Genomic DNA, 141,313 nt, shown 5'->3' on the forward strand with positions numbered 1-141,313 from the left:
CGAGGTGAGTGGTGGCATTTGTGACTAGAGTCTGGGCAGCGATCTATGAGAGTGAAAGGTGGGAACTAGCCCCGACTTTGGGGTTAGGCCGTGCAGGTGCAGGACCCACAGGCGCAGGGGCAGTGGCATCTGGAGGACTGACGTGGGGGGACTGGATAGGCCCGAGTGTCCAGGGACACGGGGACCCACCTGGGTTCAGAGGTGCGCAGCGAATCGGACGCGAAGGCAAGTTGTGCTCACACGCCCCCAGCACAACCACACTGTGGACATCGACAAGGCCCCAGCGCTGCCCTTCGGCGCGCGCGTCCTCTCACTCGGTCGGCGGGAACACCCGTGGCACGCGCACCAGAGGAGCAAGCCACCTGCCGCGCCTTAGCACCGCCCACTTCAGCCCTGCGGCCACGCCCCTCGCCGTCAGCCCCGCCCCCGTCTTGGAACCGCGCCTGCGCGCATCCTAACCCGGCACCGACTCCCAGAAGCCCGTGGGGCGCTGTCTGTCCGTCGGGAGGCCTGTACTTCCGGTCAGGCTCGGGCCGGGTGTCCAGAGCCACCCGGAGGCAGCGGTCCCGAAGAGCCGGAGGCGGCCGGCCCTTAAGGGAGACGGCGGACGCTGTGTGGGCCTGCGCTCCGCTCAGTCCTGCCGCCGCCCTGGCCGGGACTACGCTTCCCAGGGGGCGTTGCGGTGGCCGCCCACGCCCACTTCCGGCGGCGGCCCCGGACCCGGGTTCAGGCGCCTGGCGGGGTCGGGGGCTCGGCGGCCGTGGTGGGCGCGGGGCGGGGTGGCGCGGGGCGGGGCGCGCCCGCGGTGGGTGGAGGGAACGAGCCAGCTCGCCGCGCCGACATGCAGGCGGTGGCGAGTGCGGGCAGGGGCGCGCGGGCCCGCGGGCGGGGGTCCCCACCGCGGCGCGGCGCTCCCCGCACAAAGCCCGGGGGGGGCCGAGGCCGGACTGCGGGGACCCCGGCTGCCTTCTCCCGCCCTGGCCGGGGAAGGCCGCGCGCGAGGAATGGCTCCCCCTCCAGAGGCCAACGAGGAGTGGTGACCGCGGGGCCTGAGAACCGAGGTGAGGGTGACAGGTGGTCGGGGCTGGGGACTGGGGCGAATTCACGCCCTCAGAACGCGGGGGCAGTGCGGTCTTGGGGCACAGGGCCGCTCGGGCCCCTGTGCTGGTGAGTGGTTGTCCCCGGGCTCTGAGGCTGGCTGGTCGGAGGAATGCAGGGGTTTCCAAGTTTACCCTGAGTCCCGGCATCCTGCAGCGGTGCCGGGAGGGACCGTGACTCGCCCAGGGTCAGCCTGACCCCACACCATCCTGATTCATGCTCCCAGAGAAAGAAACCCCTCTCCCGCCGTGGCAGTCCCTCGGTGGAGTGACATTCGTGGACAGATCAGTGCCTCCAAAATTGGTCCCATCCTTTCGTCCCCGAGCGTTCGGTTCTCCACCTGTTGACGCCCTTTCTGATTTACGGCCCTGGTTGAACACGCAGCCGGAAAGGGACCATTTCCAGCCTGGTGGTCAGGAGCGTGGTGTAGACTCGCTCTTCAGCGACTCCTTTCTCTTCCCCCAGCTCTTCCTTACAGGGACACTGCCCTTCTCCAGGAGAAGAGGCAGAAACAGGAGGCAGCAGGGACAAGAGCCGAACTAAGAGCCATGTCTCAGGTGAGTTGGCATTTCCACTCTTCTCTCTGAAGTGCAGTCTTGCTTTTCAGGACTTAATAATGTTTATTTTCTTTTAAAAGTTTTCAGTTTAAGAGACCTGTCCTGGGAGCTGGTTCCCATTTCCTTACATTCTGGTGAGTGATGGGCTACAGGGGTAGCCCAGGGCCTCCCTCCCTGCTTCCTCTTCATCCCATTCGGTGTTCATTCTTCATTGGTGAAGTGATTCAGCCCCTCGCTGTGCCACTTTTCTCAGAGGGACTCTGATGGAGCCGAAACGTGCTCTTGGGGCAGGCATGACAGCTGCTTGTGCTGTACGGTGGGTTTGGTATCTATTTGGTGCCAATCCTTGGAGACACGGATGGCTGAGCCCCAGTCCCTGCACTCAAGGAGCTCACAGCCTGTTGGAGAGTTGTGGAAGCAAACAAGGTTCTCAAGTGCAGGTGAGAGCTGACTAGAGGAGCTCTTGGCTTCTAGCTGCCTGTGAGGGAAGGGCAGAGGCTCTTCCCCAAGGCGGTGATGTTGCAGCCGTGGTTTGAAGGGAGAAGGGGATGTTTGGCAGGCAGAAGAGAGAAGAGCGGCGCTGGTGCGGTGTGAGAAGTTGTCTGTATCTCACTTGATCGGGTGGCTTCTTAAAATGCTAACAGATAGTTTTGTTTGTTTCTGTCCTCTGTGTCTCATAAATGAACCAGGTTCCACTTGGCCCACCCAGACTACCAGTAATTGCCACCTTACCAGATGCTCTGTCCAGTCCTCAGTCTTTTTTGGCTCTCACTGGCATTTGAGGTAGCTCAGGGGTTGGCCGACTTTCACTGTAAAGGGCTAGGAAGTGAATGTTTTAGGCTTTGCAGGCCGTAAGGTCTCTGCTGCGGCTGTTCCACTCTGCCGTCTAGAGCAGAAGCAGTCGCAGACAATATGTGAATGCATGGCAGGGCTGTGTACCAATAAAACTTTATTTACAAAGACAGGTGCCTGCCCACCCTTGAAATAGCTCATTCCTTGCTCTTCAGTGGGACCCTTTTTCCCCTTGACTTGTAGAGCACAGCAGGCATCTAGCCTTCCTTCCAACTTTCTGGCGTCTCAGTTTTCACTGCTGGTTTCCTCATCTCCCAGACCTACAACTGTCAGCGTGCCTCAGGCTGGTGTTCTTGGCTCTCAGTTCTCGTCTCTCTGCCCACATTCCCCTGAGGAGGTCTGCCCGTTCTCATCTATAAAAACTCGGCCACAGGCCCCTGAGCTCCAAGCCAGTGCATCCAACTTGACTCCTCTTGAATGTCGAGCAGGTAGTTCGGACCTAACACATTCACATCTGCCATCGGCAGTTGCCCCCACCCGGCTGCTCCCGCAGCGGTCTCTGGCTCTGGCCGTGGCAGTGTCCTGCTGTCAGTTGTTCAAGCAGAAGCTCTCTCGTTCTTGTCTCTCTTTCCCTGCCGCCCATCTTTGCCTCATTGCAGATCCTGTCAGCACTGTTTTCATGCTGTATTCCCAGCCTGACAATTATCATCGTGCCCACTCCTCTGTCGCTGCCCGGTCCTTATTATCCTACAGTCGGCCCCTCAACTCTGCTCCCATGTCTTCCTGCTTCTACATATGCTCCCACAGTCGTGTCCCAGGCCTGCAGCCAGGCGGACTCTGTTCTAACTGCTGCGTTGCTCTCTGCTCAGAACCCTTCGGTGGCTTCCCTGAATGAAGGCCACATCCTTCATGTGCTGACAGGGCCCCACCAGAGCTGGTCCTCTGGACCTCTCACATTTTCCATCCTCCTCCATCACTCACTTTGCTTCCTTGAAAATTGCCTTCTCATTTTCCCGAACCTTCTATCTATAGCTTCAAAGACTCCCATCCAAATTCCTCACATCTTCTTCTCTGCATTACTCCTTTTTTAAACTCTGCACATTTCAACATCTAGTACATTTACTTAATACATCTGCTTTTCTGCTCCAGATACACTTGAAACAGGCAGGGATTTTGGACAGTTTCAGCCGCATGTCCTGATTCAAAAAATATTTGGTAGAGGAATGTGTGAGCGTCTCTTGTAGCCAGTGTTTTGCTATTTAATATGGTATTACGGTAATCACTTTTATACCTGGAAGTGTGCTTTATCCCTGATCATTTCCTATGAATACATTCCTAGAAGTTTTTACTTTGTGGATTAAAGTTTATTAAACTGACATGAAATCAGAATACTTTAAAAGTTTTATTTAGATGGGACAGGGGTAGAGCCTCAGAAGCTAGAATTTATGGTGTAAAAAGAGTAGACTTCACCAAAAAGAAAAAATTACCTGTTCATTCAGGTGCCTTAAAAATTAATTGACTTGAACCAAAGAGAAACTTCTTTAGTGCGTTTTTTTCTTATAAAAGGCTTTCATTCTTTTCCTATGGAGTATTAACATAAAGTATTTTTTTTTTAATGTTTTTTTTTTTAAGATTTTATTTATTTATTTGACAGAGAGAGAGATCACAAGTAGGCAGAGAGGCAGGCAGAGAGAGAGAGAGAGAGAGAGAGGAGGAAGCAGGCTCCCTGCTGAGCAGAGAGCCCGATGCGGGACTCGATCCCAGGACCCTGAGATCATGACCTGAGCCGAAGGCAGCGGCTTAACCCACTGAGCCACCCAGGTGCCCTAACATAAAGTATTTTTGTGTAAAGATAGAATTGCTTTTGTTTTCTATTTGCCTTTAATCTCCTTGTCTCTGTCTTTATTAAGATTAAGAGTAAGATCACCAGATTAAATTCTTACACTGGGTTTACCATTATGTTTTCTCTCTGGTGTAGTGTGATGTTGTAAAACTCTTTGGGAAGTTTGTGCATGTCCACGCTGACAATGGGAATAAGAGTAGGATGTGCTCCGTCGAGGGTGGTTCGTGTACCTTTAAATAAAGCGGGTTGATTGGGACATGAGTTGGAGAAAATTTGTTCTATCTGAAAGCCATGTTGCCCAGTGGGTCTTGTTTCGTCATCAGGGTGAATGGATGGCAAGCATGATGGCTGTTGTCAGAGTAGAGCGTTTTAATAGGGGCCTGCTGGTGTCCTGGTCATAGGCGTGGCAAAGGAGGCAGGCTGCCTGGGTTCCGATGCTAGGGTTCGCATTTAATCACTATGTAACCTCAGGGCAACGTAAATAACCACATTTTCTTCACTTGTAAAAATGGGGATGATAATGGTACTGGCTTAATGTGGTTCGTTGAAGGATTAAGTGAATGTACGTAAAGTGCCAAGAAAAACATAAACGTGCATGGCCTACAGTGAGATCTCAGTAGGTGTTGGCTGTCAGCATCCTGGTCTCGTTGTCATTTAGAAGTTTACGGACCAGCCCCTCAGGTGATGCCCAGTAACGTGGTGATCCATGGTGCTGGAAGGAGCTGGCAAACTGGCCCGCTCTGGCATGCTGCCTTTTTTTCCCATAGCCCATGAGCAACAGATGACAGTCACGTTTCTCAGCAACTGAAAAAAATGAAAATACAGTGTCATCTGTGAAATTACGTAAGTGTACATCTTGGTGCCCATGGATGAAGTCTCCTTGGAGCGTGGTACACACATGGTTTAGCCGTGGTCTGTGGCAGCTCTCATGTGGCAAGGGCAGGGTTCAGTTCCTGTTGCAGAGGCCGTGTGGCCTCTGAGGTCTAAAATATTTGCCCTCTGGCCTTGTACACAAAGATGTTGCTGGCCCCTGATGTAGAGGTTACAAGTGTGGACTGTGGAGCCAGACCGCTGGGTTCAGAGTCTTGGCCCTGCAGTTGACTGGGTGATCATGGGCAAGTTACTGCTCTTGGTTTCCTCATCTCTGAAGTGGGAGCAGTGCTGGGACCAACCGTCAGGGTTGGGGGATCGAGTCAGCTTGTGTATAAGCCTATAGAATTGTGTCTGGAATGTTCCAAGTGCTGTGAGTGGTAATCGCTCCTGTTCCCATTAAGAGGCATTTGCTGGCTCTCCTGGTCTGTCCCAGCTGCCATCACAGACCAGCACAGACAGTGTGGCTGATGCGCCATGGACCTTTATTTCTCAGAGTCCTGGAGGCTGGAGAAAAGCAGGATGGTGGGTTTGGCTGATGGTGTGTGCTGGCTGGTGCGGACCGCTTCCTGTTTCATGGCTGGCGCCCTCTCTCCATGTCCTCCTACGGAGGAAGGAGCTAAGGTGCTGGGGGGGAGTGGGGGGAGGGTCTCTTTTATAAGGACACTAAGACCGTTAAAGAGGATTCACCCTCATGACCAGAGGGCCTTCCAAAAGGCCCCACCTCCAAATGCCGTCACACTAGGCATTAGGATTCCAAAGTATGGATTTTGGGGGGATGCAGACATTCAGACCATAGCATGAACAGAAGTCATTGGTTCTTTTTTTTTTTTTAAATAGTTGCATTTACATTTTTTTTCTTTTTTTCAAAAGATTTTATTTGGGGGCTCCTCGGTGGCTGAGTGGGTTAAAGCCTCTGCCTTCGGCTCAGGTCATGATCCCAGGGCCCTGGGATCGAGCTCCGCATCAGGCTCTCTGCTCTGCAGGGAGCCTGCTTCCTCCCCTCTCTCTCTGCCTGCCTCTCTGCCTACTTGTGATCTATGTCTGTCAAGTAAATAAATAAAATCTTTAAAAAAAAAAAAAAGAGTAGGTTTAAAAAAAAAAAGATTTTTTATTTGTTTATTTGAGAGAGAGTGCACATGAGTGAGAGGGTGCAGGCACCCCCAGGAGGAGCAGAGGGAGAAACAGACTCCCTCCTCAGCAGGGACCCCAATGGGGGTTCTATCCCAGGACTCTGGGGTCATGACCTGAGCCAAAGACAGACAGTTAACTGACTGAGCCACCCAGGTGCTCCCAGAAGTCATTGATTCTCTATCTAAAGGGCAAGTCTGTTTAAAGTGAGAAACTGCCTTACTTGTCTTCCTTACTTGGAAGGTTACACATACGCGGTTCATGCTAGGTCCCTCTGGAACACAGAAGGAGAGAGGTAGAGAAGGGGACATTTCTTGTTAAGAAAAAAAAAAAAAGACTCTCAAAAAACTGTGTTGCCAAGTATGAGAAAATTTTGGAACTTTTACTCTTCTGTGTAGTAGGGGCTCCAAATTCCAGTTTTCTTACCAACGACAAAATAGTAACAAATGCAAGAAAATTGGGCACCATTTTCTCTTGCACCAACAGACTATTTATAAAGTTATTGTAAAGATGTTGTGAAGATGCTATAGATTTTAGAAAGGCACTTTGTATATAATCTATGTATTGTATTTTATATAATGTTTCATTTGGTAAAGAACATCTGAAAAGATTTTGAATATCTGAAATAAGTAAGTACAAGACTTGGCCAGGCAAGGAGCATGCTGATAGGACTGTAAGGCTGGAATCTGTGAGAAACCGGCTTTTAGAATCAGGTCAGAATAAAACATAGAAGTAGTATGTGTCTGAGCACCTATCCCTTTGAACCAGTTGAAAATATTTGCACTGAAATGGGTTTTTGGGGGGCATCCGGCTGGCTCAGTCAGAAGAGCATACGACTCTTGATCTCAGGGTCGTGAGTTCAAGCACCACATTGGGGATAAAGACTACTTAAATAAAAAAAAATTTAAAAAAAAAGAAATTGTTATGGGTTTTTGTTTGTTTAAAGATTTTATTTATTTATTTGACACAGAGAGATCACAAGTAGGCAGAGAGGCAGGCAGAGAGAGAGAAGGGGAAGCAGGCTTCCTGCTTAGCAGAGAGCCCGATGCGGGGCTCGATCCCAGGACCCCGGGACCATGACCTGAGCCAAAGGCAGAGGCTTTAACCCACTGAGCCCCCCAGGTGCTCCTGTTTGTTTTTAAGCCACTTGATTGAGGTACGATTGACACATAGGAAGCGGCATGTGTCCATGTGTGCCACTTGGTGAGCTCGAGGGTGAGTATATGCTGGTGAGACTGTCATCGCCATCAAAACCAGACACTTATTCCTCACCTTCCAAAGTTTCCTCCTCCTCCCATTATTATTATTATTATTTTTATTATTGACAGCAAGAACACTTGACATAAGACCTACCCTCTTAGCAGCTGTAAGGATGTAACCTCGTACCGTTCTCTGTAGGCCGGAGGCTGTATCCACATCCTGCAGAACGAAACTGTCCCCTCTGACCGTCACCTCCACATCTCCTCCCCCTGCCCCGGCAGCCACCGTTCTATCCTCTGCTTGTGGAGGCGCCAGGAGTCCGGCTCCCGCGTGTGGGTAGGAGCTCGAGTTGTTTGCTCGGCGTCCGGCTCCTTCCGCCCCGCGTCTGCCCAGAAATCCCAGTGCTCGGAGGTGCCGCCGAGGCGTGCATGGTCATCGGAGCCGGAGACAGGGACCCACCGGTGCAGCTGGGCTTGGGCTGCCGGGTGAGAGGCCTCGCGCTGCTCACTTGGCCCATGCGTCGCGTCGCCATGTCCCCGTTGTCGTCATCGGCTATCTGGGCCGTGCGGTGACCACCCACTTGCTCGCTCCAGTCGGCCTGGGAGCGTGTCGCTCGCTGGAGGCTCGGGCTGCGGGGGTCTTGGCTGCTTCGTGCACGTGTCAGCAGGTGTCTTCGGGTGTGGGGACCGGGGGACTTGTGTCAGGAGCTTCCTGTCTTCACGCCAGTCCGGATGCCATTTACAGGCCCCTTGGACTCATCTTTACACATTTCGGTTCAAAGGAACCTCAAAGGGACTTTGGTTTCCGGAGAGTTCGGGCGGTCAGCCACGTGGTAGCTGACATGCATCCGCACTACATGGCGCCTTGCACGTCCTGAGGGCGGCCTGTGTGGGGTGCGCCATTCGGGCCATGGTCTGGGAGGTTTTGCTGATTTTTCCACTTCATAGTTGGGAGCCAGGACAGAGCTGAAGCAGCTTAGACGGCAGGGCCAGCGGCGGGGGCTGCCCGGGGCTGCAGCCTCAGGGTAGCCCAGACTTTCCTGCTCCGGGATCTTGGTGTGGCCTTTTAGAATTTGTGGGCAGCTGGTCATCTCCATCCAGAGGGATGTATCAGAATTTTAAGATTTTACTTATTTATTTATTTTAAAAAGATTTTATTCATTTGACAGACCCAGCAATGGAGGGAACACAAGCAGGGGGAGTGGGAGAGGGAGAAGCAGGCTCCCGGCTGAGCAGGGAGCCTGTTGCGGGGCTCGAACCCAGGACATGAGCTGAAGGCAGACATTTAACAACTGAGCCACCCAGGTGCCCGTGTAGTATTTTTCATTCTTATTAAACACTCATCTTTATTTTGGGAAAAAAGAGAATCTTGTTGGTTTAGTTTAGTTTTGGGGTTTTTGTTTTAATTGATGTGCGTGCTCAGCATCTGGTGAACACTGGAAGTAAAACAGAACTCCCTAGAACCCACTTCGAGGTGGAGTTCTTCTGTGCCGTCAAGGTTCACCCTCAGATTGGTCTTCTGACTCTTGTGCCGACCAGGTGACACGCGTGTCCTCCTGCTAAGTGCTCTGGTCGCTCTCGTGTGTGGGGCAGTGGAGCCTCTGTTATTCGTTGTGCTGAATTGATGTCAGATAGCTCTCCTGTGCGTACAGCTGCGCAAAACTGCCAGTCCTCCAAGGACGGGCTATCTCGGTGTCTTTCTCTTTTCTCTGGCTCTCGCTCCTTGTGTGCTAGTCTGTCCCCCAAAGCAAGGAGGAGGCAGCCCTCAGGCCCTATGTGCATCAGCGCAGCACACCAGGTGCTTGCAGAAGGCTGCTGCCTCAGTCTGCAGTGGGGCTGGATGTTGCAGATCACAGTGCTGGCGGGGGTGGTTTCCCCGGAGGCTTCTCTCTGGCTTGCAGATGGTGGCCCTGTCACTGTGTCCCCACACGCCCTTCCCTCTGTGCACTTGCATCCCTGGTGTCTCCTCCTCTTCTTGTAAGGACGCCTGTCAGATTGGATCAGGGCCCAGCCGCATGACCTCATTTAACTTTTAATCACCTCTTCCAAGGTCCTGTTGCCAAAATGAATCACATTCTGAGGGACTGGGTGTTAGACTTCAACGTATGAATTTGGGGGACACAGTTCGGTCCGTAACAACCCCCCGGTCTAGGGGGGCTTGGGCGCCGACTGAGCAAGGATGTGGTTTTGTCCTTTCAGAGCTTGGTGACATTTGGGGATGTGGCCGTAGACTTCTCCCGGGAGGAGTGGGAGTGGCTGAGCTCTGCTCAGAGGACTCTGTACCGGACCGTGATGCTGGAGAACTACAGGAACCTGGTGTCGCTGGGTAAGGGCGCCCCCGCCCCCACTCCCCCCCCTTCCCTGGCTGCTGCCATAGCTCAGAGCCCTTTACTCCTTTGGCACCAGGCCCTGCTGCTCCTTCATCAAGCCCAGTGGCCCAAGTCTGCACAGACCCGCGGCCTGACCCCCTTCTACCTCTCCTTGTGTACTTAGGACTCTGCATTTCTAAGCCCGATATGATCTCCTCATTGGAACAGAGGAAGGAGCCCTGGATGGCGAAGAGAAAGTTGACAAGAGGCCGGTGCCCAGGTGAGCAGGGGAGGCCACTGTAGGGGGTGGCACTGTGGGTCACAGCTCAGGACCTCAGCCATGTTCGATTGTCAGTGGACTCTAACCAAGCCTCCAGGCCCGGAGGGGAAATTGAGGCCTTTTGAGCACGGGCTCCCCAGGTGTTCATCCTGCCTCACCTCCTGCCCAGCTTGGCTGCCCCCCCTCCCCGCCCAAAACGGGACTTCTTTCCCCTCCTTTGGATCCCATTTTTCCAGCTCCTTCTCAGACTGCTTGTCATTCAGGCTGGCATCATCCTGTCTCTTGTTTAAACAATCCTTGGCTGATGCGGATGTCTTTTTTATATTCTTTCTCTTTGATCAAGTGACTGTTTCATGTATAGACTTTCTCGCTCACTTTTGTTGTCAGTTTTGAGTAAGGCCATCAGGTGCGGGTTGGTGGGAGCATTAGCCGTGTCCCCGGGGGACTGGGCGGATCCGTGCCACCTCGGGTGGAGCAGAGACTGCCCTCCGGTGCACGGAGAACAGGAACAGGGACCGAGGAGGAAAAAGCACTCCCACTTGCAAGCCAAAGAAACAAGAAGGAGAGCAGAGCCTTCCTCAGAAGGATTAGAACTCAAGAAGGAGACTGGCAGGTCCGGAGCCGGGTCTGGGTGGGGCTGTCATCAGTTTGGGGCAGGTGGGCCTCCCGGCACAGAGCGGAGCGGACAGTGGCGTGACTGGCTCTCAGCAGGAGAGAATGCGGGTTCGGATTTGACAGATCTTGAGGATGTTGTGATGAAATTTCTGTCATTTGGGAAAACAGTTATTTCGATTACAGCATTGTTTCTGGAACAAATCAGTCAAGGTCAGGGTCAGAATTACAGACTTTTCTTGGAGGTTACCACAAGAGGAGATGGTGCCATTTCTGAAGAATTGAGACTTTTGTAAAACGTCTTCCTTGAAATCGTACTTCAAAGGAAGACTTTGTATCGACAGAACAGGACAAGCCGCTCACAGAACTTCCAATTCTCATGGCTTGTCCTAGAGTATATAGAACTGTGAAACTTTGCCATTTGACATTTAAATCATGTTTTCTGAATGAGTTTTTTTTTTTTTTTTAAGATTGTATTTATTTATTTATTTGACAGAGAGGGACACAGTGAGAGAAGGAACAGAAGCAGGGGGAGTGGGAGAGGGAGATGTAGGCTTCCCGCCAAGCAGGGAACCCGATGAGGGCCTTGATCCCAGGAACCAGGCATCATGACCTGAGCCAGAGGCAGAAGCTTAACAACTGAGCCACCCAGGCACCCCCGAAGAATGAGTTTTACAAAACTAAATAGCTTTTTCTTCTGTCAATCTTTCATTCCTTGCCAAGATTCTACTTGATTATGAAAACTTGCACTTGTAAGGCTGGGATTTGAACTTTCGTTAGTTAGCATTGTAATAAAAGAAGCATTGTTTAAAAAAGAGGGAGAAAAGAATTTTTTCCTGGAAAAATGGGAAAAGAGTCCAAGTGAGTTTTACTTAATAATGTTGAAATAAGGCTCATATAGCAATTTTCTTCTTAAGCCTCCCCTCCCTCTTTGTTTATTTTACCTATATTTCATTGTAGATTTAGGTGAGAAAGCTCATAAATGTATCCTTTAGGATAAAAGCTACACAAATATGGGAATGTAGGGTTGGCTGGTCATATAAAAAAGCTTTTCACATGATATAATTTTTTGAGGATTTTAATTCCTCTGATTACATTCTGGAAGTTTTCTTCATATTAATGCATAACGGAGAGAACTTCTTTTCTTAATATCTTTCAGATTTGAAGATTGTCCCAGAGATCAAGGAGTTGCCTGCAAAGAAGGACATCAGTAAAGAGAAGTTACCCCAGGCAGTGATAATGGGGAGACTCACAAACTACAGTCTGGAATGTTCCATTTTAGGGGAAAACTGGGATTATGGTGCCCTGTTCGAGAGGCAGCCCGTAAGTGAGATAAATTCTAGTCAAGGCATAGTATCCTTCCTAAAGAGACCCTTTTTGAGGGGAGAGACCATGAGCAAAGGGAGTTTGGGAGAAGTTTCCATCTGAGTATGGTGCTTCCTGTAGGCAGAGTATCCCTCCAGGAGGAAGAGTGTGCAGTCTTGCTGCACAGTACAAGAGGGGGGACGACTCAGTTGTAACAAATCACAAACAAGTCTCTTGATCAGAGACATTCGACATGCTACGGCTTAAGAAGTCTTTGAGCAGGATCTTAACCCACCCCTCTCATCAGAGATTACGTCAGAGAGAGAGACCCTGCAGACGTGTCGAAGGTGGGGAAGCCTTTGGTCAGCGTTAGGAAGTTCCAGCTGCTTGTAATTTTGTTTTCTTCTGCAAAATTACAGATTCTCCGTGGCAGAAACAGATTCTCCTATCTTTTCTCTTTTTTTGTTTCCCAAACATAGACAATATGACGAGGCCCAGTCATTAGGTGACCTCTATCACTCAGAACCTCAGAATTCGTTGCCCGTGTTGCCCCCTCACATACGTCCCCAGAGCCTTTGCATGCTCGTGGCCGTGTTTGAGCAAGAAGTGTGTTTGTACCATTTCAGGGCTTGGTGGCCATCGCGAATGTGGCTGTAGACTTCTCCCAGCAGCTGGACCCAGCTCGGAAGAGCATCTGTAAGAATATGAGATGGGAGAGCCATGGTGACCTGGGGTCAGTAGGTAAGGGTGTCCCTCGCCTAATTCTGAACCTATCTTCAGGCACTGCCACTTTCATTCCTCAGCTTTTGTTTTGTCCTCTTTTGTCTTAAGATTGTTTATTTTTTTATTAGAGCGTGAGCAGGGGGAGAGGCAGAGGGAGAGGGAGAAGCAGCCTCCCCACTGAGCAGGGACCCTGGTGCAGGACTCGATCCCAGGACCCCGGGGTTGTGACCTGAGCCAAAGGCGGACACTTAACCAACTGAGCCACCCTGGGGCCCCATTGGTCAGTTTTGGGCTGCAGAGGTTGGGGAGGGAGGAGGCTGCTGAAGTGTTGGGCAAAATTTCTATCGTGATTCCTGAGATAAGAATCTGACGTTTGTAGAGCTGAAAGTTGGCATCTTCATTATGTTTGAGGCAGCGTCTTCAGTGTCTTTCAGATGCTGCTCCCTTTTCTTTCTGCTTCTTCCTGTAATAAAACACTTTCCTCTCAGAACCAAGACACTGGTTCTTGATTTAAGAATGTCAAGTGTGTGACAGAACCCTGTTATCTGCCCCTCTGCAGGACCTTGTGTTTCTAAACCCGATTTGGTCTCTCTGCTGGAGCAGGGGAGGGAGCCGTGGCTGGTGCGAACAGAGCTGACCAGGGGCCTGTGCCCAGGTGAGTGCGGCAGGGCTGGGGGCGGTGCCCGGCAGGGGCAGGGGAGAGATCCGAGCTTTCAGCAGAACTCAGTCCTCGCTCCCAGACAGGAAGGATCCTCAGGACTTTACCAAACCCTCCAGGTCTAGAGAGGAGATGGAGGTTTAGGGTTTCCACATGACTCTCTTTCCTCCTCCTTTGCTGCCTTCTCTCGAGTGATTGCTCATTCTCTGTAATGTTTTCCCTGTTCTTAGCCACTCCTGTTGCCTCAGTTCCCTGCATGCCCTGTCCTGACCCCAGTGTACTTTTGAGCTGTTCTTCGTGACCACCAGCCCACCTATTTGACGATGCGTCCAGTCCTGTACGAACCCCAACCGGAAAGTCATTTGAGGGAGCCCTTGTGCTTGGCATTGGCAGGTACTTGGAGGAGGAGAGAATTTACACATATGTTGTACTTGTAAGTGGTCCGTCTGGTGGAGAGGATGACATATGGTTATGGATGAAGTAGAGTTTGCAGACTTTGCAGTGGGGCATTGCAGAGGCGCAGGGGAGGACTGAGCTCCAGTTGTCAGTCCTGGAGAGCAAGAGATGTAAGTTCAGGAGAGATGTAAGTTCAGGATCTCTGCCTCTTTTCTCCTGGGGGGATTGATATACATTGATACCTAAGGGAAAGAAGAAATTTTTTTAGAAAATTTTTAGAAAATTTAGAAAATTTTTTATAGGAAATGTAATCCGATCACCTGTTTGGGAGCAGAATGTAAAGCCATGACCTGTAGTCATAGTCCATTAGCTGAGCAAGCGTAGGCTTCACATTGTGAAAAACACGCGTTTTTCACGTGGTTGGAATTGCAGTGTGTATTCCGTCACACAGAGAGCTGTTTGTCGCATGTATCCGTGTCATCTCTCCCGCTTCACATTTTTGGTATTAAAAGTGAGCTTGCGACAGGAATCTTTATGTAAGCGCAAACTATACCTTTGGGGAATTGTTGCATCCCTGGAAGCGAACGTCTGTTAGGCTCTCAATGTTTTGTTTGCTTTTTGCAACTGGCAGTGATTCTGTAATTTGCTCTGTGGGATTAATTGTATCTTCCCAGTACTGGGTATTTTGATGAAAATATTTATTATTTGTTGGAAGGTTATATCCTAAAGTTACTTTTTTAATTGTGAAAGAGATTGAATGCCATTTTTTACATTTATTCTCTTTATCCTTTTCTTTTTTTTTTTTTAAGATTTTATTTATTTATTTGACACACAAAGATCACAAGTAGGCAGAGAGGCAGGCAGAGAGAGAGGAGGAAACAGGCTTCCTGCTGAGTAGAGAGCCCGATGCGGGGCTCAATCCCAGGACCCCAAGATATGACCTGAGCTGAAGGCAGAGGCTTTAACCTACTGAGCCACCCAGGCACCCCTCTCCTTCCATTTTTGTTCTCAGAAACTTGATATATGTGGTTTTACTTCATTGTTTTAATGGCTGTCTAGTATTACAATAAGTGAATACAAATTTACTTCACTGATTTACAAAGGACATTTGAGCATTTAGGTTTTCCCCAGTTTTTACCTGTAATGAATTTCAGCCCAGTTTGTACTTCTCTCTTTGTTATGATCAAAGTATACATTTTTTTAAAAAAAGTTTCATGGATATAAGTGCTATATCACGAATAATATATGAGAATACCTGTTTCTAGACATCTTCACCAATAGTGAATATTTTATATTTTAAAAATTTTTTGCCAAGCTCTTGAGTGAAAATGGATGTTTTATTTAATTTGCATTTCTCAGAGTACTCATAATGTTGATAAATATGTAGTTTAAATCCATTTAGAGTTCATATTCTGTTAATGGTGTCTTTGTACTCATCACCCACATTTCTTTTGGGTTGTATTTCCTTGTGTTCATATTGTTTGGATGTACATGCTATCTCAAAAATACGGCACATTATGGGGCGCCTGGGTGGCTCAGTGGGGTAAAGCCTCTGCCTTCAGCTCAGGTCATGTCCCAGGGTTCTGGGATCGAGCCCTCATCAGGCTCTCTGCTCAGCGGGGACCCTGCTTCCTTCCCTCTCTCTCTCTCTCTGCCTACTTGTGATCCCTGTCTGTCAAATAAATAAATAGAATCTTTAAAAAAAGAAAAAGGACACATTTTGTTCCCATTTCTGAGTTGCCTGTGAGTTTGCAGATGCTGTTTCTTCTGACTGCACAGTAGTTTGTTGGGCGGTATCTTTATAGAAACATTTACTTTGTTGACCTGTGGTTTCATAGTTTTTTCATTTATCATTTCCATTTGTACCACATCACAAACTTGGTCTTGTTTCTGTTACTTATTTAATTCTTCCTTCCTCTCTTCCTATCTGTGAATGAACGCAGGGTGTCTTTCCATTTATTTATATCTTCTTAATTTCCTTCAGCAATGTTTTGCAGTTTTCAGCATACAATCTTGTACCTCCTTGGGTAAATTTACTCATAAATGATTTATTCTTTTAATGCTCTCCTTCATGGAATTGTTTCCATAATTTCCTTTTCATATGTTCATTCTTAAGTGTATAGAGCTACAACTGATTTTTGTGTGTTGTGATCTTGTGTCTTGTAGTTTTGATGAATTGATTTTTAGCTCCAATACTCTTCTGGTGGATTCTTTAAGGTTTTCTATATATGGGAACATGTCATTTTCAAGTAACAGTTTTCCTTCTTCCTTTCTAATTAGGATCCCTTTTATTTCTATTTCTGATTGCTTTGGCTGGAACATTTAATACAGTGTTGAATAGAGGTTGCAAAAGCAGGCGTCCTTGTATTATTAGTGATCTAAGAAGGAAAACTTCAAGTGCTTAGATTTCATTAAAAATGACTATTTCCCCTTTTTTAAGATCATCTTTTTCCAAACATTTGATTCTCTGCATCATCTCCCAATACTACTTATATCTGTGTGTATTTACCGAGATATAAGTATACATGCATAATTTTTTTGTGCACGCTAAGTGGTTTAGCAAAAGGACTTCAGGTGTCTATGCTCCTCCCTGTAAGCGTCAGAGTCTGACATAAGACGACACATGCCTGTTCATTTGTGTATGTGATGTCATTAAACATAATGGCAGCACTCATCATTTTCATACAAACAGTTGTTTTGAACTAAGAAATTAAACTGCAAGGTCCTATTCATTAATATATGGTCAGAGAAGTGCGGGGTTAACAAACAGCCCGACAAGTGTCAGGTGAGTGCAAGTGCGCACGCGCACGTAGAAATGATTCTGTGTGTGTGCTGAGCTTCAGTGCCCGGCTGGAGAGGTTGGTTTTGTTTAAATTAGTCAGATAAGCTGTGGTTAGCAGAAACCTCACTTCCTGGTTGTAGGGGAATGACCAGCTTTTAGATAACCCTGAGAAATGCTAACGAATACTTTGTCCTTCTTTATGCTTTGGTGCGCTTCTTGGAACAGCTTTCATGATGTGACCGCTCTGGCACTGAAGCAAGGCAGGGCAGGAGAGTGGCTAAAGGCAGGGAATATCAGAATTTTCAGGTGGTATGACTGCAAAACATTTGCTCAGTTCCTTTCTCCTAGTGCGTAACTGATTCTACATAGATTCTTTTTTGCTCACCTCTTGTAGTCTCCAGTATAAATTCACGCTGGGGCTTGCTTTACCTATGTGACCGACCACCAGTTCACATGTTTTAGAGCCACATAGTTATATGGTTTAATTAGGGTTTATTTCACCAATTAGTGAATTCATTCACAATTTTCTTTTTAGCAAATTCTTTTTTCTAGCGCACAATAAAGGAAATAACTTGTTTTCTTGATGTCTTTCAGGCCAACAATCTATACATGAGACCCAGGAATTATTTCCAAAGCAAGATTCATTTGCTGAAGTAACCAACAGAACTTCAAACCCAAATGTGGAATGTTCTACTTTTAGAGGAAATTGGGATTCCAAGGGTGTGTTTGAAAGGAAGCTGGTAGGTCAGGAGACACAATTCAGGCAAGAGACAATCACTCATAACAAAACCCTCTCTAAGGAAAGAGAACGTACTCTTAATAAATCTGGGAGATGGTTTCATTTGGACATTTCAGAAGAGAGAGTTCATAATCGTGACTCAGTTAAGAAAAATTTGCCCAAAAATTCAGTAGTAATAAAACCTACAGGAATCTATGCAGGAAAAAAACTTTTCAAATGTAATGAATGTAAGAAAACTTTTACCCAGAGCTCATCCCTTACTGTTCATCAGAGAATTCATACTGGAGAGAAACCCTATAAATGTAATGAATGTGGAAAGGCCTTCAGTGATGGCTCATCCTTTGCTAGACATCAAAGATGTCACACTGGCAAGAAGCCTTATGAATGTATTGAATGTGGGAAAGCTTTCATACAGAACACTTCCCTTATCCGTCACTGGAGATATTACCACACTGGGGAGAAACCTTTTGATTGCATCGATTGTGGGAAAGCCTTCAGTGATCACATAGGACTCAATCAGCACAGGAGGATTCATACTGGAGAGAAACCCTACAAATGTGACGTATGTGACAAATCCTTTAGATACGGCTCCTCCCTTACTGTGCATCAAAGGATTCATACTGGAGAAAAACCATATGAGTGTGATGTTTGCAGAAAAGCCTTCAGCCATCATGCGTCACTCACTCAACATCAGAGAGTGCATTCTGGAGAAAAACCTTTCAAATGTAAAGAGTGCGGGAAAGCTTTCAGGCAGAACATTCACCTTGCTAGTCATCTGAGGATCCATACTGGAGAGAAACCCTTCGAATGTGGGGAGTGCGGTAAATCCTTCAGCATCAGCTCTCAGCTGGCCACTCACCAGAGAATTCATACTGGAGAGAAGCCCTATGAATGTAAGGTTTGTAGTAAAGCCTTCACGCAGAAGGCTCACCTTGCACAGCACCAGAAAACTCACACAGGCGAGAAACCGTACGAGTGTAAGGAATGTGGGAAAGCCTTCAGCCAAACCACACACCTTATTCAACACCAGAGGGTACACACTGGAGAGAAACCCTATAAATGCAGCGAGTGTGGGAAGGCCTTTGGTGATAACTCATCCTGTTCTCAGCATCAGAGGCTTCATACTGGCCAAAGACCTTACGAATGTATCGAATGTGGGAAGGCGTTCAAGACAAAGTCCTCGCTCATTTGTCATCGCAGAAGTCATACTGGAGAGAAACCTTATGAATGTAGTGCCTGTGGCAAAGCCTTCAGCCATCGTCAGTCCCTTAGTGTCCATCAGAGAATTCATTCTGGAAAGAAACCGTATGAATGCAAAGAATGTAGGAAAACCTTCATCCAGATCGGACACCTTAATCAACATAAGAGAGTCCACACTGGGGAGAGATCCTATAACTATAAGAAAAGCAGGAAAGTCTTCAGGCAGACCGCACACCTTGCTCATCAGAGAATTCATAGCGGGGAGCCTTCTGCACGCCCCTCTTTACCTTCCACATCAAATCCTGTGGATCTGCTTCCCAGATTTCTCTGGGGTCAGTCCTCGCTCCCATCACCATAGCCTCCATTAGTTGAAAAACTGGTCCCTCTGGTCGGTCTTGTCCTTTATGAGCGTGTTTGTCACACTGCACTTAGATTGATTTTTGATAAGTGTTAATACAGTTTATTCACTCCTTATGTAACAACTTGTGCTGAGATCCTTTACCCTGGTTAATACGTAAGATGTGCCTAGCACAGTGCCTGGTCCAGACCAAGTGTTGAGTAAAATATTACTTTGGGACATTGAAGAATTAACAGTCAGCTCTGGATAGAAAAGATGCATAGGAGGCGGCCAGGAGAAACCAGTTTAGATCAGGAGCAGGAGTTTCAAGGGAGTCAGTGAGGTTCTGCCCATGGTGGTTTAAAATTTTGTTTCTATAATGTTGAGTTACAGCTGTGGCTTTCCATCTCATCCGCATACAGGTAAGGTGATGTGACTATTGGTAAGAGAATTCAGCTTTACTCTACATCTGATAAGTTTTAGGAAGTGTGTAGAGAACATGGATCAGTAGGCCTCTTGGAACAAAAGAACTGAAACAATAAAAAAAAATGCAAGATATATATTTACAGAGTTAAAACTGCTGACATATTACTCAAGAATTAGTTTGGAAAGATTTGATCTATTTAAAATCACCTGAGCATATGAATGGACTCTCGCCAACTTTTAAGGAACTGTCAACCTTGAGATAAACTGGTCCAAAGTAGGTGTCAGTGAACTCTGACTCAGTGACCAAAGTCTCACTGGTTTTGTATGGCCCATGATCTAAATTTAAAAATAATAATAATAATAATAATAATTTTTAAATGGTTGAACTAGCAAAGAGTATTTTGTGACAACATGAAAGTTACATTAAATTAAATATCAGCATCTGTAAATAAAGTTTTATTGGCATACAGTCACAGCCATTGACATCTTCCTGTGGCTGCTTTCATTCCACAATGGCAGGGGTGAATAGCTGTGACAGAGCCGATATGGCCTGCAAAGCCTCAAGTTTTACTCTACCATTTTACAGAAGAAGTTGGCCAACCCCTGCTGTGGCACAGAGAAGAATGTATTGAAGGTTCTAATTATTTCTGTGTGTGTAATACAACTGTCACTTCAAAAACAAACTATAAGGCAACTTATGAATAGAGGTGAAAGGGAATTATTAGACTATTGAGATATGAAAATATGTCAGTGGAGGAGAAATACATTTTTCTAGATGAAATACCCAATACTGTTAAAGTGTTGGTAAATTGTCCTTCACGACAGAGTCCTGTAGGATATGTTTACTTTGACAGTTTTAATTGAAACTACACAAGGAAAGATAATTTGGCAAGCATAGCAGGACATCTTTGAAATAGTTTTTTTTGCATTTCAGATTTTGATATATAATAAGACTGGTTTTTGTTAGAGGGGAAATAATGTTTTGACAGTGGTTGTCCACCCTCTTAAAAAAAAAAAGCACACATACATTACAGAAAAATGTCATGCAGTTGTATTTAACCTTTCTAATTACGAAATGATATGTAAGAAGCAAACCTAGAAAGGAGGAAAGCTTTACTGAGTAGGACATGGGGTCCTAGAAGACATGAGGAGTAGGTTGGCCTATACAAAGATTTAAAACTTCTGCATGGTGGAAGGCACCAAAAAGATGTAAAAAACAGGTGACAAAATAATAGAAGTTATAGGAAGTTACATGTCATTTGGGAACAAAGTGCCATTACACATACAAGGCAGTGGAAAAATTGCCAGTGCATGCCAACGGGCATGTTGGTTGAAGAATTCAAAGGAATAGAGAAAATCTGTAAATTTCTTAACCTTATTAACCAGAAAATCACAAATTAAAACAAATTTCCTTGGCTTTCAGAGGGATTAAAATCTAAAATTTGGATAATATCCAGTCCTGGCATCAGTGTGGGAAGACAGACACTTGATCATTAGCTGTGAAAAGCTGTCTCCTTTTTGGATGGCAACATAGTACGACCTGACAACATTATAAAGATGCGTTCCTTTTGAAACAATAATCCTAGATCTAGGGATTTTGTCCTATTGGAATAAATAGATGTAAATAATGTCTATTGCAAAATTGTTGTAATTATGATAAGTACGATTTCAGTGTCCTGCCAAGCAGGTTCATTAAATTGTGGTTATTCAATATTGTATTGTCTGGTTAGTGGAAGGAGGTTCGATTCTATGTGTGCTGCTTTGGAGAGCTGTACATCCACAATATATTAAATGAGATGTGTGACTTGGAAAACCTAGTGTGTAAAATCTTGTAGTCATAGCATCAAAATTAATATTGAATATATGTGTGTGTGTGTGTGTGTGTGTATCTACATGGTTTCTTTGGTATATGTGTTGAAATCTGTTTTTGTCTTAAACACACTTTTCCTAGCTTTCTGTTGCTGTGCTCACTTTCTTCATTCTGTGGTGTTCTGCAGTTACACATGGCTCCAATTAAGCCAATCAGTTGTTTCATTCTTTATATTTTATTTATTTAATTGATTTATTTCTTATATATTTGATTGATATTTAGACACAGGGACAGGAGCAGGGCCAATACACAACCTTATGTATGGCACAATGGATGTTTTCCTGGAGTGTTCGTTGAGCTGTGCAGAACGTGAGACATCCCTCGGGGCTGCCGTCCGTGGTTGGAGTTTGGTCAGCCTCCGGCAGCAGCATGAAGGTTTCTGCATTCCTGCTCACCCCCTGTTCCCCTGGAACCTTCCCTGCTTTCTCACACCCTGGCTCAGTTCTTTAAATCTCTGAGGGACTTGATATTCTTCCAGTATTTAACTTCTGATTGTAGGTTAGTCTGCTTTTGTTCTCAACCAAAGAATGCTGGCCCCTATGACAACTGATGCTAGAGAGTGATTAGTAAAGGATAGAGGAGTGGCTAATAAGGATTGATTATGGAATGAGATAGATCAAAAGACAGACATTTTTAATTCCATTTGTATTAGGAAAGGCTATTCTTTTGTTTTTTAATTTTATTTTTTTTAATTTTAATTCTAATTGTACTTAACATACATGTGATACTAGTTTCGGGTGTACGGTACAGCGAGTCAGCACTTCCCTCTGTCACCCGGTGCTTGTCACAATGAGCGCGCTCCCATCCGCAGCCGCTATTTCCCGCAGCCTTGGCTGCCTCCGCTCTGGTAACCATCGCTTTGTTCTCAGTAATTAAGAGTGTTTTTTGACTTTCTCTCTCTTTCCCCTCGGCTCGTTTGTTTTGATTCTTGAATTCCACACGAGTGGTCATAGGTGTTTGTCTTCCTTGGACTTACTTCACCGAGCACAATACTCTCTAGCTCATGTCATTGCAAGTGTCAAGATTTCATTCTTTTTATGGCTGAATATTCCATTTTGTGTGTGTGTGTGTGTACACATACCATATTTTTACCCGTTCATCTATCTATGGACACTTCGGCTGCTTCCATAATTTGGCTATTGTAAATAATGCTGCTATATATATAGGAGTGCATATATCCCTGCAAAAGGCTATTCTTTTTTAAATATTTGAGAGTGGGGGAGGGGCAGAGAGTGAAGCAGACCTCCCACTGAGCAGGGAGGCTGATGTGGGTCTCGATCACCCTGGGATCATGACCTGAGCCAAAGGCAGATACTTAAACAACTGAGCCACCCAGGCACCCTGAAAAAAAGCACTTCTTGATAACGGCAGGATTATAAGCCCACAGCACGTTAGGACTAGATAGCTCTTACCAACAACGAAAGGCGATGAGGAATTCTAGTTCTAAAAGCATGTGCGATGCTTATTTATAATGAAGTTAGAGAACTAAAAGGCCACTTGAAATTCCGGCCGTTAGCAAAAATGGAAGTGAAGGTCTTTGTGATGGTGTCAAGAATCAATCTTATTCTAACCGTGGGGCGGCCGATGCTGAAAGCCAAATGCAACAGTAGATCAGTTGCTGAGCTGTGATTTTTACTGAATTCCCGAACTTGCCACTTCTTGTAAATGAAATTTAAGTCAGAGGAAAGATCTGAATGTATGTTATTGAAACTCGACTACCATGAAGGTTTCAATCGTCTTAGAAAACTTTACTCTCTCAAACCCTACGAAACCTTCCTGCTGACTCTTGTCACACCACCCACGTGATGGAAGACTTAAAATTGAGCCTGTTCTAGTCCTACCATTATGGGTTGGTTGGTAAACAAAATCTGCATTTAATATGACCTATACTTTGAAATAAAGATAAAGAGATTAATCTCACCCCAAAATATTTAATATCCTTTACTAATTACACCATTAAAAATCTAGGCAATATTTTTGGAAATGTATTTTGAGGGTCAGAAGTTACTTGCATAATACATAAGGACACAAAGGAATTCAAAAGTTTATAATGCCTTCTTGGAACATTTATGTCCATGCCCCTGACTTGTCTTTTGCGAGGTCCCGTCAGAGTCCCGTAGCCTTTGCATGTTCTTTTGACAGGAAGCACTAGCATCTTAAAATTTTCCTCAGGTCTCCTCCTTTAGGTACCGGGACTTCTCATCAGAGATGGCATTTGACAGTGCTACTGAAGGGGCACCTGGGTGGCACAGTCGGGCAAGCGTCTGACTCCCTTTTGGGTCAGGTCCTCATCTTGGGGTCTTGCGGTTGAGCCCTGCGTTGGGTTCCACGCTCAGCCTGGCGTCTACTTGAGACTGCCTCTCCCTCTGCCCCTCCCCACTGCAGACGCTCTCTCAAACAAACAGATCAATTTTTTTAAAAAGTGTTATTGAACTATGGCATGTGTTGTAGCTGGTTAACCCAGGAAGAAAGGGAAATGGTCGTAATAAACCACAGACTCCAAGGATGTTCTAGTACCTAGTGTGTCCACTGTACTTAATAATAGGTCCCCAGGGTTCACACTGCATTAGGGCTTTTTTTTTTTTTTTTTAAAGATTTTATTTATTTGACAGACAGAGATCACAAGTAGGCAGAGAATCAAGCAGAGAGAGAGAGGAGGAAGCAGGCTCCCTGCTGAGCACAGAGCCCAATATAGGGCTCTATCCCAGGATCCTGGGATCATGACCCAAGCCAAAGGTAGAGGCTTTAACCCACTGAGCCACCCAGGCGCCCCTGCATTAGGGTTTTGTTTTAATTCAATACATCTCATGGCATGGCTGGCGAGTCACACACTGATTTGTGTCAACAGAAAAGGGACTGAGCCCTCCTGAATGATTGTAATGAAAATCACTGTGAACAATTCCACCGGAATTTCTAAAAGGACCTGCATTTATGCAAGTGAGGGCTCATAGGGGAATTATTTTCTAGTTTAGCATATAGCAGGTCCAGTTACCAAAAACCCATAAGATTATTTTCCAAGGTCATGGGTGTTTGTTAATACCTGTGTTAGGACTAGATGACCACCCAAAGTTCGTGCCTCTTATTCTGTTGTCTGGACTTGATTCTGAAATGTGAATATCCAGGTACATCCTACATTACTCAGCCACTATTGCTTTTAGTTATGGTTATCAGACTAGTTATTAGACTAATTTTCTTCAGCATGGTTTGAATAGCAGTGTGTCAGTTGGGGCTTTGTTAATAAGAGGACGTCCTGTCCACCTGGAAGAAGAATCTTGATAATATGGAATGGCAAAACCACAAGAAGGAAGGATTCTGGGCCCCTAAACCACTGCATCAGAGGAAAGCCATCAGTCCCCCAGGAGCACCAGCAATGGATTATTATGCGAGTGAGAAATAAACTTATATGTGTTAAGGTAATAGCACTTGGGTTCTGATCATAGTAGCTACTGTAATCTAATCCATAGGGCATCTTTGAGTACAGATAGGATCCCTGTCTTAAATCACTGTGTCACAGAGGAAGGGTTGTCAAGGTGGTAAGACGGTCAGCTATTGTGTAACAAATGACCCTAAAGCATAGTGGCTTAAAACACACGTTGATTCTCACAGTTTCCTTGAAAAAGGAAGCCAGGCATGACTTTTGCTGGGTGCCTCAGCTCCCGCAAGGCTGCCGGCAAGTGGCTGGCCAGAGCTGCAGTGATCTGAAGGCTTTACAGGAGGAGAGTCACCTTCCAAACGCACTTATTTAAGCTGTTGGCTGGGTTGGGATCCTTGTGGGCTTGTGGCTGGACACCTCAATTCTTTCCACATGGGTGGCTCCCAGCATGGCAGCTGGCTTCCTTGAAAGTGAGTACGCAAGAGAGGGTACCTAAAATGGAAGCCAAACTCCTTTTGAACCCCATATTATTGGTGACATCCCTTCTCTTTTTGTATTTGTTTGCTTAGAAGGGTCATGAGGTCCAGCTCATTTCCAAAGGCAGAGGATTACAAATGGGTATGAATAACAGGAGGCAAGGTCATGGGGAGCCATGTTAATGGCTGCCTACCACAGTCTGCTCTGGCTGACTCCTTACTGATTCATGTCTTTTTATTTTTATTTTTAAAAAAGATTTTTAAAAGATCTTAAAAAAGATCACAAGTGAGCAGAGAGGCAGGCAGAGTGGCGGGGGGAAGCAGGCTCCCTGCCGAGCAGAGAGCCCGATGAGGGCTCAATCCCAGGACCCTTAGATCATGACCTGAGCTGAAGGCAGAGGCTTAACCCATGGAGCCACCCAGACACCCCAGTTTCTGTCTTTTTTTTTTTTTTTTTTTAGATTTTATTTATTTATTTGACAGAGAGAGATCACAAGTAGGCAGAGAGGCAGGCAGAGAGAGAGAGAGGAGGAAGCAGGCTCCCTGCTGAGCAGAGAGCCCGATGCGGGGCTCGATCCCAGGACCCTGAGATCATGACCTGAGCCGAAGGCAGCGGCTTAACCCACTGAGCCACCCAGGCGCCCCTCCAGTTTCTGTCTTTTTACTTGGAAAACACACTCATCCCCTTCCAAGGCCCTCCCCATGTCTCATCTCATTATAGCACCAGCTCAAGGTTATGAATCCTGTCCTCTGAATTAGGTTTGGGTGCTGACAAGGCTCATAAGGCGCTGTCCCTTAAGGACAGTTCCTCTTGATCTACAGATCTCTGGACGTAGCACCTTATCTGCTGCCCCTTGCTCCTTGTCTCCTGCAGGCAACAGTGAAATCACGGGTACATAGCAGTTTGGAAATCTGGCCAGAAAAATGTTTGGAAATTCCTTGATTAGGTCTCAAGGCCTGGGAATAATTCACATTCTGAGATCTCAGTTCTGCCACGTGTTTGCAGCTCAGTAGTTTTCTAACCTTGCTTGTTGGCATTTGAATTTTGGGAATCCAGTCGTCTCTAGCTTGTATTTTCTGCCTCTGTTCACTCCCAGCTGGCAGTATATCTACTGAGCTAATTCTCTTAAACACTTTGTGGACTTGGTGTGAATTCCATTGGGTTTCACCCCACTACACAAAAGCCACAACCATGTATCATTAAATAGTACTCCGAGATACCAGTTTTGATCTTTCTGAGGTTCCAGCAGATTTTACAGTCATACTTTTTCCCTTCTAGACCAGTTCCCGAGCAGTACCTTGGGTTTTATCTCTGCTTGGATGCCATTTCTTGATTTTACCATCATCTGCCATCTCAAAACCATCAAGTCCTGGCTTCTTTCTAATAGTCTTTCCCTCAATTTCTCTCTCTCCTTTGCATGTTTCTATAAGCAGCAAGAAAAAAAAATCAGGAAACATTTTCAACATGTTGGTTAAAGTCTCCTCAGATCACCCAGGTCTACTCTCCACATTAATTGCAAATAATAGGGTTGCTGAACTCTCTGTTCCTACATAATAAAACCCCTCTTTCTTCCAGTTTCTAACAAGGTTTGTCCTCACTTTTTTTAAAAGCCTTCACCAGCACTTAAAGTTCAAAATTTCTTTTTTTTTTAAAAGATTTCATTTATTTATTTGATAGAGATCACAAGTAGATGGAGACGCAGGCAGAGAGAGAGAGAGAGAGAGATGGAAGCAGGCTCCCCGATGAGCAGAGAGCCTGACTCGGGACTCGATCCCAGGACCCTGAGTCATGACCCAAGCGGAAGGCAGCAGCTTAACCCACTGAGCCACCCAGGCGCCCTAAAGTTCAAAATTTCTGACTGATCTTTTACTCATGCAACTATTGGGCAAACTCCAGGAATCCCAGCTAAGGAGGAATTAAGGCTTCTTGGGGCGCCTGGGTGGCTCAGTCATTAGGCATCTGCCATCTCCTCAGGTCATGATCCCAGCCTCCTGGGATTGAGCCCCGCCTCGAGCTCCCTGCTTGGCGGGAAGCTTGCTTTTCCCTCTCCCACTCCCCCTGCTCCTGTTCATTCTCTTTCTGCGTGTGTCTCTCCCTCTGTCAAATAAATAAATAAAATCTTTAAAAAAAAAAATTCAGGCTTCAGCCACTACTATCTCCGGGGAGGCAGACTTTGGAGATGAAGTTCAGCCAAGCGAACCACCTACCAAAATGCACTCAAGAGCAACTGGACATATGCAATGAGAGACAAGAAGAGAGAAACCAGTAAGGTGCAGAAGACAGAAGATTAACAGAACCAGAAGCCCTGTCTTTGAAAAGATGCAGAAAGCATCCAATCCTCTGATGAAAGAAAGGAGGTTTTTTAAAGCCAACTGAACAACACCCCCAACAATAACAAAACGGTAAGAAAAGAATGCATAATAGAAAAGGGCAGTGACTTTAGACATGATGGAGAACTGAACACCCAATTATACAGTTATTAAGTATGAAATCTAAATGAAGGGGATAAACTGAGAAACATAATTGCATAAAGACATACAGGAAATATTACTTTTTAAAGATTCATTTATTTTAATTTTTTTTTTTTTTTTTTTTTTTAGATTTTATTTATTTATTTGTCAGAGAGAGAGTGAATGAGAGCGAGCACAGGCAGACAGAGTGGAAGGAAGAGTCAGAGGGAGAAGCAGGCTCCCTGCGGAGCAAGGAGCCCGATGTGGGACTCGATCCCAGGACGCTGGGATCATGACCTGAGCTGAAGGCAGCCGCTTAACCAACTGAGCCACCCAGGTGTCCCAAGATTCATTTATTTTAGAGAGAGCATTTCCATGAAAGAGAGGACTGGGTATGAACTAAGACAGGGCACGCGCACGCGCACATGCGCGCGCACACACACACACACACGCACACACGTCACAAGTCACAAGTGCACAAAACATCTGGCAAAACCAAGTCCTCACCCACCTTTTATTCCTAAGGCTCCGCCCCTGGGCCCTAAGCCCCGCCCGCTATCCGCGCGCCTGCGCGCCGCACACCTCCTGCGATCCTATAGGCGCAGCGGCTGGGGGGAACCCGGGCCTCAGCGTTGGCGGCTCAAGGCGGCGCCTGCGCACTCGAAGCCTGGAGGGTGCTCCCAGAATCCTCAGGGCTCGGCTCCCTTCAGGGAGGCGGCGTGTACTTGGCGCGTCCAGAGCCAGGACTGAGAGGCTCCTGGGCGGCACTGTCCCGCGCCAGCCGGCCTCTACAGGGGGCTGAGGGTAGCAGTCCCCAGCCCTCGGTGGGCTGGAACGAAGCTCGGCAGCGACGCGTCGTCCAGTTTGAACTACCGTCCCCAGGGGCCCCTGCGGCGCAGGACACGCTCACTTCCGGCGGGGAGGGAGTGCGGGCTAGAGCGAGCGGGCGGCTGCTGAGGGGAAAGTCATCTAGCGCGGGAGCCGGCAGCTGATGGTCTGACAGAGGAGCGGCCGCGCGCGTCCGGCAGCCCGTGGGCGGCGGGGCGTGCAGGAACGGATGACGGCGCGAGGCCGTGCTCCGGACAGCCTCCCGAGGGAGGCCAGCCCTGCGCACTCCCGCCGCCGCCGCGAGCCCGGCGCCAGCCCCGTTGGGGCCGTGAGGCTGGAGGGGCGGACCGGGACTGAGTGCACAGGTGAGGGTGACAGGTGGCTGGGGCGAGGCGGCGCGAGTGCGGGAGGAGGGCGTCCCCGGCTGCGGATGCCGGCGGACCCAGGAGTCCAGGGTTGGGGGGTCCCTGATCTGTCCACGGCGTCGGGGAGGGGTCCCCGGGCCCGAAGCTTGCGGCTGACCTGTTCGGAGAGTCGGGGATGGGAACTTCCAGGGCCCGGAGCGTGCGGCTGACCAGAGAGCATGGGGTAGGCGGGTTCCCGGGCCCGGAGCGTGCGGCTGACCTGCACAGAGTCCGGTGACCGGGTCTGAGTCTTGGCCTCCGGGTCATTGTGCGATGGGGCTTGTGGGTGACAGGATGTTCACAGCCTCTGAAACGGAAAGGGATCCCCAGCTTTCCAGGGCGAGGTCGCGGAACTCCTCCCGTTCCTGCCCCGCACTCCTCTGCTGCACCCACGTCCCTGCCGCCGGAGTGAGGACAGACGGCGGGAGGAAGCGCTCTGTGTCGCGCTGTGGCTCGCAGCCGCGCTTCTCTTCGGTGGTTGCGCTGAGTGACACGCGACGTCACGGGAGCACACCACGGAGCGTGAGCTGCCTCGTTTTCACAGAGAGGACCTGAAGGGTGCTGAGGGCAGGTGACCGCCGGCTAGTGGGGGAGCCAGGATCCGGATGCGGCACCGGCCGACTCCAGAAACCTTGCGACGACTCTCACATAGTCCCCGCTACCTCTGCTTGAGGTCAGTGTCCGGAACCATTCGCACAGTTGAAAACGTGACCCTCAGAGGGTAAACGACCTCAAGGGTCGAGACCCCAACCCCCCCCCCCCCCCCCACCAGCAGGTTTCTGTTTCCCGAACTCCGACAGAAGAAACTTGGCTCAGAGTGGGCAGGGGCTCCTTGAAACCTAGTTTTTCACAAAGCAAAATGGTTCTCTTGAGGGGCTACTTTTGGTCCGGCCTCTCTAAGCCAGGGGGATCCCTTGTTGTGACAGGTAATACTTCCCTTCCAGGCGAGGCAGGTGTTGACAGTGGCCAGGTGGCTTTGAGAGAGGAGCCTGCAAACCCGAAGGGGAGCCGCCACGCTGTAGAGTGTAGGTGTCCCAGTGAGTGCCTGGACTGCGAGGATAGGGGGTGGGAAGTGAGAAGTGGTGGGGAGCTGAAGGGAGGCCATTCTAGGCAGTAATATTACAGCTACTCAGCTTCTCAGAACTCCTTTCTCCTGTCCTCCCTCTGCCCTCTCAGGGTAAAGCCCTTTGCCTGATGAGGAGCTGGGAAGAGGAGGTGATGGGAGTTGAACTTCTTAAAGCCACGTCCCTGGTGAGTTAGTATTCCCTCTTTCCTTCTTAAAATACGGTCTTGCTTTCCAGGATTTGGTAATGCTTGTTTCCTTCTGAAGAGTATCTGCTGAAGACTTCGATCCTGGGCCTGTTTCCTATTTCCTCCCTTTCTGATGAGTGATGAGACCACAGAGACAGACTCAGATAAGCCAGTTCCCTCTCAGAACTTCCTCTTCTCCTTACAGCTGTTTAGTCTTCATTCAAGAAATGACCCACTCTAGGGCGCCTGGGTGGCTCAGTGGGTTGAAGCCTCTGCTTTCAGCTCGGGTCATGATTCCAGGGTCCTGGGATCGAGCCCCGCATCGGGCTCTCTGCTCCTCGGGGAGCCTGCTTCCCTCTCTCTCTCTGCTGCCTCTCTGCCTACTTATGATCTTTGTCTGTCAAATAAATAAATAAAATCTTTAAAAAAAAAAAAAAAGAAATGACCCACTCTGAGCTTGTCCATCTGTGTTTTCTCATAAGTATATGACAACACAGAAATACGGTCCTTAGAGAAAATTTGAGAGCCATCATCTGCCCACTTCCTAAGTAGCCATCCTGGCTGTTTGGCTTTCTTTCTTTCTTTTTTTAAGATTTTATCCATTTATTTGACAGAGAGAGAGATAGCAAGAGGGGGAACACAAGCAGGGCGAGTGGGAGAAGGAGAAGCACGCCTCCTGCAGACCAGGGAGCCCCACCCCACATGGGGCTTGATCCCAGGACCCCAGGATCATGACCCAAGCTGAAGGCAGACACTTAATGACTGAGCCACCCAGGTGCCCCACCATCCTGGCTTTCGTAGAGCTTATAATCTGTTGGAGAAATGAAGAGGCAGCAAACATTTATTTATACAGTGTGATCAGTGCTGTAGCTATAGAACTAGACTTGCTGAGGAGTAATGGGGAAGGACCATTCACAGGTCATCTGAGTACCTTTGGGTAAGTTAGGAAAAGGTGTTCCTTCGGGAGTGATGAAGCTCTGTGACACACCATAATCTAGCAAGAGAAAATCTACTTTATTTTTAGTTCCATTTTGCTTCCTTGGTGAGAGATCCTTGAATGGCATGTAGCCTACATAATCATACTCACTGTTGAAGGGAGGAGGGGTTGGGAGCTGTGATTCCTGAGTTGTATCTTGAAGAAAGAGGAAGAGATCTGCAGGTATAGGTGAGATGTCTGGCATTTGGGCCAGAATATGCAAAGGTTTCCCCTCCCCACTTGGCTTGGAACCATGAGCATCTTAAAATGCCAGGGAGTGTTCTGTATATCCTTTTTCTTTCTAGGATGAATACCATAATCTATTTAATCAGCCTCTTGTTCCAAAGCTAAATTATTGCCAGTGTTTTATTATTTAACAGATTATTGCAGTGATCATCTTTGTTGTTGAATTTTTGCCCTCATCACTGATAATTTTCTTGGACTAAATTCTCAATTTTTCGATTGTTGTGGATTAAGAGTTTCTCACACTTTATTTCAGAACATTTTTAATTTAATTTAATTTTTTAAAAAAGATTTTATTTATTCGAGAGAGGGAACACAAGCAGGGGAAGTGGGAGTGGGAGAAGCAGGCTTCCTGCTGAGCAGGGAGCCTGATGTGGGACTCGATCCCAGGATCCTGGAATCATGACCTGAGCCAAAGGCAGGTGCTTAACAACTGAGCCACTCAGGCGCCCTGAACATTTTTAATTTTAATATTTTTATGACCAATTTAAGAATTATAATTCATGTTCTAATTAAAGTGAACTGCTAAATGAGTGTCATCAGCAAATTTTATTATAAAAAATTATAAAATTTGATGAATAAACTTACCAAATAAAAAATAATAGGATAATAAAATTGTCTTTATTTTATATAGAAGACACATTGAACAACTTATAGCAAAACAGCTTTTCTGATCAGGTATAATACCACTAAAAATGCAGTACCAATTGAACTTGTTTCCTAAGCATTTAAACGTTTTAGATGTAAGCAGTGTTGTTATTTGTGAGGAAAATATTTTAAGAGTGGCAAAGTATGGCATAAAGATTAATAGCATGACTGTGGCACCAGATTGCTTGGGTACAAATTCTAGCTCCAGTATATACTAGATAATAATCACCTTAATTTCTGTTTCCTTAACCATAAAAATGAGAATAATACCAGTACCTAATTTATAGCATTGTTGTGGGCATTAATGAATTGATGTATTTTAAGTATTTAGAAAAGTACCTGGCACATAATAAGCACTATATAAACATTAGATTTATATGCTACTGTTTGCCTGTGTGCCAGTAGTTGTTCATACAGTATATAAAATACACACAGTATATACACACTGTAACATATATGTGAAAAATCTACAATATGTTTGATGCACAAGAAGCCCTAAACATCAGGAGGCTTTTTATATCCAATGGGATTTTAATTTTAAAACTAATAATAATTTACACTGAATTTGGGAGAGTCCTTGTTCTGGGTAAGAAGGACTAAGCCCACTTTACCCTGTCTTTTCCACTGAAAGTTGCTATAGAACCAGAACAGCATGCATGGAGCGCGATTTGGGGCTTTAAAAAGTAAATAGTATGGGCGCCTGTGTGGCTCAGTCCTTAAGCGTCTGCCTTCATCTCAGGTCATGATTCTAGGGTCCTGGGATTGAGTCCCACTTCAGGCTCTTTGCTCTGCAGGAAGCCTGCTTCTCCCTCTCCCATAGCCCCTGCTTTTATTCCCTCTCTTGTTGTCTCTCTTTCTGTCAAATAAATAAAATCTTAAAAAAAAAAAAGATGTAAATAGTAGCAGGCTGATTGGGGAAGAAACCCAAAGTGCAATGTGATTACCTTTTTTTCCCCTCCCAGTATCTCCTAGCATGGATTCAACAAAGCACAAAACCCAGAAGGGGGTTTTGGCATGGATAAAAAGAATTGCAGGAGAAAACCTAGTTCAGGCTCAAGAAGTAGGAAGGGGGTCCATTGCTTGGAGAGGGTGGATGGAAAACTACCATGCAAGACAAGTTCTCTGTTTTCTCGTGCCCTGAGACTAGCAGTGGGGTCTGCAGAAGTCTAAAATTCCGAAGGATAAGAAATTTTCTCTGTGATTGAAGAAGCTTTTACTGCTTTTTTTTTCTTTTTTCTTTTTCTTTTTCTTTTTCCTTGCTTATGTTCTTTCCTTTCTCGGTCCCATGGGTGGATATAGTCAGCGTAGTTGCCCAGTAGAGTGGAATAAATAAGCGGAATAAATAAGTGGAATAAATAAGCCCCAGTCATCTGGTCAGAAGACTGAAAAGGGGAACGCCTAGGAAGTAGAAAACACTGGACAGACCACAGAGAAGGGGGAGCTTTGGAAATCAACCATATAAAGTTGTTTATGAACTCCTGGGCTCACTCTAAGTTGCTCATGCATGTATCTGGCCCTGAAAAGCATGCCATTGTCTGTGAGAAGTGAACTCCAAATTAGATGGCTGGCCACCAAGTACTACACCAGTGAGACAGACGTGCACATCACTTTATAGGCTTTGGAAATGGAGTGTGAATAAAGTTATCAATATTCTTTATATAAATATAATTTAAACAAGACATAGGGTCTCATAACATCCAAAATGTCAAGGATACTACCTAAAATTACTCAGCTGATGAAAATCTAGGGAAATTTCAATTCACAGGAGAAAAGATAATCACCAGATACTAACATTGATGTGACACCAATGGTGGAATTATCTGATAAAGATTTTAAAGCAGTTATTATAAAAATGCTCCAACAAGTAAAAACTCTTAAAGCGAATAGATTGTGTCAGCAAAGAAACAGAAAATATCAATAGGAAATGAAAAATAGAATTACCAAAATAAGCTCACTGTATGGGCTTAGTGGCATTATGGAGATGACAGTGGACTTAGTGAACTTGAAACTAAATAGAAACTATCTAATCTGAAAATAGATAAAAGACTGAAGAGAGTCTCAGGGCCCTGTGGGTCAACACCAGAATGTTTAACATTTGTATCATTGAAGTCCCAAAAAGAAGTGAAGTGTAGAAAAAATATTTGAAGAAATAATGGCTGAAAAATTGCCAACTTTAGTGAAAGACATAACTTTTAGATTCATGAAGCCCAGCAAACTCCAGCATGATAAACAAACAAACCAACCCCTTGCTTGAGAGCTTCATAGTCAGACTGCTGAAAACTGAAGACAAGGGAAAACCTGGAAAGCAGCCAGAGAAAAGTGATGCATAATATATAGGGCAGCAGCGATTTCAGTTCTATGGATTTCCCATCAGAAATCATGGCAGTCAAAGGAAGTAGAACAGCTTAAAAAGTACTCAGAGGAGGGGAGCCAGGGTTGCTTAGTTGGTTAAGCATCTGCCTTTGTCTTAGGTCATGATTCTAGGGTCCTGTGATCGGGCTCCTCATTGGGCTCCCTGCTCAGCGGGAGGCCTGCTTCTCCCTCTCTCTCTCCCCCTGCTTGTGTTCCCTCTCTCCGTGTCTGTCTCCTTGTCAAATAAATAAAATCTTTAAAAAAAAAAAAAAAGTACTCAGAGGAAAGAACTGTCAACCCAGCATTATCTGTCCTGCAAAAATAGCCTTCAGAATTGAAGGTGAAATAGTTTCTTATATGAAGGAAAAGTAAGAAAATTCATTGACAGATTTCTCAAAGAATTGCAAAAGGAGGTTCTTCAGATCGAAATTATAAGAAGGGAACTGGAACATCAGGAATGAGAAAGTACAACAGAAATGGTAATATATGGGGCGCCTGGGTGGCTCAGTGGGTTAAAGCCTCTGCCTTCGGCTCAGGTCATGATCCCAGGGTCCTGGGATGGAGCCCCGCATCGGGCTCTCTGTTTGGCAGAGAGCCTGCTTCCCTTCCTCTCTCTCTGCCTGCCTCTCTGCCTCCTTGTGATCTCTGTCTGTCAAATAAATAAAAATCTAAAAAAAAAAAATGGTAAATATATATATATGAAATACAATACACTGTTCTTCTGACTTATTTAAAAGATCTTCAAATATTAAAAGCAGAACTAATATCTTCACCTTACTGAACAGAACAGGATTTGAATACAGTCTGGCTTCAGGGACCATGTTCTTAACTAACACAGTATATTGAAATTAGATAAAACACAAGTAAAACTTGTTGAAATATTAAACCAAATGTTTTCCCCTGTTCTTGGCCACCTCCTCCTTCTACTCCTTTCCTATCCCTCCTTCATTATTTTTTTTTTTTTTTTTTTTTAAAGATTTTATTTATTTATTTGTAAGAGAGAGAGAGAGTGAGAGCAAGCACAGGCAGACAGAGTGGAAGGCAGAGTCAGAGGGAGAAGCAGGCTCCCTGCGGAGCAAGGAGCCCGATGTGGGACTCGATCCCAGGACGCTGGGATCATGACCTGAGCCGAAGGCAGCTGCTTAACCAACTGAGCCACCCAGGCGTCCCCCCTCCTTCATTATTATCTTAGGTAACAATTCTTGAGCACTTAGCTCAACTGTGACTGTTACCCCATTAAATTCTCACAATGCAGCTGTGAGGTAGCTACCAAAATAATTCCCATTTTTCATGTGGGAAAACCGAGGCACATGCAGTTAATTAATTTCACAAGATTGTCTGGCTAGTCTATGCCAGAGCCTGAATTCTTTGAAATAATCTGACCTTTTTGTCTGGTTTTATTCACAATTGGTAATTATTCAGAACTCATTCTTAAATGTTGATGTAAGTGAAATCACAAAGTAAGAACTGGGAAGTCTGTCAGGAACCACAGAATGGGTGACCAGTATCATTTGCTGATTGGTTAGGAAATTCAGCCCATGTAGCAAAACAGGTTGTGCTCATCTCATATGATCTCTTTGGATACTTCTCATCAGAGTGTTTTCCTAATGCAAACATACTTTTATGTCAAAAGGAAACAATATTGCTAGGCATTTTTCTCTTTCATTTTTTAGACATACCTCTTAACATCTCAGAACACTAAGATTTCTTAGACTGTATTGTGGAGGTTGAAGTCATGTTCATCAGGTCAACATCCTTCCTTGAAGCTTTACCCCCCCAGTACCAGAACTCTTTAATTTCTCCATGTAGAAATGTGATCTAGCTTCTAACATAGATAAATACAGTTGATCTTTGAACAACATAGGGGTTGACTTTGATCTCTGCATAGAAAATCTACATATAACTTTGTTCACGCCAGACATGACTCCTAAGAGCCTACCGTTAACTGGAAGCCTTATTGATAATATAAACAGTTGATAGTATACATTTTGTATGCTGTGTGTATTACATGTTACATTCTTTAAAAAATTAGCTAGAGAAAATAAATTGTTAAAGTCATATGGAAGAGAAAATAACACAGTACTGTACTTACTGATTGAAACAAACTTACATGTCAGTGAACTTGTGAAGTTCAAACCTGTGCTGTTCAAGGGTCAACTGCAATTTAGTACTTGATGTTCTGTCTTAATTGCAGTCAACATTTATCCATATGACAGTCTCTTCTCACCACTATAAAATCGTGAATGTTTAGAGAGCTAATATAACTAGACAGAAAAGTTGTCCAGTAGCTAACTGGTTTGGACCCTGGTGTAATTATATATGCAGAATGTTGGGTTTTTGTTTCCCGTGTAGCATGAACAGCATTGCCCTTGACCCGTAGAGCTAGCTAAGTAATGGCATGAGCACTAAGCAAGGTTATTTTTGTGTCATTTCAGGATTCAGTGACTTTCACGGATGTGGCCATAGACTTCTCCCAAGATGAATGGGAATGGCTGAATCTTGCCCAAAGGACTTTATACAAGAAAGTGATGCTAGAGAACTACACGAACCTGCTTTCATTGGGTAAGAGTGTCCTCCTCTTCCGCATTGGAGTCTTTCCACCTCTGTAGTCTTTTATGCCTTTATCAGCATTTCTCTCTAATATCCCTTTTCTCTCAGTACCTTTTGGACTGGTCATAACTCTGCAGTCTCCACAACATAGCCAATTTTCTTATCTTTCCTTCTGTGCAGGTCTTTGCCTTTCTAAACCAGACGTAATCTCCTTACTGGAGCAAGGTAGAGAGCCGTGGATGATGGAAGGAGAGATGACAAGAGGCTTCTGCTCAGGTAAGGCAGATAATTAGAGTTGGGGAACTATTCTCAAGAGGTTTCTTTTGTTTTTTCTTTAAAAAAAAAAAAAAAAGATATTTCTTCTCTGATACTTGTGGGAAAACCCCTCTTAAAAATCCCTCTCAAATTGAAACTTTTTATTCTAACACTGTTTTAAGTGGATCTTCTCCACTGGTGTGACATACCACTTTTACCTTTACTGATTTCCTGCAGACACCACAGTCTGTTTGTGAGCTCTGTTATGTTCTGTGATGTTTACTAGTTCTCAAGTACCATATTGTTATAATCATCTCTGATGTTCAACATTTCTGAATTCTTTTTTTTTTTTAAAGATATTTATTTATTTATTTATTTGACAGAGAGAGAGAGAGAGAGATATCACAAGTAGGCAGAGAGTCAGGCAGAGGGAGAGGGAGAAGCGGGCTCTCCGCTAAGCAGGGAGCTTGATGTGGGGCTCGATCCCAGATCATGATCTGAGCTGAAGGCAGCTGCTTAACTGACTGAGACACCCAGGCACCCCTACATTTCTGAATTCTTTAGACAAATATGTGTTTAGTTTTTTAAACTGGTTTAAGTGTTTTCTTTAAAATGTGAGCTTATCAGGTTAATGACTATTATAGCTATGCTCTTCCCTTTGCCTTTAATTATTTTTGTCTTTGGTGTTTCTGTTACTTATTTTTGCTTTGTTGTTTATGTCTGGGTTTGTTTTTTTTTTCCCCTTTACACCATCCTACTCCTTGAAATGAAAAGGGTTTTAGTCCTAGAAGTTGTTACTTTTATGTCTTTATATATTTGTAAATCTGTATTTTAAAATCGATCCATTTGAAATTTAAAACATAATCATTTGATACTCATAAAGCATGAATAAATTAGGTAGCTAACTTCACCTCCTTTCTCTATGTTCAACATCTTCCCTCTTTTGTTGTACTCATTGGGATTTTTGGCCCAGTTAATTTTTTAAAATTCATTTATTTTTTTCCCTGCCTTGCTTGATAGGTGTTTTTCTGGTATGAAAGCTAGATAAGAGTTTATAGATTATATGTTACAGTGAAATAAGCCTCAGGTGAGATGGTTACAGTTTATTCTGTACCTTGTAGTATGGCTTTTTCCTGCTTCCAGTTCTCAGAGGTTCAAGAAGATTTGGGTAGGTCATTTGTAGCCCTAATGGTGTATATTCATAAATAATAAATAAGAAAAAATAAATAAGCATCCAACTCGGGATATTAGAAAGAACAAAATGAGTGTAAGGTAAACTAAACTTATGTATAGTGACTTACACTACTGGAGGTAAAAGTAGGAGTAAATGAACTAGTAAATAGTAGATATAATGAAAATCAAGTTGGTGCTTCTTTAGAAAACCAATAAAATACATAAATTGTCAAATATATAAACAAATGAGAGAAAACAAGAAAAGAAATGATATTAAGTAACTATTGATGCATAAATACTTAAAAGAATCATATAAAAAAAAGAATCATATGAATCTGTTTTCCTCAGTTTTCTATAAGGAATTTGAAAACCTGGATGAGATGGGTAATGTTTTAGGAGAATATAAATTACCGTAACCTACACCAGAAGAGAGAGAAATTTTAACCAGACTGGTTACCATAGAAGAAATGTAGAAAGTTATCTCAGAACTGCTTTCCCCGAGAACAGAAGCAACAGCTCTCAATAGTTTCACAAATAAATTCTGTAAAACCTGTAAGGAAAAATATCAACATCATTTAAAATGTTCCATGACAGAGAATTTAAAAAAGAATTTTAAGAAATTACGTTTATGAAGAAAACATAACATTTGATGCCAGAATATTACCAAAATAACATCAAAAAAGGAAAATACAGATTTCAATTATGAATATTGGTACATAATTTTGAATAAAAGATCATCTTGAAATAATACGCCAGAGCCCAGGAGGGTTTATTTTAGAAATACAAGCATGGTTGCATTGCCCAACTTTCTGTAAGAATTGTCAAAGACCTCTGTGGTCTTCAGTAATTGATTCACACGGTTTCATTTTGGAAGTTTCTATTCTTCTAGCATTAAATAAAGGAGACATTTGCTTTTTCAATATCTTTCAGACTTGGAGTATGTTTGGATGACCAAGGAATTATCACCAAACCGGGGCATTTATGAAGAAAAATTATCCCAGGCAATGGTAATGGAAATACTTCCAAGCTATGACCTTAAATGTCCTACATTAGGGGTAAACTGGAAATGTGAAGACCTATTTAAGAGGGAGCTGGTAAGTCAGAAGACACACTTCAGTCAGGAGACAGTCACTCATACAGATGCCCTTATTGAGAGAAGAGACCACTTTAACAAATCTGGGACAGTTTTTCATCTGAAGAGATCATCTTATCTAAAGCAGGTATTTCCCATCAAAGAGAGAATATATAATTTTGAGATCGATAGTAAAAGTTTAAAAACACATTTGTTTGTAAAAAAACACAAGCAAGTCTACAGAGAAAAGAAACTTCTGAAATGTAATGACTGTGAGAAAACTTTTAGCAAAATCTCAACACTCACTCTTCATCAAAGAATTCATACTGGAGAGAAACCCTATGAATGCACTGAATGCGGGAAAGCCTTCAGCCAGAGTGCTCACCTCGCCCAACATCAGAGAATACATACAGGAGAGAAACCCTTTGAATGTACTGAATGTGGGAAAGCCTTCAGTCAGAACGCTCATCTTATTCAACATCAGAGAGTTCATACTGGAGAGAAACCATATCAGTGTAAGCAGTGTAATAAGGCCTTCAGCCAGCTTGCACACCTTGCTCAACATCAGAGAGTTCATACTGGAGAGAGACCCTATGAATGTATCGAATGTGGGAAGGCTTTTAGTGATTGTTCATCCCTATCTCATCATCGAAGGATTCACACTGGAAAAAGACCATATGAATGTGTTGACTGTGGGAAGGCTTTCAGGCAGAATGCTTCTCTTATACGTCATCGGCGGTATTACCATACTGGAGAGAAACCATTCGATTGCATTGATTGTGGGAAGGCGTTCACTGATCACATAGGTCTTATTCAGCATAAGAGAATTCATACTGGAGAGAGACCTTACAAATGTCATGTGTGTGGAAAGGCTTTTAGCCATGGCTCGTCCCTGACTGTACATCAGAGAATTCATACCGGAGAGAAACCTTATGAGTGTAATATCTGTGAGAAGGCCTTTAGCCATCGTGGCTCACTTACTCTTCATCAGAGAGTTCATACTGGGGAGAAACCCTACGAATGTAAAGAATGTGGGAAGGCTTTTCGGCAGAGTACACACCTTGCTCATCATCAGAGAATTCATACTGGAGAGAAACCTTACGCATGTAAGGAATGCAGCAAAACTTTCAGCCAGAATGCGCACCTTGTACAACATCAGAAAATACACACTGGAGAGAAACCTTATGAATGTAAGGAATGTGGTAAGGCTTTCAGTCAGATTGCACACCTTGTTCAACACCAGAGAGTTCACACTGGTGAGAAGCCGTATGAATGTATTGAATGTGGGAAGGCCTTTAGTGATGGCTCCTATCTTGTTCAACATCAGAAACTCCATACTGGGAAAAGACCATATGTATGTCTTGAATGTGGAAAGACATTCCGACAGAGGGCATCCCTGATTTGTCACCAGAGGTGTCATACAGGCGAGAAGCCTTATGACTGTAATGTTTGTGGGAAAGCCTTTAGCCATCGTAAATCTCTTACACTACATCAAAGAATTCATACAGGAGAAAAACCTTATGAGTGTAAGGAATGTAGCAAAGCCTTCAGCCAGATTGCCCATCTTACACTTCATAAGAGAATTCATACTGGAGAAAGGCCCTATGAATGTAAAGAATGTGGGAAAGCCTTCAGGCAGAGTGTACATCTTGTGCATCATCAGCGAATTCATACTGGAGAGTCATCCTCAGTTATTCCCTCCTCCTCACCCCCATATCACCAAGTCCTCTAGATTTAATCTTTTTTTTTAAAGATTTTATTTATTTATTTGACAGAGAGAAATCACAGTAGACAGAGAGGCAGGCAGAGAGAGAGGAAGCAGGCTCCCTGCTGAGCAGAGAGCCTGATGCGGGACTCGATCCCAGGACCCTGAGATCATGACCTGAGCCGAAGGCAGCGGCTTACCCACTGAGCCACCCAGGCGCCCTAGATTTAATCTTTTGATTGCCTCTAGGGTCTGTCCACTTTTTTCCAGTCTATGTCCTATCATCATAGTCCAAGATGAAACCATCTCATTTTTATTTTTACCATAGTGTTACAGCCATTATCCCTCTTGCTCCCCTCAAGTGCATTTTTAGCACTATAGCCAGCTTAATCTTTTAATAATAAAAATCTATGCTACTTTCCCATTTAAAACATTTGTCTTTAAGTTGGTCTACCTAAAGGGCTTAGCACATAACCGTTGACATATAATTAGTGCCATTAAGGTAAAGGTTTTCTTGCTGTCATGTTCAGATGCATGTAAAATCTAGTAGTTCAAGGCTAAGAAGCCTATACATTTTAGAGAAGACAAAGGATTGTCTGCATTCCTAGGAGGTAGAAAAATGAACACATTCAGGATTGAAAGAGTCTGTGATGGACAAGATAACATGTTGGCTTACCACTCTGAATGAATAAATACAAGGGTTTGTAGCACTGCTGATGAGGGACACTCACTTTCCCCGGCGCTTAGCAGTTAGACTAGGCCTGTTAGAACAAAAGCATTTGGTAGCATGTAGGACTAGCTAGGTATTAAAAACAAACTAAAGTCAGCAAGCAAGAAAACTTAAACAGATTAATAGCCATGAAATAAACAGAAAAAAGTAATTTAACACTTTCACCTTTAGAAAAGCACAGACAGTTCCTGTGATGTTTGAATTGTTACAGAGCATAAAATAAATACAGTAAAGCTGCCCATCTTACTCTGTGAGACTGACAAGAGTGGTACCAGAAGAAAAGCACATATGTTGCTTTTAGCTTGTGAATTTTGATGTTAAAACTTAAGCTTACTTTTTAAATTTTAAAAGGTCGAGAAAGTAGGAAGCGAGACCTTCTTTGTAAAATAGAAAGACTTTGGCAAAGATATTTCTCCTTGTGTTAAATCTGTAAATTAATCAATAGTCCAGTAAAAATCCCAATATATTTTTAAGTTGACAAGCTGATTCTGACCATCTATGGAATATAGGATGGTGGTATAATAGTGAGTATAATAGTGAGTGAGTGAGTGCTACGTGCCTTACTATACTCACTTAACATTAACTGAGCATTTACTAATATGTTCCAGGCCCTGTTTTGGGTGCTGGGGATAGAACAGAGTGCAAAATATGCAAGTTTTTGCCCTCACAGACCTAGTAGGAGAAGACAGACAAAATTGAAAGTCATACTATGTGAAAAGTGTGCAGTATGACCATGATGAGAAATTCCCGAGAGAGGGAGCTAGGGAGTGATGGCAAGGAGTGCCTTACTGTTCCCAGAACATATGGGCATTAGAAGCAGTTAGAAGAAACTGTTTGATACAGTGGGTATAAGTTAGTCCTATGGTAGATAATTACACTTTTGGTGTTGCAGAAAGACAGAATTGATGGTTTTAGAAGGATCATGAGTGTTCTCTTCACACTATCAGTAGTGATTTTCAGGTCTAGTGGAGGGTTGTTTGTTTGCTTGTTTCTTGTATCTGGTTTTTGTAACCTTATTGAGATACAATTTATGTCCCATACAGTTCATCCATTTAAAGTGCACGATTCATTGACTTAGTATGTTCAGATTTGTACAACCATTACCACATTTCATTACCTAGAAAAGCCTACCCGCACCCCTGGAGGAGTACTCTTACTTGGTGCTTTTGGGTTTTCTCTTCAGACTTGCCTGTGGCAGCACAGAAGGCCATGTGAGGGGGGCTCTCATCCAGAGGGCATGAGTGCTAGAAAATGGAGCTTTGGGATTCTCTTGACTTGGGTAGAGGCTAGGAGTTGGGTGGTCCTATTAGATTCCCCTTATGTATGGTAAAAAGGATTTTTCATTGCTGTGAGAGGAAGATGGATTAATCAAATGGTGTTGGGACTTAGCTCTATGGAAAGAACGTACCTTGTACACTAATGAAGCTCTGAAAGATCTAAGTACAATATTAGAGTACAAGAAAAATGTTATTTCTATAATTTTGAGGTGGGCCTTCTTAAGTATCACACATAATCCAGGAGCTGACATTAAGATAACATTTATGTGGAAAATATCAGAGTCAAAGTCAAATATACAAATACGAGATTGAAAGAAAATATTTGCAAACCAACATAATGAAGGATAATAACCCCTGATATTCAGAGCATTATTACAAATAAATAATAGTAACACCAGCAATTCAGTAGAAAAAATGGACAAAGCTAATGGCCTGTTCAAAGAAGATGAAAAACAGCTAATGGAAATGACCCACTATCACTAGTAATCAAGGAAATGCAGAATAAAATGATGTTATATCTACTTTTTTCCCCAAAAGATTGATTTTAAATCATAGAAAAGTGATTATATCTAGTGACTGTGTCAAAAACAGTTCCATTGTTGGTTATATAAATTTCTGTGTGTATATACCATTTTAATCATTATTACTCAGAAACCAAAGTGTACAGATGTAGGTAAATGTATAATGGCAAAAATATTTTTGATGGTGAACTCAGTAGAAACCATTCGGGGGCTGGGTAAATGGATAAGTTAATTATGGTGTATTCATTCAGTAGAATTACATGCAGCTGTTGAAAAAAGAGCTATAAATATGTCTATAGCCATAGAAGGATGGTTGTATTATGCTAAATGAAAAACATTTCCAGATCTGTATTCTAGTATAAACTCATAATACCAGAAATAAAACTTAAAATATGTATTTTTCTGTTTTTCTCTGCCCTGTTTTCCATTCCTTCTTTCGAGGACACCATCTCTTCTTTTCCTTCGAGCAGCTGACCATACTGTACCATATGGCGCTGATGGTCTTGGCTAATCAGATTCTCTCTGGAGTTTGCAAGGTGGTTGGGTCTTTGTCATCTAATGGCAGCTCCCTAAAGGGATGACGCTGGTGTTCTCATGACAGATCTTTGGGGTCACTCTAGCTCTTGGGCTTTCTAAGGCTGTAATTCTGCAAACTACCCACTATTCTTCAGTTCTTCATTTTTTACCTATATCGTGCATATGCTTGTAATTAAAGCAACTTAACCAATACAGTTTGGTATGAAGATTGGGTGATAGGCTATAGAATCTTTGGAAAATTTGAGGTATTAGGGATTGGTTTTAAGTGAGATGGCGCAAGTAAGAGTCCTGTTTCTTTTCTAGCATGAGGAAGTGGAGAGCTCATGGTGTGCACGGGGTAAACATCGAAGTAAATTATTATTTGTAGTCACCTGAGATGAGTGGAGGTCAGGGATCCTGGATTATGGCAGTTTAAAGAGGAAGAGGACTGCTAAGTCCAAAGAGTGTATATGATGCTGGTATCTAATTGCTTTGGGTAATTTAAAACTCAGATCTTGAACTTCCACCATCAAGGCAAAAAATTGCAACTAGGGATATTTGTATGATATTGTTGAAAATGTCTTATGCTAGTTGAAGTCATAGGGTTAAGAGGGCATAGGGCACAGAGTCCTCATGAATGTGATGCCAGGCCAACCCATAGAGTGGAGTGGCCACACTCCATCCCTTGTGTCCTCAAAACCAGCTTCACACCTGGCACGTGCACTGAGAGCCTGCGATATTAGTAATGCTGTCTGACAATAGATCCTCTCTCTCTACCTGAAAGTAGGATGTCCCCTATCTGGCATCTGTGATGCTCAGGGCATCCCCCAACAGACAAATTGGCTCTGATCTGCTCCTGCATTTTTTGGGCTGGGTAATTTGTGGATTATTCAAACAAAAATGAAACCCATCATGGAACCAGTACTCGTGAACTAGGAATGCATACAACATCCTAAGGAATGGGCAGAGGTGCATGGCACCTGGACCCACAGACCTGCCCGCAGCATCACCAAACTCCTGCCTGTGGGCCGGTGTCATGGATCCTGATCCAGGAACTCTGGAAGGAACAGGCTCAGCCAGCAGCCCCCACGGTTCCTCCCAGGCTGCCCTCCCCTGGGTCCATTCACCCTTCCCACACACAGACGGGCAGCAGCAGCAGTAGTGTCTCTGCGTTGAAGGAACCAGGCACCTGCCTTGGTGCCTTTGTTTGTGAGGGTGTCATAATGAAATACCGCTTAACCACAGAAATGTGTGTTCTCACAGTTCTGTAGAGGCCAGATTGAGGTGTGGGTAGGTAGGTTTCTTCTGAGCCCTCTCTCCTGGATTGTAGGTGGCCACCTTCTCTCTGTGTCTTTATGTGGTCATCCCTCTGTGCTGTTTGTGTCCTAACCTCTCTTACCTCCTAAATTGCTGGTAGGAACGTAAGATGGTACAGCTATTCTGCGAAACAGTGTGGCAGTTTGTTTAAACAAGGAAAAACTAAAAATGCAAATACTATATGACCTAGTAGTTGGACCCGTGGGCATTTATCACAGAGAAATAAAGATTTATGTTTACACAAAACCTGTCACAAGGAAACAACACTGAGAGGGCAATCTATGGAATGGGAGAATATTTGCAAACCAAGTATCTGGTAATGGTTAATATCCAAAATATACATGATTTTACCACAATGAAAGAAAAGGGCAAAAAAACCCCACAAAAAACAAACAACAAAAAAAACCCCACACCTGGGATATCCCCAAACTGAAAATATCCCAGATGTGATACCCAAATTGTGGTGTCAGTACCATGGGGTAGAATCTGGCAACAAAGTAATAAACTGATATGTGTAACAGTTTGGATAAATCTCAAGAATTATGCTTAATGGGGAAAAAAAGCCTGTTGTAAACAAAATTATGGATATAGAGAACAAGTTAGTGATGGGGTTAAGAAAGGATGGGGTCTGGAAGGAAAGTGGGTGTGGTTATGAAAGAGCCACGTGGGGGAACCTAGTGGTGATGGAAATATTCTGTATCTTAACAACATCCACATCAGTATCCTAATTTTGATACTGCAAGATGTCACCTTTGGGAGCAGCCAGATGAAGGATAGAGGGGATCTTTCTGTATGGTTTCCATTTTATTTTTTGCAACTGCGTGTGATTCTACTTTTATCTCAAAATAAAATACCCAATTAAGAAATCATGAGTCACCATGAGGTTAGCTTTTTTTTCTTCCGTGGTCAGTCATTTAGTAAATGCTTTTGTACCTAGATTCCAGGTTTATGGTATAAGAGGGACTCGGTCAGGAGGCCTGGTTCCTCCCCCAACAACGCCTTTGCTCTTATGAGACCTCTCTTGTCTGCACCACTTTCCTTACCTAGAAAGTAGCTTGGTAGGCTACTGGGTGGCTCAGTTGGTTAAGCGACTGCCTCCCATTCAGGTCGTGATGATGGAATCATGGGATCAAGTCCCGTGGGCTCCCAGCTCCATGGGGAGGCTGCTTCTTCCTCTGACCTCCCCTCTCATGCGCTCTCTCAAATAAAGAAAATCTTAAAAAAAAAAAAAAAAAGTAGCTTGGTTTTAAGGATTAAATGAGTTCATAAATCAGAAAATGCCAAGTACAGAAGATAGCACCTAGGAAATCTAGTAAGAAGGGTCAATATTTTTTTATTATGATCAATTGCTTCTTTGTGTCGCGGAGAATCAGCGTGATCATTAGGTTCTAGAAAGCCGTCCGGTATTGTCCTTCTTGGCTGTCTTTAAGGCCTGGCTGCAGGATGGCACAGAAAAAGGGGTTTTCTCTGCCCCTCCCTATGACCCCTCCTTTTCTGGAATTTTCCCTCCCCACTTCTCCCCTGTTCCTTCTCCTCTTCCCCCGTCTTCCCTCCCCAACCCTTCTTTGTTCTCTCCTTCTGTCCTGGTCGTGTTCCTTCTTTTCCCCTCACCTCTCCTCCCCTTCTCAGATCTTCCTCCCTCCTCCAGGTCCCTCCTCCTCCCATCTCTTCCCTTCTCCTTCCTCCCTCCCCCGGCGCCTCTCTTCCCCCTCCCACTCCTTCCTAGGCCTCCCCCCTCTCCCCTTCCCCTCCCGGCCCTACTCCATCTCCCGCCCCCCTCCCTTTCCCCTCCACTCCCCTTCTCTTCCTCCTCCCTTTCCCTCCTTGCTCTCGCCCCGCCCTCTCCCTCCCCTTCCCTCCACCACCCAGCCCTGTTGGTAGCGGTGCGGCTGGGACCTCCAGGAAACGAGAGGGCGCGATCGGGTCTCGGCTTCGCTCCGCTCCGCCCGGCCGGAGGCCCGAACGGAGGCGGCGGCGCGCGGGCCTCTGGGTAGTGTAGTCCCTCCGACAGCGCAGGCGCAGTGCGGCCGGGCGGGCCCCGCGGGCGCGGGTCATTGTCCTGGCAGAGGCGCGCGGGTGAGTCCTGCAGCGGACGGGGCGGGGCCGGGAGGGGCGGGGCGGAAGGAAAGGGGGCGGGGTCTCCCACCTGGGTGCCCCCGCGCGGACAGACCCTCGCCCGGCGGATGGGGCGTGCGGGCCCAGGTGAGGGCGTGCGGACTGCGTGCGCGGAGGGGCGGAGGAGGGTTTGCGGGCTGTGGAGACGCGGCTGGGGTCGGAAAGGAGGCGCCTGTGTGTGCCCGACCGCGTGTGCCCGGGCCGTTCGGTCGGGCCCGTGTGGAGTCAGTGTAGGGCGGGGCGGCGTCCTACGCGCCCGCCGGTCTCAGCGTCTCGGGGTGCGCCCCTGAGCCCGGGGCCGGACTCCCCACGTCCGTGCGAGCGTCTGCTTGGGTAGCGTGGCCGAGTGTGTGTGTGTGTGAGGGCGCCGCCCCGGGGCGCAGCTGTGCGGGTCCCGGCCTCTGGCCCCTGTGTCTGGGTGTGGGGTGTGTCCCTACGAGGCCCACCTGTCCCCCTGTGTCCGTCAGTGTCTGTCGCCGGGTGTGAGTGCGTCCGGGTGTGCCCTCGCCGTCGCGCGTGTGGAGGGCCGGCTGTGGCTGCACAAGTGGGCCCAGCCTGGGGCCCCCGAAGACTTGTGGGTCCTATAGAAGGCTCTGGAGGGGCGGGAGCCCATGGCCCTAGAGTGTGGGCGGTGGCAAGTGGGGCCGAGGGGGCGTACTCCTTCCTGTCCCGCCTCTGCTCACAGGGCCTTCTCGAGGGGAGTAGTGCCCGTACCCCATTCTGACCAGGGGTGTATTTGTTCAGAGAATGTGTACTGGGCACTGAGAGTGCTGCTCTAGGCACTTTCCGGGACTACCCCTTTTAGAGGCCTTCCAGGAGCTCTGAGGTTGCAGCCCTGACCACCCCCATTTTACAGATGGGGAAACAGCTCAGAGACCAAGTCACCCAGCTTAGAGACTAAGAAGACCCAGGCATCTGGGGTCCAGAGCCCCCATGCTTAGCCACCAGACAAATGGGAAATTCTTTAATCCTTTCAACTTGTTGGAGACAAAGTTCCAGGATTTTTCCCCCATGGGATTCTCCACTAGAAACAATGGAAGGAAGGAAATAGCAGAAACCTCAGAGGAAGAGGAGGAAGGAGGGAGCCACTGGCTTTGCAACAGCACAGCTCTCAGACCACACTCTGTCCAATAGTCACCAGCCCTGTGCACGTGTCACCTTACAGGGCCACTCTGAATTCATGGACTCCTTTCTCAAAATAAATTTGTTATTAAAATTACAGTTTGTGATTCCACGGCTATAAGGATTTATATATTCTGGGTTGGATTACATTCATCCTTTTTGATATTAGGGGCGCCCGGCTCACTATACCTCATGGATAAGTTGGCTCTGGTTCTGTTTGTGTCCAGCCAAAGAGCTGGTGTTGTTGACTTCACAGTGCAGGGATAGGAGGCAGAGTCTGCCAGTCGGAAAGAATACCTTTTGAAAAGTTAAATATTTTTTCAAACATTACAACAGTGATAGGAAATTACTGCATCCAGCGAAACAAAGAATATGAAGGAAAACAATGAATAACACCTCCTTCTCATTCCTACTTTGTCCCCTCAAGGCACCACCTGGTGTCTATCATTCCATGGTCTTTCCCAGGCTCAGAAATGCTGCACAGAAGCAACCCCTGCCCTCCACGTGCTGGTTTGTCTTTATGCAGAGAGCTTAAAGTCAGGTGTAAAACTATCATCTAATTTGTGTTTCTCACTTAGTGACATTACGGATGTGAGTAGACGCAGAACTACTCCTCCTTTGTAGAGAAGACCTGATCCTTCATAATATGGCCTCTCCCTTATTGATGGGTACTTTTTATTTTATTTCTGGACTTTTTGTGGGTTGGTTGGCCTTTTGCCTCCAGGAATAGTTCTACAGTAAATATGGCTTTTTTGTGCTGTAACCTTTTACACAGAGCTTTTATTGCTGTGGCAGAGTCTCAGACAGGGCTGCTGGGTTATGGGGTTCTTATGTTGCCAGCTGGCTTTCTGGAAAGGTGAGAGACTCCCATTCCTTCTGCTGTGTGGAGAAGGCCCATTTCTTTGTGTCTTTGCCAGCTCTAGAAGTTTGCTCATCTGTTCTTTCCCTCTGTGTTCGGGTGCCTCTTGTGTGCCACACATCGTCCTGGATGCCGTGATCATCTCTGCTTCCTGACGAGTTGCCTTCTGGTGGAGGGAGGACAGACAAGGAACTCGAGAACAACTCTTTATTTTATTTTTTTAAAGATTTTATTTATGTGACAGAGAGATCACAAGTAGGCAGAGAGGCAGGCAGAGAGAGGGAAGCAGGCTCCCCGCTGAGCAGAGAATCTGGCACAACGTGGGGCTAGATCCCAGGACCTTGAGATCATGACCTGAGCAGAAGGTAGAGGCTTAACCCACTGAGCCACCCAGGCGCCCCGAGAACGACTCTTTAAAAAGACAGTTGCTGATAATCATGTGTGCTATGGGAAGATGGTGGAAGGGGTAGGGGTGTTGCCGCTTGAGCTCAGGGGCTTGGGGGTGGGGGATTTACTTCTCCAAGGGGGTGATGCTTAAGCTGACTGTGAGAAGACGCTAGTTCTTCCCATGGCTAGGGAAGAGGGAGCAGTAGATGTGAAGGCCAGTGTGCCTGGGGCCAAGTGTTGGAGAGGAGAGCAGACTGGGAGGGTGACGGCCAGCAGGTGCAGACCATAAGGGCCGCGTGGGCAGCTGGGAAGTCTGGGTGATTTCTGATGCTGTGGGAGACCACAGGAGGGTTTTTTAGCTGAAGGACATTTTTACTGAGGGCTTGCTGCAGGCCAGACATGGTTCTGTGGAATCTGTGGATGGGAAGTGGTAAGAGACCTGAGCCCATGCGTTTGCAGTGGATACTGGAGCTCCTTGGCCTCGCTCTGTTGGCAGTCTTTGCTGTGGGGCCGCCTTGTGGACTCGGCGTACTTGGCAGTACTGAGCAGCATTGCTTGGTCTCCACCCACCAAATGCCCAGAGCTGCGCCTCCCGCAAGTTGTGGCACTTACAGAATGTCTCCAGACATTGCCAAATGTCTCCCGGGGCCAAAATCACCCTCTGGCCGAGAAGTAGTGTTCTAAAGATTTCTGCCAACCTGTCCTTATGTGCGAGTTAAAATTGCAACTTTCTGCTTGTAAAAGTGGGGGACCCTTTGAGCTCAAAGAGACCCTTCTTTGTCTTCGTGGTTCTTACACTTTAAGAAACTCATTTGGAAATCAATAATTCTTGGTCCGCATCCCAGCAGGTTTGATGCACCAGGTCTAGGCAGAAACCTAGGGATGTGTATTCTGAATAATAATAAGCTTTTCTGGTGATTTCTGACATTTTGAGAAATGGCACAGTAGCTGAAGGGCTTTTGTATAGAAGACTGCATTTTTACAAGTGATCCTGAGGGAGGTTTAGGGAGGTGTATTTTGGCTTAATGGCAGAAGGAAAATTTGTTTCCAGTCAGAGATATTGGTGACTCATCATGGGAGGCATGCAAAGTCCTGGCAGGTCACTGTGGAGCCAGGACTGCACTAGCATGTCCTAAACTAAGAATTTGTGCTAACCTATGCCACCTGTCTAGTGTTTTACTTTGCTTTTATTTAAATTGGCTCACTGGTTTTTAAATTTATTTATTATATCAACTTAGTTTATTTTTTTAAAGATCTTATTTATTTAGAGAGAGCACACAAGCACAAGTGGAAGGGGAAGAGGGAGAGGGTGAAAATGTCTTAAGCCGACTCCATGCTGAGTGTGGAGCCCTACGGGAGCTTGATCCCAGGACCCTGGAGATCACGACTTGAGCCAAAGCAAGGGTTGGACGCTCTATCGACTTCGCCACTTAGGTGCCCCTAAATCAACTTAGTTTAAAAGGGTATTCTTTGCCATAAGAAAGGAGACTTCAGAACAAAGCTGACTGCATTTTACTCTTGGAACATACTCGACCAGCAACAGTAATGATGGCAGCTCTGTGTTGAGTTTGTGCTCCAGGTTCCTTCTGTGTGTGTTAGCTGAACCCCACAGATACCCCCAGGAGACATGGGGAATTGCCTGCTGCGGTGGGGAGTGGCGCCTCAGACCAGCACTCCAACCTGGGGAGGGGGCCTGAGCAGGTGGCTGGGAGAAGGCAGAGGGTCCTGTTGCTCCCAGCAGCTGTGGGAATGAGTGTGGGGGTGTGAGGGTGTCTGGGGGTGCTTTTGAGAGGCATCAAGCACCTAGAGCTGGACATACTCGGCCCACCTCCATTCCCCAGCTGTGTCATCTTGGGCCAGTGACTTATCCCTGGGCTTCAGTTTTCTCATCTGTGAAATGGGATGGGTAGAAGTAGGACTTACTTTGTGGGGCATTAAGAGGATTAAAGGAGAGATTTCTGTCCATGGCCTTGCACAGAGCTTAGTGTTTGTTATTAACGTGTGTGTGTATGTGTGTGTATCCCTCCTTGCCTGTCTCATGGTAGGTATGTGTCTATCTGTCCCATCTGCCAGGCCTGGTTTCTCACTGTGCCCTCTCTCTCTCTTGCTCTCTCCTAACCACAGTCTGCCCATTCCTATCACCCTGGGCACTGGAAGGATGGCCACACAGCTGCTGACTGACGAGGCCCTGGTAAGTCCTGTCACGCTCTCACACTCCATTCCGGAGGCTCAAGCTTAAAGGGCAGGACTCCTGCCCAGGATGACCCTGTTGCTCCCAACACCCCTGTGGAGCTCACGTGCTCAGCACAGTCTGCAGGGGCCTGTGTCTGCCCTGCGGGGGGTGGGTTGCATGCAGGGGTGCTGCCCTCCTCTGCTCTGCCCTTTCCGGGCCCAGCAACCCCTTGCCTGCCCCTGACACTGGCTTCAGCCAGCCGAGAGGGACAGGGCAGCTGGGAGGGACTGGCTTTCTCCTCGGGGCTTTCAGGAGACAAATGGTCCCCTGGGAAGTGGCGGTTAAACACACCACATCAAGTGTGAAAAAGGCCCCTACAGAGGGACTTGGGCCGCACACTGGACCAGACTCATGAATGTCGCTTACGAACACCCACACACGTGGTGAAAGTCCAAAACACAGGCTGGAACGGGCCTGCACACTTCGGACAGCGGTTACCTCTGGAGAGAGAGGACGCCGCCCTGGGGTAGGGCAGCTGGGCGCCTGTGGCTCTCGCTGGTAGGCTTATGCTTTAATGGGTGGCACATGTATGGTTGCTTGTTGTATTTTTCTCTAAATTTCCTTTTGTGCCAGAAATATTTCATAATAAAAAAATAACATGGATATTCCTAGAAAACTGAGAAAACACAGTAAACTGTAAGTAAGACAGTATAATTCACTCAAAGTCCCTTTCCCCATATATAGGCCATATGGATATTTGGGTATTCATTTATTTTCTTCCTTCCCTGATTATTATTATTATTATTATTATTTAAAGATTTTATTTATTTATTTGACAGAGATAGCAAGTAGGCAGAGAGGCAGGCAGAGAGAGGGAGGGAAACAGGCTCCTTGCGAGCAGAGAGCCTGATGCGGGACTCAATCCCAGGACCTGGGATCATGACCTGAGCCGAAGGCAGAGGCTTTAACCCACTGAGCCACCCCGGTGCCCCTCTCCTTCTATTTTTGTTCTCAGAAACTTGAGCAGGCTTCCCCCTGAGCAGGGAGCCCGATGCGGAACTCCATCCCAGGACCCTGGGATCATGACCTGAGCCAAGGCAGACACTTAATGACTGAGCCACCCAGGTGGCCCTATCATTTTAATATTGAGATTTTTTTTCCCCATTCAACTTTTAATTAATAAGGATTTCTCTTATTTTGAAACTTCATAAACTTTCAAACATCACTAGTTTGACTTAAAAAAAATAATTTATTTTATTTTTTATTTTTTAATTTTTGACACAGAGAGAGAGATCACAAGTAGGCAGAGAGAGAGAAAGGGAAACTGGCTCCCCAGTGAGCAGATAGCCTGATGCAGGGCTCAATCCCAGGACCCTGAGACTACGACCTGAGCTGAAGGCAGAGGACCCTGAGACTACAACCTGAGCTGAAGGCAGAGGCTTTAATCCATTGAGCCACCCACGCGCCCCTAAAAAATAAGTTTTTCTTTTTTTTTTTTTCTAAATAAGTTTTTCAATGCTATAAATAGCCTATCATAAAAGAAGATTCCTGGCAGGTAAGGAAATACACGATCATTATAAAGAGCTTAGAAAAATACAGAAGAACATAGCAAAGAGAATCGGAATGACCTGTGTGATCTTACTGCAGGAGATAACCACTGTTTGGTGTTTGTGTGTCTTTCTTTCCCTGGATACATGCTTTGCAAAAACCAGAATCACAGTTTTTATATCCTGTTTTTTTGTTGTTGTGGAATATTTCATCCTAAACATTTCTCTGTGTAGTTAAAAGCTCTCCGTAACATCCATTTTAATGGCTACATACAAATTTTACCTAAGGGCTGTAGCTGGTTTCCTTCGTGGTTCTTTCATGGGACATTTATTTGTTTCCTGTTACTCGTGGTTATGAACAGTATCAGGAGGGACATGGCTGGTGCATAAGTCTTTCCGTGCGTTTCATATGATTTCTTAAGTGTGCTTCCCTGAGGAGGAATCCTGGGTTGGATGTTTCTGAAGCCTTCCATGAGGCACGTAGCACTTTCCCGACAGGTGGTGGCGGTGTGTGTGTTCCTGCCAGGCTGGAGGGAGGTTTGCGTTTACTGTTGTCAGAATTTCTTCTGCACTTGGCATATAAATGACACACGGTGTTGACCTTGAGCGTGATGGGTGACAAATGGTGTCATGCTATCTCTTTCTGAGTAGCGTTGTCTGTGGTATTGGTCCGGGTTTATTTTCAGCAAATGTTTGTTAGCCATTTCTGCAGGTGGGTAGATTATCTGTCTACAGGATTCTCAGTATTTTGGAAATTTTAAGCATGCACACGTGTGTATGTAAGTAGATGTGGCAGCTATTCTTCCCAGGCTTGCTCTTTGTTTCTTCTTTTATTCTATATTTTTAAAATACAAAAGCATTTCAGATTTTTATTTATTTAATTTATGTTTTTAAAGATTTTATTTATTTATTTGACAGAGAGAGATGTTGGGGTCTGGTATCAAAGGAATGGGACTGAGACAAAGTGAAAGTTTTGCAAAGTTTTATTCTATGCCAAGCATTAGAAGTCAGACTGACTGGCCAGGGCCGCCTCCGAAGAGAGCGACTCCATCCCGATCTCACAGGCTGGTTTTATAGGGCATAACCGCAGACCCAAGGTACGTAGCTTCTATTGTTAAGGCGTTTACTCCCAGAATCAATACCCAGAACCAATGCTAGGAACTACTGGGGTGTTTATTCCCGGAATGAAGTCTGTGGATATAAACAGTAATATGGCTACCTAGGCAATATGGAGTCATGCTGACTAAGCAGGCCCTAATGGTTAAACAGGTTTTAACATTAAATTGGCCCTAACAAGAGACACAGCGAGAGAGGGAACACAAGCAGGGGCAGTGGGAGAGGGAGAAGCAGGCTGAGCAGGAACCCCAATGTGGGGCTCCATCCCAGGATGCTGGGATCATGACCCGAGCCGAAGGCAGAGGCTTAACCCACCGAGCCACCCAGGCTCCACATTTCAGATTTTTAAAACCAAATTTGCCTCTCCTTCTGTGGTATCATCCGTTGTCTTTATTATTTTTTTTTTTTAAGATTTTATTTATTTGACAGACAGATCACAAGTAGGCAGAGAGGCAGGCAGAGAGAGGTGGGGAGGCAGGCTCCCTGCTGAGCAGAGAGCCCAATGTGGGGCTTGATCCCAGGACTCTGGGATCATGACCCGAGCCGAAGGCAGAGGCTTAACCCACTGAGTCACCCAGGCGCCCCAACATCTGTTGTCTTTAAAGGTCTCTCTGTTCACAGGTCATACATGACCTGTATTTTCTTCCCTTTTTCCATTTATCATTTAGGTGATAATCACAAACTTCTGAATCTTTTGTGTATCTACCTGAACTTTAATTTGCTGCATGAACGTGTCAATTCTGTTGTCTGTGAGTGTCGGTTTGTCATGATGTTTATGTAACTCCTTTATTGGGACACACCCCGCCTGCCTGATCTCATCTGACCACAGGGCTGTGCGGCGGCCACCCCGGGCAATTGCAGAACGTCCTCACCCGCAGACCGGAAATGTGTGTCCGGTAGCACTTGCTGCCCTTTGTTCGGGTAACCCCTGATCTACTTCCTGTCTCTGTGAGTTTTCATATCAGGACGTTTCACGGAGTGGAACCGCCGGCCACGTGCTCGTTTGTGTCTGCGTTCAGTGCGGTGGTGGTGGGGCCCCGCCTTGCGGTCACCTGTGCGAGGGCTTTCGCGGTGGCGCAGGGAGAGCACGCTCGCTCATTCACTTTCTGGTCATTGTTAACAGCGGTGCAGTGGACAGGGCAGGTTTTTCGTGTGAACCCGTGTCTTTGCTTCTCTCGGGCACACACTCAGGAGAGGGATTGCTGGCTCCCACAATGACTACTTAACCGTCGAAGCGGCCATCGACCTCTTCCAGAGCAGCTGCCCCGAGCTGTCTCCGCTTGTACCTTGTCGGTGCTGGTTGTGTCTGTTTGTTCTTTTCCCTGCATTATTTAGGAGGACTCGGAGGGCTCAGGTGCATTTGGGGTTAAGCTTCATGTCTGCGGGAGGTCTCCCTGACCACCTGCTGTCTGCCCTCCCAGCATGCTTGGGCAAGGCATGGGCTCTGAGACTTCCCGAGATTGGCCGTGTGGTTCTGGGGCACTTTTGTACACCCCCAGCCCAGGCTTGATGTGTGGGACCTGCTCAGCAAATAGTTGACTCATTGGGTGAGCTGAGATGGAACGTGTTTAGGGTAGACTTTCTGAAGGAATTAGCATATAAAAAAATTAAAATAAATTTTAAAAGGGGGCAGGAGGAAACTTGAAGTGATGGATGAGTTTATGGCCTTGATCGTGGTGGTGATTACATGAGTGTATGCTTTCCAAACTTAGCAAATTGTATTCATTAATGTTCATGGCTTTTTGTATGGCACCCAGGCCTCAATAAAGTGGGTTTTTTTAAAAGAAGGAATTATTAACAGGACTGGTCAAAGGATGTATTAGGTCAGAGAATTAAATAATATTCTGTATCAATAATTGTTATTAATAATAAAAAGTATATATAAGATACATATGAAATAGCAAAATTAATCAACTGATGATAGCAAAAGCTGGCGTCTGTCAAGCGCTTACTCCAGCCATACCAGGCACGGGGCTGGAAGCACACATCCTTACCTTGCTTAACACCCAGGACAACCGTAGGGGGTGATTGTTGTTATGAAGCCCACAGAACAAATGAGTCTCAGAAAGGTTGAGAGAGTAGCCCAAGGAAACTCAGCCTAAGAGGGACAGAGCCAGGATTGCACTGCAGCCTACCGGCCTCCCAAGTCAAAACCCTTAACCACTGCTGCATGCTGCTTCTGCATCGGGGGATGGTGGCCCCTGCAATGGCGAGGCCAGCATGAGCCCAGGGCACTGGGCAGGTGCTGGGGACAGTGAGAGAACTGGCCAGCAGATGAGGTCTCCCAGGGAGGAAGGGCTGTGGTTCAGGGCCCAGGTTAGGAGTGGTGCTCAGCTCACTGGAGGGACCCAACGACCTGTGGGAGGCAGTGACAGTAGCTGATGGTTGTCAAGCACCTGCTGTATGGATGTGCTGTTCTGAGCAGCAGATGGGGATTACCCTAATTCTCATGCCCTCCTTCTCATAGATACATTTACTCACTCGGGAGCTGTTTGCCGCGCGCCGGCCGGACGCCAGGCATTGTAGGAAGCCTGGGGATATTGTGGTGAGCAGGACGGAGGCACTGGCCTGCTAGTGCTGCCATGACAAAGCGGCACAGGCTGGGGGGCTAACAGCGGAGACCTGTCTTCTTACAGTCCTGGAGGATGAAGTCCCCACGGTCAGGGTGTCGGCAGAGCCACGCTTCCTCTGAAGGCCTTAGAGGAGGAGCCGCTCCAGGCCTCCCTTCGGGCTTCTGGTAGTTCTGAGCTCATGGCAGCATGACGCCCGTCTTCCCGTGGCTTTCTCCCTGCCCGTGTGTCTGTGTCTAAATCTCTCTTATAAATGGACATCAGTCCTGTCGGACTGAGGGCCTACCCTGGCCCAGTATGATTTCATCTTGACTCATTACATGTGCAATGTCCCCGTTTCCAAGTAACGTCCATCCTGGGGTGGGGGTTCAGACTTCCACACAGGACTTGGGGGTGGACGTAATTCAACCTACGACAAGCGCTTCGGATAGGACCCAGCCCACAGCAAGTGTGTAAGTGGTAGGTCTCCTCACGTGGTTGTTGACGTCACCTCCATCATCATTACCTCCCATGCTGCGGAATATTCATTTTACACACAGGGTTTATAGCATCTGTCGGGAAGGCACCGAGGCTTCCACCCCAGGAACTCCCCACCGTTCCCCATTGCCTCATCTGCCTCTTAAGCCTCAGACCCCTGTGGCCTCCCCGCACAGACCCAGCCACTCATTGTCCCTCAGACTGCGTTCGGTGTCAGCTTTCCAAAGTCTTCCTGGACGCGCCCTAGAGCTGCCATTGCTCGGGTGCCTGGAAGACTTCTCGGTGGTGGTATTCAGATAGCTGGTCGATCTCATGTATGTTCTTGTGCCTCGTTCATGAGGAGCTCATTCTTGAACTATCTCTGTGTCTGTTTCCCAGCTCCTATCTCAGTGACTGTAGCTCTGCAGGGCTCAGGACGGTGTGTGGAACGACTGGATTCCTTCTGCCCTTACTGGGCAACTAGTGGACACATCCATTTGCAGGGTCGTGGTCATTACCCCTTTGATTCCTGCTCTGTTTCTAAAGTGTGTGATGTTCTGCTCTAATCAGTCTTACGTTTGTTTTATTTCTATGTCAGAGGACCGTCCCGATATAGGTAGGCACCAAGAACACTGAGTGGTCGGTCCCTTCAGGACTCCACACTGTGTTGAAATCACTCCAGATACATCCCATGCCTCCCCTAAATCCTCTTGGCTTTTCTGGCCATTTCTCTAGACCTCCATGAGCAGGGCCCTGCGGTGAGTGGTTGTGGGTTTCCTCTTACAGGAAACAGTGACGTTCAGGGATGTGACAGTGGACTTCACCCAGGAGGAGTGGCAGCAGCTGGAGCCTGCCCAGAAGGACCTGTACAGAGATGTGATGCTGGAGAACTACAGGAACCTGGTCTCTCTGGGTAAGGGGGCAGCTTCGCTGAATTACTCACCATCAGCCTGTCACTTGAGAACTACAAAGAAATAAGAAAAAGAGTGGACAGATTTGACTCTGTAGAAAGTTCAAAGATAAAAATAAAGTTGACAGGTAATGAAGTGGGGGAATAATATTTACCACATGTATAATAGAGGATTACAATTATATCAAGAGCTCCTAGTAATAAGAATGAAGTGAGAACCAGAATGATAGAAAGGTGGACCAAACATACGAGCTGGCAGTTCAGAAATGTCGAAATACACTAAATTACACTTTATAAAAGGTTTTTAACCCTTCCCAGTAGCCAAAAGAAATACAAATCAAGTCAAAGAAATACCGTTTTTGCCCACGAGGAATGATAATTATCGGCATCGTAAGGGTGCAGGGAAAGGGACTTTCCTGTTTTCAGAGTATAAAGTTGGAATGGCAGTTTTGGAGTATCGTTGGACGTTATCAACCAAAATTTGAATGGTTACATTTTTAGGGATCTGTCCTTTAGATGTGTTCCTGTGAGTGCGCAGAATTTTACGTAGGAAGGAGAGGAGAAATGACCTCAGTGCCCACCCATGCGAGACTGACTAAACACATCAGATTGTACCCGTTTGACGGAGACCATTTAGCTCATCAAAGACAAATACTGTGTATAGATGCTGACATGAGAGGACAGAAGATGTCCCTTAAACCACTGACTTCCAGAACGAGAATATGTTCCCATTTCTCTCACAGCTTTTGTGGAAGTATAATTGACCTATGATTAACTGCACATATTTAAAGCAAACATTCTGATGCATTTTGACATCTGTATACGCTCGGGGGGGAGACCATCACCATGATCCAGATAATGAACACATCCGTTATCCCTTTGTAATATCGCTGTGTGCCTCCCACACCCACCTTCCGGTCCCCAGGCGGCCACTTTATGTGTGAGTGCCCAATGGCACTGTGGTTTAATTTGCATATCCTGAAATTTTGTATATACGCACTCAAGCAGCATGTTCTCTCTGTCTCTCTCTCTCTCTCTCTCTCTCTCTTGGTCTGCTTTCTTTTGCTTGGCTTAATTATTTTGAGGTTCACCCATGTCATCTGTATCAGTAGTTCACTTCTCTTCATTGCTGAGTAATATTCTGTTTCACGGATAGACCAGGATTCGTCCATCCGTTCAGTTGTTGGTGGACATGCAGGTTGTCTCCAGTTCTGAGCCGCCGCAGATAGAGCCACTGTGAACCGGTGTGTACAGCATTCACAGAGGACCTGTGCTTTCCTTTCTCTTGAGCAAACACTGGGCAGTAGAATGGTTCAGTCATGTGGTGGGTGCATATTACCCCTTCAGGAAACTGCCAGACACTTTTCCAAAGCAGCGGTGCCATTTTCCATTTCCGCCCGCAGAGCCCGGGACTTCCAGGTGCTCCGTGTTCTTGTTGAAGGTTCATGTGCACATTCTTGGTCATTTGAGCCATTTTCAGGGGTGTGTGGTAGTGGTGGTGTTGTGCTTTTGGTGTCCTGTCTGAGAGACCATTGCCTGATCCAAGGGCACTAAGATTCACTCTGGTCTTTCCTCCTAAGACTTTTGTAATTTTGGCTCCTCATTTAGGCCTTCGGTCCATTTTGAGTTAATTTTTGTGAATTTTGCAGGAAAGGGGTCTAATGTCAGTCTTGCATGTGGGTATCCAAGGGCCCCAGCACTCATGCTGAAGAGCAGAAGCTTCTAATTTCATGTAGCCCGATTTATCGGTCATTTTTCTCCATGATCGTGCTTTTGATGTCCTCTCTAAGAAATCTTTGCTTATCTCAAGGCCACAAAGGTTTTCTTCTTTAAGTTGTACAGTTTTATGTTTTATTCTGTGATCCTTTAATTTTGTAATGATGCAAAGTGCTAATTGAAGCTCATTTTTTTTCATCAAATGAAAAAAAAGCTGTACTTTTCCACTGGACATTCCATGGAATTTTCTCCACGGAATTGCTTTTGCACGTCTGTCAAAAATCAGTCGTCCGTGTGTGTGTGTGGGGGGGTCCAATTCTGGGCTCTGTTCTGTCTCCTCCGTCGATGTCTGTCGCAACACCAACACCGTGTCATTTGCTCTTCTCTCAGTTCCTGCCTTTATGACCTGTGCTCAGTCTAGGCAGCTTGCTGTCCTCACGACCCTCTGAGTGTCCTGGCCAGTGCCTGTGAATTATGTGGTACAGGTTTCATGGCTGGCTGCTGTGAGAAGTCGCTGTTCCCAGCCTTCATTGGCTCTGGGTACATTTTTAAATCCTTTTGGGTGTTTTTTCCTAAGCTTGGGTAGTTTCCATGTCCGCTTGTTCTGATCAGGAATCTGATACTCGCAGATCTCCAGAACACTCTCTCTGCTCATGCAATCTGTCAGGCTTTGCCTCAGTGTCCACCCTCCTCCCACTAAGGCCCCATAGCACGGCCTGCAGCCTTTCTCCTGCATAAGCTGGGTGGTCGTAGGGCTTGCCTGTCCGATCCCACCTCTCAGGTCACGTTGCCCTTTCTTGGCTAATGTCCAGTGTCTTACAACCTTCGTTTAACATATTTTGTCTTCCCCCTTCCCCACTGCTTTGGGCTGTAGGCTGAGGGGAAATCTTATCCCTGTTTCTCAATCTGGGCCAGAAGCCCCATTTGAGGGAGGAAAAAATGGGTGTGTGTGTGTGTATACAGGTTTGTCTTATGTACTTTTGTAAAAAGGTGTGCACTGGGGAGAAAATTCTTTTTTTAGGGGGTAGAGAAAGTTCTAAAAATATGACCCAAATGGTTAACACAGGTGATATTGCAGGAGACTTCCGTTTTGTTATTTTTTGATGTTTGTTTAATAACAAGGGTGAATTACTTCATGATCAGAAACAGTCATAGAATTATCGAATATGGGAAAAGAAGGTATGAGAGACAAGAAATCTAGTTCCACAAAAACATCCCTACTTAGATCCAAAGGAGTGAAGAGCGTCTTGCACATTAGTGGCTTTTTGCCCAAGTGACCTCTCCAGACACTGTCCTGTTAGCAGTTCCCTTGGCTGCAGCAAGAAAGTCCATGTCCACGCCTGCCACAGGCCACACGTTGGTGGGCCGCTGCTGTTTGCAGGGCCTGTTGGTGAAGCGCTGTGGGGCTGGTTGGTTTAACTGGGCTGACGTCAAGCTGTCTCTTCACAGCTTTTCAGAGCTGACAGCCAAGTGTTTGCTTTTCTGCAAATGACCTCTCCTGATGGGTTTTAGTCCACGAAAAGGAGGCTGCCTGCTTTCCCCTGCCCTCTTGGATTGTGGGGTGTGTGGCATCCTGCTTCTTAAGGGTGTTTGCTCCAAAGAACTTCCAACAATTTCCAGCTGAGACTCTGCCTGCTTTGACCTCTGTAGCCATGGCCTGTTGATACTCCAGCACATCTCAGATCCCACCGGCCCCATCCGGATTCACCATCCCCTTCCTGTCCCCACCCCACAGCCTTCATGTCCTGTGTTGCCACCTGCCCTAACATCAGGCTGAACATCAGGCACACCCCAGGGGGGCTAAGCCATGATCATTCCCCTACCTTAAGTATTTCCCACATTTTTTTCTCTGGGATAGGAAGGTACCTCACAGCAAAATCAGTGACTTCTCAGGGCGCATGGCTCTGGGATCAGACCGCTTGAATCCAGCTCTGCCTCGAATGTGCTGTGCCCTTGAGTTTGTGACTTGTTTCCCAGACCCTCAGTTCCCTCGTCTGTAAAATGGGTACACTCAGGAGTACCTAGCTCGCATGTGGTTGTCAGGGCCGTGTGGGATGATCCACGCAGAAGGCTTCGCGCCGTGCCAGGCATGATGCCCAGGGAATGTTCATCTGATGGCTTCTGTGTGCCAGGCAGTGCTGTAGGAGCTGGGCTCTGACAAGGTCTGTGCCCTCCTGGAGCTCACTGTCCACAGGGCGGCTGACAATAGACAGATCCAGGCAAGAGCAAGCAGGAGGGGTGTTCCTTTCCACTGTAGGATGACAGGGAAGGCCTCCCTGTGGCGGATGTTAGCTGGGGGCTGAAGGATGTGCACCGTTGGGAAAGTGGGGTGGGGTGGTGGCAGATGCAAAGGCCTGGAGGCAGGAAGAACTTGGCATGGACAGCTTTGCTGGGAAAAAATAGGGAGCCACAGGGCAAGTGTGACTGACAGCAAATGAGCTGGGATGGATGGCGGGAGACAGGAGAGGGGGGCCTGGCTCTGTCCTGAGGACCCTTTAGACCAGGGGAAGGTGCTGCCTTTGATTCTGGACACTCAGCACGTCAAGAAGACACTGGAGAGTTTCACCTGACTCTTAAGAACATCCTCTAGCTGCTGAGTGGGAAATGGTTGTAGAGGGGTGAGGGCAGTGGAGGGTGGTGGATCTTGCTGCATTTTGGCCAGAAAATCCAGGTGGCTAACTCGGTCCTTGGCAGGGGTGAGAGGCGAGATTTGGTCTAGCCCGAGCTATTGTGTGCGTTCAGTGCTCCTGCCCCCCCATCTGGATGGCAGGAGGAAAGGGGTTAATCAAGGCTGACTGCTCCGTCCTTTTTTTTTGTTTGTGTGTTTTGTTTTTTAAATATTTTTAAGTGGTAAAACAGACCTAAACTTCAGCATTTTAACCATTTGGGTATGCAGCTCCATGGTGGTGAATATGTGCACACTGCTCTGCCACCGCCCCCATCCGTTCACAGAACTCTTTCATCTTGCAAAACTGAAATTCTGTCCCCGTTAACGTCCTCTCCACACTCCGTGCCCCAGCTCCTGGTGCCACGGTCTGCTTTCTGCATCTGGTGGGATGACTCCAGGGACCTCACAGGACAGGCTCGTGCGGTATGGAGCCTTCCGTGTCTGATTGACTGCTCTAAGGCTTTTGGGTGAGGCTCTCTTTTTTTTGTTGATTTTGGAGGGTCTGGGTTTCCCGAACCACAGATTCTGAAGGAGACATGCTAGGTTTGCAGTATCCAAGAGGGACACCAAGTAGGCTTTCATGTACTTGTCAGCAGAGCCCAGAGGAGGTCTGGGTGAGGTGCAGGTCTGGGAGGCATCAGCATACAGAAGATCTTGCAGTCCATATTCCCTTGGCCTGGCCCGGCCTGACTTAGGGGAGGGGTCTGGGATTCCAGCACTTGTGGGCTGGGTCGGGGTTTCGATGGGGCAGCAGGAATGGCTCTGTTTCACCTCTGATCTGGTTGCCTCGTAGGAAGGAGGGCCCCGTGGCCTTATCTTCATTTTTTTTTTTTAAGATTTTATTTATTTGACAGACAGAGATCACAAGTAGGCAGAGAGGCAGGCAGAGAGAGTGGGGTGGGGGGAAGCAGGCTCCCTGCTGAGCAGAGAGCCCAATGCGGGGCTCAATCCCAGGACCCTGGGATCATGACCTGAGCCGAAGGCAGAGGCTTTAACCCACTGAGCCACCCAGGCGCCCCTATTTTCATATTTTTTATGAAATTTTTTATGAGATTTTTGTGTAAGAGCTCATAGTTTTTAAATGTTGTGAATGAAGCCGTTAGATCCATGATACAGAATCTGGAGCTGGGGAGAGTCCTCTAGACTGGAAACAGAGATTTAGGAATGAACAGGATGCACATGGGAGGGGATTGGAGCCGCAGCATGGCCGGGACTAGCAGGCAGGGACAGATGTGCAGTGGCAAGAGGGTCTGGAAACAGCACCAAGGGACACCTGCTGCTCCGGGAATGGGCGGCGGCGGAGGGGTGAGGGGCATTGAGGGTACAGGGAAGGCTGGAGCCTGGCTGCTGGGGGGGACATGGAGGATAACCAGCATGTGCCATGCAGATGCCTGCTGGCATCTTACCATTTCTAGTAGGAGTGCTTGGGGAAGCCTGAGTGGTGGGGACAGTCAGGATGGAGCCCAGAAGCAGGGAGCCCAGGGCAGTGCCTCAGGGCTTGGGTCTGCAGGAGCCCGTGTTCTGCTCCATCCAAGCCAACCTGCCTCCTGTTGCTTCTCCTCAGACGTCTCTCTCGGAGCGCCCAGCTGCTGGACGTCCTTGTCATCACTCTCCGGAAGGGATCCTTCTTGTTCTCTCTGCTCCCATCAGGTCGCTTCTGCTTCTTTGAACCACCTTTGTCACCAGCTCATTGCCTCCCCTCCGATCAGCAGGGTGTCCTTTGCGTCTGCCTCCGAGCCCTGCTGTGTCTCTGACTTCCCGTACTTGTCAGTCTGGCTTTGGTTGGTCCCCTCCTCCCAGCATTGTTAACCCTGTGTGTTTCCTCTTCTCTTTCCCCTCCCCTAGACTTGGAGACTAGACCTGAAATGAAGGAGTCGGGGCCACAGGAGGATAGTGCGGAAGACAGACCGCCTGCTGGGGTGGTCACGGAGAGACCCCCGAGACATGGTGCTCGCGGTGTGGCCTCTGATGGAGTGTGGACGCAGGGCGAGCGGGTAGAGAGGCAGCTGGGAAGCACAGGGACCCGTCCGCAGCAGCCGGAGCTTTCCCTGGGGCTGCCCGCCCCGGGCCGGGAGTTTCAGGTCTTCACCCCGCAGAGCTCTGGGCCGGTCCCACCACGGTCGGAGGGCCCGAGGGAAGAGGGGACCCGGGCACTGGCCACGCTCGGGAAGACCTTCTCCGGGGACCCGGCCGTCAGCCTGCCAACCCAACTGGACGTGGACAGGAGGTCCTATGGCTGCAGTGCGTGCGGCAAGGCCTTCAGCCGGAGCTCGTCGCTAATGAAGCACCAGCGTATCCACACGGGCGAGAAGCCCTTTGAGTGTGACGCGTGTGGGAAGCACTTCATCGAGCGCTCGTCCCTCACCATCCACCAGCGCGTGCACACTGGGGAGAAGCCATTCACGTGTGGAGACTGTGGCAAGGCCTTCAGCCAGCGCATGAACCTCGTCGTGCACCAGCGCACGCACACGGGCGAGAAGCCCTACGTGTGTGCCGCATGTGGGAAGGCCTTCCGCAAGACGTCCTCGCTGGCGCAGCACGAGCGCGTGCACACCGGGGAGAAGCCGTACGCGTGCGGGGACTGCGGCAAGGCCTTCAGCCAGAACATGCACCTCCTCGTGCACCAGCGCACGCACACGGGCGAGAAGCCCTACGTGTGCGACGCGTGTGGCCGCGCCTTCAGCCAGAACATGCACCTGACTGAGCACCGGCGCACGCACACGGGCGAGCGGCCGTACGCGTGCAAGGAGTGCGGCAAGGCCTTCAACAAGAGCTCGTCCCTCACGCTGCACCGGCGCCGCCACACGGGCGAACGGCCGTACGCGTGTGGCGAGTGCGGCAAGGCCTTCAGCCAGAGCTCCTACCTGATCCAGCACCAGCGCTTCCACATCGGTGTGAAACCCTTCGAGTGCAGCGCGTGCGGCAAGGCCTTCAGCAAGAACTCGGCACTCACGCAGCACCGGCGCGTGCACACTGGTGAGAAGCCCTACGCCTGTGCCGTCTGCAGCAAGCACTTCACGGGCCGCTCGTCGCTGCTCGTGCACCAGATGGGCCACACGGGCGAGAAGCCGTTCGCATGCGGCGAGTGCGGCAAGGCCTTCAGCCAGAGCGCGTACCTCATCGAGCACCAGCGCATCCACACCGGCGAGAAGCCGTACCGTTGCAGCCAGTGTGGCAAGGCCTTCATCAAGAACTCCTCGCTCACGGTGCACCAGCGCATCCACACGGGCGAGAAGCCATACCAGTGCGGCGAGTGTGGCAAGGCCTTCAGCCGCAACACCAACCTCACGCGCCATCTGAGGATCCACACCTAGGGGGCGGCCTGGGGGTGCACCTTGTCCTGGGGCTTCCCTTCAGGGGCTTCCAAGTCCACTCCAGTGTGGGTAGGATCCATCAGACCCGCTGGCAGTGCGACAAGTCCTACAGGGTCGCCCACCACTGGCACCCCGGCTGAGAGGAGTCTCACCCCACCGGGGCCTTACGACTGGGGCCTCGTGGACAGCTCCCTCCCCACTGGGCACCTGCATGCCCACAGCAGAAAGGGTCTGATACATCCTCCGGGTCTGATACCCTGGGGGCCATGGTCAGGGCTGCTGTTGTGGCTGGAAACCCCCAGGAGCTCCAGGAACCTGGCATCAGGGTTCCAGGCTGTGGGAATGCATATAAGAGCTGGGACGAGGCATTTGGTGTCTCTGGGAGACACTCAGTAGGAAAGCAGGAGGGGCGGGGGGAGGTGGACTCAATAAGTGAATGTGGGGACATTTCTGGACCCTAGATCTGGTCCAGATGTCAGGTTGTCATCCTCCATGAAGTCCCTCCTGGGGTAGAAGCCAGAGGGCCCCTCTCTCCATCCGTTCCTGACCCACCATGCTAGACCCACCATGTCACCTGCCACTGACATGGCAAGCTGTCAATGGGTGAAAAAGGTGGTTTTCAGAGTCTGCAAATAACAGTAAGCACTTTGGATGCCAAAGTTTCTCAGTCTGTTAAATTTTTTTTTAAATAAAACTTTTCATTAAGAGAGACTGGTGTAATTTTAAACAGTTGTCAGGTGCAAAAGATATAGGCACCAGTGGTCCTGTTGAAATCTGCGTCAGTGCCTGTGGGAGACGAGAAGGTCAGGCAAACACCAGCAGGCCAAATATTCCGGTTTAAAGACTTAGCTTAGAAAGTTTGCATATCTGGGCACACACTCCGTTTTTATAGTGATTTTTGCAGTTAAATTTGAAGGCAGCTCCACTGGAGTTTCCTAAGGCTCGCCTGATGCTTTGTTTACACAGAGATACTGCCCCCATTCAGCCCCAGAGTCTCCTTTTTTGGAGCCTTTGATGCTGCCTTTCTTTTAACATTCGATGCTACTGGTTGCAAATGTCTAGGTGTTTCTTAAGTCAATGTCCACAAAGAGTAAACAGTTCATTTTAAGAGATCTTTTATATGTTTAAGCACTTTGTGTTGCGAGCAGGAAAAGCAGCAGCTCAAGAGTGCATAAGCAAGGTGGACGGTTTCTCGGATGGTTGTTTGGCAGCCAGGTGGGTATCAGGGTAGGCTTGTTCCAGACGTCAGGAGTGTTGCTCTGGTTCTCTGGCTTTCCCGTCCTATGCCAGCCTCATTGCAGGCGGCTTCCCTCATGGTTTTGTGGTGGTTTCCAGCACATTTTCTCAAGTCATGTCCTGGTGGAGACAGACCTGGTGCGGTGACACAAAGGCCCAAAGCTTCATTCTGTGGACTGAGCCACAAATAGTTGCCATGGCCAGTGAAGCACCCTGTGGGTATGGGTCTATATCTCGGTCTAGGTCTCTCCTTCCTCCCTGAAAGAGGCAGTGGCCCAGGGCCCGAGCTGCTGTGTGCCTGCCATGGCCGTGGGGTCATTCCATCCAGATCAGATTCCGGGGGAAGAGGGAGAACACAGAGAAGGCAGCCCTGTGGTGTCATGCCACAGGTGGGGGGGTGAATGGGGCTTAGAATTGCGTGGCTTCTCCGCCTTCCCTTGCCAGGCCAGTGCTCTCCCGGAACCAGTGCAGGGCAGGGAGTGGAGGGGTGAGGTGAGCGGCACCTCCCATTTCACTCTTTGCTGCCTGGTCCCTGAAGGTGGGCTTGGATGGGGGAACCTGAGGCCTGGGATGGATGGGCCGCAGCGGCCCTCATTCTACAGCAGTTCCTGTACACTGGGCGCGGTTCCCGAAGCCGAGGCTGGGGGTACAGCATGGAGCAGGATGAGCCTCCATTGGAGCTGATGTTCTCGTGCCTCCACAGCGGTGAGCGGGCAAGAGGTGCTGGGATACGAAGCCCGGCCGCGGAGGGGAGCCCGGTGGTGGTCGGAGGAGGTGAGCCAGCCGAGGCACGAGGCTGATGCAGGTTGGGTGGTCAGCGACACCCGACAGAGACCTGAAGACGCCAGGCGACCTTTAGCCAGGCGGCTGAGATCCCCATCCAAGGGCATGGAAGTGGGGATCAGAGGTTCAGCACCGATCCCCATGAGGGGATGGGAGCATGTTGTCAGGACAATTAGCCTGTGTGGAGCACTGGGCACATGCGCAGGACATGACACAAATGCTGTCCTTCTCACCATGTCATCCGGGCGCAGGTGGGGAAGCCGAGGCCCAGGGGGGCTCGAGGCTGGAGTGAGATCACACAGCCTGCACATGAGGGCACCAGGAGGAACAGGGGCCCGGAAGCCACACTACCGGGGTTCAAATCCAGGCTCTGCCCTTGCTTTGTGACTCTGGGCAAGTTTCTTAACCTCTGAACCTCTTTCCTCATTTGTAAAGTGGGGGTAATGGCAGTCCTTACCTGAAGCATTGTTGTGGGGAATAAATGAGGTGATGTGTGTAGCCTGCAGAACGCAGTGCTGTCAACTGAATGGTTTGTGTCCTCAAGGGGAGTGTTTTGTACTTGTTTGGTCCTGGCATGGAGCTCCTAAATCTCTTGGAATTTCATGGGTCATAGCGGTGTCTTTTGTTCTGATGAGGTGGGCCCCTGAAGGGTTGGTCACCAGAAACACCAAGTGCTGATTAGAAGCTTGGGATTTTCAGCCTGCCTACGCACCCCTTCTCTAGGAGGGGAGAGGGGCTGGAGTTAATGACTGGCCATGCCTGGGTCCGGGGGTGGGGGCAGCTCCACAGGGACAGAAGCTCCTGCACTGGGAACCTCCCAGACCTCGCCCTGTGCACCTCCTCCCCCAGCCGTGCATCTGTGTCCTGTCAGGTCCTTCATAAGAAACCAGGGACCTAGGGAGTAAGAGGTTTCTGAATTCTGTGAGCCCCTCTGACAAATTAGACCCAAGGATGAGGACTGAGAACCTCTGAGACACAGCCACTCAGGACAGGTTACAGTCTGGAGTTGGGAATGGCCTCTGAAACTGCACAGGGGGAGCCCCCACCCGTGGGATCGGGCGCTACCTCCAGGCAGACAGTTGAGCTGAGTTGTAGGACACCCAGCTGACTTGCTTGGGGTAGGAGAGCCCCTGCACATCTGGTACCCAGGAGAAGTGGGGTGTTTTTCTACTCAGACTTAATACATACATTTATACTTAAAAAAATACACAACATCAAACATTATACATATAACATACATATATAACGTATACATTGTATTATATAGTAATTACTATAATTGTTATATACATTATATATTTTATGTAATATATGTAAAATAAGATAATTTGGGGTATATATTTAAGATATATACAATGTTAGGGGCACCTGGCTGGCTCAGTGGGTTAAGCTTCTGCCTTTGGCTCAGGTCATGATCTCTGGGTCCTGGGATCGAGCCCCGCATCAGGCTCTCTGCTCCGCGGGGAGCCTGCTTCTCTGTCTACTTGTGATCTCTGTCTGTCACATAAATAAATAAAATCTTTAAAGAAAAAAAAGATATATACAATGTTTAAAAAAAAGAGCTACCCTAAGACCCAGCAATTGCTCTACCAGGGATTTACCCCAAAGATAAGAATGCAGTGATCCAAAGGGGCACCTGCACCCGAATGTTCATAGCAGCGATGTCCACAACAGCCAAACTGTGGGAGGAGCTGAGATGCCCTTCAACAGACAAATGGATAAAGATGTGGTCCATATATACAAGGGAATATTCTTCAGCCATCAGAAAGGACGGACACCCACCATTTGCATCAGCATGGAGGGGACTGGAGGAGATTATGCTAAGTGAAGTAAGTCAAGCAGAGAAGGTCAATGATCATATGGTTTCACTCATATGTGAAGCATAAGAAGCATAAGAAATAGGGAAGGGAGGGGAAAACCAAATGTGAAATCATCAAAGAGGGAGACGATGAGAGACTCTAAACTGGGAAACAAACTAAGGGTTGCTGGAGGGGAGGGGGTTGAGGAGGGGGTAACTGGGAGATGGGCATTAAGGAGGCATGCACTGTGATGAGCACTGGGGGTTATATGCGACTAACGAATTATTGAACTCTACATCTGAAACTAATGATGTCCTTACAGGTTGGCTAATTGAATTTAAATTAAAAAAAGAAAAAGACACAATGAGCTAATGATAGTATATGACATAAAATGCATGATATATGTAATAAAATATACACATATAATAAGATAAGACTTTTTTTTTTGGAGAACCCTGAACGACACAAGGGCCTGCCTTAAACATTGCCTTCCTGATTTCCCTGTTTGAAATTTGTAGCTCCATCCCCTGCTTCATGACCCTGACCCAGACTACAGCCTGCCTTAGTACTGATTTTACTTCTTTGTCACTGGAACGAGGGCAGAACTGTGGTCGGTTTTGCTCACTGTTGTTTCCCCAGGACTTGAAACAGGGCCTGGCACACAGTAGGCACTGGCTAAATGCTGAATGAATGAGTCGAGGGTAGCATCAACAAATGCCAGCCGGCTAGGTTGTGAATAAGCAAGGGAGCCTTCCCAAGCGCCAGTCCGTTCCGCTCCAGATGTAACGCAGTTTCTGGAAACCTGGATGCGGCCCGTGTCCCGTTGTCCCCCAGGAAGGAACAGGGGATCATCTCAGTGGACTGCAGGGCCTGTGGGGGCGGCCACAGTAGTCTGGTACCTGCCTGGGTGCTGAGGGCAGGCCAACAGAGGCTGGCGCGTGAGTGAGAGCCTGGTAGAGAAGGTTCTCGGCATGAGTGCTCTGGATAGGCTGGTCAGCTTTTGAAAAACTACTTACGGACAAGTTGTTCCCTAGCTTGTTCCTAGAGCTCTGGGAGGGGCAGTCTCTCTGGCGCCAGCAAGGCCCCGAGAGGGCAAAGTGGCAGAAAATGAAAGGCGTGGTGGCTCTGTCATCGCCCTAGCCAGAGCCAGTCTCCCCCACTCAGTCTCAGTGGGGATGGCCTCTGGCCAAGTGTGGCCCTCCGACGTCCAGCCAGAGGGACGTAGCCCTTCTGCTCTACCTGCATAGACACTGCCCTACTGCTGGGGACCTCGCCAGAACCTCAGGGACCCCACATGCCTGCCCTAGAATATGGGGAAGGGGTCTTGGGGTCAGCCAGCTCCCCTCACAGTCCCAATTCCTGGGCTGGGAGTGGTCAGACTGGGGGCCTCAGAGATTGGGGAGAAGGAGGCTAGTCCTGCAGAAGCCCAGAGCGGCGGTGGCGAGGAATCTCTTGGAATCTTTGGAATTACAGAACAATCCTTTCTCACGTCACAGACTAATCACTGCACCCACCCAACCCCGCTGCGAACCCCAACACGCTGGATGGAATTCCTGTGAACTTGTAAAGTGCTCTGAGTGAAGCGGGAGTATCATCCGGTACAAACCTCACCCACAACCTGAATATTTTCATATTTTATTATTGATAATCATTGTACTCTATTTTGTCCATAATAAGTAGTATTAAGTATATACAAATAATATGATATAATTATGCTCTATTATCAATAATAAAATATTTATTAAGAAATAACTAGTATCTGGCATACTACTAATTATCCCACTTTTCCAGAGGGGAAACGGAGGCTTAGGGGACCAATACTTTGCTTGAGATCAGGGAGCAGAAAAGACAGACGTTTCATGTGCAGTGTTGCTGTTTTCTAAATGGTACCCAGTTTCCATATTTATTTAAGAAATGCTCTTCGGGCCAGAGCTGGACAGGCCACACCAACTACGTCCGGGGGTAAGAACTGCCCCAGGCCCTAGGCCTGTAGCCTGTGCGGTGTGGGTTGGGAGTGCGATCAGGGCAGCTGCGGGGTCAGTGGACCCCGGGTTCCGCTGCTGGTCCCCACATTTACTGGGTGCTGAGTGCTGAGCTCCCCTGGTGTCTCCTTGTCTGTCAGACAGGGCTGGTGCCTGACCTCCCATCTGGGCAGAGGTGACGGGTGAGGTCACGGACCTGGGTCAGCATGCACTGAACATAGCAAGCAACCCCAAAGGCCCGGGACATTGTTCCTTGCAGCCAGTTAGGAGGAGGAAGGACTCCATGGGGGTTCCCTCCACCATCTCGCACCGCTATTGGAGATACCCCGGGGCTGGGGATCCAGGGGACAGGTAAGGGAAGGGCAAGTGGCAAAGGCTCAGCCATTTCTGAACACATCCATGTCTCACTTTCTACAGGTGAAGGTGGCCCATGTCCCCCACCCTGGGTGCCAGTGGGAAAGGCGGTCTCTGACTCCCCAGACCAACTCCACACCGTGATGCAAAGGTTGCTGGCCTTCCGTGCCACCCACACAAAGCACAGGTGGGTTGTAGACATCCGCTACGGCTATAAAAGGTCAAGCCTCTAGCCATTTGAGGATGTCATAGATTGAATATGTTCCCCCAGATTTATATGTTGAAATCGCAATGCCCAGTAACTTCAAAATGTGACTGTATTTGGAGATGGGGCTTTAAAGGGATCACTGTGGATAAATGAGGTCGTATGTGTGGGCCCCCATCCTATGGCTGGTGTCCTCATGAGGAGAGAGACATACCAGGGGCTCACACAGGGCTTGCCATCTGCAAGCCTAGGAGAGAAGCCACAGGAGAAACCAACCCTGCAGACACCTCGAGCTCAGAATTTGGCCTCCGGGGCCATGGGAAGACAGATTTCTGTGGTGCTTTGCCATGGTGGCAGGAGCAAACCAATGCAGTGAATTGGGGAGGGGGGCCTACAAAAAGCTCCCCCTGGGCCAATGTCCCTCACCTGAGATGCCCTGAAACACCAGATCCTGCTGCAGCCACGCAGCCACCCAACAGGGAATCACATTTATTCTATTCTGGATTAAGTGCCAGGTACAGAAAGCTGCTGGGATTCCGGACCAAGGACAGTGGCTGGTCTGGCCCACAGGGAGGCCTAGAGATGACAGAATGGAGCCATCCCATCTCAGAATCCCACCACCTGATGTGGAGCAGCCCACCCAGAGAGGACCAGGGCAGGAGACCCAGTGACCAAGCAGGGACCTTACCCTAGCACAGTGAAACAGAGCCCAGAGTTCCTACAGATAACTCTTGGTTGATGGCTAGGGGCTGGTGAACTTTTTGTGAAGGCCCAGATGGGAAATATTTTACCCTCTGTGGGTCATAGGAGCTCTCTCACACTCCTTTCATTTGATTTTACGACTCTTCCAAAGGTAAAACCCATTCTTGCTTTGCCAGCTCTGCAAGAGCATGTCTGGCTCTGTGGGTTGTGGTTTCTCAGCCCCTGGTCTGATCTGCTCCCCGGTACTGGCAAATTCAAGACAGTGACAGCAGAGCATGACCCCAATGTGCACCCTGTGTGGGGGCTCAGTTTGAACACCCACGAAGCAGGCCCTGCTGTCATTACCTTTACTGGAGTCTCAGGAAGTTGCCACCAGCCTCACAGGCATCTCTTGAGGTCCCCGAGTCTCAAGTTTCAGCATTATGGCTGAAACTTGGGACACTAGGCTGGTCACTGGAGGCTCCGTTGTTGGTGGCTCGGTTGTTGGTTACCTGGGAGGAGGGCCTGCTCCCTGAGCTGGGTCAGCGCGGGCGCCCCCTCCCGGCCACGTGGGGTTTCTGGTGGCAGGTGAGATTCCCTATGCGCCTGAAGGCCTTCCCCTTGGGCAGCTTTCGCAGGGCTCTCCCAGGTGTGGAATCCCTGGTGCCCGGTCAGCGTGGGCCGGTGGCCGAAGGCCTTGCCCCACTGCGCGCACTGACAGGGCTTCTTGCCGATGTGGACCCTGCCGTGCTGACCGGGGTGGACTTGCCCACACGCCGCACTGGAAGGGCCTCTTGTCGCTGTGGATGGCCGTCGCTGGAACAGGAATGACACCTTCCGGGAGCTGCGCCCGCACTGGCCCAGCGGTGCGGCTTCTCGCCGGCGTGGATCTGTAGGTGGTAGAGAGGGGCGCCTTCTGGCTGAAGACCTTGCCGCACTCCTGGCCCGGGAAGGGCCGCTCACCGATGTGTGCGCTGCTGGACGGCCAGGTAGGCCTCTGGCTGTAGGACCTGCCGCAGGCGCTGCACTGGGCCGGCCTGTCGCCGGGGTGGCTGCGCGGGTGCTCGGCGAGCTGCATGTTCTGGCTAAAGGCCTTGCCGCGTAGGCGCAGCGTGAGGGCCTCTCGCCGGGGTGGAATTTCTCGCGCAGGATGAGCGCGGATGACTTGGTGAAGCGCCCTCCGCACCGCCGGCACCGGTATGGCTTCTCGTCCGTGTGCTTCTGCTGCTCCGCCAGCGTCGGGCTCTGTGCCCCCTCTTGGCGCTCTCGGGGCACCCACAGGCCGCTCGCCCGTGTGCGTGCGGTGATGGTGGGCCAGGCCGGACTTCTCGTGGAAGGCCTTCCCGCACGCCCGGTATGTGTGGGGCCGGCGCCCGTGGGGGCCCGCGGGTGCCCGAGCAGGGACAAGCGTTTGCTGAAGCGCCTGCCGCACACGTGGCATGCGAACGGCTTCTCCGCGGTGTGGAGGCGCTGGTGGTCCACCAGCTTGGTGATGAGCGTGAAGGCCTTGCCGCAGTCGCTGCACGGGTAGGGCCGCTCCCCGTGTGCGTGCGCTGGTGCCCGATCAGCTGCATGTTCTGCACGAAGGCGCGGCGGTAGGGCGGCTCGCCGGTGTGTGCGCGCCGGTGCGCAGCCAGCGTGGTGTCCGGTGGAAGCGTCGCCCGCACTCGCCACACACGAAGGGCTCGTCCAGGGCGTGCGCCAGCTGGGCCCGCTGCGCGAAGGCCTCCCCGCGCTCCCCGCACGCGCAGGGCTCCTAACCGCCGTCGGGGGCACTCCGGGCACCCTCGTGGTCGGGCTTACGCGGCTCACAGCGGTGGGGGCCCCTGCCTTCTGGGACTCCTGACTGGGCGGAGATGGGCTGATGCTCCGCTGGGGCCCTTCCTGGAGGCCCCTCGGCCTCTTCCGGTGCCGAGTGCCAGAGGCGGCTCCCTCCCAGCTCTTCCAGGGCCAGTCCAGACGATGCTTTGGGGGGGAATGGCTTCCTCTGGGCCGTCCCTGTTAGGCCTGGATCTGAAGGAGCTGGAACACATGCTCGTCACCCACGTGGCCTTCTTCCAGAGCTAGGAGAGCCAAGAGAAACCCCCTCAAGCACTTGCAGAGGGTTCTAGGATAAGGCCTGATGGCTGGCGGCAGGGGACTGATGTTTGTGCCCCCAACCCTCCATTCAGATGTTGAAATTCTAAACCCCAGGTGATAATGTTAGAAGGTGGGGCCTTGAGAAGGTGAGTAGGTTAGGAGGGCTGAGTGCCCTCCCAGAAGGGTCCCCAGACAGATCCCTCCCCCCTGCCTCCCTGCAAGGACACAAAGAGAAGTAAGTCACTGGTGGTGAACCAGAAAGAGGGACCTTCCCACAATGGTTGTTCTTACCTAGTGAGCGTAGGTTCTGGAAAATCTCCAGCATCACATCTCTGTACAGGTCCCTCTGAGCTGGCTCCAGCTGCTGCCACTCCTGGGTGAAGGTCACCGATTCCTGCAGCCACAAAGTCATCTGATCCACCCAGGCCTGTGGGGGCGGTGGGACAGGGAGCTGGCTTCAGTGGGTCGTCCCTGGGAGGACCCCCTACACACCAACACAGTGCAGGGGGCACATAGTAGGTACTCAAGAAACATCAGGTGAGATTATGATGCCCATTATTGTCACAGGGCTGGAGTTTGAGGCCAAGTCTCTGGGTTTGTTGATTCTTTATGAGGACACACAGGATTCCAAGTCATACTTGTGACTACCCTGCCCCAGGTGCTAGGGAGTTGGGCTGTGGAGGGGACTCAGGCAGGCAGGGGCTCAGTCGACTCTGTCCCCCCTCGAGAAGGAGGGCGAGGGCACAACACGACTTACCAGGGCCTTGTTGGCCAGCAGCTGAGTAGCCATCCATTCACTGCCCACAGTGACAGGGGCCTGGTGGCTGAGTCTGGGGGCTGATGGGGTGAGGTGGAGGGAGAGAAAGAGGGAGGACAGTGGGGAGCCAGGCCCAGCGCTGCTCTATAAACACATGCACACACCCTGCCCCCCTTTTCTCATGGGGGGATGAGAAACATTTCTCAGGGGATGCTCAGAGAAACACACAGACACATGGCAACCACAGCGCAGGGGCTCACACTCTCCAGACCCCTGCAGTGTGGCAGAAGTGGGCAATGGAGACATGCCTCCAGGCAGGCTCAGACCCAGGCCCGCTCTGCCTACGCACCCTACCACCCCTGACCCGGCTCCTGGGGCACTTTCCTCCAGTGTTGGTGTCTAATGATACACGAGTACCGCAGTACAAAACATGGTATATCGTGGTATCAACTGGAGACTGTATCTACGTGTAAAACGTGTACTCGATACACACAGTACTAGATACTAGACATGCAGGCCTATACACACTTACTGTCTCTCTCTCTACACCACGTTTACTAGTATAGAAGGTACACACATGCTCTAAAGAACAGAGTAAATGCCACAGATACACATACAAAACATATATATGAACGGGTACACATGGCCTGTATGTGAGGGGTGTAGAGAAGTACTGAATGTCACATGTACTGTACACATGGTCAGTCACACACTAGACCACATCTACCTGTGTATGTGTGACCGTTTTATCTGTGTGCTGGGGTACCAGATGCCACGGAGACCTGTAATGGCAACAGAATCCCACACACTAAACACTATATATGCGTGGGTGAGATATGTGTAAACTGATGACACGTGCCATTGTTCTGAATACCATGTGCACCATATGTATACGTGTGCATGTAAACAGTCCACATACAGTACCCATGAACAAACAGGTACAGGAGGTGTGCAAACGCTACCATATGTATTCACAAGCACGGTGTATACATGTGCGTACACTAGATACTGTATATATGGTTATGTAAGGTGTATAAGTACGCACACATGAAATACCATAATTACACTAATATACATGTGTATGCCACTAAATTCTGTATTTCAATGACTCCAACATACCATACGCTGAAAGAAGGCATGCTTTTATCTAAGGCGGGAAAATCTGCCAATTAAACTGAATTGCTCTCCTTCTGCTCACACTGAAACGACCCAGAACACAAGCTCTACAGCTGTCTGGCTTCCCCCACTGGAAGCGACCCAGAACACAAGCTCTACAGCTGTCTGGCTTCCCCACTGGCCTGGCACACCCCATGTTGGAGATCTCTGTCCTGACACAGCGCAGCCCCCAGGGCCAGGCTGCCCTGCCTGCCCCTCCCTAGCGGGGTGCCAGGGCAGGTAACTGTTTCCTCATCTGGAAGGTGAGGGACCGAAGACCCCTGCTTTGTAGGGTTATTGTGAAGTGGTACCTGCACAGGGCTTAAGTGTGGTTATTGCACTAACTCCCCCACCCCTGTTGGGGTGAGGGGGCTTTTCATTTTGTGCCTCAGTTTTCACATGTGCAAATGGGGGGAAATCCTTGTGCGAAGGACACGGGGCTCCTGTAGGGTTCAAGGAGAGGACAGGGTGTCTCTCCGGTTTCCGCAGGCATCCGCGGCAGCATCGCCCCGGGAGTTCCAGAAGCCCCCGAGGCCTGACCCGGCGAGTTTGAGCCTGTCTTCCCCAGGCAGCCCCGGGGGTCTGCACCTTCGACAGCCCCGGGTGTCACAGGGCTGGAGTTTGAGGCCAGGTCCCTGGGTTTGCTGATTCTTTATGAGGACACACAGGACTCAAAGTCATATTTGTGGCTGCCCTGCCCCAGGTGCTAGGGAGAGGCCCCGTGGAGGGGACTCAGACGGGTAGGGGCTCAATCGACCCTGTCCACCCGGCGCGGGCACCGTGGGAGAGCAGCCCACGGTCCGTGAGGCGCTGACTCAGGCGCGGAGCTCCACGCCCGGCACACGGCTAGGGGATGCTCCGAAACTGCTGGTGGCAGCGCTGCCGTTACTATTACCTAAATAACAGCGACGAGAGCAGCTCCAACGGATGGAGCTCCGAGTGCCACCCCGGCACAGGTGCTGTCCACACCCGCTGTCCGGGCGGGGATACCGAGGCACGGAGGGGCAGGGCTCACAGCCCCTTCTGGGCCCCTCCCGCGATCCCGGGTGCGTGATCCTCCCCACAACGAGAACCTGGCGGACAACCCCGGCGGGCGGCGCGGACCAACCCCGCCGTGGGTCCGGGTGAGCACACGGTGTGCGCCTCCGCGCCTCGCCGCTCCCGTCCCGCCCCGCTCCGCGCTCCCAGACGCCTCCGCGTGGGAGGAGACCGAGGCGAGGAGGAGGGAGCAGTTGGGGATGGGAATGGGGGAGGAGTTGGACGGAGCTGAGGGGAGAAATGGAGGGAAGGCTTGGAGGAAGGAGGGTGGAAGGGAGGAGGATAAGAAGGGAAAGACGGGAGGGGCTTGGAGGAGGGAGGGCAAGAGGGAAGAAGACTGGGAGGGTAGGCGGGGAGGGGCTTGGATGCGGGAGTGGGGAGAAATGGGGGTGGGGAAGAGCTTGGAGAGAGGAGAAGAAGGGAGGGGCTCTGAGAGAGGGGAGGAGGCAGGAGGATAGGCCGGGGAGGCAGGCTGGGCTTGGGTGGAGGAGTTGGGAGTAGAGGGGAAGGGCTTGGGAGGAGGAGGGAGGGGTAAAAGGGGGGGGCAAGCGGGAGGAAGTGGGAAGAGAGGACGAGGAGGGAAGAGGGGAAGAGGCACGGAGGGGCCGTGGGAAAGGGGGCTGGGAGGGGGGGATAAGGGAAAGGAGCGGGGTGGGGAAGCGGTGGGGGGAGAGGGTAAGAGGAGGGTGGGGAAAGAAGAGGGGAAGGAAGGGGAACAGCCTCCGCAGTACGGAAAAGAACGAAGAGGTGATGCGTTCGAACCGGGTGGGTGCAGCCTCTCTGGCCCCTGGTGCTCCTGCGCTCCGACCCCGACCTGTGTGGTTGTACCTGAGCCTCGGTTTTCTCACCTGCAGGGAGACTGCGAGGAAGGAGACCTGCTGTAGGGTTGCTCTGTGGGTTGTACGCGTTCGTTCCCGCAGCGTTCCCGGAGGGCGCCCCGTAGAGGACCCCCCCCCCCCAGCGGCGCGGTCCGGCAGACCCACGCGCGCTCGCGGAAAGGTTCTGCATCCGCCCCGCCCGGCGCGGCGGCCACTGGCCGCAGGTGGCTTTGAGCTCTTGAAATGTGGCCAGTGCGGCCGCGGCACTGAATTTGCGGTTGTGTCGTATTTTAATTAACTTACGGTGTCGTGGTTCTGCGTGGCTACCGGCTCCTGCTTTCAACGGGGCAGCCCTAACGTCTTAGGTCTGTCTCTTCACTGTATGGGCCGAGCTTCTCTTGCACTTGTACGAGTGGGGCGGCCTCCTTCAAACCGCACAGCGCAAGACGGACAACAGCAATTCGCGCTCTGGAGCCCTTGGTGTGGACTAACCCACTGGCGCCTCACCACGTGTGTCTCGGGTGCCTCTTGCTGTGTGTCTGGATGACTTTACTACTACTACCGCTTACTGAGAGCGTACTGTGTGTCCGGCCCCCGGAGAGACTCCGGACACCCCTGTAATGTCCTTTAACTGCAGGAGGAGGCTTAAGTGTAATGAATTTGGGAAAGGCCAGAGGGCAGGGTCAGCAAGAAGGGGACGGCATGCGGTTGTGTTTTTGTCTTTACTTGGTTCTAAGCTAGAAAATCCTGGAACTCACGGAGAACGGATGGGCAGAGCCAAGGTCACCCGCCCAAGGAGCGCCCCCCACTCCACCACACCGTCCCACACTACCTCTTCCGAGGAACTGGGGCTGGGTTTTTTTTTTTTTTTCTTTTCTTTTGTTTTCCATTGCTCCTTTCTCTTTTCTGCCCCCTGCCTGCCTTTCCATTTTCCTTTAAATTTTTCTCATTTTGGATATTAAAAACGGCACATCTTTTTTATTTTTTATTTTTTTCCAGCACCTGCTATCAAGAGTCTGTTTTCCTAGTCCTTGAATCTGCGCTGTCTGGATATCTTGCTTTGACCAACAGAATGTGGGAGAAATGATGCCGTAGGATTTTGTAAGTTAGATCTTTCGGTTATGGGTTTGCTCCCCCACGCCACCAAGCAGGTCTCTGACACTGGCTGGGTGTTGGAGGCCCTGACCACCTAAAGGAGGTGTCCGTTTGAAATAGCTAACTGGTACCTCCCAAAGTGATTTCTCTGTTGGCTCTCTCACCGCTGATGTCTCAGAACACCTCTTTTAATTACTGCCACCCCCCCCCCCCATCATGGGCAGCAGCTGGCTGTGAGCTCCTGAATTTTGAGATCTTAAATAACATGGGAGAAGGTCAAAGTGTGTGTGGGGGGGAGTGGTGAAGACTGCTCATTGTCCTCCAGTATCTCGCCTCGACTGTGCTAGAACCCCTAAGTTTGAGCGGCATTTCCCAAGCTCCCTTGCAGCTAGGTGTGGCCTTGCAACTAGGTTCTGTCCCTGGAAAGTCTGGTGGCCCCAGGTGAGTGCTGTCAGGCAGTGAGTGTACTGCTGCATTCAGACTCTCGCCTTGCCACTCCTTCATTAAAGAACTTTGGGAAAGTGACTTAAATTCTCTACAGCTTAGTTTTTTCATCTGTACGGTAGGGAGAAGGGATAGCATCTACCTTACATGGTTGTTGTGAAGGACAGAGTCTAGCGGTGGAGCATTTAGAGCAGTTCTTGGCAAGTAGACTCTTTTCCGTGTGGTCATTATCATTATAATACTTTTATTATCACCTCCTAAGGTTGATGTGAAGTTTAAGGACAACCCTGTTCCATGCGTGTTAGCAGAACAAGTCTCCCTACTGTCTATTGGTCTCCCAAGACCAGGGAGAGATACTGGGAGTACCCCCACTCACCAACACGCCCCCCCCCAGCATGGCCACTCCCTGGGGTGGAGTGGATTTTCCATTTCCTTCATCATGGATACTCATCCGCCCTGTAAATATTTCCCAAAGCATCAACATTCATAGGAGGAATCTTTCTTTTGCCCAAGTTTCTTTAAAGCCTGCCTACGGGGATGCGGTGTTTATTATAGGTGATCACCTGCTTCCCAGAGAGGGTGAGAGGTGGGAGAGAAGTGGAGGGGAAGGAGAGGCAGGTGTGAAGCTGGCATTTTTTCCACTGTCGAATTTAATGTTGCACAGGGAGGTTGGTGTGAGCAGAGGTGTATGGAAAGGAGGAGGAGATACTTGGGTCAGGAAGGAGGCTGAGTGGTTTTTTTTCTTCTTTCCCCTTTAGCAGTGGGAGAGTGGCCATCTAAGAAATAAGGTGGATGCGTAATATAGGAAAATACTTTGATTTCCTGCATCTGCTGATAAGCAGGAACCTCAAGGGACAAGAGACTTTGGGGTGAGCAGGGAGTCATTATTTCCAGAAATATCTGAGCTCCTCCTCTGTGCCAGACCCGTTCTAGGAGCAGGGAGTCCTGCAGTGAGCAAACAAGGCCCTCGTCTTATGAGGCCAGGAGTGCTAATTTCTGAGTGTGGTCGGAGGTAATGAGGGGGAGCGTGAAGGGAGGCTGCTTCGGCTTTGGAGTCAGGGAGGATCTCTCTGAGATGGTGACTTAGAGCAGAGCCCTGAGGAGCAAATATACACAGTTAACAGCACGATGTCTGTACAGGTTATTAATCTATTGAGACGCTCCTGTGAAAGCTGGTGAGGAGTTGACGGGAGTGCCTGACCCAGCTGCCTTGTCCTGTCCTACAGGTCACCGAAAGGGTGCTGGCTGTCTGTGACTAAAATACTGGCTCCTACTGCTGTGCAGGTTGCTGATTTACTGAAATTCTTCAGTGGGAGAGACAGAACAAAGGTACTTACCCCATCTTACCTGAAACTGAGACCCTCATAGTTCTGTTCAAAAAGTAACAATGAAATTATACGAGCCACAAGGATAGTCTAGAAAATAAGTCAGCATGCCTCCCGTGCATTGACCACTCAGATTTCTTTTTTCTTTTTAATATGTAGGGACATGACTTTTATTTTATTTTATTTTATCTTAAAAAGTGGTTTTTTGGGGCGCCTGGGTGGCTCAGTGGGTTAAGCCTCTGCCTTTGGCTCAGGTCATGATCTCAGGGTCCTGGAATCGAGCCCTGCATGGAGCTCTCTGCTGAGCAGGGAGCCTGCTACCCCCTCTCCTTTTGCCTGCTGCTCTGCCTACTTGTGGTCTCTATCTGTCAAATAAATAAGTAAAGTCTTAAAAAACGGGGGTTTAAAAAATATTATTTATTTTTAGAGAGAAAGTGAGCAAGCAGGGTGGAGTGGCAGAGAGAGAGGGAGAGAGTCCTAAGCAGACTCTGGGCTGAGTGCAAAGCCCGACTTAAAAAGTAGTTTTAAGCCACCATACCTCTCATGTCGACATTGTGTCCCATTCTTTTTTCATTTTATCTTAGTTCTTTAAGTTTACCTACTTTTTAAAAAATTTATTTTTTATTTACTTTCAGCATAACTATTCATTATTTTTGCACCACACCCAGTGCTCCATACAATCCATACCCTGTATAATACCCACCACCTGGTTCCCCCAACCTCTCACCACCACCCCCCGCCACTTCAAACCCCTCAGATTGTTTTTCAGAGTCCATAGTCTCTCACGGGTCACCTCCCCTTCCAATTTCCCCCAACTCCCTTCTCCTCTCTAACTCCCCATGTCCTCCATGCTATTTGTTATGCTCCACAAATAAGCAAAACCATATGATAATTGACTCTCTCTGCTTGACTTATTTCACTCAGCATAATCTCTTCCAGTCCCATCCATGTTGCTACAAAAGTTGGGTATTCGTCCTTTCTGATGGAGGCATAATACTCCATAGTGTAGATGGACCACATCTTCCTTATCCATTCGTCCGTTGAAGGGCATCTTGGTTCTTTCCACAGTTTGGCGACCGTGGCCATTGCTGCTATAAACATTGGGGTACAGATGGCCCTTCTTTTCACTACATCTGTATCTTTGGGGTAAATGCCCAGTAATGCAATGGCAGGGCCATAGGGAAGTTCTATTTTTAATTTCTTGAGGAATCTCCACACTGTTCTCCAAAGAGGCTGCACCAACTTGCATTCCCACCAACAGTGGAAGAGGGTTCCCCTTTCTCCACATCCCCTCCAACACATGTTGTTTGCTGTCTTGCTAATTTGGCCATTCTGACTGGTGTAAGGTGATATCTCAATGTGGTTTTAATTTGAATCTCCCTGATGGCTAGTGATGAACATTTTTTCATTTGTCTAATAGCCATTTGTATGACTTCATTGGAGAAGTGTCTGTTCATACCTTCTGCCCATTTTTTGATATGATAAGTTTACCTACTTTTGTGCTATTTCTCATTATTCACTGAAGAGCTTATTTGATACAAAACTCAAAGGGGTCAAAAGAATATATGACAGAAAAGCAGGGTTCTCTCTCTCTCTCTCTCTTCCAACACCGGGTTCTCTTCTGGCAATCACCACTTGGGAGCCTCCAAGAGATGTTGTCCATGTACATACACCCCCCCCCCCCCGCATCTCACTGGATCCTAACAGGGCCAGCAAAGAAGGGAATCAGATGGTAGGACTGTCTTTCCCTTGGCTGGTGGTCTACATCCGAGGGAGGGTTTCCGCGGCAATCAACAATCTCTCATCATTGGAAAGGAGAGATGGGTTGGCTGCCCAAGAATGGATCCAGGATCCTCTGGGGGAAGAGGACTGCCGTAGAGACCCAGAGCAAAGACCAAACAGAGTAGACACAGCCAACCTGTGCCTCAGCTCCCTCACCTTGGGATTGGGCAGTCCTGGGGTGAACCTGGGGAGGGGAGGCACCTCTCCTGGTGTTGAAGAACTTCCAGAGAGAGTCTGCCCCACAGAGCAGGACAGGGACAGTCTCTAGAGCCAGTCTCTCAGGTATGCATCACAAGGCTGCGATTTACTGGCTGCATGAGCCAGGTGACTCGGTTTAATAGAAATCAGAAGGTGTTGGGCGTCAGGGCTGAGAAAGACTATTTCCAGCCTGTCTCTTGGAGGGGCACTCACCTTCTCCAAATCCCTTTTTAAATAATATTACTTTATTTTATTTCTGGACAGTTAATAAGTAAACATATTTTCTTTGTCAAAGGTCAGAACATATTGATAAAGCAAGACTTCCAGTGGCTCTCACTTCATCAGCGCAGCCCTCTGCTCTGGAGGTGATTAGCTGGTGGATATGGGACACACTGGGAGGCACTTTTCTTCCTCATGTACAGATGTGTGTGTGCCCAGAGAAATAGATGCAGCTTTTGTGTGCACATCTGGGGATCATTGATTCTGAGCTTCACCTTCCCTATCCGTAGAACAAACCTGGCTAATATTAGCCGTCCCATAATAACAATGCCAAATATATATGGGTCTTTTACTATGATATATGCACTATTATGGCTGAACAGTTGCAATAATTAAATCTATGTGTCATATTTGTTTGATGCTAAGGTGCCTCCCCCTTTTTTTACATTCTAACATCTTTGACTTGGAAATATGCCTTCATATTGTCAATATCTTTGGATTTTAGGATTTTAACTTTTTATCTTATAAGCAATACATGTGGAAGCAAAACTGTCACACTCATGGTGTACCATAGTCAGGAAGGAAAATTAGTTTGATCCCTGAGATTAACGAAATCTAACAGGGCCTCCCTGTCTAGTCCTGATCCCCAGATAATAAAACACTTGTTGTAAATCTGTAATCCGTGGTAAAAACAAAACAAAACAAAAACTTAAAACACCTGAGTTTTGCCTTGCTGAGACTTGATCTGTCTCCTGGCTTTGATACTCATTTAACGAAACTACAGGTTTTTCATCATGAATGAATATGTGTAACCTCGAGAAACTTGCTAATCTTGTGAGCCTTTTCTCATAAGCATCGGTCGAGTTTTAAATTTGCTAAACTTTTTCGTACGCGTCTACTCATCCATAGAAAATATCGGACGTTGTATTGTGTGTAGTTAGGATATCATATGAGTGATGTCAGACTGCAACTGTGGCTCTGCAGTTTGCTTTTTTCCATGCGATGATGTGTCTTCAAGATCTTTCCACATTGGTCCACAAAGATCTATTTTGTTGTATGAAGTGAGGGTAAGGATATTACCCAACTGACAGCGTGGAGAGGACGCATATTTCCTAAGCAGACTTGGCAACTCTGTCATTTTTCTCTTTCACCCCAGACACACCCTCCCCACCACCACAGGGGAAACCCTGTAGAATAAACTGAAGGATTTTCAGTAGTAGCAAAATAGGAAGGTCTTAGGTGACAGATTTCCCTGGGTTAAATTCTAGCTGTTTGCAAGTTGAATTTGGGCCTTTCCCAAGAGATCTGAGGCTCCCAAATGATCAGTCTCTGGATACAACCTTAATGTCTGCTAGTTGGGGGAAAGACCATGCAGCAACATAGTGGAATTAATTCCCTGCAGTTTTTTTTTTTTTTTTTTACATTTTTTCAAGTTTTATTTATTTGCTTACCAGAGAGAGAGAGAGAGAGAGAGCAAGCACAAGCAGGGAAAGGGCAGGCAGAGGGAGAAGAACCTGACATGGGCTCCATCCCACGACCCTGGGATCATGACCTGAGCTGAAGGCAGATGCTTAACTGACTGAGCCACTCAGGCACCCCTCCTTGTAGCTGTTTAAAAGAATAAGTAGATTCTCCTTTTTGTGGAATGATCCTTGCTTACAGGATTCCTTGCTTGATGCCACAGCCCTGTCCTCTGGGCCACAGCCGAGGGACCAGAGTAGGGAACAGGTCAGCTGCCCATGGAACAGTCTCATGGCAGAGTTCTGCTCAGTAAGGACTCCTTGATCTTAGATGACTCAACTGTGCAGACCATGAGCTGTATCCAGCCCACCCATGTGTCGGTTCAGTTCACTCATCTTTTTAATTTGATGAGTTGCCATCATTAAGATATTGGGATATTTTATGTTTACAAAACATCACTTTTTGTTCACTCAACCCTTGAAAAGAACATTCATAGAACATCCAGGGTGTGTCAAACAATGTTCTAAATGCTAGGGGCTCAGGAATGAATTAAAACCCACAGCTCCTACCATCATGGAGTCTACATTCTAGAAGGGGAGGAAGGCAAGAAAGCAAGAATATATATAATGTAATGAGCTCCAGCTTCTTTAGCGAATTTAGAATATCACCCTCCAGGCCAACAGCTCCATGAGAAGATAGAAAGTAGGTAAGAGTCAGACTTCAGTGACTAGAGCTGATCAAAGGGTTCATATCAGAGGCTCAAACCTTCCTGCTCTTTAAAAGGTATAGAAATAGTCTTCTTAGGAGAAGGGGTTATGCCTCCGGTACTCTTTAAAAGGTATAGAAATAGTCTTCTTAGGAGAAGGGGTTATGCCTCCGGTATCCTGGCTATTCCCTGAAATGGCCAGCACATAGTGGGTGCTTTTTGAACGTCTGTCTCTTGAGTGATCAGAGTGGCTGCAGCTTCCTTGGTGACCAGATTTTTGGGAAAAACAAACATATTCATCCATCTGTCCCAGAGTGGGTGGATCTTATGCCAGGGACTCATTCTTGAAGACTTTGGACAACTCAGAACTCACATAACTCAAGAATAGTCCTAACAAAAATGGTTGAATGTCTCTTCACTAGATAAAGTGATAATATAATAACAAGTATAGTTTATGATGTACACAATTCAAAAGTATGGATTTTATGGACTCTGAAAAACAATTTGAGGGTTTTGAAGGGGCAGGGGGTGGGAGGTTGGGGGAACCAGGTGGTGGGTATTAGAGGGCACGGATTTCGTGGAGCTCTGGGTGTGGTGCAAAAACAATGAATACTGTTATGCTGAAAAGAAATAAAAAAAAAACAAAAAAAGTATGGATTATTTTTAAGGAATTTTGAATTGTAAGACTTCTTTTCACTTCAAAAAATACTCCCAATGCTCATGATTTCAAGTGTTTATGATTTAGGTTAGCATAAACTATAGCCATGCTTGGGCCACGTGGGTGGCTCAATGGGTTAAAGCCTCTGCCTTTGGCTCAAGTCATGATCTCAGGGTCCTAGGATAGAGCCCCGCATTGGACTCTCTGCTCATTGGGGAGCCTGCTTCCTCCTCTCTCTTTGCCTGCCTCCCTGCCTACTTGTGATTTCTGTCAAATAAATAAAATCTTTAAAAAAATATATAGCCATGCTGTATTTATATAAATCTACAATAATACCTTTCTTGTGACCCCACCTCATAACATAAAAATAGGGTCTTGACAATAATTCACATATACTTATGTAACACTTCCATTTCCCCTCAGCCCAAGGTAACCATCAGCCTGAATCCTGGGCACTTTCCCCCTGATTTTCTTTTTGTACATTTCTCCCCTCAGAGATGCTCCGGAAACTCTGCGTTAATAATTCCATTCATGTTGTAGTCAGGCCCTGCTGTCCTAAGAGCCAAAGTTGCCTCTTAAAAATGACTCTGCAGTTTTCTCCCTCATCTGCTTTCATCCTGCACTCCCCGAAGCCCAGAGAGCTTTGTTTCCGGCAACAGCAGGGCTTTCCCCAGGCAGGTGGGTTCTTTGAAAAAGGGAGAGAAGGTGAGGGTGGCAAGGGGGAGAAAGTGGGGGAAGGGAGACATAGACAGGGAGAGGGAGAGAAAGAAGGAAGGAGAGGGGGAGAGAGAGAGGGGCAGAGAGAGAGAGGCAGAGAGAGAGAGGGAGGGAGGGAGAGAGGCAGAAAGAGGGACATACAGAAAGAGGGAGGGCAGAGAGAAAGGGAGGGAGAGAGAAAGAAGGAAGGGAAGAGAGAGGCAGAGAGGGAGACACACATAGAGGCAGAGAGAGAGGGAGACGGCGATGGAGGCAGACAGAGAGACACAGAGAGACAGAGTGAGGGAGAAAGAGAGGGAGGGAGAGGGAGAGAGATAGAGAGTGGGGGAAAGAGAGGCAGAGGGGAGCTAGAGCCCTTTCCAGCTAATCCACCCAGAGGTTCAGCACCACAGACAGCGCAGACCTGATCAGGTCAGCACCGCGGACAGTGTCAGGAGCCCAGGGCTCTACTGCATACACGTGCTCTTCTCCTCTCCTCCTGTTCCCTCTTCCTCTTCTTGCTTATTCTTTTTTTATTTTTTTATTTTTTAAAAGATTTTATTTATTCATTTGACAGAGGGAGAGAGATCACAAGTAGGCAGAGAGAGAGGAAGGGAAGCAGGCTCCATGCCTAGCAGAGAGCCCGATGTGGGGCTCGATCCCAGGACCCTCAGCTGAAGACAGAGGCTTTAACCCACCGAGCCACCCCGGTGCCCCCCTTATTCTTTTTAAGATATTTTATTTCTTTATTTGAAAGTGAGCAAGAGAGAGCTGGAGTAGAGAGAGAGGGAAAGGGACAAGCAGACTCCCCAAGCCCAATGTGGGGCTTGATCCCAGGACCCTGGGATCATGATCTGAGCTGAAAGCAGAGGCTTAACCCACGGAGCCACCCAGGAGCCCCTACGTGTGCTCTTCTGAGAATTCCTGGGCCCACTCCACAGCCCTCACCCCCAGAATTTCTGAATGCTGATTTCTGGGTAACCCAGGTTCTCCTGGTCTTAGTCTTAAAAACACAGGCATCAAATACTTAACATGCCCCAAAGAGAGTGTTCTGGGTTTTCTCACAAAGAAAGTGGGTCCTCCTCACTGCATTCACTACAGTGCACTTAGTTGTTCAGGTTCAGAGTCCAAAAGTCGTCCTTCATTCTTTCTTTTCGCCTACCTCCCAAATACTGCCTATCAGGGAGTCCTCCCAGCTCCATCCCCAGAGTGTATCCTGAATCTGTCCACTGCTTTCCACTCCTACGGCCACATCACTTCAGTCCACCATCATCTTATGGTTGGTTTAGTCCAACAGCCTCCGAACTAATCTTTCCATTTTATCTCTTGCCCCTTCTGGAGTTTTCCCCACACAACAGTTCAGTCATGCCTTGAAAATGTAAATTGATTATATCACACCCTTCCTCAATGTCCTTCCCTAGTTTCACAGTGCACCTACTATAACATTCAAAGATGTTGCTGTGACTTTCAAGACCATGGATGGCTCTCTGATCCTGTCTCCCATTGCTCTCTCCCTTGCCCAACCACTCTGGTCACAGTGGCCTTCTTATTGTTCCTCAGGACCTTTGCACCTGCTGTTCTCTCTGCCAAGAACTCTTGCATCACTGGCTCCTTTTCACGGTTCGGGTCTTATCTCAAAATGCCACCTTTTCAAAAAGATCTCTCCTGACCACTCCCTTCTAGAGTGGCTTTGCAGTTACTATCCTGTTGATCTATTTCATGTAACTCAGAATCAACAAAACTATATTTTGTTCTATATTTATTGGTTTAGTTGTCTGCTTAATTTCACTAGAAGGTAAATTCCATTAAGCCACAGGCTTTGACTATCTTGGCACCTAGAACAGCAGCTACAACACAATAGCTGCTTAATGAGTTTTTGTTGAATTGTTGAATGAGTGAGTGAATGAATGAACACCTAGCATTAATTTGCCTTTTCCCAGCTACTCCTGGAGCCCTAAAGAGATGTCAGCAGTACTTAGCTCCTGGTAGAAAGGCAGTCATAGGTACTGGTTGGGGGTTTGAGAGTGGTGTAGCAAGTCCCCGAGACCACCCCCAGATTTGATGATCCACTAGCAGGACTCACAGAACTCATTATATAGGCATACTCCTGATGATGATTACAGAGAAAGGGTAGAAAACACAGTCAGCAAAGGGGAAAAAGCTCACGGGCATAACATGTCTTCATCCTTCCATGGTCTCATGGTAATCAGAGTTTACTTCTTCACCCTTCAACTCGCCATGAAGAGTGAAGATGTGTCATAGCTACGGTGATGGTGAATTGGGGCCGATAATTCAGTCTGCTACATCAAATGGCAGCTTCTAGCTATGATTTATTAATTTTTATTTTATTTCCATTTTTTTTTTTTTTTTTGTTATGAAGCGTGAAATCGGCTTTCCACTTACAAAGTGCTGCAAAGTTTTCTTTCAAGGGGTGCTTTTATTTTTTATTTTTTATTTTTTTTAAAGATTTTTATTTATTTATTTGACAGATCACAAGTAGGCAGAGAGGCAGGCAGAGAGAGAGAGAGGAGGAAGCAGGCTCCCCGCTGAGCAGAGAGCCCGATGCCGGGGCTCGATCCCAGGACCCTGAGACCATGACCTGAGCCGAAAGCAGAGGCTTTAACCCACTGAGCCACCCAGGCGACCCTCAAGGGGCGCTTTTAAAAAAGAAAGTGCATTTATTTATTTGTTTGTTTGCTTGTTTTTAGAACATTTTATTTATTTATTTGACAGAAAGACAGAGATCACAAGTGGGCAGAGAGGCAGGCAGAGAAAGAGGGGTAAGCAGGCTCCCTGCTGAGGAGAGAGCCCGATGCGGGGGCTTGATCCCAGGATCCTGAGACCATGACCCCAGCCAAAGGCAGAGGCTTAACACACTGAGTCACCCAGGTGTCCTGAAACTGCATTTATTTAAAATAAAATTACTACTTACTAATATATGGATGTTATGCAGAAATCGATGCAGTTATAAAATGATTTCCATTTATGTGCAGATGTGGCCAAGATTGAGAAAGGGAAATGTAAGAGACTAAAGAAAGGTCAGAGGAAGACATAGAATAGGATTCCAGACACACTATCTGGGGTAGGAGTCATTTCCTAAGAAGTTCTTCAGTAGCCTCTCCCCCGACCTCACTCTGGGGAAACCCCTCAAACTCGAGTCTGTTGTTTTTTAAAAAAATTTTATTTAATTTTTTGACAGAGATAACAAGTAGGCAGAGAGGCAGGCAGAGAGAGAGGGGGAAGCAGGCTCCCCGCTGAGCAGAGAGCCCAATGTGGGGCTCAATCCCAGGACCCTGGGATCATGACCTGAGCCGAAGGTAGAGGCTAGAGGACTGAGCCACTCAGGTGTCCCTCAATCCTCCCATATTCCTTTTTTTTTTTTTTTTAAGATTTTTTACTTATTTATTTGACAGATGGAGATCACAAGTAGGCAGGGAAGCAGGCAGAGAGAGAGAAGGAAGCAGGCTCCCTGCTGAGCAGAGAGCCTGATGCAGGGCTAGATCCCAGGACCCTGGGATCATGACCTGAGCCAAAGGCTGAGGCTTTACCCCACTGAGCCACCCAGGCACCCCAATCCTCCCATATTCTTGCCATGTGTCTTCTGGACAAATCATGTAACCCCTTCATGCCTTAGTTCCCTTCTCTGCTAAATGGGGACAATAATACCCTACCACTTGGGGTCATTGATTAAAATGAAATAATGTTCATGTATGTGATGCCTTTGCTCATCCAATTGGTTGGATAAATGACAGTTATTTCCACTGTTTTTCTGGGAAACCAGGATTAGTCAATGGTCTATCCATGCGGAAAACAAAGATCCTTACTTCACACTATCCAAAAAATTTCCAGAAGGTATAACAAGCTAAACATAAAAAAAGACTGTAAAGTACAAGGTTGGGGAGTCAGGTGTGTTGATCTGAGTGGAAAAAGTGAATGGCCTGGACTTTATCAAAATCCAGAACCTTAGGCCCTGTGTAAGCAAAGTGAAGAGATAAGTGACAGGCCAGGAGAAGATGTCTGCTACAGGCAGAGGAACAGGCAAAGGATCAGTAGCCAGAATATATAAAGAATGCCTATAAGTCAAGAAACAAAAGCCAAACAAACAGAACGAGGCAGGGAGGGTATAAACAAGCAGCTAACAAACAGAAAATAAACCTGGTCAACAAACATTTAAGATAATGAGATGCAAATAAGACCACAAAGAGAGAGACTTTCTTCCCACCTCTGACTTTATAAAAAATCTAAAACTTTGATGTAGCTTCTACCAGAGCAATTTGGGAAGTAGTGATTGCATAAACCTTGAACAAGTGATGATAGTAGCAACAATTAGGCACTGTTTCAGGCACATTACAAGCCTGGCTTATTTTCTAACAGCAGTCTTGGGAGGCGGTAAGCAGAATGGGAAATGGAGGCACAGAGACGCTAAGTGACACACCCAAGGACACACTAGTAGCAAACGGCAGAGCCAGCCTCTGACCCCTGGCAGTCTGGCCTCTAGGACATCTCTGCCCCAACTCCTTCCTCCTCCCTCCTACCCTGACCCGGGTTTGCAGAATAGAGAATCACCGAGGAGCCTGAGGAGGCTGTTGGCCTCTGCAGCTGGGGAAGTTGGGCATAACCTCAGTGGGGAAAGGACAGCTCATCCCGCTGTGGCCGACCCTTGGCAGGCATAGTACTACTCCTCCAGCAACTTCACCGCAGCCATGTCGTCCCTGTGGCCCCTTCGCTCCTTTCCCTACCTGCTGCAGGTCCCCGCTCCCGAGAGTGGAGAGGGGAGGCGGCGAGAAGGCAGGCCACCATCCCCAGCTCCCCCATGTCCCCCACCCCCACCCTCGAAGCCTCCGCGTCTGCGCAGCCGCGGGCGCCGCGGCTCCAGCTCTGTAGTGGCAGGACTGGGTCTGGTTGGGGAGGGTGAGTCCTCCGAGGGACCCCCGTGGGCGGGAGGTGGGGCTGGGGGCTCCGGCGGCGACCCGGGAAGCGCGCCGGTGACTGTGTGTGAGCGGGAATGTGTTTGGGGGTGGGACCAGAGGCGTTGGGAGGATGCCTGTCCGGGAAGGGGGCAACCACTCCGCCCGCTGGGGGAGGGCTGGGCTGGGTCTGGGTCGGGTCTGCTCCCCCGCCCCGCCCGGACTACCCCTCTGCCCGTCACCGCAGTTGGAATCCGGCCTCTGCGCGGGGAGGGGAATGGCCCTGCATTGCGCGCCCACCTGGGTCGCTGAGTGCACGTGCGCCCCGGTCTCGCTGGGGTCTCGGCGTCTGTGTCCGATCTCCCGGTGCGTTTAGCACGCGGAGTCTGTGTGCCCGCCCGCGCGCACACCTGCGCACGTGTGCGTTGTGGGTCTGGGCGCGCCTACCGCCCTGGGGAGGCTGGGCGCACAGGCGCGGGGGTCTGGCGCCTTTGCTTCTCTGCCCGGCTCCGGCCTTGAGGACCTTCTCCGTCTGTGGAATGGGCGGAACAGTACCGGCAGAGGAGAAGAAGGGCAGGACTGCAGCGGGAAAGGTCACGGCGTGCGCCCCGAGGCCTGCCGCGTTGGCGCGCTCCCAGGAACGGTGGCTGCCGGGGTTCCTGTCAGGGTTGCGGTGGCGGGTTGCTGCGGCCACACCTCCCTCCTTCCTCCTCGGGAACTAACACGGAGGCGGTGAGGGGTGAATTCCTCCGCAGAGTGCTGTCTGCCCTTTCCCTCCTCCCTTCTCCATCCAGCCAGATCCAGCCTCTTATGAGCTGGACCCCCAGGCCCTTGTCTTCTCCGCGGTCACCTCTCTTACCCGACGTGCCTTTCGCTCACGCTAAACACATCGTTATAGCTCATGTTAAAGGCAAAAACAGGCCCCCTACTCAAGCTCTCTCTATAACTTTCCCATCATGAGCAATAGCTTTTTTTTATGGAAAATGTTGTTGACGCGGCCTTTCCCCGCCGTCTGCACACTTCCCGGCCCACACCGTGCTCTGTGTGGCTTGCTGACAAGGTGTCCTCCTTTTAAACGTCTGGAAGTGTTTTAAAATGAGGAAGATGTAATCTAAAACCATAGATTTCCAGTGTTCTCTCCAGAAATTAGAAGATAGGTGACCCTAGGTCCACGTTTTCACTGGGCAGGTATTAGCTAGGCTTCTTCAGACACAGACCGATCTCTCCTTTGCCACAGTCCCCACTACTCCCTATTGCCTCTGCCCATCCTGGCCATCAGTTGGCATTTGCTCAGGTTTTCCTTACAATAGAGAAGTATTTCTCTGGACCCCTGTTTCATTTTGAATTTCAAACAGTGAAGTAAAAGTGAGGGGGTGGGGAAGGGATGTGTTTATCTTTTTAGGTCTATCTCAATTTTGTTATTGGCGGAGCTCCTGGATGTTGAACCTTGCTGCTGGTGTTCCAGACACCAGGTCTGCTGCTTTGTTCCTTGTTCTCTGCTCGCTGTCCTCCTGCTGCAGGAGAACGTGAGCCACTGAAGGTATCGGGTTCACCCGCAAGGCCCAGTACTCAGCACAGGTCTGGCACAAAGTTCTGGCTGAGAAATGCCTTGGAGAAGTCATTTACATTCAAGCCCTCATGGTGCAAGTGTTAATGAGTCCTGCGGGAAGTGATGTCTCCGTTCAGCCTTGAGGTACGGGCAGTTTCTAGAAGCCAACACAGAAGAGCAAGGACGAGCCAGGCCGAGGAAAAACCTGTGTGTTCCTCCACTCGTCAGGTACTCACTATGTATGGAGTCTCCTTCGGTCTCAGCACAAAGCTTACGATGACTCGGTGAGGTCACCGCCATGTTCACTCCTTGCCAGGCTGGCAGCCGTGAGCGTCGTTCTTCCCCCACCCTTGACAGTTCCGTGTGTGGTCCCAGCAACACCCATGCTACCGTTCCTCAACACTTTTTCCTTTCCATCCCTTCCCTTGTCTCTCTTCTAGCATTTTTATTTAATCCCTGTGGTAGGCAGGAGGATGGTTCCCCGGAGATGGTTCCATGTCCTCATCCCAGAACCTGTGAGTCTGTTGGTTTCAGGGTGAGGGCTGACTTGGAGATGGGGGTTGATCCTGGATTCTTTGTGTGGACCGAAGCGATCGCAAGGGACTTAAAAGTGGAAAAGTAGGGCGGGAGGGTCAGAATCACAGTGACGCAGCGGGAGAGAGACTCAAGTGGGCAATGTGGACTGTAAAGGTGGCAGAAAGAGCTGCAGAACCAAGCAATGCAGGAGGCTTACGATCCTGGAGGAGGCAAGGAGACTGATTCTCTCCCAGAGCCTCCAGAAGGGACCCAGCCCTGAGACAGCTGGAGTTTCTCCCAGGGGAACCCATTTCAGACCTCTGAGCTACATTACTATAAGATAAGTCTGCATTGTCTTAAGCCACCCAGCTTGTGGAAATTTGCTACAGCAGCCATGGGAAACCAAGACAGTCTCAAACGCCATCCTTTTACTGTCAGAACTTGGTGAACATTGATGTCAAAGACGCTGCAGAACCGGGTTCGAGCAACACAGCCACATGTGTACAATGTGCAAATCTCCAAACCACTCATTTACTTATAGATCAAAACAGGCCTGTGCAGCAAACCACGAAGTTCCATGACATTTAACCAGTTCGTGTTTGGTTTTCATTTTCTGTCTTCGTGAGGTCTGAAGCACACAGAGCAGTGGGCACAGAGCATGTGAAGGGAGAGCTCGGTGAATTTGCACAAATGTTTTCACCCATGGGACTGCTACTCAGGTAAAGCTACAGAACATCTCCAGGACCCCCAAGAAAGTGCCTTGCCCTCCCCTGTCCCCAGCCTGAGTCAGTAACTGATACGAACGTCAGTTTCTTTGCGTGTACCATACTTGCTTTTTAATGAATAAAATCACGCATGTGTTCTCTGTGTCCGGCTCTTCTCACGCAGTTTAGGACATGTATTTCCACACTCATCCATGTCATTGCGTGTGTTCTTTTTGTTTGACCCTTGATTTCTGAGTAGCACTCCATTGTGCGAATGCACAGTGGCTTACTTGTCCCTCCTCTTACCGAGAGCCAGTGGGGTGGTCCATGTACCAGAGCTGCTGCGCTTTACGGATCTGGTTGACAGCAGTGCTGCCCTGTGAGTGTCTGTGGCACGAGTTGTCCTTTCTCTGGAGGGAGGTGGCGCCTTCAGCTTCAGCAGATGCTTGTCAAGTAGTTTTCCAAGTGGTTGCTCCAGATACACTCCCACCAGACCCCTGAGTGGCCGCACCTTCACGGTCTTTCTCAGTGAATTGTCAAAGGGAAATTTTGTTAGGAATGGAAAGCCACTACCCCCCGCCCCTTTTTATGGTACTGAGGGTGAAGGTGACAATAAGCACAAGAAAGAAAAGGAATATCTTTACCTCCTGGCTGGATGCTTGCTCTGAGCATGAAGCTGCTTTCTCTGAGAGAGAGGACAGAGGTGGGGAGGGAAGGGAGGCAGATTAGCTCCAGACTAGACTGTCGCCTTCGGGGGCGGTGGAACCCCTCAAATCCATTAGGATGGATGTTATAAAAAAACCCAGGGTTGGGGCACCTGGGTGGCTCAGTGGGTTAAGCATCTGCCTTTGACTCAGATCATGATCCCAGGGTCCTGAGGTTGAACCCTGTGTTAGGCTCCCTGCTCATCAGGGAGCCTGCTTCTCCCTCTCCCTCTACCTCCTGCTCCTCCTGCTTGTGCTCTCTCCCTTGCTCACTGTCTCTGAAATAAATAGTCTTAAAAAAAACAAAACCGAGGAAGCAACAAGTGTTGTTGAGGGTGTGGAGAAAAGGGAACTCTTGTGCACCATTAGGAACGTGAGTTGGTGTGGCTCTTGTGGGAAACAGTATGGAGGTTCCCAGAAAAAACCTAAAAACAGAATTGCCCTACAATCCAGCAATTCTGCTTCAGGGCGTAGACCCCAGAAAGTGGAAGTAGGGTCCCAAGGGGTATCTGCACACCTGTGTATTCATAGCATCATTATTCACAAAGGCTACGACATCGAACAGACAAGCAAACGTGTTATTAAAAAGGAGGGAACCTCTGACGCGTGCTCCACCATGGATGGCCTTGAGGAGGTCATCGTTCAGTGGGGACAGAGTGTCAGGTGTAAGGAGGTAGGAGGACCTGTGAATGTGTTGAGTACCACCGAGCTGTTAGCCGGAAAACGGTTCCGAGTTTGAAGTTTGTGTTATGTGTATCTTGACTTAAATTTTTAAAAAGATTTTATTTACTTATTTGAGAGAGAATGAGCCAGGGAGAGCACAGAGGGAGTGGGAGAGGGGGAAGCAGGCTCCCCACTGAGCAGGGAGCCCAAGGTGGGACTTGATCTTGGGATCTCGAGATCAGGACCTGAGCTGAAGGCAGAGGCTTAACCCACTGAGCCACCCAGGTGCCTCCAAAACTCAATTTTTAAAAAGCAATAGAAGAGGGTGCCAAAGAGGGAGGAAACTCACCTCCTTGGAGTTCAGTGTTGTTTGGTCCTGGACTGTCCTGGAGGAGGGAAAGCATAGGGACTGTAGCGAGGGAGACCTTGAGGCCATGTCCAGAGCGGGCCCTGCCCTGCTGGGTGGGGCATTGAAAGCCTCCAGACCAGTGGGGCTCCTGAGGATTGTGAAGCCGGCGGGATGGACTGGGGAGTGTGGTGAGGGGAGGGGACCATTGGGGTCAGTGGTGGAGTGGACCAGAGTGGGAGACTAGAACAGAGTGGGGACAGTGTTTTCTAGTACAAGAGCAGGTGCGGGTGAGGAGACAAGTGGGCAGCAATGCCTGCAGAACCCGGTGAGGACAGTGGTGGAGGCCTGTCAAGAAGGAGGAAGGCTGTGCTGGGGGCTGGGGACAGAGGGTGCAGGTGTCTGGGGAAATGCATTCAGATCTGAGTTTCGAGGGTTTGGGAGTCACCCCTGTCCATAGAAGACCTACCTGCTAATTTGTAATGCAGAAGAAAAGATACATTTTGCATATCCACAGCGTATGTATTAGTTTCTGATAAGAAAGCATTTCAGGTCTACTCACGGGCACAGGAACAGACCCAAGAGCCCCGTGTCTCCCCATTTGCCAGGTTTGGAAATCATCCTTTGTTTGCTCTGATCCCTTGTCTCTGTCTTTTCCCTTTACTGTAGAAGTATTTTATTTTGTTTTATTTCATTGTATTATTCTATTTCATCTTACTTTAAATTAGGTTCCACGCCTAGCGTGGGGCTTGAACTCACAACCCGGAGACCAAGAGTCAGTTGCTGTATGTACTGAGCCCACCAGGCGGCCCTGTGGAAGTATGTTAGCGCGAATTCCAGCCATCAGGTCAACTCACCCTTACACAGGTCAAAAAGATCTCTAAAAAAATAAGATGGATACTTTCTTATCTGTCCCTAAGACCATTTCCACACGCAACAGAAGGGATGAGAAGGCCTGAGATCATCGAATACCCAGTTCACAATAAATTGCCTTGATTGCTCTAAAAAAAAATTTTTTTTTCCATAACCATGTTTCTTTGACTCTGACTCCAAACATGGTCCCCTCGTGCTTTTGCCTGCTCAGTCGCTAAAGTGTCTTTGAATCTAGACTGTGTGCCCTGTGGCTTCTAAATTTGATCCAACAATTTTTATTTGTATAAATCTAAAGGCCACCTGGGTGGCTCAGTGGGTTGGGCCTCTGCCTTCAGGTCGGGTCACGATCTCAGGGTCCTGGGATGGAGCCCCACATCGGGCTCTCTACTTGACAGGGACCCTGCTTCCCCTTCTCTCTCTTTCTGGCTCTCTGCCTACTTATGATCTCTCTCTGTCAAATAAATAAAATCTTTTTAAAAAACCTAATTAAAGAAGAAAATACTTTAAAAAGCTTTTATTTTCCCTATACCAAGAGAATTTACTCCTTTTCAAAAAATAACTATTCACAAGGGCTGTTGTCGGCAGGTTAATATAATGCAAGGCTGATAATGCATACGGTTCCCTAGAATCAGAACATAAACTAGCTCTAGAGTCCCAGGGTAGGGGGTAACCCAGTGTAGTTCCCATACTCCTGGCAGACAGACTCCTGAATTTTGGGTTGAGAAGATCTAGAATGAGAATACTCAAGAACGTTTCATTTTAAATTAGACTTTTTCTCCCCCAACCTGGGGAATGCTTCTTGGTTTTCTTTTATGCCAACAAAAGAGAAAGGTGAGGCTGCTGGGGGCTGCTGGGAAGACTGTGGCCCTTTTCTCTGTAGCAAGAGGGATTCTGGGGGCTACTCTGGCTTCCTAAAACCTTGTGGCTCTGTGCGTTGGGTGTGGAATAAACGTGTGTGTGGATGAGGTCCTCTCTGGCCCCCACCTCAGAACTCCTATTCCCTTTCTCACTTTATTTGTCCCCTGGGCACTTAGACATTGGCATGCCATCCTTCTCTCCTGCCTGGGTCTCCGCAGGAACGCAAGACCCCCAGGAGCAGGGAGCCTGCTTCTGTAACTGCTGGGTCTCTGGCACCTAGAAATGGTGCCAACACACAGATGGCACTCTGTAAAGGTTTGTGGAATGACAAAAAGTTTGTCAGCCCCCAGGTGCTGAATCCCGTGCCCCAGGAACCCAGCGGGAGCAGGAGGAGAAGGAGAGACTCGCCTTGGAAACTCTACATCCCAGAAAGATGCAGAGCCTCAGGCCGGAGCAGATCCGAGGGCTGCTTGAGCCAGAGAGGGCCAAGACGCTGATGCCCCGGGAGACCAGGGCCTGGGAGAAGCGTGCTGCCCTCACCAAGGACTGGGCAGCTGTGGAGGTTGGGGCCCCTGGCGGTGACGGTGACCTGAAAGGTGAGGGGCAGGCGTCCCGTGGGCGGCGGGAGGTGGGGGGAGGTTGTGGCTGAGCCTCGGGGAAGACCCAACACTCCTTCCTTCACTCATTTGGGGGACAGCTATTTATGGAGCCCTGTGTCCATCAGCCTTTGCTAGGCAGCAAGTGGCCCCGAAACTTAGTTGCTTAAAGCCACAGTCACTCCTCTGCTCAGGATTCTGCAGGTCAGCATATGACAGGGGCTCAGGGGACGGTTCTCCCACCGCCTGCGCCCGCATTTGCCTGAGCAGCCACCGACCATGAGCTGGCGGAGGCAGCCGGTTGACCTCACGTGCGTCTGGCCAGTATGAGGGTGCCGACTTGGGGCTACTGTCTCCGCAGGCCAACCCGGGCACATTCTCTTGGGGGTGGTTGCGGGGAGAGAGATGGAGCTGGCCACCCAGTTGCTCACAGGCTGTCAGTCAAAATCAGCTACATGGTCAAGTTCAGCATCCTGAGGGCGCGGGCTGCCCGGGGCTGTGGACACAGGGATCAACGAACAAGTGGAAGGCCATGTGGGACAAAACCCACCAGAGGCACCTACTGCGTGCCAGGGGCTCGGGATCCAGCAGCCAACAGGATGGCCCCATAGAGCTGATTTTAGTGGAGAAACAGACAATAAACAAGGAATGAAATTAAAAGAAAAGGAATGTCTGACGAGAGCTCTGAAGATGGTAAAGTGGGGTGATTGATGGAGAGGGACGCAAGGGTGGTCAGGGCCGGCGAGAGAGGCAGGAGAAGGGATCGTGTATTCCAAGAGATGGGGGTTGCTGTGTGGACACCCAGGCCACTCTGGCAATGACCCCGTGGTGGCGACAAGCTTGCTGTGTTACTGGAGGCTGTGCTGAACAAAGCAGGGACACGGGGGAAGAGGGTAGAGACCAGCCTGGGCCAGCGACATCCTGAGACCACAGCACAGAGTGTGTTATTTGAATATTGGGAAGCCATAGGAAGGTTTCGAAGAGGAGGACGACAGGATCTCATTTGTGTTTTGAAAAGGTTCTGCTAACTCATGGGTTCTTAACTGGGGGCGATGTTATCCCCTGCCTCCCCTTCCCAGGGGATGTTTGATAAAGTCTGGAGTTTGGGTTATCTGAATAGGGAAGATGCTACCACCACGTCACAGAGGTCAAGGACCCACCACCACCACAAGGAGTTACACACTCCCCAAGGTCAATGGTGCCCAGGCCAAGACAGCCTACATCCGGCTGTGTGCGCGGATGAACCGTAGGACGAGGAGGTCAGAGTAGAAGCTGAGAGGACAGATAGGGGTTTCCCACAACTGTCTGGGAGAGAGAGGACCTAGGTGTGTGTGGCAGTGGTGGACATAAGTGCAGAGATTTGAGACACATCTGGGAGGGAGAATCAAGAGTTGTTGCTGGTGGGCGTGGGGAGGGGAGGACAAGAGAGACCACCAGGATAACTGCTGGGGTTTAGGCTCAAACAGCTGGATCAAGGGACCTCCTCCCATCGGGGACAAGCAGGCCTGGAACTGGGCGGGGATAATATGGGTGTGAGTTCTGGCAGTGGGGAGGGGGTCCTAGTGGGGCCTGGTTGCGGGGAGAGTGGACAGTGGCGCTCTTCGGCCTGGCTCGTGCTTTCCAGCTAAGGAGCCAGAAGGTTGTTGACATTTGAATGTGGGAAGATGTCTCCACTGGGCCAGCCTGCTGCTTCTCGGCTGATTCCGCACTTTCCCCTCCGCTCCCTCACTTGGTTTATGTAGGAGGCCTGTAGAAAAGGGTCAGTTTCACCCATCTGACAGGTGAGGGAACAGAGAGTCAGATGGCAGATCACAACAGGTAACACGCTCTAAGTCTTCCAGGACATGACAGAAATAGGATCAGACTTCAGGTCTGGTGTTCTCTGGCCAACTGGGCCAGAGTGTGTGCGCTCAAGGGTGACAGGAAGGAGAACGGGGCTGGAGGGACGGGCAGACAGGGCCCGGCTGCCTGGTCACTGACTCGTGCCTCCTGTCTCCTCTACCAGGCCTGTCTTCTTCAGAACCCGGGCTGGCACAAGAGTGGAACGCGGTGGAGGGAGATGAGTCCGAGGACTCGCAGGTAAGCTGGGGGTTCCCTTTCTTTTACAGATGTCCACCCCGCAGACCTCAGTGGGTGGTCCCAATTTCTCCACCTGCTTGGGGCTGTGAGCTCCAAGCTGTGTCCCATGGGAAAGAGGACATTGTCCTGCGGTGGTCAGACATGGAAGGGGGGGGGTCCCCATGTGATGTGGAGACACATACCCTCCAGCCCTGCACTCAGAAGCTCGTCTTCAATTAGCCATTCATTCACCTGCCTCCTCATTCACCCGTCCACACTGTCATTTGCCTGCTCCCCCACATACGCACTCCGTCCCTCCGTCCCTCAGTACCCCCGTCCATATGTTCATCTACCTCCTTTGTCTCACACGTCTTCTTCAGTTGCCATATATCTTTGGAGACATTTTTTCCCTTGGAAAATTAGACTAGTTGGGATTTCTGTGCAAGGGATTTGTGGAGGGAGCTGTGCTCCCAGGAGGAACCTGTAGGTGGTGAGGGAAGCTGGAAGGACTGAGAGGGAGTTTAGTTGGGGGGTTCAGCCTGGGCCCAAGCTCAGGAGAAGCTCTGGAGCCTCCGTAGTCCTTGTCTTCCTCTGAGCGAGCGGGGATCCTGTTAAGCCCCATCACGGGTGTGGATGACCTCCCATGTGCTTCCCTGGGGAGGTGGTTCCCATTAGCGAAGGGCATTTCTGAGAAGGGGCAGGCATAGACATAAGCCGTAAACCGTGGCTAGCGGCCCATATGCAGAACAATTGGGAGGCACTGTTGGGTCTATTATTAGTGGTCCGGTGTGTGTGTGTGTGTGTGTGTGTGCGCGCGCGCGCACGTGAGCGTGCAAACCTTCTGCATTGCAGATGACCTGTATTTATTACGCTTTCTTAACTTCATACTCGGCTTTAAAAAGTTGTCCTAAGTATTTCCAGTAAAATGCCTAGATCCGTGAGTGTGTATATACGTGTAGCCAACACCCCAAATGAAGATTTTTTTTTTTAAGATTTTATTTATTTATTTGACAGAGAGAGATCACAAGTAGGCAGAGAGGCAGGCAGAGAGAGAGAGGAAGAAGCAGGCTCCCCGCTGAGCAGAGAGCCCGATATGGGACTCGATCCCAGGACCCTGAGATCATGACCTGAGCCAAAGGCAGTGGCTTAACCCACTGAGCCACCCAGGCGCCCCCAAATGAAGATTTTTGAGTGTTGCCATTTTCTCAGAAAATCCCTTCCTCTTCCTTTCTGATCTCTCTCACTCCCTCACTCCAAGGCAAACACATTTCTGGTTTCTGATAGGTTAGTTTTGCCTGTTGTTGAGCTTCCTATAAACAGAGCCCTACAATAACTCACATATGTTTCTTCAAACCTCCAAAAAGAGATCGTAGCAAAATTACTATCCTACCATATGGTATCTTCATCATAAATATTCTGGATAATTCTCTGTGTTGATATACATATTGATCACCTTTGTTCTTTCTTAAATTCACGTTTTACAGCTGCCAAATACTTTGTAATGTGCTGTGCTGTATCCATTTCCCCAACTGAGGAATTGTCAGATTTTTGGTGCTGTGGTTGCCACGGGAAAGTAAATATTTGTCAAGTTGTCCTATTTTTCTATAGCGTGAATTATGAGGAACTTTATAAAAATCTGTATTTTCTGGTCCTATCCAAGATTTATTGCATCAGAAAAATCCAAGGGGGAAACCTCGATATTTGAAGAATATCTTCCAAGTTTTTCTGGGTCTTTGCCAGGTCTTACAGCTGCTTGTGTTGGACATTTCATAGTATCTGCTACATCCACTTCTCTTCTTCATCAGGATTTTTTTTCATGTCGCCACTGACTTTCCAGAAAAGTTCCATTTCCCAAACTTCCCTGATATTTTAAGACCTTTGCACTGTGCTCATCACTAATCTGGAGAATCGTCGCCATTGAACATTTTGTCTTCCATCCTTCATCCTGGTATGTCTTTCCACTCCTGTGTTCATTTGACAAAGGTGTATGGAGCTCATAACGCTATACCGGGCAAGAAACAATGGTGGCCCCTCTGTTTCTAATATACTTTTCCCCCCTCTGTTCCAGGGCTTTGTGGAGTGGTCGAAAGCTCCACAGCAAACCACCATAGTCTTGGTAGTGTGTGTCCTGTTTTTGTTCCTGGTTTTAACAGGGATGCCTATGATGTTCCACATTTAACTACGATGAGGACGATTGTTCTGAAATTGGTCACTCTTTCTTGTTAAGGAAACATCTTGGTTAGAAGTCAGCAATAGGTTTATTAGCAAATGCCTTTTAAACATCCATCAAGATAATTTTTTAAACAGATTTTATTTATTTGAAAGAGAGAGAATAAAAGAGAGCATGAGAGTGGGGAGGGTCAGAGGGAGAAGCAGACTCCCCGCTGAGCAGGGAGCCTGATGCGGGACTTGATTAGGATCACGACCTGAGCAAAAGGCAGACACTCAACCAACTGAGCCACCCAGGCACCTGATAATTTTTTTTTTTTAATTTAACCTCCCGGGGTGAGATTTTGCATTATGGTATTTCATCGAACTTAAGACATCGTTGATTGTAAAACACATATTATTTTATATACGACTGAGAAGAAAAGCATGCTGCTTCATGGTAGGATCCCACCAACTGGAAGCTGCTTTCCGGCTTCAGAGAGGATGAAAAAAACGTGCAACTTGGGACTGATGAAGTCTGGTAGACTCCTCAATGTCATGTCATCTTGGTAGTCTTAAGATCGTGGTAGGCCAGTCTTTCCAGACTCTGAATTGTACTTCCTGGTATTTTATGCATGACTCTTGCCTCTCTTCATATGTAAGATCAGTGCTATCTTTGTCACGTTTTGGTAACATGGTGAGGCTTGCATCATAGAAGGACATCCCTTTTATTGTTGTCTAAGCCTTGGAGTAGTTTCTGTAGCTTAAGGAGTATCACTTCCTTGACATTTTGAAGGAATTCACCAGGGTCCTTTGCTCTGGGGGGAACGTTTCAGCTAATTCTTGGGGGGCTTTCTCAGTTTCTTCCCATGCTCTTGACTTATGAATACTTTTTACTTCATAAATTTTGGTGGATTTCTAGTGATTTTTATGCCCTAGGAAATTCTTCATTCCATTGAACTTTTCAGATTGTTAGCTGAATTATGAATACTATTCTTTTAAAAAAAAAGATTTTAATTTATTTATTTGACAGAGACACAGCGAGAGAGGGAACACAGACAGGAGAGTGGGAGAGGGAGAAGCAGGGAGTCCAATGCGGGGCTCCATCCCAGGACCCTGGGATCATGACCTGAGCTAAAGGCAGACACTAAACCAACAGAGCCACCCAAGCACCCTATGAATACTGTTCTATAATTAAATGAAAAACTTCCTTTATTTTGTTCTAACTCTCTTTTCCCTTTCAACTTCTGTTTGTGGTTGACCCATTATTAGATTTATCAAAGTTTTACCTCATCCATGATTACTTTTCTAAGGACTAGCATTGGGCTTTATTTATGCCCATATTTCTATAGTTTGTGATTTTATTATTTCCTTTGTTTTTATGTTGAATAGTTAATTCATTTATAATCTCTTTTTACAAAATTACTTGCTGAAGTAGTGTACTTAATAATAAATTACTTCTGATTATAGCTTTGGCCACATCTTAAAGTTTGGTAACCTGTGTTCTTGTTTATGTTGTTGTCTAAAGGTTATATTGTAGTGTTTCTACGATATAAAGAGTGCTTTAAGCTCAGTGATCATGTTTATTTATAAATAGTTTTGTTTTAATAATTTATGACACTGTGAACAAAGAATGTGGTCTCTAATATATCTGCATTCAACACCTTCTTAAAAGTTTTATTGTGGCCTACAACATGCCCAGTGTTTATACATGTACATTTAAGGTGAATATGTATTTTCGGTCTGTAGGAGTCAAAACTCTACATGTCTGTTAACTAACTCAGTCTTATCAGTTATATTGATTAGATCCATGTGTTAATTTAATTATGGCTCACCTTATCTGCCAAAAGCCAATAAGGGTGTGTGAGAATCTGTTACTATGTTTGTTGATATATTTTTGTAATCTTTGCTTTATGTATTCAGCCACTGTGTTATCTGATGCTTACAAGTTACAGCACTGTTAAGTCTTTGCCAGTTCAAGAGTAAAGGTAAAGCACCAAGCACAAGGCCAGGCACAGAGTAGCCACACAATAAATGTATAGTTCAAACCTCATTCTGAATCCTTTGTGAAATAGGAAGTGATTGTCTTGACTTTTATTTTACCTTGTCTGATAGAGGTCAGTATTTCCATCTTGCTTTTTCATTCATGAGTGTGTATGTGTGTGTGTCTTTAGACTCTTTGTATCATTTTGTTTTGATAGGACTTGCAGTGGCCTCTCCTGGGTTTGCCAAAGAAATCAGGGCAGGAAGAAGCCTGGGATGCTCTCTCCACATCCTTCCCACCAGCCCATTGCATCCAACAAGCAAGAACATTCCCTTAAAAGAAACACAAGCCTCAGCTGTTACATTCATTAGGATTTACTGGTTGCAAATAACAGAAGTTCAATTCAAAGGAGCTCAAACTTGTTATTGATTAATTATTGATTCATGTTACACCACCAAAGTTCAGGAGGAAACTGGCTTAATTTATAGCTGGTTCCTGGGGCCTAAAAATATCACTAAAACCTTTCCTCCTCATTGACCTCAGGGCTATGGTCTCTTTCAGGAATGACCTCCTTCTTTTTCTCCACATGTCTGGGAGGATGGCTACCACCACCACCCTGATCTTCACGTCCAAGTGGCAAAGTGGGGGACACGGGACAGACTCTCATCACACCCAGTCCCACCTCCCACCCCTTCTGTGCCACAAGAACTGGAACCTTGAATTAAGGCATGGAGAGAATAGTAGCTGAAGGCAGGAACAAGGCAGGCAGAGAATGGACAGGAAGGACAGGGCAAGGGTGGAAATGAGGAGCTGCCATGGGGACCATCCTAGATGTCCAGCCTAGATCTGGGGGCTGTAGGCTGATTAGTTCGGCTTGTGCCGCAAGTCTTCATCAAATTTGTGGGAAATAATCATGAAAATAATGTAAATCATATAAGCAGTGGTCATTCATTTGGATTCTATCACATGCCAGAACCTCATTTCATTGACGATAGAAGTATCCACCCACAACCATGGTGTTCCATTCTCCACAGCTAGATAGATCCCATAAAACCATAATTAAGACCATTCCTAACCCACTCAGTTCAGCAGGTAAAAGCCAAATTCCTCATCCCTGAGGGATGAGCCCATCCCTCAGGGGCCCATCCCTCAGCCCATCCCTGAGGGAACTGGCCTGCACTTGCACCCCTCCCTCCATCCCATCCACACTGGCTTTCAGATGTTTGAACAAGCCCATCATGTGCCTGCCTCTGGACCTTTGCACTGACTCTGGAATGGACCTCTTCCTGGAATGCTCTTCCCCCAGAAGCTGAGGTGGCCCCCTCACCTCCTGCAGTGCTCTGCTCCAACGTCTCCTCAGACAAGCCTCCACCACCGTCCGCAAATAGCACCTCCCTCCACTGGCCACTCTCTGCATAGCCTGTATAACCAACGGACAGTTATGTGTTCATGAGGTTCTGGTCTGTCCTCCTCTGCTGGGTCTTCCTGGGGGAACTGATTCCTGGGAAGGTTGAATTGGGGGAGGTGGCTGCAGAGTTCAGCTTGTGTTTCCTGGGAACTCTCCATGCCAGCTGGTGGGACCCCACACTTTTCCGAGCCACTCCCCCATGCTCTTGAAGCTGCTCTGTTCCTTCCTGGAACAGGACATGTTGGACTCAGGGAAGCATCTGTATAAAGTATCTGGGGAACACAATTTTTTGGGGGGAGGGGGGAACGTCACTTAAGTTGGCAAATATGGCCCCGCCCATTCTCAGAGCCTGGGACCTCCATCCTTTCTGCCCTAGAGGGCAAGTTTCCCCTGGTCTCTGTGGTGACTGAACTCAGGCCTATGTCTGCAAACGAGAGTCCCATTGCACTCATTCATCCAGTCACCCAGCACTCCTTGAAGACCTACTGTGTGCAGAGCACCTCAGCCGGGTGAAGGTCAGAAAGAGAGGAGTCAGACTGTGTGGCCCATGACCCTGAATGGCTGTAGGGTTGGAGCTGGGCATGTTCAATTATTCATTCACTCTATTTCCTGAGGACCTACTGTGTGTTGACACTTGAGTTGGGAGATATCTGGGGCATAGGGATGAACTGGCTGTGTCATCCCTGACTCTGAATGACTCCAGGGTTGATGCTGGTATGTACAATTATTCAGTCACCTGGAGCTTCTTAAGGACCTATTATGTGCTGAGAATTGGGCCAGACAGTTTGGATTACAGGAGGGAATGAAGATGTATGCTCTATGATTCAGGGCTGGTGCTAAGGATGTTCTCTTATTCATTAATTTACCTGGCCTATTAATGTATATCTCCTAAGGACCTACTGTGTGCTGGTGCTTGGGCTGGATGATATCTGGGTACAGGGAGGAAGCAACTGTGTGGCCTCTGGCCTTGAATGACTCCAGGGCCAATGCTGGGATGTTAAAACTAGTCACCCAGTACTTCATAAGGATCTACTCTGTGCTGAGGCCTAGGTGCTGTCTGGAGTACAGAGAAGACTCAAGATACCATGAGTCTTGACTCTAAGACAGGTCAGGGATTTTTCACTCATTTGTCTATTCATGTGAGATTTTCTGAGGACCTACTGCGTGCCAAGACCTGTGTAGGTAATGCCAGGGCAAAAGTAACAGCACACATCCTGCCCTCCTTGGCCCTTTGCCAGCTTCCTTGGTAGGACTAAGAGCCAAGGAAGCTGATGGGGCAGGAAGACAGGTGTCTTTGTGTTTATGTGTCTGTGTCACTGTCTTAGCTTCTCTCCTCCTTGTACACATTAAAGATCATTTATGTTTATTTTCAAGGCTTGACATTATTTTGACAAATTACATCCCTTTTTCAAACTTTTTCAGGAAAGGAAATCTGAATATGGAATAGACACTGGATGACATCCAGAAATTAATCTTTTACAGGGTGTGATGATGTTGTGGTTTTATAGAAGCTACTTTTTCTTTTCCTAAGGAGATACAAACTAAGGTATTTAGCAGTAAAGTGATACCATATCTGCAATTTACTTGAAAATAGACCATGAAAAAAATAGACATATTTTCATGACCCATTCTAAAAGCAAATATGTATCATAAAATATGGCAAATTTTGTTATGAAGACATTTTTGGGTATTGTGTTCATATTCTATTAAGATAGTGTTCTTAAGGCATTCAAATTGGATGGGCATATGGGCATTTATTGTACCTTTTTTGTATAAATGAAAAATCTCATAAAATTATTTAATGTGGGGGGTTCATTTTTATGCAGAGGGGGTTTACGTTGTCCCATGATACAGGACACTTCATTGGTCAACCTTGTAAAAAAAAAAATTCCTAACTGGAAAATATTTTTCCCATGATTTTTTCTTTTCTGGAGCTGAACACATCACAGTGAGATCAAAAGAATCATAAGTGATACCCATGAAATCTGATGCCCAAACCTTGTGAAACGGGAACACCTGTTCTCTTGTCTAATTGTACAAGGCGCTTCCAGATATAAAATAATAAGAGGTGGGAAGCTATGTGCCATGTGCTACTGTACAGAAAGGTATGCTGTGCATCTTTTTACAAATATCCACATAAATATTTGTTTCTATATGCATATAAGATGCTGGAAAGATACCAGGAAACTCAAGAATGGTTGCTTCTAGGGAAGGGGGGACTGGACTTGGATAGAGGGGATGGAAGAGGATAGGGGTAGGAATTTTTTTTTTTAATTTGCTAATTGTGGACCCAATAAATGTGTTACCCACAGTGTAATTTTGTAGAGCTCATGCTGTATGGCCATAAATTACCTCGTGGAGATAGTAGGTGACTCCTGTCTTCTGTCTCATAACACCGTTGGAAAGGCCCTTCCTACACTGCTCCCAGGCTTGGCTATGATGCTCGCTTTGGCTGATAGATCTAGAGGCAAACTCTACATAACCAGAGGCAGGAAGCAGTGCTTGGGTGGGCCCACTCTCCCAAATTCCTGCTAGTGCTGGGAGCACGAAGCCAGGTCAGATGTGCCTCCTGAGGAAGACAGCGACGTTGGCCCAGCTGAGCAGCCCTGGGACAGCCAGCCCCCATCCAACTATCCGCTGACCACAGATGAGTCAGTGAGTCCAGCCAACACCCCCCATGGACAGCATTAAAGGGACAAGTGCACTGGGGAGGATTGTTACACAGCAACTGCTAACTGATGCGTCACTGCGCGGAGGGTTGTGAGCTGGGGGTAGAGAAAGCTGGAGCAGGGGAGAGTGCGTCCTCGCGCTGGAAAAGGCCGGGGTCCACTCCCTCCGGTCAAGGGAGAGGCCTCTTCTAGAACCTGTCCTCCTCCGGCCCGTCCTCATCTGGACAGCGCTGTTCGCATCCGCAGAGCCCACACGTCCTTCAGACGCTGCTCCCTCGTTAACACATCCACTTCCCCCAAAGGAGCTGAACTTTTTACGCAGCTAAATTTATTGAACAAATGCCGACTCGGTCACAAAACCTTCAACTAAACGCTCGCTAGGGACGCACGGACACTTCTTTGGGTCTCCTGTCTCGGGTCACATTCCTCACTCTGAACCAGGAGGCCGCGGGGGTGTGTGTGGCGCGGGGAGCAGTCTGGCAGACGAGGGGTCGAGTCCCGCCCGGGGACTCCCTCCCGGTGTGACCTCGGGTGAGTCCCTGCGCCTCTCCCAGCACCCGCGGCCCCGGGAGCGTGTCGGCGCTCCCCTGAGCGCCTCGGGGCCGGAAGTGTTCCGCGAACGCGCGCGGGCACGCCCCCGGGCTAGCGGAGGCGCGCGCGGCACGTCAGCTCGGGTCCGCCCGCCCGCCTGCAGCCAGGTCCGCCCCATCCCCATCGCCAACCCGCGTCTCCTCCCCGGGGCAGCTCAGGTATCGCGTCAGGGGCGGCAGCTGCGCAACGGTGTCGCCGCACCGGCCGCCTGAGCAGGGCTTCCTGTCGTGCGTGCGCTGGTGGCGAATGAGCGCGGAGGAGAAGCTGAAGGCCTTGCCGCAGCCGCCGCACTCGAAGGGCCTCTCCCCGGTGTGCACGATGTGGTGCTGGATCAGGTAGGCGCGGTTGCTGAAGGCCTTGCCGCACTCGGGGCACGCGTACGGCCGCTCGCCCGTGTGCGTGCGCTGGTGCAGTGTGAGCGAGGAGCCCTGGCTGAAGGCCTTCCCGCACTGTGCGCAGCGGTAGGGCCTCTCGCCTGTGTGGACCTTCTGGTGCTCGATGAGGGAGGACACGTGGCTGAAGGCCACGCCGCACTGCAGGCACCTGTAGGGCTTTGCGCCCGTGTGCGCCAGCTGGTGCTGCCGCAGGTGCGAGCGGTTGCTGAAGGCGCGGCCGCAGTCCGGGCACGCGTAGGGCCGCTCACCCGTGTGCACGCGCTGGTGCTGGCTCAGGTGTGATACCTGCGTGAAGGCCTTGCCGCACTGCGCGCACGCGTACGGCTTTTCGCCCGTGTGGATGCGCCGGTGCTCCGCCAGCGAGGCGCTCTGGCTGAAGGGCGCGCCGCAGTCGGGGCAGGCGTACGGCTTCTCGCCCGTGTGCACGCGCCGGTGCTGCGTCAGGTGCGCGGTCTGCGAGAAGGCCTTGGCGCACTGGCCGCAGGAGTAGGGCCGCTCTGCCGTATGTGTGCGCTGGTGGCGGATGAGCGCCGACGAGAAGCGGAAGGCCTTGGCACACTGCGCGCACACGAACGGCTTCTCACCCGTATGGATGCGCTGGTGCTCCAGCAGGGACGAGCGGTTGCGAAAGGCCTTGGCGCACTGGCCGCACGCGAACGGCCGCTCGCCCGTGTGCACGCGCCGGTGCTGGGCCAGGTGCGTGGGGCGCGCGAAGGCCTTGCCGCACTCGGCACAGCGGTGCGGCCGCTCGCCCGTGTGCGTGCGCCAGTGCGACGCCAGGTAGGAGCCCTGGCTGAAGGCCTTGCCGCACTCTGGGCACGCGTAGGGCCGCTCGCCCGTGTGCGTGCGCAGGTGCAGCGTCAGGTGCACGCTCTGGCTGAAGGCCTTGCCGCACTCGGCGCACGTGAACGGCCGCTCCCCGGTGTGCGTTCTTTGGTGCAGGGTGAACGCCGAGCAGTAGCTGAAGACCTTGCCGCAGTCCCCACACTTCCAAGGCTTCCCCGGTCCGCCCCCGCTCTCCTGCGCCCTGGACTCCGCCTGCTTCTGCTTCCGGTTCTTCCTTGCCGCCCCGCGCCTCTGGGGCCCGCTGTCGGTTTGGGGACGGGGAGGGCTCGAGCCGGTTCCTGGAATCCCTGCGCTGAGCTCATCCTGCGCCGGCACAGCTCGCCCGGCGGGCTCTTCTCCGTGGGTCAGGGCCTCTTGCTTCAGGCAGCTCTCCCTGACCTGACCCTCTGGTTGCCAGGTTCCTCCTGCCTCGGAACCCTGGGGGGCGGCCTCGAGCAAGAGTCCTTCCATCCCCGCCTCCGGAGCTACTACTGCCTGTCTTCACGTGTCCGCGATGGGATCTGAAAGAAAAGAAGAAAACCAAACAGGTTGGTCGTTTGTCCTGGGCTGGAAAAGGCTAAGTGCAGGGTCTCAGCCTCCACACTCCTGCCAGTTGGGGTCAGGTCGTTTTTTTTTTTGCGGGCAGTCCTGTGCGGCCCCCCCCACCCCCCCTGCCATGTGATTGCCAAAAGTGTCTCCAGACATTTACACGTGTCCCCCCAGGGTCAAAATGATCCCTGATTGAGAATCACGGACTTAACGAACTGAAAACAATTTTAAAAGGTCCTTCCAAAAATAGGACTCTGGTAGCTCTTTTTTTTTTTTTAAATAAAGATTTTGTTTTATTTATTTGAGAGAGAGAGAGAGCACAAGTGGGAACGAGATGGAGAAGCAAGCTTCAACATGAGCAAGGAGCTGGAGGCAGGACTTGATCTCAGCACCCTGGGATCAACGACCTGAGCTGAAGGTAGAGGCTTAACTGACTGAGCCACCCAGGTGCCCCCTGACAGCCCTTAAATAAAGCTTTGCAACCTGGTGCTACAGGCTAGAAGGTGTCCGGCCACCACACCAAATTCATAGATCAAAGCCTGAAGTGATGGTGTCTGTGGGCGGGGCCTTTGGGAGATAATGAGGCCCCTCCATGATGGGATCAGTGTCCTTATAAGAGGAAGAGAGACAAGCGCTCCCTCCACAGCAAGGAGGAGACCACCTCCAAGCCAGGAAGAGGGTTCTCACCAGAACCCCAACCTGGCTGATACCCTAACCCTGGCTTCCAGCTTCTAGAACTGTGAGGAGATGGTTGTCGAAGACACCGAGTCTGTAGTACTTGGTTATGTCTGTTGGAGCCGAGAGTTTTCTTTGCTGGAGAAAAATCATACCCAGAGGGACAGGGAGCTCCCAAACTCCACGCGTAACAGACTGGTGGTGGGAGCGGGCACTGGAGAAACCACTGGTATTTTTGAGGAAAGCTGAAGACACACATTCCCTGTAGCCCAATAATTACATTTTCTGGAATGTGAGCTTCTCTTGCTCCTGTGTGTACCTGGAGGCCCAAGATCGTGTGTGACAGCCAAATACCAGAAAACCGTGCAACTGTCCATGGACAGGGGACAGTCTGATGGACAGGGGTATATTCATATAGGGGAGTACCTCAGAGCATGAGCATGACCGCCCATCAGCTGCCGCACCAGTTCAGAACCTTAGATACACGGTGCTGGCGAGAAAGTAAGATGCAGAGAATTTATCAGGTGCGATGCTATTTAGGTTACAAACAGGCAGACTCAGCCATCTGTTTTTTAGGGATTGTGAACATGTCGCAAAGGTTCACTGTGCCACCCTGAATGGGGCCTGGCAGCATTGCCTGTGAACACCGAGTGGGAACACAGACTCTGCTTTTTATCAAGAGCCCTGTGATTCCAGGGCATGGGAATGTGGCCATCTTGGCTGCACTGTTACTGTGGTGATACCCAGCACCTGTTGAACACAGAGCTAAGTGCCCGGCGTCCTTTAAGCTCCTGCCACGTGTTTGCTCACTGCTTCTCAGTCACGTTCCCAGAAGGGGCAGTGCCCATACCTGGGCCACGTGACTCCAGAGCTTTTCCTTGATGCTCTTGCTTGCCTTGGGCTCCTACTGCTCCAACGATGGGCCTCCCCCTGTTCCGCAACATCCCAGGCGTGCTCGTGACTCAGGGTCTTTGCCCAGGCCTCAGTGAGAAGACTTTTGAGTGCAGACCCAGAAGTGAAGGAGTGAGCGTTCTGGGCCACAAGTGCAGCAGGGGCAAAGGTCTGAGCAGGACCATGGCTGGGGTGACAGAGGAAAAGCAAAGGTGCTGGGTATGTGTGTGTGTGTAGCAGAACTGAGGCAGATAGCAGGGAGATTAGGTGTGTGGGGGTGAGGGTCAGACCAAGCAGCATCTTATGTACAGTGGTGAGAATGAGTCCCAGTTCTGGTGCCGTCTCCGCAGGCAGCCCTCAGGCCAGAGTCAGGCCCAGCTTTGTCCCCAGGAGAGGGCAGGGGTACCCACCTTGTGGTCTTGGGAGCATCGGCTCCTGTCCACGTCCCTCAGCTTGTGACCCCTGCTCTGGCCACTCTGCACTGGTGGGTCTAGTCAGCACCTGCAAGAGAGAAGTGGGAGCTGTGAAGGAAGATGCTGGGGCAGAGGGCATGCGGGTGCAGGGCGGGTAGTCCTGGCCCCGGCACGCAGGCAGACAGGCAACCAGAGGCGAGACACAGACATACCCACAGGCAGGCACACACGGAGTCACACAGAATCACGTGTTGCTCTGCTCACACAGTGTGCACTGGGACACCACACCCAGTGACACACCCAGACGCACACACAGTCACAGCAGCGTTTGCCCCGTGTGCAGAAACACAGCGACCCCGGCTTGCACGGCATCTCCTATGTACCCTGCGACCCCTGCACAGATCGCCCCTCCCGGTCCAGGTGAGGCACACAGAAGGTCGCAGGCACACTCAGGCTGGCAGACACGCCCCTCGGAAAACACTATGGACAGCAGCACAGCCAGACACACGTGGGGTCACACACTGCACATCCAGAAGAAGTTCCACACGTGGGCACACATGGGCACGGGTCTCCGAGGGCCGACACCTGCTCAGTTACGCAGGCTGCTCCCCCTTTACGGGGCACCTGCCGGCAGATCAGTGACGTGGGGGGGGGGTGGAGACGGGCTCACATGCAGAGTTGCACCCACAGTTACACACCCGCAGGGGTTCAGCCGAGATGGTCACCCTCACGCAAATGGGCGGGCTCACACCTGCACGGCTCACACCTGCACGGGCACGCTGGTGCAAACACTGCGGCATGAGGGACGGACTCACACAAAGTTCTGGAGTGACGCACGTGCAGACAGGCGGGGCGGGACTCACATGCACACCGCGTGGGAGTCACGAACGTCCAGCGACACAACGACAAGCACATGCGCGCGCACACCCACACGCGCACACCAATGCCTCGCCTCCCAGCGCCAGCTCCGAAGTACGTGGAGGGATCCCCCTGAGCTCCGTGGGTTCGGGTCAGGTTCTCCTTGGTCTCCAGCAGTCGCGGACCCCAGTAGCCCCTGGCCCCGCGGTGGCTCGGAAAGGCCGGCTGTACGGGTCACGGCCGTGACCACGCGGATGGGCCGGAGCACCGGGCCGGTGCGAAGTGCGCATGCGCGGCGAGACAACGGGCCCCCCCCCCCGTGTGCCACTCCTGAGAACTACAATTCCCAGAAGGCGCCGCTCCGGGGCCGGAAGCTCCCCCGCCCTGCGGACGGAGGGGCGGGCGGAGGGACCGCCGCAGACTTCAGGCTCGGGTGGGGGGCGGGGCGAGGAGTATGGGGGCAGGACTCTTCCTCCTCAGGGACGGGACGGCCCGCGGCTCCGCGGGGAACCCACGGAGGATCAGAGACGCCAAGTCTGGACGCCGGCCGAACAGCGCCGCGAGGGTGGGAGCGGGCGCTCAGCACCCGCGGGCCGCGGCGGTCCTGAGTTCGACCTTGTTCCGCTCCGGAGCAGAGCGGGCGGCACCTGCATCCGCGTGGGCCAGCAGCTGGGCGAGTGGACGCGCCCCACCGCATGCGCCCAGTGCCGCGGGTGTTCGCAGGCGCTCCCCGGGAGGAAGCTGTGCGGGCAGCCCGTGTCCCCCGTCCCGCTGGAAGCTCCTGGCCTTGCCGCCCGAAGGGCCGCCCTGCGTCCTGCCCGCCTTCCAGGGGCGCCCCGACCCGTGCGTCAGGATCCAAGGATCGTGGTCTTAAGACCCCGACGGCTGTTTTTTCTGTTTTAGTTTTATATTTGAGGATTTAAAAATACCTCTCACTGTTCTCCGAGCCGTGCGAAGAGCTCAGAAGTCCGCAGCGGTTTTTGTTTTTACCACTAATGAGCTAATTATTCACATACAGGGACGAACCCTTCTGCCCATGGATAGGATATCGTGAGGAGAAACGCTGTACTGTGCTGCTTTCATCCTGCTGTGGGTCAGAAAGGCAGGCAGGGCGCAGAGGGAGGCCTCGGCTCTGCTCCGCAAGGGCTTTCGTCCGAGGCGGCTCAAAGCGGGAGCTGCTCCGCTGGCTCACTTAGGACCATCCGTCTGGGGCCTGGCTTCCTGCCCAGATGGTGTCTTGGGGGCTGGCCAGACATCTCGGTGTGGCTGGCGTGGGCGTCCTCGCAGTACAGTGGGCGCAGAACAGGAGAAATTCTTAGGGTGGTTCAGGGCTCTAATAGGAGTAATATAAATCCGAGAGCAGGCCTGGGAGCAAGGGACTGTTTGTTACACAGTAACTTGGTGGCCGCAGCTGGCTGAGGCAGAGGCCCGGCCCAGAGAGGAGGTTGAGGATGATGGTCATTCAGTTTCCTGTGGGTCACGCTAAGGACTCTTCCAGAGGGAAGTTGGGAGTCACTGTTGTGCTTTTTCTTCTTTTAAAGCTGGAAGAGTCTGTGTTTATGTTGACACGTGTCCCTGCCTGGTGTGTGTGTGTGGGGGGGTGGGTTCTATTCACACCAGTTCTTTGGGTGGTCCTTTCCAGAGCCTTAGATCATTGCTGTGCTAAGTGCTCCCGGGAGGCCCTCTTGAATCTCCGACGACTTCTCTGCTGCTCTATCTTGTTCACGACTCTGTCCCCTCAGCCCTCGCCCCCTGGTCTTCCTGGACATGCAGCTCTGTCTCTTCAGCTCAGGGGGTCTCCATAGCTCTGCCTGGTTCCTCCCCTGCACCAGGACCTGGAAACTCTCTGAGGACAGGAAGCGGGGGCGATCTAGGGCTCACCTCATTTATCTCCCGCAAGTGCCAGTAATCACCATCCTTTGTAGTCTGATGTCCACAGTCTTAAAAATCACTGTGTTTTGCCCCTTTTATGGTTGTTTCCGAGAGAGGAGACCTGATCCCTTTTATTCCATCTTGGCCAAAAGCAGGACTCCCTAATTAAAGTTCGTAATTAAAATTTACCTCATTTTTTTTTTTTAATAGAAAACAATGGCAAGTGCAGGTTTACCAGAGAAAATCAGAAACAGTCTGTGTTGCTGCCAAGAGGAATGTTAATGCTTTTTCTCTGAGGGAATACAGTGGTGGTTTCACTATAGTGATATGTTAGCTTCGTGCGTGAGTGTTTAGGGACCCTTGTCCACCCTAGGTAAAATCTTAAGAGGGGATGTTTTCTTCAAAGAAAGGACAATGGGGCATCTGGGCGGCTCAGGTGGCTAAGCGTTTGCCTTCAGCTCAGGTCATGATCTCAGGGTCCTGGGACTGAGTCCCGCTTTAGGCTCCCTGCTCATCAGGGAGCCTGCCTCCCCCTCTATCTGCCACTCCCTCAGCTTGTGCTCTCTTGCTGTGTCTCTCTCTCTGACAAATAAATAAATAAACTCTTTAAAAAAAAAAAGGACAATGAAACAACTTACACATTCTTTTCCTTTAAATATGATCATTAAAGCTGTTTTCTTTACAAAGCTACATTGAACTGTTTTGGACTGAATTGTGCCCCATCCCCAAGAAAAGAAAGATAACTGAGAGTCCAAACCCCCAGTATCTCAGAACGTGACCTTAGTCAGACTTGGGATCTTTATCCTTAGCAGAAGTAATCAAGTCAAATGAGGTCTTTAGGGCAGGGCCTTCATCCAACATGACGGGTGTCCTTGTAAGAAGGGGACGCTTGAACATAGAGGCAGACACGCATGAGGGGGGGGGGGCTCAGACCCAGCTGTCAGCCACCTCCAGCGGATGTCTGCACAGAAACACCTGAATCAGCGTCTCATTCTGTCCCAGGGACTGGAGCCTGGCCAGGCGCTGTGTGGGCCTGAGCATCGCAGGAGTCTCGAGGCGAGATGGGAGGGACGAGGGTGTGCAGGGAGAGGGACAGAGGTGAATGTGAGCTCTCAGTGTAATTACAGAAATCACCAGTAAGTCTTCTCTCTGAAAAGAGGAAAAGGAAAGAGGCCACATGTAAGCTGTGCTAAATAGAATTTCGTTCTGCTGTTTACTTCCAAGGACACGCATCCTCTTTTTCAAAGTACCGTGTTGATCACTTGGTGGCGCTGTGGCCTCACAGACAGAAGGAAAAAAAATCTGCTCAAACAAAGCCTTGCCCTTGAAAAATGGGGGAAAACAGGATTCCAGTGGGCCGCCTAGGCCAGGGGTAGGCCGGCTTGGGGCTCTCAGCAAACCCCCCTCGTGGGGAAATGCAGTTTTAGGTCCCTGTCCCCAGGAAAAGTACTGGCACCATGGGCTCCTGGGAGTGCAGGGCATGACATTTTTGCTGGAGCAAAAAGGTGTGTGATAGGTTGCTGTCCCTTCACCTCTCCAGGGCCTGGCTGGGTGGGCAGGAGGGTGGGGGAGATAAAGTCCCCACAGCAGTCCAGGAGGGTCACTGGCTCTGCCCAGTGACCTCATCTTTGCCCCTAGCCAGGCTGTTGTGACGTTATCAGAAAGCCCCCTGTCCCCCTCCCTGGCTTGCTCCATGCAGGCCCCAGTTTCCAGCCTTGACTTCACTGGCTTCTGCTGAGTGCTCCCCCCGCAACCCCCCAGGGCCAGCGATTTGCCCCCCGTTATGCCTGCCTGAGGTCCCCAGGCATGAAATCCTCCATAGCAGTTCTCACTGCTGTCTTTACAATTACATTCCCGTCTGTCCTGTTTTATCTCATTAAAAATATGCTGGCCAGGCTGAATGGGCTTAATTACACCACCACTAGCATAGACCGTCCCCTTTAGAGACAGCTGAAAAATGCTGCATCTGTGGAGGAGCTCGACTTTGGTACCTTGGCCCCTGGCTAAGTAAGCCCTAACAGCTGTGTGACCGGGTTGAGCTGTGTCTGCTCTTGTGCCTTAGTTTTTCCTGTGTGTAAAATGGGGATGATGCTGAGAATGCCCCCCACCTCTTATGGGTGTGGCGCCGTTGAAAGCAGAACAGTGGGTACCCTGGCCCAGGAGAAGGGCCGTGTAAGGGCCACAAGAATGATGATGGTGGTGATGGAGCCTAACCAGCTTGGTCAGATCAGTTTTGGCCCCTGGAATATAGTATTTAATGTTGAAAAACCACGGATGCATTAAGACTCAATTCCTTCATTGGTGAAATGGAGACCAAAAAATGTACTTCCTCCATAAGGCTGTTGTGAGAATTATAGAGGTGATTCATTCATTCGACAAATTATCTACGTATCATCTATTTATCTATCTATCCACCCATCCATCTACCCATCCATCCACACATCCATCCATCTATCCATCCATCTATCCATCCATCCATCTACCTACCCATCTACCTGTCTACTCATGTATCTATCTCTCTATCATCTATCTGTTTATCATCTGTATTTTTAGTATCTTCTATGTGCCAGAAACTTCTCTAGTCACTGGGGATACATCTACTAACAAAATAAAAATGCATGTCCCCCTGGGGCTTCCATTTTGTTGATAGGAGATAGACTCATACCCAATGAATAAGTTAATTACCGAGTATGCTAGAAATTGATAATGCCATGAAAGAAAAGGCAGCCTAGAGGTAGGAGGGGCTGACTTTGGTTGGATGTTTTGGTTATAAATGCTTTCTTTAGGGTGCCTGGGTGCCTCAGTTGGTTAAGCAACTGCCTTTAGCTCACGTCGTGATCCTGGAGTCCCGGGATTGAGTCCCACATCGGGCTACCTGCTTGGCAGGGAGTCTGTTTCTCCCACTGACCTCTCCCCCCTCACGCTCTCTCTCACTGTCATTCTCTTTCTAATAAGTAAATGAAATCTTAAAAAAAAAAAAGTTCTTCAGAGAATGCCACACTAAGCAGGTGTTGATTAGGCAAAGATACAGGCAGAAAAAGGAGAACATTTTTTTAAAAAGATTTTATTTATTTATTTGACAGACAGATATCACAAGTAGGCAGAGAGGCAGGCAGAGAGAGAGGAGGAAGCAGGCTCTCCGCCAAGCAGAGAGCCCGATGTGGGCCTCAATCCCAGCACCCTGAGATCATGACCTGAGCCGAGGGCAGAGGCTTTAACCCACTGAGCCACCCAGGTGCCCGAGAAGAATGTTTTTGAGAGAAGATACAGCAGGGGCAGAATAGCTGAGTTGGGAATATCCAGTCCTGGGCAGATTGGCATGGAGCCCACAGTGTGCTTCAAGTGGAGTGGACAAGGTCTACCGTTGGAGATCCAATGGGGCTGGGGCCGTGCAGGGCTTCCCAGACCACGCTAAAATCTTGGCCTTCACTCTGATTGTGGTGTGGAGTCAGTGGAGGGTTTTAAGAAGAGTAGCCGTGATGCGATTGACATTTTAATAGAATGACTTTGTTGAGATGACAGTCGAGGTAGAGAGGAAAGTAGCAGGTGACAGGCATGGGGGAGAGGAGAGTAACCCACGTGTGGATGAAGGTGGCTTAGACAAGGATGACAGTGATGGAGATCCTTAAGAGGTGTTCTTTTTTTTTTTTTAAAGATTTTATTTATTTGATAGAGATAGAGAGAGCACAAGCAGGGGGAGCAGCAGAGGGGGAGGGAGAAGCAGACTCCCCGCTGAGCAGGGAGCCGATGTAGGACTTAATCCCAGGACCTAAACTGAAGGCAGCTGCCTAACTGACTAAGCCACCAGGTGCCCAAGAGGTGTTCTGATTGCCACTATTTTGGAAGATAAAAGCCAGCAGGATTGGCTTATAACTTATAAGTCCAAAACAATGGCAAGCACGACACCAAAGTTTTCAACACTGAGTGACAAACCACCAAGTCTCTGTTAATTGAGATGCCAGAACATGTGGGAATGCAAGTAGGGTGGAAAGCTTTCGGATCTCTTCCATGGGTACGCGCCATTCGAGTTCTCGTTTAAGCACCATCTGGAAGTTTCCAGAAGATAGTTAAATGCGGGAGTCTGGGCTTTGTGGACTGGAACAGCTGTGACTCTGAGAATGAAGCATTATGAAAAATAAGAAATATTTAGGGAGGAAAGTGTTAATGACCGTGTAAGGAGAGGCTTCTGGATGGTTTCCCATTGGGTTCTACAGCTTGCTTAAGGCCATGCTAAGAACGGTGTTGCTAGCGTTGTCTACCAATTCTAGTTGTCTGGAGAACTTTCACTCTTTTAAGATTCGATTTTTGCCAGTTTTAATGAAATATAAATGACATATAACATTTCACTTATGTTTTTATTTTTAGACAGTCCACAAATCCTCATTGAGATGAGGAAACCGGATTTTTCATTCTAAATCTTCCCTAAGACTTTTTATTAATGTGCTTCTTCAAAACATTCCCCGTGAATTTTTTTTTTCGTGTTATGGTACATGCTCATAGTAGAGAATCCGACATGATAGGAAATGGTAAAACAGATCCACAGGCCTTGGACAGGCCTCCTGTAGGATCCTATCTTCCATTAAAATGCATCACATTAGGGGTGCCTGGGGGGCTCAGTCAATAAACATTTGCCTTCAGTTCAGGTTATGATCCCAGAGTCCTGGGATTGAGTCCAGATATGGGACTCCCTGTTCAGCAGGGAATCTGTTTCTCTCTCCCTCTGTCTGTCCCCTCGCTCACATACACACACACTCTCTCAAATAACATCCTCTTTTTTTTTTTAAGATTTTATTTATTTATCTGACACATAGAGAGAGATCACAAGTAGGCAGAGAGGCAGGCAGAGAGAGAAGGGGGAAGCAGGCTCCCTGCTGAGCAGAGAGCCCAATGCAAGACTAAATTCCAGGACCCTGAGATCATGACCTGAGCCGAAGGCAGAGGCTTAACCCCCTGAGCCACCCAGGCGCCCCTCAAATAACATCTTTCAGAAGATGTTCATTTATTTTATTTTTATTTATTTATTTTTTAAATATTTTATTTATTTATTTGACAGATAGAGGTCACAAGTAGGCAGAGAGGCAGGCAGAGAGAGGGGAGGAAGCAGGCTCCCTGCTCTGCAGGGAGCCCGATGTGGGGCTCCATCCCAGGACCCTGGGACCATGACCTGAGCCGAAGGCGGAGGCTTTAACCCACTGAGCCACCCAGGCATCCCAATGTTCATTTATTTTAATCTCGCTTTTTCAAAAAGGTCAAAGCTGATACATATTTTTTTAACATTTCACTTTTAATATATACATAGGGGAGAGCAAAGAGGGAGAGAAGGAGGCTCAGGGACATACGCATTTTTAAAACTATTCATTTTAGGACTGTCACGCAAGATCCCACAAACTGAGTGGCTTACGCAACAGAAGTGTGCAGCTCAGAGTCTGGGACCACGGTGTGGGGGGGCCGTGCTCCCTCCGCAGATGCTCGGTGGCCTCCCTTCTAGCTTCCGGTGCTCCTGGACCTGTGGCAGTGTGGTCTTCCTTCTGTGTGTGTCTGTGTCCAGATTTCTCCTTTTGTAAGGGTCCCATTCATGCTGAAAGCCCACCCTGATGATCTCAGCTTAAGCATTTTGATAATCTGCAGAGACCCTGTGTTTCTAGATAAGGTCTCCTATACAGGGACTGGGGGTCAGCATTTTAACATAACCCTTTTGGGAGGTGGACATGATTCAAGCCAGAGCAGCAAAGAAGGGGTTCGCCCAGCCACCTTCAGTGAATGAGAGGACAGAGAAGGCAGGGAGCTGTTCTCAAGTGTGGGTGAGTGGACTTCTGCAGGAGAAGAGAGGGAAGGTACAGAGGGATAGGACCCTGGGTTGTGCATGAGGAGTTTGTGGTGTAGATGGGCTGTGAATTTACCCCAGTGGTGAAGGGAAGCGAGACAATGAGGAACAATAGAAAAGCAGAAGGATCGATGCATTTTAGGCACCAGTGAGGTCAAGGCATTACTGGGATCATGTTATAGAGAGGGGAGCTCACCCCAGTGGAGGGGCTGACCTGGGAAGGAGCACCAAGGTGATTTACAGAACAAGGTCACTGGAAGGAGGAGATCAGGACTCAGGAAGATCAGGGTATTGGAGGCATCACTCACCTTACAGTGATTTTCTTACAGTCTTAAACAATGACCATTACCTAATAATGGCACAAGTGTGCAAGTTGGGCACTGCACGACTTCTTCAACCTGGGAATTAGGACAATGCCACTGTCATCTCCTGTTCCACCTTGACTTTCACAGGTGCTTACTTTAAGTTTCTAACAGCCACCACTGTCAAACCAGCTCTCAAGGATCTGCCCTCAGGAGAAGGCATGCAGAGAGATGTTGCAAATGTGAGAATGTTGTAAATGTGAGCCACAGGAGTAGGCAATTTCCCTGTGTAAAATATCGAGAGGGCCATTTTTCTTTTATCATTAAGTTTCCCACTATAGTCAGTGGCTGGCTGATTTTGAAACAGCGTTTGGTGAAAACACTGGCTTTGTCTTGTGAGGCTCTGTGAATGTTAACTCCTTCAGAGGCTCAATACCGCCACTCCTGCAATCAGCCTGGTTGCCATGCCTGCAGCTTAGCCTCCTGCAGAAAATCAGGATGGAGTGTCTGGAAGGGGGAGGGGGAGGGACCGTTGTCATGGGAACCTGCAGCCCTGAGCCCCACTCTGTCAGAAAATGGGATTCAGGATCAGAGAAAAGGAATATACATGGGATTTCTTTCTTTCTTTTAAGATTTTATTTATTTATTTGACAGAGATCACAAGATTTTAAGATTTTATTTAAGATTTTATTTATTTATTTGACAGAGATCACAAGATTTTAAAATTTTATTTAAGATTTTATTTATTTATTTGACAGAGATCACAAGTAGGCAGAGAGGCAGGCAGAGAGAGAGGAGGAAGCAGGTTCCCCGCTGAACAGAGAGGACCCCAGGACCATGACCTGAGCTGAAGGCAGAGGCTTGACCCACTGAGCCACTCAGGCGCCCATGGGGATTTATTTCTTGGCTCGAGGTAGACCTCCGCCCCCTCCCTGGAGATTTCTAACTCTTCAGGCAGTGGGGCCTGTGAGATGAGCTCCCCAACAGACCTCTCCCCCGGGCCCCCACCTCGCTGATTCCCAGGGGGCTGCTGCCACCTGAGACCGCACAGACCCAGCTCTCTGTGTCTGTGATCTCCCTGCACAGATGCAAGAGACAGGGCTTAGAGCAGCTGATGTCCTTGGATGGGGACTCCCAGTGTCAGTGTCACCTCCTTCAGGCATTTCCATCCCCACCTGGAAGGCTGCAGACCCTCTCCCCTTGTCTCCTGTCTCCCCAGCACCCTTCAGTCCCATTCACATCTCTGCTGGGCGGCGAGGAGAAACCCAGAAGACTGAATCAGTTCAGGCACTCCCTTCCTCCAGCTAACATCCCCCTCAACCAGGGACCCTGTGTTCCCTCAGAATGAAACCCAGATTTTCCCTTGGTCTGCTGGGTCCTGTGGAGATCATCGTGGTCCTACTAATTTTATCTCCACCTTGGTCACTAGGCTGTAGCTATGCTGGCCTCTGTGCCTCCAAAGAACAAGCCCCAGGATCTTTGCACCTGCTGTTCCTTCGACACTTCCTCACCTGGGTCTTCATGGGGCTCCATCCTTTCTCCTTTCAAAGGTCAACTCCTCAGGGAAGCCCCCCACCACTGCCATCCCCAGAGACCCTCCACACACCTCCCCTGCCTTATTTCCATCACGATGCTGATGCTCACTTTATTCCCACACTTGCTTATTGCTTCTCCACCACTGGAATGGGAGCTCCTTGGTGTGTGGTAGAAAGAACAGAGCTAAGGGTCTTGTTTTCCACTGGTGCCAGGTTTGTCCCTGGAGAATGTAAAAGTCTGAAGAACAAAAGTAACCATAAGTGATTTCTTGTCCAAAAAAGCAATACAATATTCTGTTTGTTTTGCTGCTTTTGTCAGGGAAATGGGAATCACGTGGCAGGGTGATGAGAGAGTCAGAGGTTTGAGGCTAGGAGAGCCAGTGTGCGGCTTTTCTGTTCATCTATGTGAGCACTTCAGTCAGCTGGAATTCGAGGACAGGTCTTGGTGGGGGTGACGGCTCACATCCAGGCCAACAGGGCACAGAGGATTTCGTGAGGATGTATATTTCTGTATTTCTGATCCTGTGTCACCCAGGGACGGTTGCTCCTGGGGCCAGTCGAGGCCTCGAGTTAGTGAATGAGAGGCAGAGAGCATGTCGTTGTGTGCCCACCTGCCAATCCCGAGCCCAGGCCCGCCTGCCGCCGGCTCCCTCAGGCTCTCCTGGGTGGGCCCACAGCCACAGGCCCCTGCCACCCTGCTGGCCTGCTGCCCACCCCAGTGCTTTCCCACATGACCCTCACTTTTTGGGAAAGTAACACCGTTTTAATGACCATCATTGCCAGTTCTGCTTACCTGTTGTGTGTAAAACTCTGACTCCTGCATCATCATTTGCATTTTGTGCAAGCCCAGGGGAGCCCAGATGCCTCTCTTCATCTTCTTGACCCCCTTCCCTGCCCATCTTTACCTTAGTAGGACCCGGGTCAAACCACAAAGCCCAAGCCAGAGGACAGAGAAGGAAGCCAGGTCTGGGTTGCCTGGTTCCCCTGATGTTCAGAGACAGGTTGGGGTGTGGATGGGGGAGACCTGGGCTCAGGGCCAGACAGGAGGGGGCCCTGCCCTCTGTCCAGTGCAGACCCTCGGAGGCCGGGGGCTGCTTGGGGGTGGGGGCTGGCCCTCTGCAGGTGTGTCCAGGGAGATGAGTGGGGGTGTGAGACCCAGCCTGCGCCACTCACCCGGCTGAGTCTATATAGGGGGCTGTGGGATCCCGCCCAAGCCCTGCTGCACCTGGCTTTGCACCGTAAAGGTCACCAAGGAAGCGGACTTAGAAAACCACAGGAAACTCCACCCAAATATAACAGGGGCGGTGTAAAGGCATCTGGTTTATTTTCCCTGCTCTAGTTTGAGGGAGTGTCTCAGTGGTCCTTGGTTCCCGTGTGGTCAGCAGGTGGCAGTCTGGAATCACGGGAAAGTACACAGGCACCTTTTAGAAAAGACTTGGTTTATTTGAGAAAAAGAGAGAGAGCTTGTGGGATTGGGAGGGGGTGGTGTGAGCGGTGGAATGGCGGGGGAGCTGGGGTACAGAGGGGGAGGGACAGGCTGATTGCACAGCCAGACCTGGGTGGTGGCCAGGGCCGAAGGCAAATGCTCAGCCCACTGAGCCACCCAGGCGCCCCTCGGCCACCTTGTTCAACTCATTTGTGAGATTTCACTGAGTTGAGTGTGGGTGTCTCTGGGTCATTTGCACTGCATTTTGGGGGTGAATGTTTAGTGCAGTCTCACGTTAAAGGACGTTTGTGTGGTTTCTGGTTTCATGCTGCCTTAAGACCTGGTGCATGTCAGGGTGCTCTCATCCCTGCCGGCCACCAAACACGCAGGGAGGGTGGACCGGCTTTGTTGTTGAATCCGTCTATGGTCCACGTCCGTCCTGCCAAATCCATGTGGCAGGTGACCATCTGACATTCCCCGCACCGAGAATGCAGGTGGCCCAGTGTCCTCTGTTCCAGAACCTGGCTGGAAGCTCTGGCTTTTTAGTTTTTTTTTTTTTTTTTTTTTTTTTTAAAGTTAGAGATGGGGAGAGAGAGCGAGAGCACATGCATGCAAGGCAGCACGAGCAGAAGGAGAGGCAGAGGGAGAAGCAGGCTCCCCCCTGAGCAGGGAGCCTGACAGGGGGCTCCATTTCAGGACCCTGGGATCATGACCTGAGCTGAAGGCAGAGGCTTAACCCACTGAGTCACCCAGGCATCCCGGAAGCTCTGTTTTGATGTTTGGTGCATCCGAGCATTTGTGGTAATGTCTCAGATTTTCCTGAGTGTTAACAAACGTGCAGGTTTTTTCACGTACGGAATGTCCGTTCAATAGTCCCTTTTGACGTGCTACTTTCAGTTTTTTCCCCAGCATTTTCTACTCAAGTTTTCTACTCAAGTTTTTTTTTCCTCTCCTTTTAACAGGAGTCACTTCTTCCTTCCTTTCTTTCTTTCTTTCTTTCTTTTCTTTTTTTATCATGCTCAGCCAACATGCAGTACGTCATTAGTTTTTGATGTAGTGTTCCATGATTCCTTAGTTGCATATAATACCCAGTGCTCATCCCAACACCTGCCCTTCTCAATGCCCATCACCCTGTTACCCCATCCCCTACCCTACCTCTGCTCTGAAACCCTCAGTTTGTTTCCCAGAGTCCAGAGTCTCTCATGGTTCGTCTCCCTCTCGGACTTGCCCCCCTTTGGATTTCCCTCCCTTCCCCTATGACCCTCCGTGCTATTGCTTATGTTTCGCGTATGAGTGACGCCGTATGATCATTGTCTTTCTCTGCCTGCCTTACCTCACTTAACAAAATCCCCTCCAGTCCCGTCCATGTCGATGCAGATGGTGGGTATCCATCCTTCCTGATGGCTGAGGAATATTCCTTTGTACATATGGGCAACATCTTCTTTATCCATTCATCTCTTGAAGGACATCTCAGCTCTTTCCATAGTTTGGCTATTCTGGACATTGCTGCTATGAACATTGGGGTGCACGTGCCCCTTCTTTACATCTGTATTTTTGGGATAAATCCCTAGTACTGCAATTGCAGGGTTGTAGGGCAGCTCTATTTTCAACTTTCTGAGGAACCTCCATACTGCTTTCCAGAGTGGCCGCACCAGCTTGCATTCCCACCAACAGTGTTGGAGGTTCCCCTTTCTCTGCATCCTCCCCAACACATGTTGTTTCCTTATTAATTTTAGCCATTCTGACTGGTGTGAGGTGGGATCTTACTGTAGTTTTGATTTTTATTTCCCTGATGCCGAGTGATGTGGAGCACTTTTTCATGTGTCTGTTGGCCATCTGGATGTCTTCTTGGCAGAAATGTCTGTTCATGTCCTCTGCCCATTTCTTGATTGGATTATTTGTTCTTTGGGCCTTGAGTTTGGTAAGTTCTTTGGAACTAGTCCTTTATCTAATACGTCGTTTACAAATATCTTCTTCCATTCTGTCAGTTGTCTTTTGGTTTTGTTGACTATTTCCTTTGCTGTCCAGAAGCTTTTGATCTTTTTGTTTTTTTTAAAAGATTTATTTATTTATTTATTTGACAGAGAGAGAGAGAGAGAGAGAGAGATCACAAGTAGGCAGAGAGGCAGGCAGAGAGAGAGGGGGAAGCAGACTCCCTGCTGAGCAGAGAACCCGATGTGGGGCTCGATCCCAGGACCCTGAGATCATGACCTGAGCCGGAGGCAGATGCTTAACCCACTGAACCACCCAGGTGCCTCTCTTCCTTTGTTTTTCTGCAGTGTCCTTTTCTCCCCGTAAGTTAGAGGGTATACGTGTCAGTTGGCGTCTTCACTCTTTGTGAGTTCACTGGTCAGCTTTCCCTCCTCATTGCTCATTTCTGTAGCGTGGAGATGAGCATGGCTTCTGATTTGGCTCGTCCCTTCATACTCGCACGTAAACTTCGGATTCGGGGTGTCCAGTTTCTCGCACACGCATGCGCACACTCATCACCACACACTCATGGGACGTAGACTGAGGCGGGACGTAGACTGAGTGGCACCAAGTTCATAAACTAACATCTGTCAAAAAGAAAACCTACAATTATTATCACCCAAATTTATAACATGCGCCCATCTGTGTAGTTCCTGTTTCAGGATGCTCTTTTCATTTGTTGGTAAAAATGTATATTCGTAAGGTGCGCAGAGGGGTGGTTGGGTGGGCTCGGACGCAGTGAGAAGACTTAGGACAGTCCAGCCGCCGAGTTGCTGGTGTGTGTGTGAGGCGAGCACCCGAACACTCTCTGCGAGCCTCCGGTACACAACACAGTGTTAGCAGGCGCAGTCGGCTGCTCAGGAGGTGTCTGGACTGTTTTACTCTGTGTAAGTGCGGCTTGGTCCCCACCGACCAGCCCCTCCCCATTCCCTTCTCCAGCCACCACAGTTCAACTCTCTGCTTCTGAGCACTCAGCTGTTTCTGACCCACACAGGAGTGAGATCATGCAATCTGTTTTTTGTTTTTTTTTTTTAAAGATTATTTACTTATTTATGAGAGAAAGAGTGCGCGTACAAGCAGGGGGAGCAGTGGGCAGAGGGAGAAGCAGGCTCCCTGCTGAGCAAGGAACCCTCTGCAGGACTCAGTTCCAGAACCCTGGGATCATGACCTGAGTCAAAGGCAGACACTTGAGCGACTGAGCCCCCCAGGCATCTGGAGATCATCTGTCTTTTTTGGGAAAGCTTTGCCTTTGTTCCTTTGGGGCCAACACACCAACCAAAAAAACCTACTTTCTATAGAAAGGGGTTTTGAAAGTCAGTGATAGGCTCCACTCCCCTCATTGTCTGGGCAGACCGAAGGCCAGAGGATAACACTGTGCCATCTCAAGGTCATGTGTCTCAAGGTCACAAGTAGGCCTGACCAGCCGCACTGAGAAATCTGTGGGACGCAGGACTTTCAGTCGTAAAATCGGGACAGTCTTGGGAACACAGGCCTGGGTTGGTCGCCCTACAAACTGGAGAGGCCTTGGGTTTGTCTGGCCAGTGCTCATTTTGTCTGTGTTCATGCACGATTACAGGCTCGTCTTGTTTCTGCCGCGCTGCTTGGCGGTTGCAGAGTGGCCTTGTCTGCACAGCGGGTCCTGTCACTGCGGGCTTCTCCCTGCCCACCCATGAGCCCTTTCTCGGGCCACGACAGCTGGGGTTCCTCTGTCCATCTCACACACGAGGAATGGGAGTCTCAGGAAGGCCCCAGAGCCCATCCACAGTGTGGCTGGGACGACCCCTGCACACCCAGATCCTGGGTCTCCCATCCACAGTTCCCTGCCTGCCCCCAGCAGCCCAGATTCTGGAGGGAGGCAGCAACCCCTCACGCCAAACTTTTCCTCTGTCAGCTCTGAGAGCTCCGTGGAGATTGTTTTTCCAACATCCTAGTCCAGTCTTTGCAAGCAAGCGTCCCCAGGTGGTGCTGGGAGCCTTCAGAGACCGCTGGGGTGTAGTTGGGGTAGAGACAACTGACAGGACTGACATCACTCACCTCTCTCTGCTCCTCCGGTTCTCCCCTTGCCTCAGCATCACCCATCCCCACCGGGCTTTCTGGAAACAATGCAGGAGACCGGAAAAAAAAGAGACAGACAGAGGGAGATGAGATGTTCTTATTCTCAGGCCTCCTGCTTAGGAAGGTGCAGGGGACCAGGATGTTGTACACGGATTCCTTGGAATGATCTTGTTCTCCCCAAAGTGTGAGACAGCCTGATTCCTGTTTGTGTGCGTCTCTTCATGCAAGGAAGGACTGAAGTTGGCGGGTTAGACTCCGCTGGAACCAGGTGTGTGGCTGGGTATGGGAGAAGGAGACTTCACCGGATACAGCTCTGTCTGTCCACCCGCCCATCCGCCCGCCCATCCATCCGTCCATCCATCCGTCCTACTCTCTCTGCCTGGCTTGCCGTTCCCTCCCCCTTTCAAGGCCCCTTTCCTCCCAGTGCTCTCCCATCACTTCTTTAGGAAGCATTTTTATCCCCTCATGAGGACAGGATCCCTTGCCCTCGGTCAGAAACTCAAGTTCCTACAAGCGTGAGGCGGGTGCTCTAGCGCCTCTAACTGTGCTCCTTTGTCCTAAGTTCAGACGTGTCCTCTCTCATCTCCTTCATGTGACAGTTCAATTTCGGTGTCAGGTCGAAGGAGGAGATCAGGTATACAGTGTATTTTCTTCCCCACTAAAAGACAAAGATAGTCCTGTTCTCTCCTTCAAGACGCATACCCAGGTGTTCCCGATAGGACGGCTGCTGCCACCAAACTCACTTCCAGACTTTCGGTTTAACAATATATTAGAAATCAATCAGTCAATCTATCTATCTATCAGTTCACATAGTTTCCTTATTCTTTTCACTCCTGCACAGTATTCTTGTCATAGATGGGCCACAATTTCTCTACCCCATCCGTGTTTCTAGATACTGAGATGGTTTTCTATCTTCTGGAATACAATCTAGCATTTATGTTTTTAAACATGATTTTGAGAGGCACCTGCCTGGCTCAGTTGGAAGAGCATGCAGCTCAATCTCGGGGTGGTGAGTTTGAGCCCCACATTGGGTGTGGAGATGACTTAAATGAATAAATGAATAAACTTTAAATTAAATTTTTATCTTATTTTTTAATTTTTTAAAATTATGTTAGTCACTATGCAGTACATCATTAGTTTCTGATGTAGTGTTCCATGATTCATTGTTTGTGTATAATACCCAGTGTTCCCTGCAATCCATGCCCTCCTGAATACCCACCACCAGGCTCATCCACCCACCCCCCCAAAACCCTCAGTTAGTTTCTGAGAGTCCACAGTCTCTCATGGTTCATTTCCCCCTCCGATTTCCCCCAATTCTCTTCTCCTCTCCATCTCCCCATGTCCTCTGTGTTATTCCTTATGCTCCACAAATAAGTGAAACCATATGAGAATTGACTCTCTCTGCTAAGCATAATCTCTTCCAGTCCCGTCCATGTTGATACAAAAGTTGGGTATTCATCCTTTCTGATGGAGAAATAATACTCCATAGTGTATATGGACCACATCTTACTTATCCATTTGTCCGTTGAAGGGTATCTTGGTTCTTTCCACAGTTTGTCTATTTTGGACATTGCTGCTATGAATACCGGGGTACACATGGTCTTTCTTTTCACTACATCTCTATCTTTGGGGTAAATACCCAGTAGTGCAATTGCAGGGTCATAGGGAAGCTCTATTTTTAATTTCTTAAGGGATCTCCACACTGTTTTCCAAAGTGGCTGCACCAACTTGCATTCCCACCAACAGTGTAAGAGGGTTCCCCTTTCTCCACATCCTCTCCAACACACATTTCCTGTCTTGCTGATTTTGGCCATTCTAACTGGTGTAAGGTGGTATCTCAATGTGGTTTTGATTTGAATCTCCCTGATGGCTAGTGATGATGAACATTTTTTCATGTGTCTGATAGCCATTTGTATGTCTTCTTTGGAGAAGTGTCTGTTCTTATCTTATGCCCATTTTTTTTTAAATTTTTTATTTTTATTTTATTTTTTTTTTATTTTTTATTTTTTATTTTTTATAAACATATATTTTTATCCCCAGGGGTACAGGTCTGTGAATCACCAGGTTTACACACTTCACAGCACTCACCAAATCACATACCCTCCCCAATGTCCATAATCCCACCCCCTTCTCCCAAACCCCTTAAGTGGGTAGAAGAAGAATAAATGAAATAAATTTTTTATTTTTTATAAACATATACTTTTATCCCCAGGGGTACAGGTCTGTGAATCACCAGGTTTACATCTTATGCCCATTTTTGACATGGTTATCTGTTTTGTGTGTATTGAGTTTGAGGAGCTCTTTACAGATCTTGGATATCAGCCCTTTGTCTGTACTGTCATTTGCAAATATCTTCTCCAATTCCATGGGTTGCCTCTTTGTTTTGTTGATTGTTTCCTTTGCTGTACAGAAGCTTTCAATTTTGATGAAGTCCCAAGAGTTCATTTTTGCTTTTGTTTCCTTTGTCTTTGGAGATGTGTCTTGAAAGAAGTTGCTGTGGCCGATGTCGAAGAGGTTACTGCCTATGTTCTTCTCCAGGATTCTGATGGATTCCTGCCTTGTGTTGAGGTCTTTTATCCATTCTGAGTTTATCTTTGTGTATGATGTCAGAGAATGGTCAAGTTTCCTTCTTCTATACATAGAAGAATGTCCAATTTTCCCAGCACTGTTTATTGAAGAAAATGTCTTTTTTCCACTGGGTATTTTTTCCTGCTTTGTTGAAAATTACTTGACCATAGAGTTGAGGGTCCATATCTGAGCTCTCTACTCTGTTCCACTGGTCTGTGTGTCTGTCTTTGTGCCAGTACCATGCCGTCTTGGTGATCACAGCTTTGTAGTAAAGCTTGAAATCAGGTAACATGATGCCCCCAGCTTTGTTTCTCTTTTTCAACATTTCCTTGGCAATTTGGGCTCTTTTCTGGTTCTATACAAATTTAGGATTGTTTGTTTCAGCACTTTGAAAAATGCTGATGGTATTTTGATTGGGATGGCATTGAAAGTATAGATTTCTCTGGAAACCTGAAAAAAAATTTAAAAATCTGTTTGAAAATAATCCTATTGATCTCAGTTTGCACATGCAATCCATCAGCAGGATAAATTCCTAGAGGTTGCGGAACTTGGGGAAGGACACATGCAGATACAGTTTTTCAGGGAAGGGAGTATGGTGGGCAGGAACAGATCATGGTCCCAGCACTTAGCACACTTGTGTTACTTTTCAAATTTTTCTTTAGTCTATCAACTCCTTGAGCGCAGGCCTCGTTTTTTGTTTTTGTTTTTTCGTTCCCCACTAATTTCATTGCTTGGGGTCAAGTCTGGGCTAGTTAGAAGCTGCTCAGAGGTGCTAATGAATGAATGAATGCATTAAAGAAACAATGAGTGAATCCGTCCATAAGTAGACTCATGAGTTATAAATGGAGGTTATAAATGGAGGAATGAAGGAGCCCACTAAGCAATATGTGATAGAGTCAGCCAAGGAACAACCCAGTCCCTTCCATGATCCACCAGTCCCCCAGTTGGTGGCTCCATATTGGAGGGCCCATGAGTGCTTCTGAGTGGTGGTCTGTGTTCAGCCAACATTGCTCAGCAAGGACTGCAGCAGTGCTGGAGTGAAGGGCCCATCGCAGTGCCCAGGAACGCGTGAATGTTGGTGCCTTCAAAGAGCCCTTCCAAAGAAGCCCAGCCAGCTTCTAAGGAGCTGCTGGTATCTGAGCCACCTCTCAAGGTCATCACATTTTCCCACCCAGCCAGAGCTTGGGAAGGGGCGGAGAGGAGACCTACTTCATGCTCCTCGGGCTCTCCTGGTGCCCGTGGGCTCCGACTGTCTTCTGCCTGTTCATCCTGACCTGCGTTGTCACTGTTTTCGGGAATGGCCTCATCCTGCTCCTGCTCTCTCACAGTCCCCGGCTCCACACACCCATGTCCTTCTTCCTCAGCAGCCTGTCCTTTGTGGGCATGTGCTACACCGTGTCCCGCGTGCCCCAGATGCTCGCCAACTACCTGCTGACTGTTCCCGTGGTCTCGCTCGCACAATGCTTGGCCCCAATGGCTGTGGGGCCCTCTCTGAGTGTCGTGGAGTGTCTCCTGCTGGCTGCCATGGCCTGTGATGGCTGTGTGGCCATCATGGACCCCCAGCGCTACTCTTTGCACATGGGGCCCTGACTTTGTGGCTTGTTGGCCAGGACCTTGTGGATGGCGGTGTTCCTGCTGACTGTGGTCCCTGTGCCAGCCCTTGGAGTTCTGCGGCCACCAGGTCATCAGTCACGTTTTGTGTGAACTCCTGGCCCTGCTCCAGCTGGCCTGCTCTCACCGACTGTTCTGTGAGGCGCTCCCAGTGGGTACTGGTGCCCTGATCCTGCTGTGGCCTCCTACGGAAGGATCCCTGGCACACTGCAGAGGGCCATGGCCAGGACTTCTCCAAATGTGGGTCTCTCCTTGCTCTTCTGCAGCCAGAAGAGCAGCCACAGCAAGGTGTGGGTCTTGTTTCACTCTTCTGTGGCCATCCCCCCATACGTGGCTCTTCAGGAGAAGGTCACCCATGACCGAGACAAGGTCATCTCCATGTGCTGTGGCATCCTCACCCCCACGGTGGACCCTGTCATCGGCAGCCTGCGGAACAAGGACAAGAAGGGTGTGTTCAGGAGGCTCTTGGGGAAAAAGACTGACTTCTGAGATGCGGGGCCGAGGAGGGGGAAAGAAATTGCTATTTTGGATGGCCTGCTCTGCACTGTAGACTGTCAGTTCCTCCTTTGCAGCCCTTCTATGGTTTATTACAAACACTCACACACACACTCACACTCACACTCACACTCACACAAACACACCTTCACACTCACAGACAAGAACTCAGGTTTTAAAAAAGTCTTTCCTCTGAGCAAGTGAAACCAGAGTCAATTCTGTGCGTGTGAGTGTGTGTGAGTGTGTGTGTGTGTGTGTGTGTGTGAAGGACTGTGTATGAGTGTGTGTGAGACGTGGACACAGAAGGGGTTGTCCCAGACATTCTCAGTGGCTGAAGGAGCGGAGGGCTGGGTGGATGCTGGCCATTGGCTGCTGATCTGGGATCCGGTGGCCAGCCCCCAGCCAGAGGTGTGTCCTCCACTTCTGCTGCCTCAGGAGCCCCTCTGGGAAGATGCACCTTGGGGGCGTGTTGCAGCAGTTGGGGCGGGGCGGGGGGCTGCTATCTCTCACCCCCTGCCTAGCTGTACCTTCCCGCTGGGGCCTTTCTGCCCAGCACTGTGAAAGGTCTGGGAGTCAGATGCTGGAAAAGTCAGGGTGTCCAGATCAGGGACAGAGACTGTCAGGATGCACAGCTTAAGTGGTATTTTGTGTCGGTTTGGTTCTGTTCTGCACGTGCCCCGAGTCCCACAGGGATGCAAGCAAGGGGCTTGCTGTGATAGCTGCCTGGGCATGGGCTGTGCATTGTTGGGTTGGGGATGCTGGGTGTGGAGGGTTTGCTCTGGTTGTGGGGATTCTCACAGCAGACACAGCCCTGACATGTGGCCGGGTGGCGCTGGCACCAGGAGGAGATCTACACGGACACTGAGACCCAGGGATGCCTGCTGCTTCCCCCTCCTGGTCTGATGCACTCTGGCGGGGCCCGTGTGGCAAAAGGGGAGCACGGAAGCACGGAGAGGGGCAGTGAATGGCACCAAGACCCAACACCCGCCGTACACACTCGGGTAATTCAGAAGCTGCTGTCCGAGGTGCTGGCTCTCAGTTGCATGCCTTGAGAGAGCCCCAGTAAAAGACTCCAAATCTGGGGTGCCTGGGTGGCACGGTCAGTCGAGTATTTTACTGTTGATCTCAGCTTCGGTCTTGATCTCAGGGTTGTGAGTTCGAGCCCCCCAAAACCCAAAAGACTCTAAGAAAAATAATCTCCCACGTTCTCTCTCTTGAAAGTCCTTGACTTTCCCACTGATACCACCTCCAGTCCTTGCCCACATTCATTTTAGAAGCTGTACTGACTTCTCTCTTCCAGTATAGTCATTAAAAAATACAGTATTTGTCCTAGGAAAGGTCTCCCTTAAAGAGCTATGCATAAGGCCTTACCAAACACAGCCTTAATTTCTTTTTTTAAAAAAATTTTCAGGGCACCTGGGTGGCTCAGTGGGTTAAGCCTCTGCCTGCGGCTCAGGTCATGATCTCAGGGTCCTGGGATCGAGCCCTGCATCAGGCTCTCTGCTTAGCGGAGAGCCTGCTTCCTCCTCTCTCTCTCTCTGTCTGCCTCTCTGTCTACTTGTGATCTCTGTCAAATAAATAAATAAAATCTTAAATTTTTTTTTCAGTGTTCCAGAATTCATTGTTTATGCCCCACACCTAGTGCTCCATGCAATCCGTGCCCTCCTTAATACCCACCACCAGGCTCACCCAACCCCACCACCTCTCCAAAACCCTCGGTTTGTTTCTCAGAGTCCACAGTCTCTCATGGTTTGTCTCCCTCTCCGATTTCCCCCAACTCCCTTCTCCTCTCCATCTCCCTATGTCCTCCATGTTATTCCTTATGCTCCACAAGTAAGTGAAGCCATATGATAACTGACTCTCTCTGCTTGACTTCACTCAGCATAATCTCCTCCAGTCCCATCCATGTTGATGCAAATGGTGGGTATTCATCCTTGCTGATGGAGGCATAATACTCCATTGTATATATGGACCACATCCTCCTTATCCATTCATCCATTGAAGGGCATCTTTGTTCTTTCCACAGGTTGGCAACTGTGGCCATTGCTGCTATGAACATTGGGGCACAGATGGCCCTTCTTTTCACTACATCTGTATCTTTGGGGTAAATACCCCGTAGTGCAATTGCCAGGTCATAGGGAAGCTCTATTTTTAATTTCTTTTTTTTTAAGATTTTATTTATTTATTTGACAGAGAGAGAGAGAGAGATCACAAGTAGGCAGAGAGGCAGGCAGAGAGAGAGAGGAGGAAGCAGGCTCCCCGCTGAGCAGAGACCGATGTGGGGCTTGATCCCAGGACGCCGAGATCATGACCTGAGCCGAAGGCAGAGGCTTAACCCACTGAGCCACCCAGTGCCCCTATTTTGAATTTCTTAAGGAATCTCCACACTGTTTTCGAAAGTGGCTGTACCAACTTGCATTCCCACCAACCGTGTAAGAGGCTTCCCCTTCTCCACATCCTCTCCAACACACATTGTTTAACGTCTTGTTAATTTTGGCCATTCTAACTGGTAGGAGGTGGTATCTCAATGTGGTTTTGATTTGAATCTCCCTGATGGCTAGTGATGATGAACATTTTTTCATGTATCTGTTAGCCATTTGTATGTCTTCTTTGGAGAAGTGTCTGTTCATGTCTTCTGCCCATTTTTTGACATGATTATCTGTTTTGTGTGTGTTGAGTTTGAGGAGTTCTTTATAGATCTTGGATTTTATTTTTAAGTGATCTCTACACCCAGCCTGGCATTTGAGCTCATGACCCTGAGGTCCAGAGCTGTGTTCCCTACTGACTGAGCCAGCCAGACACCCCATAATTCTCTCTCCACAAAGTTGTAGCAAACACCTCCAGCTGGCTTCTCCATTATTTTCAGCAGATCTGGCCATACTTGCGTAGAGACTCTAAATGTCTTATCGGCCCTCACTTAGCAATTTCAACTTTCACACTAGAGACAGCGCAACAGACCCATCTCCGGTGGGGATGGGAGCTCATTCTCTGTCGAAACAGTGATCAGCTCTGGGAGTACAGTACTGTTTACTTAACTCATATAGTCTTCAAATCACTTGTGGGTTAGATATAGTAATTGTTGGCATTGTAGAAATAAGGAAACTGAGGCACCAAGTCCACATTCTTATTCTATGACAGAGCAGACTCTTTTTTAAAAAAAATTATTTTATTGTGTTATATTAGTCACCATCATTAGTATCTGATGCAGTGTTCCAAGATTCATTGTTTGCATGTAACACCCAGTGCTCCATGCAATCCGTGCCCTCCTGGATACCCACCACCAGGCTCACCCCCGCCCCCACAAAACCCTCAGTTTGTTTCTCAGAGTCCACAGTCTCTCATGGTGCATATCCCCCCTCCAATTTTCCCCAACTCACTTCTCCTTTCCTTCTCCTAATGTCCTCTGTGTTATTCCTTATGCTTTGCAAGTAAGTGAAACCATATGATAATTGACTTTCTCTGCTTGACTTATTTCACTCAGCATAATCTCTCTTTTAAAAAATTTTTAGGGGTGTCTGGGTGGCTCAGTGAGTTAAAGCCTCTGCCTTCGACTCAGGTCATGATCCCAGGGTCCTGGGATGGAGCCCCACATGGGGCTTTCTGCTCAGCGGGGAGCCTGCTTCCTCCTCTCTCTCTGCCTGCCTCTCTGCCTACTTGTTATCTCTGTCTGTCAAATAAATACATAAAATCTTAAAAAAATAAAATAAATAAATGGTGCTGGGAAAACTGGACAGCTATATGTAGAAGAATGAAACTCGACCATTCTCTTACACTGTACACAAAGATAAACTCAAAATGGATAAAAGACCTCAACGTGAGACGGGAATCCATCAGAATCCTAGAGAAGAACATAGGTATAATCTCTTCGGTATCAGCCACAGCAACTTCTTTCAAGATATGTCTCTAAAGGCAAAGGAAACAAAAGCGAAAATAAACTTTTGGGACTTAATTAAAATCAAAAGCTTCTGCACAGCAAAGGAAACAGTCAAAAAAACAAAGAGGCAACCCGCGGAATGGGAGAAGATATTTGCAAAGGACAGTACAGACAAAAGGTTGATATCCAACCTTTCATATAATGAACTCCTCAAACTCAACACACACAAAACAGGCAATCATATAAAAAAAAATGGGCAGAAGATATGAACAGACACTTCTCCAATCAAGACATACAAATGGCTATCAGACACATGAAAAAATGTTCATCATCACTAGCCCTCAGGGAGATTCAAATTAAAACCACATTGAGATATTACCTTATACCGGTTAGAATGGCCAAAATTAACAAGACAGGAAACAACATGTGTTGGAGGGGATGTGGAGAAAGGGGAACCCTCTTACACCGTTGGTGGGAATGCAGGTTGGTGCAGCCTCTTTGGAGAACAGTGTGGAGATTCCTCAAGAAATTAAAAATAGAACTTCCCTATGACCCTGCAATTGCACTCCTGGGTATTTACCCCAAAGATACAGATGTGAAAAGAAGGGCCATCTGTACCCCAATGTTTATAGCAGCAATGGGCACGGTCACCAATCTATGGAAAGAACCAAGATGCCCTTCAACGGACAAATGGATAAGGAAAATGTGGCCCATATACACGATGGAGTATTATGCCTCCATCAGAAAGGATGAATACCCAACTGTTGTAGCAACATGGACAGGACTGGAAGAGATTATGCTGAGTGAAATAAGTCAAGGAGAGAGAGTCAATTATCATATGGTTTCACTTATTTGTGGAGCATAACAAATAGCATGGAGGACATGGGGAGTTAGAGAGGAGAAGGGAGTTGGGGGAAAGTGGAAGGGGAGGTGAACCATGAGAGACTATGGACTCTGAAAAACAATCTGAGGGGTTTGAAGTGGCGGGGGGGTGGGAGGTTGGGGTACCAGGTGGTGGGTATTATAGAGGGCACAGATTACATGGAGCACTGGGTGTGGTGAAAAAATAATGAATACTGTTATGCTGAAAATAAATAAATTTAGTTAAAAAAAACAATTTTAAATTTTCATTAACATATAAGGTATTATATGCTCCAGGGGTACGGGTCTGTGAATCATCAGTCTTACACAATTCACAGCACTCACCATAACACCTACCCTCCCCAATGTCCATCACCCAGTCATCCTGTCCCTGTCTCACCACCCCTTAAGCTACCCTCAGTTTGTTTTGTGAGATTAAGAATCTCTTATGGTTTGTCTCCTTCCCAGTCCCATCTTCTTTCATTTTTTCCTTCTCTACCCCCATGACCCACCACCCCACCTCTCCTATTCCTCATATCAGAGAGTGATTGACTTACTTCATTCAGCACAATACCCTCTAGTCCAATCCACGTAGTTTTAAATGATAAGATTTCATTTCTTTTGATGGCTGCATAGTATTCCACTGTATATTTATCTATCACATTTTCTTTTTCCATTCATCTGTTGAAGGGCATCTTGGCTCTTTCCACAGTTTGGCTATTGTGGACATTGCTGCTATGAACATTGGGGTGCATATAGCCCTTCTTTTCACTACATCTGTATCTTTGGGTAAATACCCAGTAGTGCAATTGCTGGGTCATAGGGTAGCTCTATTTTTAACTTTTTTTTTTTTTTTTAAGATTTCATTTATTTGACATAAATCACAAGTAGACAGAAAGGCAGGCAGGGAGAGAGGAGGTAGGCTCCCTGCCAAGCGGAGAGCCCAATGTGGGGCTTGATCCCAGGACCCTGGGATCATGACCTGAGCAGAAGGAAGAGGCTTTAACCCACTGAGCCAGCCAGGCACTCCTATTTTTAACTTTTTAAGGGAACTCCATACTGTGCTCCACAGCTCCCACCTGGCCATGGCTCTTTCATATGGTGTGGCTACTGCCATGTCCCTGTGTCCCCTGGGCTGCAGAGCCTCCATGCCAAGCTCCACAAACTATGTCATCTCACTTTGGTCCTGAACCCACTCGCCGATAGCCTTCAACACCACGAGGTCTGTGCTGCAGCCTTGTATGCCCTGGCTGGGCTCTGGGGTTGTGCACTGTGCTTGGCGTACCTGGCGAGGTTGGGAACAGAGCTGGACACTTAGCACTGAGGTCTTGTATGCATCACTCTCTGACCTTCTGTGCACCTTTTGGTGCATTCTTGTACGCATCTCTCTGACCTTCTGTGCACCTTTTGGTGCATTTTGTCTCCACCAATTTCCATGCATAGGTCAGAGATTCTACCACATTATCCATAAAGGGCCAGAGAGTAAATATTTTCAACTCTGGCAGCTCCGTGCTCTCTGTTGTAACTGTTCAGCTCTGTCATCATAGCCCGAAGGCAGCCACAGACCATGAATGAATGAGGTACAGGCTGTGTTCCCAAACCTTTAAGTGAGATTTAAATTGTATATAATACTCATGTGTAACAAAATGTTCTTCTTTTGATTTTATTTTCAAGCATTTATTTAATAATGTAACAATGTTCCTCCCTCCCTTCCTCCCTCTCCCTCTACTTTTTTTATCTCCCCATCTCCCTTTCTCCCTCCTTTTCCTTCCTCTCTCTCCTTCCTTGATTCATTCCTTCCTTCCTTCCCTCTTTTTTGCTCCAGGGCTATAGACAGTGGGCAAAGAGCCATAGTTTGCCAACCTCTGATACAGGGCAAAAGGCTGACCCAATACAGTTGCTGTCAAGATGGCGTAAATAAGACGTGTCAGGCATGGACTTTCATGTTTTGTTTTTTGGGTTTTGTTTGCTTGTTTTTTGGATGACCATTGAGTGTAGAGTGTTCATTGTCACTCAGACACAACAGCTAACACCACACACAGAGTCTGTTATAAGGACTTTACACTTGCA

The 141,313-nt window shown here is 48.7% G+C and overlaps 5 protein-coding genes across 14 annotated transcripts in view; 3 read left to right on the top strand and 2 right to left on the bottom strand.

Annotated features, from left to right (window-relative positions):
• Positions 1 to 28,018: 28,018 nt before the first annotated feature.
• Positions 28,019 to 66,907, top strand: ZNF470 (zinc finger protein 470). Of its 7 annotated transcripts, XM_059383163.1 has the most exons (7): positions 28,019 to 28,620; positions 29,204 to 29,332; positions 29,604 to 29,684; positions 29,836 to 29,910; positions 36,565 to 36,691; positions 36,860 to 36,955; positions 39,038 to 43,809. In XM_059383163.1, the coding sequence occupies exons 4-7, from the start codon at positions 29,854 to 29,856 to the stop codon at positions 40,909 to 40,911; spliced, it is 2,154 nt and encodes a 717-aa protein (XP_059239146.1). In that variant the 5' UTR covers positions 28,019 to 28,620; positions 29,204 to 29,332; positions 29,604 to 29,684; positions 29,836 to 29,853; the 3' UTR covers positions 40,912 to 43,809. The 7 variants fall into 7 exon arrangements, with proteins under 7 accessions (XP_059239146.1, XP_059239145.1, XP_059239144.1 ...); XM_059383162.1 differs by lacking the exon at positions 29,604 to 29,684 and having other exon boundaries at positions 28,953 to 29,332; XM_059383161.1 differs by lacking the exon at positions 29,604 to 29,684 and having other exon boundaries at positions 28,990 to 29,332.
• On the top strand, positions 47,433 to 103,689 carry SMIM17 (small integral membrane protein 17). Its single transcript, XM_059383213.1, has 7 exons — positions 47,433 to 47,447; positions 51,853 to 51,919; positions 72,416 to 72,539; positions 81,851 to 81,953; positions 99,133 to 99,385; positions 101,391 to 101,464; positions 103,512 to 103,689. Exons 3-7 carry the CDS (start codon positions 72,496 to 72,498, stop codon positions 103,620 to 103,622), a joined length of 585 nt encoding a protein of 194 aa, XP_059239196.1. The 5' UTR covers positions 47,433 to 47,447; positions 51,853 to 51,919; positions 72,416 to 72,495; the 3' UTR covers positions 103,623 to 103,689.
• Positions 73,327 to 79,237, bottom strand: LOC132005713 (zinc finger protein 665-like). The gene is made up of 3 exons (XM_059383209.1): positions 79,116 to 79,237; positions 75,609 to 75,744; positions 73,327 to 75,301 (listed from the first exon to the last, which is right to left on the bottom strand). Exon 3 carries the CDS (start codon positions 74,677 to 74,679, stop codon positions 73,837 to 73,839), a length of 843 nt encoding a protein of 280 aa, XP_059239192.1. The 5' UTR covers positions 74,680 to 75,301; positions 75,609 to 75,744; positions 79,116 to 79,237; the 3' UTR covers positions 73,327 to 73,836.
• Positions 103,690 to 109,696: 6,007 nt separating the features above from the next.
• Positions 109,697 to 115,145, bottom strand: ZNF835 (zinc finger protein 835). Of its 4 annotated transcripts, none has more exons than XM_059383200.1 (3): positions 114,933 to 115,145; positions 113,989 to 114,079; positions 109,697 to 111,984 (listed from the first exon to the last, which is right to left on the bottom strand). In XM_059383200.1, exon 3 carries the CDS (start codon positions 111,932 to 111,934, stop codon positions 110,318 to 110,320), a length of 1,617 nt encoding a protein of 538 aa, XP_059239183.1. In that variant the 5' UTR covers positions 111,935 to 111,984; positions 113,989 to 114,079; positions 114,933 to 115,145; the 3' UTR covers positions 109,697 to 110,317. The 4 variants fall into 4 exon arrangements, with proteins under 4 accessions (XP_059239183.1, XP_059239185.1, XP_059239182.1 ...); XM_059383202.1 differs by having other exon boundaries at positions 114,923 to 115,145; XM_059383199.1 differs by having other exon boundaries at positions 114,855 to 115,145.
• Positions 115,146 to 134,232: 19,087 nt separating this feature from the next.
• The window catches only part of LOC132005914 (olfactory receptor 10A7-like), a 14,178-nt gene continuing 7,097 nt past the window's right edge, over positions 134,233 to 141,313 (top strand). Inside the window, exon 1 of the mRNA XM_059383431.1 lies at positions 134,233 to 134,461. Coding sequence (XP_059239414.1) covers positions 134,233 to 134,461 — 229 coding nt within the window. The remainder of the gene's footprint in view (positions 134,462 to 141,313) is intronic.

Source organism: Mustela nigripes, chromosome 17, assembly GCF_022355385.1.
Source record: "Mustela nigripes isolate SB6536 chromosome 17, MUSNIG.SB6536, whole genome shotgun sequence".
In the NCBI taxonomy this organism is placed as follows: domain Eukaryota; kingdom Metazoa; phylum Chordata; class Mammalia; order Carnivora; family Mustelidae; genus Mustela; species Mustela nigripes.

Excerpts from the sequence above, each read along its gene's own strand:
- ZNF470 (XM_059383162.1), top strand. The coding sequence starts at position 29,854 with ATGAGGAGCTGGGAAGAGGAGGTGATGGGAGTTGAACTTCTTAAAGCC. Across the intron at positions 29,911-36,564 it reads TTCTTAAAGCCACGTCCCTG|GATTCAGTGACTTTCACGGA; the intron begins GTGAGTTAGTAT and ends GTGTCATTTCAG. Across the intron at positions 36,692-36,859 it reads CACGAACCTGCTTTCATTGG|GTCTTTGCCTTTCTAAACCA; the intron begins GTAAGAGTGTCC and ends CCTTCTGTGCAG.
- SMIM17 (XM_059383213.1), top strand. The coding sequence starts at position 72,496 with ATGCAAAGGTTGCTGGCCTTCCGTGCCACCCACACAAAGCACAG. Across the intron at positions 99,386-101,390 it reads CGGTGACGGTGACCTGAAAG|GCCTGTCTTCTTCAGAACCC; the intron begins GTGAGGGGCAGG and ends CTCCTCTACCAG. Across the intron at positions 101,465-103,511 it reads ATGAGTCCGAGGACTCGCAG|GGCTTTGTGGAGTGGTCGAA; the intron begins GTAAGCTGGGGG and ends CCTCTGTTCCAG.
- LOC132005713 (XM_059383209.1), bottom strand. The coding sequence starts at position 74,679 with ATGCCACGTGTGCGGCAGGCGCTTCAGCAAACGCTTGTCCCTGCTCGG.
- ZNF835 (XM_059383200.1), bottom strand. The coding sequence starts at position 111,934 with ATGGAAGGACTCTTGCTCGAGGCCGCCCCCCAGGGTTCCGAGGCAGGA.